The sequence below is a fragment of the Tyto alba genome, unplaced genomic scaffold, assembly GCF_018691265.1.
Source record: "Tyto alba isolate M040663 unplaced genomic scaffold, T.alba_DEE_v4.0 Super-Scaffold_29, whole genome shotgun sequence".
NCBI lineage: Eukaryota > Metazoa > Chordata > Aves > Strigiformes > Tytonidae > Tyto > Tyto alba.
In genome coordinates this window covers 14118098-14233910 of record NW_024881303.1, presented here as the reverse complement: position 1 = coordinate 14233910, position 115813 = coordinate 14118098, and the positions used below count along the sequence as shown (strand labels likewise).

The window sequence follows — 115813 nt, the reverse complement described above, 5'->3', positions numbered from 1 at the left end:
ACGCCTCTTATACACAGCCACCCGTGCCACCCCGCCATGCAGCAGGGCAAGAGTGTCCCCTGGCAAACAAGTGTGCAAGGCTGTCCTCTGGGGTTAATAAGTACAACAAGGAACGGCCCCTTCACAGCCAGCATTACCCTGCAAGGCACCACCCCTTGTGATTTTCCAAGCAGAAAGGCACTGGGAACATCGGCTCTGGCGCAGCGTTGCAGGGCTTCACGGGATTATTATTCACTGTGTACCTGGCACAGCTCCAGGCTTCCCGTCTCTGCCTCCAGTGTACAACTTCATCAAGTACCCACAAGGCTCACAATCCCCAGAGGCAAGAGGAGATGGTAGGAAGGTGATTCATATTGCAAACTACACCGTCTCTGAAGGATCTGTGGGGCTCTGGAAAGACCGACCTGATATCCTCCCTTCTCCTACCTTCTTAACGCTTAAGCGGGGTATTTAAGGCAGCAGACTCAGTCTGGATGGATTTCATTGCCGGGGCCATTGGAGGTAAATACATAAAGTAGTGCTTGCTGATGAAAGCAGATTGCTGTTGTTCCTTCTTGTTCAGCTAATGCGCAGGTCTCCATAGTAAAGCTGAGAGCTTTCAATGGAGGCTGCTTGTTAAAAGTGCATTCTTCTTTATTAAGTGGGGACTGTCGTCAGAGCAGGCTCACAGAACGACTGGAAAGGCAGTGCTGCAATTTAGTCAGCTGAGGTCATTGCCCTGCGGTCTCCTCCAGTCTAATTGCAGTGGGACAGGGCAAAACTGATAGGAAGAGACAAAGTGGAATAGGTTGTGTGCAGATACAAGCTGGTGAGTAATGCCCAGACAGCAAAACCTCGTGTGTCTGGTGCCTGGGGGTCCTGGTAGCTGCTGGGGTCATGGCTCTGGGGAGTTAAGGATGTGATTTGTGAGACAGGAGAGGTGGAGACTTGGCTTTTCACAGTGAAGAAAGTCTGAATGAATGACCATTGCATTATCTTAGGTTAAGATGTATTTGCAGTTGTGATGGTAATTTCAGTGCAGGCCTGCTACGTAGCAGGCTTTGATCTGGTAGAAAGTAGGTTAGCTGCATATAAAAAAACTAAAAGGAAAAAACTGTGATTTCATTCTAGACATTTTTAGAGCATGTACCGCTCAGACCCAGCTTTGTTTTGAAGAGCAAAATGTAGCCACTTATCTCATTCCTCTTATGAAATCATGTCAGATTTAGTAATCGAATACCAAGACAAGAGCCTTGACATCGCAGCTGCCAGAAAGGCCAGGTAAACCTGTCAGATGGCTGAGATGCCCATCCCAAGCCTGCCTGTCAAATCTCAGTTTGAGGTCTGCTGAGATTTGGCAGTTTCCCTCACCAGCAACAGCCTGTGGTCCTGGTGCAGATGTGCATTTTCTGGGAAGGACTACGATGAGTTTTACCTTGCAGGCCCTTCTTGCTCATCACCCAAAATGTGCAAGTGGGGCAAGGTTTGGTATCTCAGCATCCAGCCCTAGATGTGCCTGTTGCCTTCCCTGGGGTGCTAGGAGACGCTGCTCAGGAAGGACCCTTCATGGGAGAGGGGGATATAACCCACCCCTCCATGACAGCTTGCCTTTCTCCTCCTCCTTTCCTTGCTGACTTTAAAGTACTCGGTGGAGATGGTATCCCTGTGCTGAGGCTGGCAACGAGACGTTCATCCCAGAAGGATTCACCAAACCTCCTCTGAGACATCCCATTAATGACTGGGCTCAGCTCAGCAGGGCAGAGATGGTTGTGTCCACTGCTTGGACTCCTTTGCTTTTGTTGGCACAGCTGTAGTTGAGCCACTTAAGCATAAACATCTCTTGCAAAGGAGTGTGCACAGTTGAAAACAGAGTTTCAAAGTGGCCATTCACCTGCTATTCTGCCCCTCCTCCTGTGTGAGGCTGTGATGTGTGTGAAGCCTCCCTCCAGCAAGCATCTCCCCTGGGTGCCCTGGGAGTGGGCTCAGCCTGGGAGGATGCAGGCTGGGGAGCTGTGTTTGCTTGTTTTAACGCATTTCACTGACCCCAGGGTATGAGAGAGCAGTATTTTCCACTCTGTTATCTGTATCCAACTTGGGCTTTTCTAAGAGGGATAATTCACTTTTCACTGGCAGACAGGGGTGTTTTCTGGCATGCTGTTCCCTTCTGGGAGCTTGCACATGTACCTAGGCAGGGCTTCAGGGCCGTGGTCCCTGCTCTGGCACGGGACAGCTTCCAGGGGTGAGACAGCTTTCCTGTGAGAACTGGGATGTTTTTGGTGCTGAGCTTGTTAGAGCTGGAGCAGTTTTTGTGTTCCCAAGGAAGCTACAAACCCACCTGAAGCGCACTAAACTACTCAAGAGGCAACACAGATAATAACAGAGTTTCTGTTTAGTAAATGACATTCTTGTGACCTCGATCTGTTTTCAGAGTGTTTTGGAGAAAGCATGCCTTATGCACCTTTGAAAAACAGCAGAGATACTGCCTTTTTGAATCCCATGTAATGATCCAGCCTGGCTCAGACACCTGCACAAATATTGTGCATCTCCTCTGAGCTATTGTTTCTGTGGCCATTGGACAAGCTCAGTATCTTCAGCCCAGGAAACAGTGACCTGCTGTGACTCCAGATGGAAAGAACGTGAGAGAAACATGCTTAATGACTGTGGAAACTTTCAATAGCCACCAAATGGGGCTGGATGTCCTCGAAAGCAATTTATCTATAAGGATGTCCTTCCTGGGCAATAAAGCTGAGCAGGAGGCTGGACCAGAGATCTCCCAAGGTTCCTTCCAGCTTGAGTTTTCCTGTGATCCCATGTGTGTTTTCTAGCCCTGGTATGGCAGCATCCTGGTCCATGGCAGGGGATGGGTATTGATGATTAGGGCTATTGATAGCTAGTGGGTGACTTGACTCTTGTGCCAGGCATAAAGATTTAGGAAGAGGTAGTGGAGGTTCATCCAGCAGTGGTAGAGCAACATGGTATGCATCATGCCTGGGCTGCCCCACATCTTGTGGCAAGGCTACACACTGGTCATATGCAGTCCAAGGTTAGATAATACAGTCCACCTACAGAGGGAACATGCTGTCTCCTTGTCCTTGCGACTAAAGCAGCTCCTTCTGGCCACTGCCAGGATCACGTTACTGGATGAAGTTCAGCTTGTTTAGGGTATAAGGCACTTATATTCCCAGCTCTTCACAAAGTAAAGGTCTTTGGAAGTTGCTATCTATCCATCTGGTGCATGACCATCATTCCTGCTTCTCCCTGGGTCTCTCAGCCAGGAATCTGCCAACATCTCGGAGCTGTTGCAGACTGGTGGGCTCTTTATGGCTTCCACTAGCTCTTTGCAGAATCATTGCAGTGGCAGGATCCCTCCTTATTTACATTTCGTGGTCAAAGTGGCCTGACTCGTGAAGAGACTGAGTAATCCAGTTTTGTCCCTGCACTATGTGTGTGTCTGTAGGGCATGCCACAACCTCTGCACAATACCTGAGAACATCTCAGATAAAGTAGGCATGAAAAATGGCTAACTACAACCCAGTGAAGATCATTCACCTGGATTTGCCATTTATTTTTGTCACAGCTGGTGCAGTGCTACTCAGAGGGAATCCCACAGGATCCTTCTCCTGTATGCACGCTATACATTGCTGGCCTTGTTCGATTCTGCTGTGCAAACAGGGCATGAGTGGGTCATGTTATCTTTGTCCCAGGCTATTTATACTGCATGACATTGTGCAGAGCACTTCTTCCTTAGCCTTTGATGGACTTGGCTGAGCTACTCAGCTCTGGCAACTTAATTGACCTGAGTGCTTTGACTCTTAAGGAGTACAGTTCATGGCATGTGGTTGTTCATAGGTTTGGGGTTGGAACAGTGAAAAATTTACCAGTATGGTCTCCTCCCAAGTGGAAAAGTTTGGTCCTTGTTGGACCCAATATGAGCAGGAGCCTTTAAGACTGAGAAGCAATGGGAAATAGACTGTTGTGGGGCAAACCTGCTTTATTTTGCCTATGTTGCTGCTCTCTCTGCACCTTAACATGTGAACCAAATCAGCCTTGGGAGCTGATGTGCATGAGACAAGGCTCCTACCTTCCTGAGATGGTGGAGCAAGCCTGGGCTTAGCTGTGCAAGGCACACGGTGCCCCTGGCTCACTAGTGTCTGGTCAGCCTGCATCCGCTAACTCTAAGATTCAGGAAGTCTGAAACTGATATGATGGCAAATCCTCCTGTTTAGGATGTGTTCTTGGGACAGGGTACCACACCTCTGAGGTCAGCACAGTCACACTGACATTGTCTTATGTGCTGCTCTTCCGTGGCTGGTGGGGCCCATGTTTGCAGCCTGCCTCTGGCCGAGAATCTGGGACAGTACAGATGGCCCCGGGTGACTTCATGCGTTGCCACTCTGCTTGGACCAGGGGCATTGCTCCTTTGAGCTGTATTACTTTGCCTGTGTATTTCCCCCATTGGTGTCTCCTAGCTTGATCTCATTTGGTTTTGAAATACCGAAGGTGGCTTCTTGGCCCATTCTTCTTTTTCATTGCTATCTGTCTGGTGGCAGATTCGATAGAGATTTTTGTAGAACAAACCTATTTTTTTCTGCAAGTAAGGTGCTGCTGGTTGTTTTCTTCTGAGTAATATACTTTGGGACTGCCTCCCAGTGACTCACACCAGCAGCTGCTCCTTTTTTCCAAAACATAGTAGAGCTTTCCAGAGCTCCCAAGCAGTCATGTAATCACAGGTGAACATGACTAGTAAAATGCCCACAGTGACTAATACATTTTTAAGTATCTTGGGTTTTGTTTTGTTTTTTGTTTTGTTTTGTTTTTTTTTTTAAAGAAGGACTCAATGAAAAACAGTTTCCAACCTATGAGCCACCAGACATGCACTGTATCTATCACTGCCTGGCTCCCCGGAGGGCTTATGCAGCACTTTTATGAGCTTGTTCTCTATCTAAATAACTCACATGGATACAGCTGTGTCGTTCCCCAGCCTGATTTACTCTCAGATGACTTGGCAGCTGATGTACTGGGAGGAAGTTAGCTGGTCAGACCCTTTATCACCTGGTGTATCTACCAACAGATGCATTTAGATCAGAGCTGAGAAATGCAGTAAGGGCAGGAACAGTTTGTTACGGTGACCAAGAGAAGTCCATGTTGGAGCTCTTTTGCTCTCCTTACCTGCCACTAAGGTGGTAACTTTGTCTCATAGTCTTAATGTGTTTCCAACTCCAGTGGCAATTTTAAGGTCTCAGAATGAGCCCGGGTGCCAAGAGAGGATGGCCAACACCCCCCCTGCCCCCAGCACGCTGGCCGTGCTGTCACCGCCGCAGGCGGGCTGTGCCGGTGAGCGTGCCGGCTCTGCGCACGCCCGGCCCCACGCCCTCGCTGCCCCTCGCTCCTGCTGAGCCCCACGGGGCAGCGTTGGCTCCTGGTGTCACGCCGCCCTGTCAGGGCTTCAAGCAACGTTTGCTTTTTGCTCCTTGCTCTGCTTTTGCAGCAGCGCTCAGTGAATGTAGAAGATGCACTTTGGGGGCTTAGTCCAGCATGGTGCTTGGACTGTGATTCCCGATTAACTCCTTACCCAGGGCTCTAGATGTGCTTCGTAAGCTTCAGCCAGGACGTGTCCAGTCCCTGGTGTGCAGGAGGCAGCAGGAGTACTTCTCCTGTCTTCTAGACAGATTGCTGAGAACATGTGATGCGTGAAGACCACCTCTCTTCTATAGATGGCCTTGTGCTTGTTGCTTTTATTCCTTAACATTACTGAGTCAAGCATGGAGAACCAGAATTGTTCCAGAGACCCTCTTGTGTGAGCAGGGATGCTCTGCGTCTCACATGAGGGTGCTTGGTCATAGTCCAAAGATACTTTACTGCCTAAGTTGAGAGGGGGAACAAAACCAGTTTGATATCATACAAGTCATTCCTTTAACCTTCCTGCAGCACTGCTTTCAGTGTTTCTCTCAGTTCTGGCTTGCACTATGATGTTTTTCCTCCTGATATATTTCCTATGATGCTCAGATTCCTCCTCTGAGTGTGCCTTGGTCACACACACAGAAATCTGTGCATTTTGCTTTGTCATTCTTGGCGCAGGTGTTGTCTCTGGAGCTCAAGAGAGGTCTGGTGTAGGGCACAGCTGGGGTCTGAAGCTGAATTTTTTTGCTGTTCCCCTAATGTCTTCCTGCGATGGGGGAAAACGGTTTGTCACCATATGTGCTGTTAACCATCTCCAATACACTCTCTGTTTCAGGTGGGCTAAGCACAGCAGTGGGTTATCCGCTGGACACAGTGAAGGTACCTGTTGGAGTTTTATTTCTTGACTGCAGACTGAAAACATACAGACCCTTTTGCTTTCCTCTTCTTTTTTAGAAAACTAGTTTCTTGGAAAAGCTTTCATCTTTGTTACATTGACATATTTCACTTTATGTGAGTGTGCTCTTAAAAAAAGATGTGGTTTTCTCTTAAAAAAAGAAAAAAGTAAATTATTTGGTGATGCTATATTATGACTAATTATCTGCTGTAGCATTTATTGATTTATTATTCTTTAATCTGATATCTGCATTTTAAAGTTGCCTCTGTATTCTTAGGTGAGAATTCAGACAGAGAGGCATTACAACGGGATTTGGCACTGCATTCAGGAAACATATAGGACAGAAAAAGTAGGTACCTCTCATCAGAATTTCTGATACTAGTTACGGATGCCTTGTTTCAGAGAAGCAGAGTTGCCTCTGTTGGTTTGGGATGGGCAGCAGTTACATGCAACCATTTCTTGGGAGAAGGATCAGGATGAAATTTGGCTTTGCCAATGAGCCATAAAATGGGAGTAAGTTTTGGCTTAGCAATGTATGGTCAGCGTTTTCGAGCAGATGCTTTCCCATGCCATTCCCTTTTAAAAGTGTTCTGTTTCCTCTCTTTCTAACTAGGTTTGGGGATTTTACAAAGGTGTGTCTGTGTCAGTGCTCACAGTATCCGTGATTTCTTCTGTTTCATTTGGCACCTACAAAAACTTCCTTTGTACCATCTGCAAGCTGCGGTACGGGGCTGCAGAGGCGAAGCCGTCCAACCTGGATGTTTCTGTTGCTGGAGGTGCTGCCGGTGCTGTCCGGGTAGGTAAACAACCAAAAGGGAAAGCCCAACAAGAGATCTTGTTTGCAAACATAGGAAGCTGGGAAAGCAGTGAATGTTTTCTGTCTGGGAGGCCCCAGGGGAGCCTGCAACAAGCCCGGTGGGTTTGTTTTGGCCGGGGGTCACGCTCTGCCCTCACTGACCCCTCACTGGTTGTCCCCATGGCGTGGCCAAGTCCTGCTGGGAAGCTCGTGCTGGATTTGGTTTAGAGGGCCAAAACACTTAAGATCATGTTATTAAGCATGATACGGACCTTGGCAGCAAACGTGGAAAAGGGAAGAAAAACAACCCGGGCAGCACACTTTCCAAGTGGCTCAGGTGGTATGTTTGTGTATGAGAGACACAACTCGGTGTGTTAAAGCACAGGCGGGTGTTTTTACAGTGGCTGTACAAGCCCAGCACCATGTCGCTGCAGAAATGGGCAGTACGCAGTGTTGCCTTGTCAGGACTCAAAACTCAACGGGGCATCGCTGAGAAGCGATGGTGCCTGGCACATGTGCATGATCCCAGGACAGAGAGGTGAGGCTGAATCCAGGAGCAGTTTCCCACAAGCAGGTGGTTTTCTGCCTGCAGGCACTGCGAACGCTGCAGAGCTTACCCCAGTGCCCCGGCGGCGTGCTGGGCAGGAACGCGTGCCCAGTCACAGGCAATCCTCTTATAGAGCAGTCCAGATGGTTGGGTTTCTAAGTGTTTCCTAGCAGGCAATGACTCTACTTAACACAGGTTCATTTTTTTAAAGTCTTTATGGCCTTAATTCCAAATACAGATACATACAAGAGCCCTGATGTGTGTTATCCTATAACTAAGGACATCCCCTTTCCATGCCCATCTGGTTTAATAAGTTGTTACAGGTATTTAATACCCTCTGCTGATTTCTGTCTCACCTTCCACTCTGCACAGTGCACCTCACATGCATGTCCTGCTGCTGCTGGGTGGGATTTAGCACAGACAGAGGGAAGAAGGCTGGAACTTGATGGCTTCGGGGAATATTATTGCCTGAAAAGGTGGGACACGAGGAATTTGCAGGAGGGGGATAAAAACACTGTTTAAATATGAAGGGTTAAAATACCATCTTCTGATGTTACAGGTTGTGTTGATGGCCCCGAGTGAAGTGGCCAAGGTTCGCATGCAGACTCAGAGGAACCCACATCCTTCTGTCACATATACCCAGCCTGTTTCCAATCCAAAGTACCGAGGGTCTCTGCATTGTCTGAAGGTGATCGCCAAGGAGGAAGGTTTTAGGGGTCTCTACAAGGGCTGTTCTGCGTTACTCTGCAGGGATTGCTCTTCTTCTGCAATCTATTTTCTTACCTATTCTGCTCTGTGTGAGTGGCTCACACCAGCTGGGAAAAATAAACCCGGTAGGTATCAAGAAAGCATGTGGCATTATCTGCAAAGATAGCTTATTTAGTACCACACTAGGAGGGAAATCAGGCTCTCAGCAAACATCACCCAGTACCGATAAATGTCACCCAGATCTGGTCTTTGCACCGGGTTGCTGTGTGTTTACTTCCTGGCACCCTGGGGTTGTTTGGGGCCCCCCAACCCCGGCGTGGGTGCCAGCAGCCCGTGTGCCAGGGCCTCGTCAGTACCACCTTGTCCCTCAGCAGCTGCTCCTCTCCCTGCAGCAGGGGTGTTTATGGCACGCTCTGGTGCCTAGCATGTGTGTATGAAATCCTCTTAATGCAGAAATAGGGTATGTAGCTACCCATGAAACATGGACAGGCCTCCCAGGAGCTGTCAGGGAGCACAGATCAGGGTCAGTCCAGAGCCCGAAAATAAAGTCCAGGCGCAGAATGTAAAGACACTTAATTTTCCCAGTTGTGACTTTGCTCCCAAAAACAACTGCTCACTTTGAGAAAAGATCAGATAGGTGACACTCAGCAAAGAGCATCTTCCTGAGAATAAAAAGGATAAGTAGACCCAGCTGAAGAGGGTGTGTGTGCTCTCTGGCTGCATCGTATCTAGTTTGTGCAGTGTTAAAATAGATGGTGTCTCTGCATGAGCCAGCGTCATGTACTCAGAAATTGCGTATGCTGTGAAATCCGGGGGTCACACTGTTTGTCTGAAATCACTGGGAACACACAACTGCAAGAGCTGGACAAAATAACTGCTGGAAAATATGAAAGTTAACAAAGTTAGTTCACAAATCCGAGATGCTTGTAGCCATATGAGCACAAGGCTCGGGTTAACTGCTCCTCCCTTCACTCTCTCCTGCAGGTTTCCTTGTTGTGCTGCTTTCTGGTGGTTTTGCTGGAGTGCTGGCCTGGGGATTAGCTACTCCCATGGATGTCATCAAATCACGGATGCAAACAGATGAATCGGACCAGCACAAGTACAAAGGCCTCATCCACTGTGCTAGGGAAAGTGTGAAAAAGGAGGGTGCAAAAGTGCTTTTCAAAGGACTGGGTTTAAACTGCATTCGTGCCTTTCCTGTGAACATGGTGGTGTTTGTAACGTATGAAGCTGTACTGAGATTTACAGAACGTTACACGAACAAAAAATAGCTTGTGCCAGTCTGTTCAGAGGTGTGTTTTGTTTAGTTTTGGTTTTTGTAACACAACACCCAGAAACAACTGCTGAACGTTGTCTCCTTTGATGGACAGCGTAAGAAGCATGCACATTTCAGCACAAAGCTGGATGACTGACAGCTTTGCTTTATTCTTATAGGATTACAAACTCATCAGGGAGTCTTGGACTTATATACAACCTCTCTTTTATCTTATTAATGTATTTAGACTGCAGCCACTGCTTAGGCACTTGAAACGTTTGCAAATATTTACATTCTAAAAAGTTGCTAGTCTGACCTGAGATTTTGGTAAAGGATTAATTTTGTTTTCTACCAGCACAGAAAATGATCTTCACAATCAAGGCAAGTGCTGGAGAGAGTTTATGTAAGGTGTAAGGGAAAGAATGTTGTTTTTGCAGAACAAGCCTGATAAGAATAAGGGGGCGATTCACCAGAGTGATTAACGAGAGCGATTCACAACCATTAGGTCCCTAGCCTACGGCCAGAAGATAAACGGTCCTTTTGTCAACTGTGATGACCCAGTGCTTGGAACTGGCTTTAGGTGGATGGAGATACCGAAAGGCTTGGGGAACCTGAACTTTTGAACTTTCCATCTTAGTACGCTTGCGTGCTGAGCTCATGCCTATTAACTTCTCCGCCCTGGAGAGAGCCAAGGTTCATTTCCATGAACACGGGACGTATGAGCACACAGAGGAACAGGCGTGTCTGTACACGGCAAGGCTGTACACCCTGTAGTACTCAACCCGCGAGGAACCAGGGGAGGGAACCCGCGGTCGGGAGCCAGGGCTATAAACCATCGCCCCGGTAATAAAAAGTGCTTCACAACGCGTCCTGTCTGAGCCGCTGACCATGGGCAACTGAGCGTTTCTCACATAAGGTTTAACACTACCAAGCGTGTGCTATTTACATGTATTTCCAGCACTGCATTCACTAACGTGTATCCGTGCTTCAGGCTGCAACTCTTCCTCCCCAGCTGTAATTTTCTCAAAGTACTCTACAATTAGACCCCTTTGCTAGTAGCTGCAATACGTATTTCCTTGCTTTTTCCTGCTGTTGTTTAATGAGTGGCAGACGTGGCCTGTTTACATAACCGTGCTGATGGCCTCACTGAAAGTGAAACCAGGCCCGGGCTCCTCTGCCCCCGGCGATGTTCCCGCGGCCCCCCGGCCCCTCCCGCGCGGACCCGGGCTGAGGGCGCGGCGCCCGCGGAGCTCGGCCCCGCGTGGCAGGAAAGCTCCCCTGCTCCCGGAGCGAGGGAGGGAATCGATACAAACCCACCCCGCTTCTCACCGAAAGGGCTGCCACAAAGTCTGTGCCCTAGTGGGGTTGTGCAAGTTAAAGGAGAATTGCGAAGCTGTAGGGTATAATTAAGATGTACAACTTTTAAAAAGTGCATGCTCTTCTCCCCCTAAACAGCACTGTTAGGAGCAGCCAAAAGGTTGTTTTTTTGGTTTTTTTTTTTTTTTTTTTTTTGGTCAAAGGTACATTTTGAAAGAATTTATGACGTTCCTAACACTTATTTCTTTTTCACAAAGCCATAAAGTTTCAACGACATGTCAGTTGAAAAAACCAACACCCACACTATTGCTTCAGAAGGAAAATCCTTAAACCCAGAAATATTTTAATTTGCTCACCCCGCCTCAGGAATGGCATATATGTTTTCTTATCTCTGTTTTAATCCCTGGATGATGGCATCTGGAGTGGACTGGATGCAGCCCCTGTTAGATTCTGCTTAAAGTGCATTTTTTTTGGAGGGAAAGAGGATGACTATATTTTTAAAGGAGTTCTCCTATTCAAGGTTGATGACCTTGTGGTCCATAGCCGCTTTTACCAGTTGATAGCATGGCTTTGACTACATTGAGAGTAATTTTGCAGCAGACGGGACTTGTCAGCTACTCTGGACGTATTAAAAAGGATCTTGTACCAGAACAAGTTTAAAAATTTCAGGTGCTACTAGAAAAGAATAAAGGGAATCTCTTCCACTCCAGAGACTAGTAAAAAGCTCCAGAACTGTCCTCCTGAAATCTAAGCCTTCAGCTGGCTTTTTAAACACGCTCACAGCCATGCTACCAAACAATCATTATAATTATTCTCTCACGAGTCAACCCAGCTCTTGCAGCCAACCCAAGAGTAGGGTTAAAAGCCCAGTCAGGTGCAGAGTAGGTCACCTTAAAGGTGAGTGAAATGAAAGACCCAACACTGAACCAGATTCTCTTCCAATGTGCTTATGGCCTCGGCAGCCTTCCACCCCCAGTTACATCTTGGAGCATCAGCACCAACTTCCTTTAGTCAGGAAGTCCTTACCACAGACGATTTAATTAAGTCCTCAAGATTAGAATTCCTCTTAAATGGCTCTCAAGGATCTACTACCCTCACCTCTTCCTACAAGGGACGCATTTAACTGAATGCTGTCCCAGCTGGGTAGTGATTTATTCCAGCTCTGCCTGGATGTTCTTTGGAATCAAACTCCTTAACGCTGTGTTATTCTCAGCTGACCTTGTTCTCAGGCATTACATCCTCTGAACAGAGACAGAGAGACAGTGCAATGCCTGCAGATCAGACTAAACATCCATTTATTGTTAGGCAGTGTTGATATGATCCATGGTCAACCCAAGGTTTGAAACAGAAGTAGCTCAGCTTTCCTAATAGGGTCATGCACTCAGATGACTAAAATTCTTTGGTGCTGTGGGTGTAACCGAAATACAGCTGGTTTCAAGAAAGAGGAATTACATTTGAATTGTAAAAATGAGTGGGATCAACTGTGGAAGCCAGTGAAAGGGGTTGTGAACTGTACACCTCAGGGTATTCAGCACTATATAGAAGCAGATTCTCACGTGGCCTGAACAAATGCTACATGATACAAATGCAAGCTGTATCTCCTGGCAGCTTGTTTCGGGAAGGTAGCTGCTCTGCAAGCCATCCTGTTCACAAGCCTTTACTGGAAAAAAAATACATATGCAGTGTATGGGTGACAACCTGCCTTAGAGCAAGAACGCACAGCTAATTCACACATACAAACTACCAACAGGTACAGGAATTGCCTGTGTAAGTACTGTAAACACAGGCACATAGACAGGAACCAAATTCTGTTTAACGACATGACATATTGTACATAATATGTACTTCACTACATACACACCAAACTGGGTGTTTGTCTTCTGGATTTCAGAACTTGACTGCTTTATTTTCTGATTTATTCGTATTACCTTGACTTTCAGCTACTCTGATAATCACAGAGCTGTTTAGTCTGATAAACTAGCTATCTGAAGGTGGGCTAGCATAATGAAGACACCACGTTTGCTGTGCTGATACTGGGTTTACATTGCTATAGGGACTGCAGTTTGTTGTATAGATGATTTCTTTCAGCAACAGAGTTGGTGGCCTTGTAAAAAAAGAAAGTTTTCTTTAGAAGTCACCTTCTTCATGTTTTCATATTGCTGATAATTCCTATTTTCTCTGACAATGTTTATGAATATCCAAGTAGGTTTCAGCATGCATCTTGGTGGCTGTGGAAGAGCCATGTGAAGCTACTCCGAATCAGTGCTCTTCAGACAGCAGCAATTGTGGAGTGTCATGTTTCCACTTAAGTACAGGTCTTTGCACTAAACCTGCTGAAGTGTTATCGTAAGCCGGACACACTGACCTTCCCCTGTTCCTGAGTTGGCTGCTGTACATGGGGAAATGCAACATTCAGTCTTGCCTGTGACCAGCTAATCTTTGGACAACTGGCCCTCAGCAGCTTGCTCTGGGAGCAATTTGAAGTCTACCTGGCAGAGTGGATAGAGGGGGTTATAAGGCACCCTATTTCACTACTTGAAAGGTAGTGGACATCAAAACATGGCCCAACTCCATCAGATGACTAAATCAACAGTTAAAAAGGTATGAAGAGAGGTCAAAAACAGAGTAAGTGTAAAATAAGCCTTTTAAAAATTAAAAAAAAATGAGTAAAATCAAAGAACTTTGATACAGTGTTTTATCTACATTTTTATTACAGTGAGATGAACAAAATATGAGTAAATTGAACGAACATTGCCTGATAACAGTCTTTGACATTTCACACGTGGTTTTGAAGACTGCCTTGTCTAGTCTTTTAAATATCTCTGGGACATGAATTGTAATTACAACAGATTTAGGAATTTGCCAGGACTCCTCTAAGAAACTGTATCATTTCAGAAGCGTGTTTATAAGAATTCATCAGAGTACTTGAGTAAGGTGCTTGCTGAGTAAACACATACTAAATATTTTTGCTATCGCTTTCCTTTCTATAACTTTCAAAACAGATTTTAAATGCTGTGTTGTAAGATTAACCCATATGCTTATTTAGAATAGAACACGCTACTGTTTCTCCTACAGCATATTTCCCTTTCTTGAATAAATGAAATAGATCTTGCAGGACATATTTGCATATAATATTTTAAAGAAGAAATTTGCATTATGAGTTTGTAAAAGCCCTTTAAAAGTCTATTTAAGTCTTACCTTTTATATATTGTTTAAAGATGACAGAGTGGACTGCAAGAACAGGAAGGTCATCATTGAAGTCTACAGTAATCAAGAATTAGTTTACTTATTACTGGATTTAAGAAGCTATTTTTTTTTTTTCCTAAGAATTGCTCCACCACTTTTTTGAAGGAAAAGCAACAAAAAAAGGCTTCTCTACTGATTGTTAAATACTTGTTAGCATACAGATACCATGTCTGTGGGTTATGGAGACAATTGTTGGGAAACATTTACTTCAATACATTGAAGTCAATGCCTTAGATTAGCGATGCCAGCTCACATAAACTGTAAAGGAAAAGACAAAAGCTAAGCACTGCTGTTTTCAAGACAAGTTTGAAACACCTGCAGTAGGACTAAATTTGCCTTGCATCTCAGTCTTTCCTTGGCTTCTTACACAAACATAAACATGGGTACTTCGTATACAACTTGGCACCCAGTCACGCCCATCTCCGGGTCACTGCTAGAGAGGACGCGTGCGCTGCGGTACAGAGCCGCTGTGGCTGGGAAGGCAGGGGCACCAGCTTCATTCAGGCAGCACAAGCAGCCCAGCACATTCTCATGGATTAACAGGCTGATTCAAGGTCTGCTGAAGTAATTGAGAAGTCTCACCCTTGAAACTTCTCCCTCAACTCAAGTGTAATCAGCTGACTTCAAAGGTTCACAGTCAAATTAAAAGTGTGCTTTTTTGGTTTTTAATTTCCTTTTATTTATGTATTTATTTTTTTTAGAATGCTACAATTTATATATGTCCACTAGGCCTCACAGTACAGAACCTGTTAAAGTTTAAATCTTTCATATCTCATTCAAGTGCTTTCCTTATATTTTTAAATGATTTGCAAATACCACACATCAGTACCCACCTGTGTTATCCAAGTTACTTTTATTTGATATAGATAAGCCTGTATCTGGGCTAGCAACTTTCTATTCTACATAAATACAAGACAGACCTAACAGTTTGCATTCAGCACTGTTAAGACAAATTAGCTAATAATTTTTCTTCCATAAATCATAGCAAAGACATTGAAGTTCTTTTTAAGAAAGGAGGTAATTAAATATTACATGAGGTATTTTAACAGAGTATATTTTCCTCACTGGAATACATCTTAAAATAAGTACCCTTAGATTAAATGACTTGGTGCAGTAAAACAGAACAGACTAGAAGTATCCTTGAGTCCAGCAGTGACTGCATTTTCACAGCATGATTTAACACTTGGTATTTTTTATAACTAAAATTTGCATTTCTATACTATCTTTATAATCTCGGGATAACCTCCTCTCCCTCCAGAGACAGTCAGACCAGTTAAACAGCTGCAGCAACAAAGTACAGAGAGATTTCTACCACTTGCCCCAGGTCAGAGAGGAAGATGATAGCAAAACCAGCCCGATACTCTTTCTCCCATGTCCAACTCACAGGTCTCCATCCTTTCTGTACTGATCCTAGGCCTAAATCACTATGTAATCTACTTCGTAACATTCACTATCTTTTTGTGTGCAGCATGTTCCCAGTAGCTCAAAAGGACATGCAGTCTACTAAACCAAGGTACACAGGACAAGAGAAAATGGAGCTCCTAGTTATTAGTTTGAGATATAACCTCCTAGCAACATATCTAAAACAATTTACAAGTTAGGCTTTATCATCAAAGTGGAAGTTTTATTTATATTTTCAACATGAAATACAGTAAAATACAGTGTTGTGCTGACAGACATGCTTTTCTGCAAGATTGGGCAATTCTGTCTTGTGTATTCTGATTTTAAATAGATATGAGTTTTATTTTAAACTTTTCCTGTACTCTGACATTCATTGTCATTAATTCATTAAAAGCAATATTTATAAAGCACTGATTGCAGGCTTTACATAACTAGGGAGTGATGACATACAACAGAAGACAAAAATTACTCAGTTTTGGTTTATCAAGTGGTAAGGTACATACACTTTTTTTAAAATTCAAAAGCTAGCTTCCGTGGAGTCATAAATTGCTTCACCATTTCATCTGTGACCTGCTTCCGTCTCTCTTGATGAGCTGCTATCAAGGGCTGCAATGTTTCAATAAGAACCTTCTTCAGCTCCCCTGTGAGCAACTCCCCACTTGTGTATGCCTGTCAAGAAAGTGTTGATTGCTAAATATGGTGCTACATGGAAAAAAGACTCAGTGACAAGTATTTCTTTAAAAGTCTGGTCCTATCAAATACAGATTTGGATGTCTTAGAAATGAGTACATGCCTTAGAAGATCATGTGGTATCACTGAAAATGTAACTTGCAAAACTGCTTGTTGCCTTTTCAAAGATTAAGGCAGCTGGGCAGTTTCATATGTGACAAATTACGTGGACTGAATAAGCTACATTCACAAGAATTTAACTGGGAAACCCTGTAATTATTTGCAGAAAACTGCATATTTTTCTTCCCAGGATGCCAGTTCAAATAAACAGTCACCCTAAGCTGTGTTTTGCAGTAAAAGGTATAAATTCTCATATTTTTTCTCTCATTGCATTTGGGTGAGAGATTAGATGTGATTTAAGTATCCTTTTTATAGCAAAGACACTCAGAATCTGTGTTCATACTAGTAGTCATATTCACAGCTGGTGATCTGTTCGGTTGCTCCAATACTGAAAATGCCTTAGCTAGAAGCCCAGGCAAACAGCTGACTGGTTCAGCCCTGGTTAGAAACCAAGTCTGGGGCCACTCAGCTATGGTCTGAAATGGCAATAAACATGACAATCTTACCTCCCCTTGTCCTCAAGTCATTTGTGACACCAATTCAAGGTGCAACTGTTGCTGATGCTCACTCAGCAACAGCAAAATATGTTAACAAGAATGAACTGAAGTGTTGGTGTTTTTTTTTTTTTTTGGGGGGGGTGGGGTGGGGTGGTGGTGGTGTATTTTTTTTTGTTTGTTTGTTATAAAAACACTGATACTGCTTTCTCTGAGCATCCACTTATGAAAGCTTCTCCCCCTGACACTATAACTCAAACAGCTCCACTAATGCTACTATCAGCAGTGACTTCATGTTCTCTAATCTGGTTCTGAGGCAGCACTGCAGCAAGCTGCTGGCTGTGGTCTAGGATTTGAGCTCTGTAGCAGAGCTGTGCTGATATTGTTGCAGTGGTTGGAGACTAATGGAAAAACTGCTCAATGTGTCAAATGTACTTCAGATTTTCATAAGGAATTTACAACAGTTTGCATGGGGATTAGTAGCTATCCAACCCTGCTCTTGTGTAGGAGAGAGTAGAAGGCTGGAGAAGAAACTGTAGCTCTTGACTTTCTTGCAGATGTTCCCAGTAGGAGAAAGATAATAAACCGATGTGACATGGGTACTATCAACTACAGATACTGCTTCCCAGAGAACACATACTGCCTAGTATTGATGATGACCATATAGCTTAAGGAAGTGAAATGTCTTGCTACCACCCTCAGGGACAGAAGTCTGTCAGACAGGTTTAAGGACAACGCAATTTATATGAAGCAGTTTTTGCTTGTGATCAGTGAATCAATTCCTCATAGCTATTACATTTCTTGTGGTAAGAAAAAAATAGAAAACCAGCAAGCTTTAGACATGAGCTTTTGTAATTTTGCAGAGTATTTAGGAACCCTGCACATAAGGAACAGGCAGAGTGTATTATACAATTAAAACAACATTAATCCTAAGGTGTCCTCATTTGAAAGGTAGGGGAGATGTTGATCTACACAGTGTCAAAGATCCTTATGAAAATACTTTTTTTTTTTTTTTTTTTTTTAAGAAGAGCTAGACTGACCTGTGAGAAAGAAGAGGACTTAATACTGTAAGGGATGGAGAGCACAAGAATAACAACATAATTACCTTCCTGGTGAAGGTTCGTAGGAGGACTTAGTTACAGCTTTGTCCTCACAATAAAGAATGAATAATACTATCTTCAACTTGCCTACTTACCTGCTTCAGTTGTTCAAGCCTGTCATCATCTTCTAGGAAGAAAGTCAGGTACATAAAAGATACGTCAACATCACAGTTACCCCCGTACTTCCTGTGCTCTTCAACAGTATCTCTGCCTCCCGAGAAGGCATGCTTGTTAATCTGAAACAACATAATGATTTTATGATCTAATTGCTACTAAATTCTGAATTACTGTATTGTAAACAGAGGTGTATCACAATCCTACAAATTCTCCACTAATGACTAGCTGAAGGGTGAGTGGGGGAAGTTAATGTAGAGCCTCAGGACTGAAGCAGGGAGGCAAAAGGAGATCACTAAAAGCCAGAAGGGAAAAATGGCTATTCACATACTCCCCAGACTGCATAACCAGACCAAAAATGAAGCAAAAGTAAAAAATAATTCTCCCAAGACTCAGTCAAAAAGGTTTTAAGCACCTTTTGCTGAAGCTGGTGCCTGTTGGATAGAACTTGTGTTTGCAGGAAATGTACTTTATATAAGAAAAAAATAAGATATTCACTTCATCAGGAAATTAATTTTGAAAGAGATAAGAAGACATGGAGAATTTTTTAGGAAATCCTAGAGAGAACCTAGCCTCCTCATTTTCTCAGGGAAAAGGAAAACAAGAGAAAGCAAATTTAAAGATTACAAACACCTGGCCAGAAAGACTAAAATTAGACAAATGCCCAATTGTTCAGTCTAAAACATGGAATACTTGCTGACTCTCCCCACCCCTTCTTCCTAGGGGGAGATGAACTACACTGGTGAATAAATCTATCTGCTAATCCCATTCCCAGTAAATTCAGAAACCACCAGCCAATTTGAAAAATTTATACTTGCGCAGAATTCTCAGAGGATGGTAATCTTCCTACAAATTTAATGAAAATCAATTGCCAGGAAGAAGGAAAAAGTATTTCTCAACCATAAGCTGAGTTTTCATTTGGCTCTTTTATCTTTTCAGATACCATCATCAACCAGCCAAGAGACACACATGCATAGGAAGTAGAATTTTTTTTTTTTTTTTAACTTCTGGTACTTAGGAACTGTTACGTATTTACAATTTCTGAACATTCTTGTCATCTGTATAACTGTCCAGTGATTTTTTGAACCTTTCTAACTACTATGTTACAGATGATGTCTTGTGGCAACAAATTACATTCAAAAATGATCCACTGATGAATATCTTAAGAAAATAAACTGCCATCTGTCACATTACATTTATTCTTATATTGTAGGACAGCCTAAATAGCTGTCTCAGTATCTGTAAAACTAAGTTTTTACATACTGTTTTGCATTTCCCTTAACCTGTCTCCTTACTAGATTTTTAAAATCTTTGCGTGAAATTATTTCTGTGTCCCTCATTTCTACAGTTTGTCTTCTTACTAAGGTAAGAGGGATTAAACACAGTATATCAGGTGAAGTCACATTACTGTTTTATACAAAATGTTTCCTATATTAATCTCAAGTTCATTTTTTACATATTCTGGCACCTACTCATTCACTGAGGGCTTCAATGATTTATCTATAGTGATGCATCTATCTTCTTCCTGAACTAGTACAGACATAGAATCTAAGTAACAGTTTCTAGGAAAACAAGCAAATAATTGAGCTGTAATTCGGTGCTGATAGGTGAAATAAGAATAGTTTACTATAATGTTCCCATTCATCTCCTTAAATTTCCCAGAAGCTTCTCAGCCTTTCCCAATATCTTGTAATTTTTCATCTTCTATTACCTGTAAGTTTTGAACCTCATTATTTAGCAATCTAGTAGTGATCTGAAAAATGCTGTAAGCAGTAATTTTTTTTGTGCAGCAGTGGCACTCTCTTTTTAACATTCATCCACCACTGGAAGTCACCTTTCCTACTCTAATATTTTATTTATTGGCCATAACAATATTTGGTCTTCCAGTGAAGTTCTACTTCCATAAAGACTTTGTTCTGAAGAGCTGCAGAAGCTGCAATAAATCTCAGTTTGTCCTCCATTACTCAATTTTCTCTTTATAGCTTTTATATTCTAAGTAGCTAGAATTATTTTGTTATTGTTCTAACTAGTGGAATGTAATGGAAGAATATTACCAACATTATCATGAACCATGTATGCTCTATTCTGAAATAATAGGCTTTTTTTTTAACTTGCAACTGTGTACCTATGCATATAAAATGGAATTATTATAATCCAAACACATGAAGAATTAAAATTCTTCAAAACAGTGATGTTTAATCAGCTTCTACATAAGACAATCATTATGAGATTACTGCAGAAGAATCTGACCTACACATGGGTTTGTTTACCATCAGAGAATTAATCCAAGCCCAGCCAGCAGAAACAACATATATGTATTTTTTCTTGTTTTGACAGAAAGTTACTTCATGTCTGATTATCATGCTTATAAATCCTTTTACAAAGACTGATTTTTATTTATTTTTTAAAATACCACAACACAGGTGAACTTTTGCCAACTAAATCATCTGACACAGGATGAGAGAGAATTTTCTCTGAGCTAGAATGGGCTGTAGGAATATAGTCAGATAGCAGAAAATAACCCGTCTAAAACTTAGGTGAAATTCAACATGATATTTATTTGTATCCTGGAGGGAGGAGTGCATGGCAGCAGTAGATCCCCAAGCAGCAGGAAAAGTCTGACCTGTGTTGTAACTGCCACTGTGCAACACCTGGTGCTCCCAGCATGGAGAGGCAATCAAGAGAAAGAGCTATTTATTTGATTTACACCATGGACTGTCAGATTTCAAAACTATGACAACATAATATTTATTTTTGAGCATGAGTCTTGACAGCTCTTATTCTTACACCACTGCTCTGTAGATATCAGACAAACAAACACGACGTTTTGTACATTATGCTAGCTAGCATTTGTACTGTTAGACTTGTTGGCAAGGCAAAGGATTGTACTTGAGAGTCTAGCTACATTTGTGTAACTTGGTCAATTCCTGAAGATGCTTTGCAATGAAACATATGGGAAAAGGATTCAGATACGTTCAAAGACAACATTAAAAAATTGTCATTGTAACCATGAGGACCCACCACGCCTTTTTGTTATAAAGCTTTGCACTCTCAGGTTTTTCAGGTCCTTACCTTTGTTTTGATTTGTTTGGGTGTATCGGTGAGGAAGATGGAAGAGTTGGGGTTGCTAGCACTCATTTTTGTCTGTGCTCCTTGCAGGGCTGGGAAGAAGACTGAGTGCAGTAAGGCTGGTTTAGGCTGTCCGATTCTAGGTGCTACATCACGGGTCATTCTAAAATAAGGATCCTAGAACAACCACCAATAAAAGCACAGAATAAAGTTGAAAAATGTGATTTAAAAGATGATTAGTGATGACTTGTTCATGCCTTAATGTGTGGTCTAAAGAAAAACAAAACCCAAACAAATAAACAAAAAAAACCCACCCCCCACCCCCCCCCAACAAACCACAAAACATTCCAGAACCTAATTCCAATCCAGTTCATCCATAGGAACAAATAAAAATCTTTTTTTAAATTTCCATAGTTTTGCTGTACAGTCTGAATCCCTCAATAAACAGGCATATTTACAAAGATTTACATGAATTCAGAGTGTTGTGAAAAGTATGCTTAGTATGCCTGGAAATGGATGCAGACTAAGATGCAAGCTTCCTCCCAATGTGTAGGAGCACAGAATCTGACCTAAATCGGTGATAAAGCTGGCACTGCTGCTTTGATCTGACTTAAATCAAGTGCAATAATATTACTACATAATATTGTGGCTGATGAATGTAATTATATCATCTTCCAGTGGCTGTCCCTGTGACTAAAATAGCTAAAGAATCAGACAGTGCAGAATCTGATTCCCAGAAACAATACTTATTTGAAGTAATAGCACTACCACTGTCATTTGTAGCTAATGCTCTTCCAACCTCTCTCTATAGGTCTAAACTGTTTCTGGCAAACTATTTCAGTGCTTCTTTATTCTTACTGATAGGAGGGTTTTCCCAACGGTTCAATGTAAATCTCTTGTGTTGTAAGTTGAGCTCATTCCATCTTGTCCTAGTTACCATGGAGATGGTCAAAAGTTTCTTCCTACCCCCCATGTCAGTATATTTTTGCATAGATTTTACTGCCTTTGCTTTCACAGATATCAGCTCACTGTGAACTGGGTTGAGATCAAGACAGATCCACAGCTGGCATGAATGAGTAACGCATGAATATATGATTTTTGGATTAAGCTTTCATCTTTGTCAGGACACAGCACAACATCCTTCCATCTCTTGCAGCTCCTGCCCCAGAAAGGTGCTTGCATGATTGTTTTACAGATGTTTCAATACGCCGCCATGAAGACTGCATGGTACATTACAAAAACAAATTAATGAAAGCCAAATTAAGTGATACAATTTTCTTACCTGATCAATAGCACATGGGATAAGACACTGAATGTTCTCCTTGCCATTGAAAATCTGTGGAAATGATGAACTGAAGGATGGAGCAGCTTGAATAGCAGGAAAGCTGATCTTTCCTAGAAAACAGCGTTTGGAAAAACTAAGCCAATATAAGCAATGATAAATAGAGAGATCTTTTTGAAATATGTGAAATGGAGAAATACATAATTCAGATACTCAGTTGAAGACCAACATCTATATTTATCAAGCAGTGTTGCCGTATCAGAGGAAACTTTTCATCTTTACCTTCTATGATGTCAACAAACTTTCAGCTAACAGAAATTAATGAAAAAACACAGGGCTGTGACCACAAAGGTTTCAGAAAAGGTTCATCAGCACATACTCTCTTCATCACTGAACTATCTACCCTTTCCAAAAATACAATTGACTTTATTATCACTCTGAGTTGCTCATTCTTTTTCTTTGTGAGAGGATGACTATAGAGCTACTTATCAGGCAAGTTCCCCTCTTAAGATCTTAGAATCACTGCTGTATGCATGCTGTACTTGTGAAGCATCTCAGGTGTGTCTGGTTTTCTTTTTATACGGTGCTTAATCACAGAGTGAACAACCTGCTTCCCTGATCAAAATTCTCTCAGAACACAAAGCAAATAGCTGATTTTTCCAAACATGTAATGAAGTCATTATCACAATACCAACTTTCATTAGAGCACAGTTAAAACAACTAGGAATCTCTTCCTTGGTTACAGTGAAGGCTGAAGAGATGTCACTGGCCCAATTACTGGTCAAAGAATTATGTCAATGCTCAGGAACACCAAGGTTTTAAATGCCATATTTGACACAGAATCTTTTCTTTTGGGTCACTGTGACAGAAATCTGCAACTGCAGTGGAGTAAATGGAAGACAGAGTCACCCAGCACCTTGATAATTAGGCTTTTGAGCACTCCTTGACTATTTTCATTTCATATATGTATATGCATGTGTGTATTAATGAAACTTTTTCTAAGAGAAAATCTTCTGTATAAATTTGGCATTTCTAGGAGGTATAATTGACTATAGCTGCAAACACTATTAAAAAAAAAAAATAAAAGGGGAGTTCTCTATCCTGGACAGTTCAATGTTCAATGTTGGTGTTTTGTACTTTGCTGTTATTAAGGCCAAAAATGTAGATATCATGCTAGAAATTTCACTGTAAAGTGTTTTCTATACTGAAGGAACCACAATAACACCCTCTTAGAATCAGCCTAGGAACATGGATCTTCTTTTTTTTTTTCTATCTGTTTCATGACTGGCAGATAGTAATCTCTTTAAATTATTACTTAAATATTGCCATAGCGAGTGAAAGCAAGCATCACTTCTAGTAACTCATTATTTCCTACCAATGCAATCACTGTCAGTAAATCCAAAGATTCCTTTCACTTGGTTAAATGTAACATGCTTCTGAACTTTGAGGATGTTTTTGTAGAATCCAGTACTTGTTCTGTGAGAAAGAAAGTGGAAAAATAAAATGAGAAGAGCAGAAAAGTGTAGGTAGAAACTTTCACTCCAAAAGCTGAGAAGTCAAAAAACCTGCAGGATTAAATCTCACTGTTTCAGACTTTTTGGGGCCCATAGAGATGATAGTTAGAAAATTATTTACAAACAAGAATTTTATGCCTTGAAAGTTAAATTTACTCTTCCCTCCCCGCAACATTTACTGCAAACATTTTTTTGGCACAATTAACTGTATAAACCCAGAAATATCTTTATTTGGAAATGGTGGCAAAATGCCTCACGGACCCTGAGGTTTACTTATCCTTATGATTATCTGTGAACTCAGGCAACCTGAATGGATCACGTCTTCTGTGTTGCTTGCTATCCCCATTGTGTATCCCATACAGGATACTGCAGTTCACCAAAGGAACAGTAGCTCAAATCCTCCAAATTCTCATTTTCTACAAGCTACATTCCCTGGTTGAACTTTCTCTGTCACCAAATACAGCAGCAGCACTTCCAAATCAAAAATAGCTCAGCAACTTCTTCCTTTTTTATGTCTGCTGAGGAGCTGAAGCTGAGAAACAGCAGTTCTGACCTGCCCTTGTTCAGCCACAGGGCAGATTTGTGTTAATGCAACTTCTGTAAGGCAGGAAAGTCAGAGGAGTGAAAGGAGGAAAAACTGACTTGTAGGCTCCACATGCTAGGGGCTGTACATTATACAGTTTGTCTCCAAAACATATATTATCTCATTCAAATCTTTAAGAAAGCTCATCACCCCACATGGAAGAACAAAGCCCACAACTTCAGATCTGAACTCTGCCATAAAACTTCTTCCTTCTGAGAAGGCCATTCCAATAGCAGTTTCTTTTTCTTAAATCTTCTTTAAACTTTACACAAAGTTCAAATAATAATATTATATGCTATATTGTTAAATTAATTGTCCACAAATTTTTGAAATGTCTTTTGTTAATGCAGCTAAAGTTTAAACACATCTTAAATATTTTGATACCATCTTAAACAAATCAATCTGGAGGTTCCTAGGTGATTTAGGTGTTTTTACAATTTAGCTGATTTAATATATTTTTCATAATTTAAATTTAAGCATTGCACATACAAATATTTGTTCATATATTATACAGGAGAATGACAATAGTATATATATATAAAATGTTAGAAAATTTAGTAAGTTTCTATTTTAAGTGTTGTAAATCTTGTCTTGAATCTGTGAATTTTAGATGCATTTAATTAAAATATTGCTGGCTGTCAAAGTTGGAGAGAAAATACAGTCACTTCTTTTTCATTACAGTGCCCTAAAGAAATTATACTTACCCCAAATAGTCTAAATCAGAAAATATAAAGGTTTTATTAATGTCAAAACCACAGGCAATGATGTCTCTTGCATTTTCTCGAGAATACTCATATGCCCTTTCAGTTGTCAGGTCCTTCCAAAGGTATTTCTCATCATCAGTTAACTGTATAACTAAGGGAACATCAAATACTTCTTGCAGCCACCTAATAAAAGCAGAAGGATTTTATCTTGAAGTAAGTTAAAATGAAGATGTAAGTCATGCAGCTAAAGTATTTTTATAGATTTAAATAAAAGTATATAAAGAAGTTGGCTTCTCGTTTCTTTGTATATAAACATTTTATACAGAATAAACATTATATACAGATTATATACCAATTTACCTGAAAAAAAGACTCACACTTACCATTTCCTGTACAAATGATACTGGTCACCATTTGCAATGGAAAAAATTCAAAAAATACTTTTAGCTCTTTGAGTCCAAGGTCTCTGTGTTCTGCTGCTGCAGGCACTGCATTACAGAGTAATGTTACTAAGCCTCATCACAATCTTATTTTTAAGAACAAAAATTCTAAGGAGTGCCACAGGGCTACCAGTGCAAGGGAGAGGTCTTTATGGGGATGTATGGATTATGATCTTTTTAGTGAAAAGGTAAGATAGCACTATGTTCATTAATATTTACCTCACATAAACAGAACTCCCTGCAATAGATAATTTTGGCAGTTCCATAAACCATGTTCAACATTTTCTTATAAAAAAATGTTTTGATTAATACAAACGGTAGAAACAACTTACTTTGTGAATATAAATGGGATAAGATGACCAACATGCATTGCCTGAGAGGATGGCCCTCTGCCTGTATAAAGGTAAAAGGACTTCTTATTTTCATAAGCATCGAGGATTTGGTCCATATCTCTAAAGAAAAAACAGAGAAAACACAATGCAACTCTTTAGGAAGAAACATCCACAGCAAAAAGCTTCTATTAAAAATCTGAGTGCTTTTAAAGACAAATGTATTTATAAATAAAATATAGTATGTTAAGTGTCCTAGAAATAAAAAAGGTTGTGGTTGTTCATTTTTATTAATTTAAGAAAAGTATAGTCTCCTCCAGTCTCCATGAAAAAAAAAAATCAAAGAAAAATTCAATTAAAATTTAAATTAAAACTCAATATTTAAATCAAAATAAAAAAATAGTGCAACTTCTAAAATTACTTAATTGGATAATAATTTCTAAGGCCTAGTAAAACAGAGCTGGGAATCATTTCCCAAATAGATTCAGACTACCAGCTTGGAATGGTCTCTGGTGGAGGTTATGACCCGAATCACTCAGGCATTTACTTGAAATGTGCTAGCTGCCATAGGGCAAAAGCCCATGTATGCTAACAATTAAACAGTGTAGATTATTGGCAGGCTGGTGTTTAAGATTATTCCCTTAGCCTTTTTTATGTAACAGTACAGATGCATAGGTCCACAGGCCACAAGGACACTTGCTGAAATCAGCAGTGACACCTTATGAGCCCGGGAGTTCTCTGCTAGGGCAATGCCTTTGTCTGTCTGCTAATGTAGAGTCAAAATGGAACCTGTACAAAGCAGATTCTGTGCACATTTCTTCAATTTGGGATTAGCAACGACATATCAGAAATTCATGCAACTAAGTGTTTCCAATGTTGCCTGGGGAAATCTGCAGTACTTGCTAATTTCAAATGACACAGTTGGTTTACCTTGGTATAAAAGAACATGGTCTTTTGCTAGTAATAGGTTTCTCCCAATAATGCTCACAGAAAATCTATCTAATAGGACTTTTTTGAACTTTAAAACAAGAAAAACTCACCTGTGAGAAAAGAAGATTCCTCTACGTAGAAAGCGGTGAGGTTTTTGTCCAATAGCTCTTTCTATTCGATTGATCAGGTCTGTGTCAATTTTACTGCTGCCAAACCGAACTATAATCATAAAATGTTAAAATAAATAAATAAATAAACAAACAAACATAGCATAGCTATAACCAGATCTTGAATTACCAAGAACATACCAATGCAGTCTAGATTAAAAAGGCCATCTCCTTGAAGTCTCAGGTAAAAAGGCTACATTTGCCTGAAGTCTCAGCAATCATTTCTTGTACGAACTCTGTGTTAGGATGCCCAGTCCATTCACAACACATACTATTGCTCCATCCATGACTGATTATTATTGAAGTCTCCTTACAGCAGAAGTATTGATATCGGGAACCAAAAACATTCCAAAGAAACATATTTAGGTCAGTAACTTGGCCTCTGTAGGCCGCAGGATAAAAATGACTGTGAGGCTCTGAATGTTTCTCTTGATGTCTAAATTTTCTACCCTCAGATCACATGCTTTTTCACTTTCCAACCCCAAATACTCTTCTGTAAACTTAATTCTTCTTTTATATGGATATAATTACAGACACTACTCCCCTCAAGAGGCTTGAAAAGGTAATGCATAATATTCTTCATGTAAATCAAGTAAGACATTACTTGGTGGTTTAGGAAATCAATGAAACAGCATTTTCAGATGTAGTCATTTCATCCAAAAAAGGTTCTGATGGAGTGAAATAGCAGCATATTTCCCTATTCCTAATCAAACTGAATTGGGGAACTCTTATTTCTTCAGTAAAGCTCCCTATACTCCAGTCACAATTCCTGGACCCTAATAAGCAGGTCAGTGCTCCATGATTTGGACTTGATTGAAAAAATCTACACAAGAATCTACTCTTTGCTACTGTTCTGCTCTATTCAACATTAGAACAACTTGCACTATTATTGGAAATGCTGAAATATTCAAAAGAACAAAACAGAAACTCTGGATGCAAACATACATTTTATATGTACAAAATATCTAGATCCATCTATTACAACTATCTTATTGAAGAGACTACACTGGCAAGTTCCGTGGTTATAAGACACATGTCTACATTGGAGAAGTACTTCAGGTCTTCCTAGCTGTAACAGGACATAATCATTCCACAGAAACATATTGCTGACACTTGAAAAATTTCAAATATCTTGACAGTTTCCTAAGGAAACCAGAAACAAATTCATTTTAAACCCTTCATTATGCAGCTAGTAAACTATGATTTACATGACTACTGTACTTCTGCCCTGTGGAAACACAAGTCACTTTGAATGCCCCACACAGAATCAGGTTAACTTTGAATTCTCTCCTTCTGCACATTCCTGCTTCTAAATTTTTGATTTCTTTTTGAAGCCAAAAGCTAGTAGCACTAAAAGCCTTCCTGCAGGAATATCATAATTAACTGAAATGTCCTTCCAAAGACTACAACTTTCTCCCAGAGCAGGTAGGTTGCTAATGTTACATCCTAGCACATGGTCATGATCCTTAGATGGACAGTGTAACAGTTTACACCACTGGACAGGAGAAAATTATTCCAGCTGGAGGCAGAGCTCTCCATCTGTGCTAGTTACCCAACGTACTGCCTTGGGTACACAACTCATTTTACAAAGAAAACCTGCTGCAGGGGCAGCAAGGAATATTAAGCACATCAGTGTAATTTGAAAAGACAAATATTCAGGCACTCTGGGCTTAATATTATACTAGACTAGACTAATTTCTTCCCTAGAAAAGGGAAAGGAAAGAGGCCTTCCATCACCTTACAGCACAGGTTCTTGAAAGGCAGTATGAAGGTATTTAGTTTATCAAGTCTGCATATATCTCAAAAAAGATTATTTAAAACCATGGCCATCCTAATCATTGAGACTGCAGTGCCCCCAAGAGATTTATGAGGGACAGAAGAGTCAGACCAACAAGTACTCTGGAGCACCAAGATGCTGAGGAGTCCTGTGTACAGTGAGTTCCTCTCTTACACTCTGTCTGAAAATGGGGATGTGTGTAAGCTTGTTATGTGACCTGTTTTTTCATTTTGTTATATGAACTATTCACTGAACAGCCTTTTACAAACAAAAGTCAGGAACCACCATGGAAAGAAAGACTCAATCTTGACAGGAAAGAAGAGTGGTAATGTATCAAATTTGAGCATCAACTTGGAGGTAAGCATTTCTGCTGTTCCAGACCCTCTATACACATTTCATTTTCTTCTAGAATTACTGGATATGCACAGCATTACTATGAGGTTTTGTATGTAACCACTGAAGTTAATAGGAATTAAATGTTATCACAGAATCAGGGAATGGAATGGACCTTTAGAGGTCATCTAGTCCAACCCCCCCTGCAATGAGAAGGGACATCTTCAACTAGATCAGATTGCTCAAAGCCCTGTTCAACCAGACCTTGAATGTTTCCAGGGAGGGGACATCTACCACCATCCTGGGCAGCCTGTTCCAGTGTTTCACCACCATCATTGTAAAAAAATTTCTTCCTTATTTCTAGTCTGAATCTACCCTCTTTTTGTTTAAAACCATTACTCTTTGTCCTACTGCTACAGGACCTACTAAAAAGTTTGTCCCCATCTTTCTCATAAGCCCCCTTTAAGTATTGAAAGGCACAAAAGCCTTCTCTTCTCCAGGCTGAACCCAGCTTGAGGAGACTGATGACGGGGACTCCAATATTAAGATCAAAGACCCCTTATTAATCAGAAAGCTGCGTTTTTATCCCCCTAAAAAGCTGTCCACGCCCCCAATATAAATGCTTATTGGTTAACATTTGATTGGTCATTACCCTCTGTCCATAATACACCAGACAACTCATTGGCTACAAGTTAGTTACTGCTATCCTAAGCCTATTGGTTAATTAAATCTTACAAGCACAAGCACAACATCTTATACACTTTTAGCTCAAGGCACTGTTTAAGAAATGGCCAGATGTTTTCTGTTAACCATAGCCTTGCATGTTTTCTTCAGAAAAAGCTCAGCATCCTTATCTTGTTTTTCTACATTCCCGTTTGCTGCTCCCAAGGCTTCTGGCCGACCAAGGTCAAGATGTCCTCATCATTCACTAGCTATACAGCTCTCTCAGTTCTTCTTCCCAGCTGTCCTGCTACACCAACTCTCTTGACCTTTTCTCATAGGAGAGGTTTTCCATCCCTCTGATCACTTTTGTGGCCTCCTCTGGATCTGCTCCAACAGGTCCATGACTTTCCTGTGCTGAGGACTCCAGAACTGGACACAGAACTCCAGGTGGGGTCTCACAAGAGCAGAGGGGCAGAATCACCTCCCTCGAGCTGCTGGACACACTTCTTTTGATGTGGGCCAGGGTACAGTTGGCTTTCTGGGCTGCTAGCAAACGTTGCTGGCTCATGTCCAGCTTTTTATCCACCAATACCCTCAAGTCCTTCCCCTGAGAGCTGTTCTCAGTTCCTTCATCCCCTGCCTGTATTGATACTGAGGGTTGCCCCAGCGCAGGTGCAGGACCTTGCACTTGACCTTGTTGTACCTTCACAAGGGCCCACTTCTTGAGCTTGTCCAAGACTCTCTGGATGGCATCCCGTCCCTCAGGCGTGTCAACTGCACCACTCAGTTTGGCATCTGCACCATTATCCAATGGGAAACAAGTTCCTGCTTACAACTGTGCATTCACTGCAGGTGAATCAAGCAGGGTATCACACAAGTGAAGCACTGGGCCCACCCACTGACCCATTAAAATAAACGTCACTAAAAAAGATGAATGCTGGTACAAGATTCAGCAACCACCGCTTTAATCTGAATATTTTCTGAGTGTTATTATTGCATCAACTTTTCCAAGTAAACCTTAATTACTGAATTAATTTCTTCCTAGCAAATAAAATGCATCCCAAAAAGGCAAAGTAATTATAATCTGGATGAATGTTAAAAAGAGACCAAACGAACATGAAAATGTTTGATTCAGAAGAACAATAGCAACTAGTAAGAAGCTAATCCTACAGAAACAGAAAACATGAAAATGCCCCGGATTAATTGCTGCTAGCCACCCTAGAAATACTTGTATATCATCACAGAAAGTGATTAAAAGCTCTCTGATATATAGACCACTTCCCTGGAAATGCCTGAATATCTTTATTAAACATTCACAGACTGCACAACTCCTTTTTCTTTACCCATCTTCATCCTTTCTGTTAAAAAATGGGGTAATTTTTCCTTACCTACTTCCTCTTACTCCTCTTATGAGGATGTTCAGAACACTTTAGGCTCCCTATCCACAAAGAATCTGCCTTCCTAAACAGCTTCTGACAAGGACATAGTGTCCACTTGTTAAGAAACTTTAAAAATATTCCTATCGTGCTTTTGATCTCTAGTATTCTAGCTTTTACCAAAAGACAGTTTTCAACTCACTGTACATAAGAAGTCCTGAGAGCTACCATTTATAAAAGCATATCTGCATTTGCTGCAAATTTATTGTGTACTTTTCCTCTTTGCCATTGCTATGTTATATTTGCAAACAGAAGACTAATAACCTACTATTTGTTATACAGTAACTTTACTAACCAGGCCAGTCTCAGTAATTTTTGGTCATGGCAACTGAGAGAGGTTCCTGGGGGCTGGGAGAAAGCAAATACCACTCCTACATTGAAGAAGGGCAAGAAGCAAATAATCCTGCAAACCATTCCCAAACTTTATTAAAGACATGAAGGTGACTGGGACTAGTCAGCATGGATTTATGAAAGGGAAATCATGCCAGACCAACTTAATAGACTTCTATGATGATATGACTGGCCTAGTAGATGAGGCAAGAACAGTGGATATTGTCTATCTCAGCTTTAGTAAGACTTCTGACAACATCTCTCATCTCATTCTCATAGATAACTGACGAAGTCTGGACTAACTAAGTGGACAGTAAGGTGAACTGAAAACTGGCTAAACTGTCAAGCTCAAAGAGTTGTGACCAGCAGCACAAAGTCCAGTTGGAGCCCAACGTTTTTGTGTATTTTTTGTATCTCAGGGGGTTGATACTGGGGCCAATACTGTTTAACATCTTCATTAACAACATGGATGATGGGACAGAGTACACCCTCAGCAAGTTTGCAGATGAAACAATACTGGGTGTAGCTGATACAACAAATGGTTGTGTTGCCATTCAGAGGGACCTCAGCAGGCTGGGGAAATGGCCTGACAAGAATCTCATGAAGTTCAACAAAAGTGAATGCAAAGTCCTGAATCTGGTGAGGAATAACTCCGTGTACTGGTACAGGCAGGGGGGCAACTGGCTGGAAAGTAGCTTGGCAGATGTCTTGGTTTGGGCTGAAATAGAGTTAATATTCCTTTTCAGGGACTAGATGAGTTCTGTGTTTTGGATTTAGCTTTGGGTTTGGTATGGGAAAAATGCTGATAGCACACTGGTGTTTTCAGCTGCTACTGAGACTTCAAGGACTCTCCGACTCCCCATGTCCTGCCCGTGTGCAAGGGCACAGGGAGCAGGGAGGGAGCACGGACAGAGCACCAGACCCTAACTGGCCAGTGAAATATTCCCTATCATGGAACGTCATGCTCACTGTATAGAGGAGGGGTGGGTGGGAAGGAGCTCTCTCTCTCACTTCTGGGATTGTGATTGCGGGATCTTGGTATCTCGGGGTCGCTGGCCGGGAACGGGCTGGGGATTAGTCAGCGGGTGGGGAGCAATTATGCTGTACATTGCCTGTTTATATATTTCTTTTTTTTTTTTTCCCCCTATCATCGTCATTGTTCTCATTTCATTACCATTATTAAACTGTTCTTATCTCAACCTGCGAGTCTCCCATTACCCCTCTAATTCCCTCCCCCATTCCCAGGTGGGGAGGGGGAAGGGAAGGTGACCAGCTGCGGGGGTTGGCAGCTGACCAGGCTCAAACCACGACAGCCGACAAGGATCTTGGAGGCCTAGGGTCCTGGTAGACAAGGAATTGAACATAAGACAGCAATGCACTTCTGTGGCACTGGAATGCCAAAAGCTTTATGGGCAGCATTAGGAACAGCATTGCCAGAATGTTGAGGGAGGGGATCCTTCCCCTCAGCACTGATGAGACATCTGGAGCTCCAGCATAAGGACATGGACATACTAAAGTGAATCCAGCAAAAGGCCATAAAGATGAAGGGCTTAGAGCATCTGTCATACAAAGAGAGGTTGAGAGAGCTGGGATTGCTGAGTTTGGGGAAGAGAAGGCTCAGGAAGGATCTTATCTATGTGTATAAATATGTGATCAGGGGATGTGGGGGGGGAGTAAAGAAGACAGCACCAGACTTTTCTCAGTGATGCCCAGTGAAAGGACAAGAGGCAACGGGCACAGTTTGAAGTAAAGGAAATTCCATTTAAACATATGGAAAACCTTCATATTGTGCACATGGTCAAATACTGGAACAGTTTGCTCAGGAAGGTCATAGGATCTCCATCTTTGCAGATAATAAAAATCCTACTGGAAAAGGTCCTGAGCAACCTGCTCTAGTTGACTCTGCTTTGAGGAGAGAAGTTGACTCAATGATCCGCAAAAATCCCCACCAACTTTGACCATTTTATATAATTTGCAATATTCAGCTCACTAAATTATCAGCATGGTTAATGGACACAAAGCTCATCCCTCTGCTCTTTGCTCACACTCAAACAAACAAACAAAAATTTCTAGGGTGGTTCATGTCTAGTACTTAGCTAACAGAACTTTTCTTCCCAGAATATCTTCAGGCTGTTTTGTTGTGTAGCCGTACACTTAAGTGCATGTCTAGGACAACTATTTGAGAAGACTATCCCTTTCAACTACATGGAGCTTTTAGCACTTTAATTTCCCCTACGTTTGAATAAACACAAGCACACCAGCAACTTTCTCTTATTAAATAGTAAATAAATAAAAAAAAATAATAAAATAATATCATTAAAAAAATAGTCACTAGTAAATAAACAGATTATAGGTGGCACAAAAATCTCCTTTATGATAAGAGCTATCAGATGTCAAATTCTTTGACAATACTTTTTATTAATATTTTTAAAAGGTGGAGAAAGAGGAGGAAGTTTATCAGTAACAAGCAGTAACTGTTTCACTTCCTGAAATAGCTAGACTAGCATTCTTCTCTAAAAAATTTCCAACACAGAACTTGTAACAAGCAAAATGACTTGTCCACCAAATTCCCCAATCTGCTAGTAGTGTAAATAAGTGAAAACCCCTTACGCTATCCCATCAGTGTAGGGTAGATCAAAAGGTCATACATACACGCACATACACAAACAGTTACTGGAAAAAAGGGCATTGCTGTCAGGCTTTAACACAGCTATAGAGAATTCCTTTACAGCTAGTTACCCTCAGAAAGACCTTGAGATTGTGCCAACACGAGTACTCTGCTCATACCACTTTTCTACAAGACTCAGACACACCCCCAAGAAAACAAAAATCCTTCTACATACATACATACCTCCTACAAAAGTAAAAAGATGATGATGGATCTTACCCACTTCTAGATTCTACCAATTATCTTTTTTCCTTCTCCCCCACTGACATATCTTTTTCTTTGCACAATTCTCCCTTTCCAACTTTTTCTTTCTATTATCTTCTGCAGATGAAGCCAATATGCACATACTTTTGACATGATCTTACAATAACATCATACAGAGTTAAAAAAATGCTGACACTAGCGAGTCCCAAAAGCAAATATATGGTTACTGCCACATACGGGTGTATGCTCTACTGTGAGAAGCAAGCTACTAAGCAGACACCAGAAATGTCTAACTGAGGTACTAAATATGAATTGAAGATTGACAATAATGGAAAAAAAAAAGCAAAAAATAATAAAAATTAATAGCTCTCTCACTTGTTTCTATGCTAGACTCAAACAAGCTACTAGAATAGTGGACTGTAAAACAAATAAGGAAATTAACTAAACCCCGGCTTCTTAAATTAGAAAACTTTTCAAGTTTTGTAACACCCCTGTCTAAAATAGTTTCCATTACACTGCATGTTTTTTGAAAGAGCTGCATCTTCTTCATTCCAGCCAGCGCTTGGCTGCTTGATAGTGTGTCTTCTGAAGAAGTCATAACACTTATAGACTTCTGCATTAGTTTTGGATCATCCCTGCTGTCCCTAATTTGGAAGTCAAGGCAGATGTGGAAAGAGGGTAGGAAAAATCCTACAGTCTGGCCAGAATGCACTAGGATCTAGCTGATCTGCATCACAGCCACTGAAGGTGCAGTTATTGTTAATGAAGAACTCAGTCACAGTGTCTTCATTAACATAACTTCTAATAACAGTTCTTATGCCAAAAACCAAATTGCAAGTACAATTTATTTTAAACTGAGAAGTTCTTTGCAAAGTACTTAAGTCTTCCATAGGAAATCCCTGCCTGGAACATTTTCAACTCCTACAGCAAATTTTTTAGACAAGAGAATGCTAAGATTAGACAGAAATTAAATGTTACTTATGGATGGTTTTGATCAGGATTTGTTACAATCCCTTGCTGGTTTTGTGGTCATTAGAATCACTTTACATAAATTCCTTAGCAGCAGTGAATTAAGAGTTATACCTATGAGTTTGTCATAATCCACGCCTTTAGCATTCGATGTCTGCACAGTCCAGGGGTCCACAAAATCCTCATCCTCTTCTTTAGTTGTACCATTGTTTATTAATACTAGATCTCTTGGAGGCAAGCCTGCCTGATAATCTTGTCCCGTTGTTGTTTTATATGACAGTTTTAATGATAACAGCATCCTCACTGCTGCTTCAATTTCATCCTGAATAAAGGAAAAAAAAAAAAACTGACTTAACACATTTAAGATAGACAATTACATTAATGTCCTAACCTTTAAAAATCTTGCATACATACTTTGACATGAATTGCATTGTTCATAAACTCTAAGCCTTTATTTAAATGTTTGCAGCATCACTGTCAAAAGAAAAGCAAATAGCATGTAACTGCTTCCTAATCAGCAGAATTTAGAGCATCACCATTACCAAGATATGTAAAGCACCTCCGTCTCACTTTTCAATTTCTGACTAGAAAAAAAAAAATGCTTGCTTGTTTTTCAGAGGTATAACAAGATTAACTTTTTAAGCACAAATTCTAAGATATGTAAATATAAATGATTATCTAATTTACTTTACAATGCTTTTAGTGACTCACCTTAAAATAATTTATTTATTACAAATCATTGACAGACTTGAAGACAAACTAGGACAAAAAATTCTTTACAATTTTCATGGTTATGACCTTTTTAATACAAAGCTATTTTATCATCTCATGCAAACAATAAACAGATCAACACTTTATTCAATTCCCAGTTTTCAAGGTTTACTCCCACAGGCTATACACTAAGACAGCCCATATTAAAACTGAGCTCTCTTGACAAAATAGTGATGACAAAATAGGGAACTTGAAATTAATGGCAAATTACTACATTATTTATGGGACATTAAGCAGGGATGGTCAGTACAACTACAGGAAGACATATTTGCTAATGTGTATAATAATGCATGAAGAAATCTAAAACCAAGAAAGAATGCAAGTGATATAAATTTTACTTGAAAACCAAATGCCTTGGGTCCTGCCACATATCATGGCAACTGGCTGAAACAGATTTCTAAGCCCATGACTCTCTGTTCTTACTTCAGGAGCAAAAACTTTGCTCTTGCTAGTGACTACCTTGCTCTAGGTATGTCCACAGTTCACAAAATGGACATAAATATTTTTTAACAAGAAGTTTTCCTTACTGCAATACAAAATAGATTTCAGAACAAACATATTCTTCACCACTGTTAAAAACAGGCCTAACTTGAATAAGGATGGGCTCAAAACATGGAATGGAATTACCTTCTGTGCTCTTCCTGCTTTCAGTGCTCTGACTTTCTCTCCTTGTTCAGTTACTCTTTCAAACAGCTGAAGCGGACTCAGAGATTTCAAATCACAGTTTGGACTGTCAGCCATCTTGCCAGACTGCAAAATACCTGTTTATTTACAATTCAACTAAATTTAACGTCTTCTAATTCTTTGGCTTGTAGATTCAAAACAGCAGCAACAACAAGGAGAACTGTAGGGCAAAAAATAGCATGTTTTATTATTCTGTGTATATCTTTAAGATTAGATGAAAGAGTAAGAATATAAAATCTATACTGACTTCATACTTAGTTCTATTCATATCAGATTTATAAATGTGGAGACATTAACACAATGAGCTTCAGTTTCATACAGAAATGGACTGAGATTGACAAGAGTACCAAAGAAATTTAGAGATCACTCTTAATGCTGTTTGTCTATGTATTTAACACTAGAACACCTTTCCAAAGTCAAACTCCTGACAAAACTAAAAGTATTTAAATATATGTGTGATTCAGAGCATCTCAGAACAGTTGGCAGAGGTTATCTGATTCCTAACTAATTAATGTTTTTGCACTACTTGATACTCCGTCAAATTCAGAATGATAATGAGATTTTTATAACTATGGAATTTTGTCTTAATATATGTAGTACAGTACTTCAGTCCAAAGAAAGATATACAAGAGAAAATCTTAGTCATCACCTTTACTGCTTTCCTTCTGAGGTTACAAAACACACTAATGTTACAAAACACTCTGTACAAAATGATGAGGTCTCTAGTACTACATATGCTCTGAATCTTTTTTTTTTTTTTTTTTTTTTTTTGGTAAATATTCAAGCATCGTCCTGTTTAAATATTCAGAACTGAGGATAAACAAGTATTAACTTGATATGGGAAAAGAGTTTTAAAACCATTATGGTTCTGGTTATAGTGAGCTTGCCATATTTACACAGTAGAAAATAAGTGTTAAAAATGGGTAAGGAGGACACCATCTGTCAGAAAAGCAACATTGTAAATGAAACCACAGCTTTCTCAAATGAAATCACTTGGGATGAACATACCAGAATAACAAGGTAGACAGAGATGCATATAGAGAATTATAAAATAATTTCATACATTCTGAGTCTGCTAAAATGAGATAACAGTGCAGATCCTAATGACATAAGTGAACTGAGGGATAAGTAAATTCTCCACAAAAACTATCGTTGCAACTTGGCCAGGTTTGTGAAGTGCTGCCTCACAATCTGATGTGTTTGACTTATGCAATCCCTCAAGCTATTGCATATCTTCTTTACTTGAGGAAAGTGATGTCATCTTAATAAACTGATGCTTATTTTACATGCATGTAAAGTCCTACTGACTTGCAAAGGATTATGTCTCTCTGGAGACACTCCCTAGCCTATTACTGATCCATTGCTGTGCATGGAGCATGAATAGATTGAGTTTACAAGATACACATGTAACTGAAGTGAATCATAAAAGCTGTTAATAAAAACACATGCTCATTTGTCTCCCTTTTCCCAAAAACAAAAAAGAAGAAACAAAAGCATATAATAATCGCATTAGCTGTTCAACAGTATTTCAAAGCCTTCCCTCTACAAAATAATCGGTGTAATCACAACTTTGGTTATATTTACATAGTATATATTTAAACTGGCACTGTAAAGCCTTCACCTGCCTAGAAAACTTAAGAAGGTTGATTTGGTAACTTGCTGGTTACCAAAACATATTTATCATTAAGGCTCTATTTGTCAGACAGCTGCAATATTCCCAGATTTCAGCTTCAGCTGAATACCCAGAGGAAGCTGAAAAGTATATACATCCACTTGATAATTTAATTCGCTTAGTTTATTAACACTGATACCATACTTAGATTATATAATTGACTAAGACTACTGTATTATCAGTCATACTTGAGTTCTTAACCTCATCTCAGTCCATTCAAGCTTGATTATTTGCAGTTTGACAGTGTTATTTTAAAGAGGTAATTTGAAGCATATCAAACAATTATCTGATATATTCCTACAATTTACTTATATTCTTTTATTTTGATATTAGTGTTTTCCTCTTCTTCACAGGCACAAGATACCTAACTTGAAAAGAAAGTATATAGAGCAAATTTATATTAGAAAATGTTGATGAAGATTTACTGGCTTCAAATTTTACAAAATACAAAGAAGTAAACAAGAATTATTCTTTGGTGTAGAACAAATTGTGACTTGGTGTTTTAACTTAATTTCTGAACGCACATTCTTACTGATTGATTCCATTCAGAAAGGAGCTGTGAAATGTTACAACTGAGACTAAGCACACTACTAGATAGCAGTAAAACAGAAAGACTCTTTAAAAAGTTTGGAATAATATGGATTTAAGATGAGCAAATAATCCCAAATGAAGGTGCATTTTCATTAAGAAGTAGTGAAAGTAATCTAGTCACTGTAACATGAGATGAGGATATTGTGATTACAGAACGCAAGATATTGACTGCTACCTAAAACTTATCTCTATTTACCTCAGTACTGTCCTTATTTGCTGGTGGAATTCAAACCAGGAATTCAGTAAGATGGAACATAGATCTTTTGAAATTTATAAATGCAATTGTGAATGGTTTAGAAGAAATGCCTGGATATTCTGCATTTTATTAGGACATTTTTTCTTGGTTTCTTATGGATATTATGAAAACTAACAGTCCCAGACACATTAGATACCTTATGTAAACAGATTTGCAGGAAAAAAATGATACACGGAAACTTGAGTATGGACTACTAGGACATTTAGGACCAGAGTCTACAATAAACTTGAAAGCCAAGAATTGTGTGCCATTTCTATCTATGCAATGGATGGTAACTTGTAATGGGTACTGCTCTTGCGACTGTTTCAGAATATTAAATCATTATGAGACAAACGTCAAAAATAATCCTTGGCATAGGTATCACAAAACAACTGTACTTTCATCTCTTTCCCGTGGAATAACAATCAGATCTATGATCATTTTCACTGTTTGCTACCTGATTTCCTAAGACTTGAGGATCAAAGAACAGGGTATCACATGATGCTAAGATCTTTTCCATGACAAACATTGCATGAAGGTACATCAAGACTTCCAAACACAAGAGTAACACAAAAGTCCCCCCCAAATTTTCATGAATGAATGAAAGAACGTGAATTTAAGTCTGACAGCACTTATGTTTCTGAAAACTGTTTTGCTTCCTGGAAATAAAACCAAAAGCGAAAAGTGAAATAAAAGCTGGTAGCATGCACACAGATGTCATGTGAAACATGCCTTGTGAAGTACTCTGGCGCTGGCTGCATGGTATAGTAGACCCACCTTCCCAGTCATGGTAATCAACGTATGTGTGAAAATACAGTAAATGTGGAAGATGATATGACCACTCAACCACTCACACCGGAAGAAAATCCAATATGAATCTTTACTATACTAAAGCTGCTCAGCGCTAAGTCCTTGTGCAGGCACAATTATGCATAAAATTAATAGCAAGCCGATGTTTCTAACCCCGGAGCCCTGCAAGAGGCCTGCCCGGGCAGGGCAAAGGCTGGCGAGGCCAGCTCTGCCCTCCCCGGGGTGGGCCGCATTTCTCACAGTCCAGGTCCCGCCCCCGACGCTTCCCAAGCCAAAGCGGTTTTTCTCCTGACGCGTTGCAGATGCAGCCACGGGGCTGCGGCCACGCAGGGAGTGGAAGAAAAAGCCCTCAAGCGCATCGACGTCTCGCAAAGGGAAGGAAGGAACGTGTCCAGTACAGACCACCCCCCCACCCCCCACTAGAGACCGCTCCCCTCCCAGTACAGACACCCCCCTCCCCGTACAGACACCCCCCTCCCCGTACAGACACCCCTCTCCCCGTACAGACACCCCCCTCCCTGTACAGACACACACACCACTCCCCCACCCCCAGCACCTCGCATCGCCCAAGAGGGCGGCAATAACCCCCCCACGAGCCTCTCTCCCGCTCGCCAGAGTCTCTCACCGAAGCCCCGTCCCCCGCCCGACCCTCACCGGCCCGACCCGGCGCCCCTCACCGCTCCTCTGTCACTGCCATTGCATCACCCACAGCCGGCCCCGCACTCACGCCTCCCGGCTGGGAAACATTTATTCCCGGAACCTTTGCTTCCCGCAGTCCTCCCTCCCCCTGCAGTCCCCAGCCCAACGAAGCACCCCCCCACATCGCCCGCAGCGGCGGCAGAAGCGCTCCTAGGTGCCCGGCGAGCCGAGGCCTGACCCCTGCCCTTCCCAACACTTGGTCCCTACGGGGTGGGGTGGGACGGGATGGGGGTGGGCGGGGTGTGGTGGTGGTTAACGCACGGAACCGTTTGGGAGGCGCGCCTTGTTTCCATCCGGCGCGCTTTTGACAGCGGAGCCGCGGCGGGCCGGCGTGGCGCAGGTACCGCGGGGCGGGAGGTGGGTAGCGGCCCCACGCGTGGCCTCGGCCCCCGGGGCGGGGGGCGACGGCTGCGGTGCTGGGGGAGAGGGGACAGACACGGCCTCGGAGCTAGGGTCCGCCGGAGACCGCCGTCCCGCTCCCTCGGGCCGGGCCGCTCAGGCGGAGGGATGGGTGCTGAGCTTCCCTCGGCGGGGCAGCGCCCCAGGCAGCCGGCCGTGCCTCCCGCCTGCCCGGGGGTGGGCCGCGGCGATGGGCGCCGGCCTCCCTCCCTCCCTCCCTCCCTCCCTCCCTCCCTCCCTCCCTCTCCCCCTGCCCGGCGGTCCCGCCGCGGGGGCCGTGCTCTCGGATGCTGCTCTCGGCTTTTAGGGTTTATCTCTGCTAACATTAACGGTCACGTCGCGGACCTGGAGTGTTGTGTGTGCCAAGCTTAGCACTTTTTAGTTTAATGCGTTCAGATAAATCGATCGCGTGAAAATGAAAGAAAATCAAAGCTATAAACTTCACTGTTGGTTTAGTACGTTGCAAATCATAGCGTTAATAAATTTACAGTCTTGTTACACAGTGTACTTCCGTGGAAATTTACTGGTGTTTTCCCCCTGCATTTTTCTTTAGTTAGGGCAGCATAAGAAACTTTGGGGTGGTGTTTCTTTAAAAACAGAAGATGAATAGGAAGTCTTAAGATGACTTTCCTTTTACAAAAATACTAATGCTTATGGTCAGTGTGTGTGATGGGATGGATTTATGCTGACCAAATGTAATGGGACAACTTCTAGGATCTCACAGGAGCCTTTTCAAATTCTCTGAATCTCAGCTTAATTTTTTTGCATTAAATTTTGGAAGTTAACACAATATGCTTGTATATCTTCATCTATAGCTTCCAGCCAGAGGTCAACTTCTTGCTGTGTTTGTTCTTTGAACATGATGTGTTTTGGCTGGGGCCTGTTTTCAGCACTGCAATACAAAGAGTAACCACTTGTTGCAGTTATTGAAGCGCAGTCCTTCAAAGTTACTATTTATTTGATAAGAGGTTGCAATTTACAGCTAAAAACTTCAGTTTATTGTTTTTGAATTGAATTGTTAGTTAAGATTTCCAGAAACACTACTTTTTTTTTTTTATTTTTCTGAAATATTTTTTTTCCTTGACACTGTTTAAGTGAAATGCTGTTTTCATAAATGAATCTATATTATAGAACAAAGAATTTTTCATTGCTCTTAGTTGCTGTTACTTATACCTGTCATAAACTTAAAGACAAAATGTCCTCTAGAGGGAGATCTTGATGCTTTTATGTGCTAAAATGTTGGTCCCCTTATTCCAGTTAAATGTCTTGATCACTTACCTTGGGAAGGATCTTCGATGATGAATGTGTATGTCTTAATAGTAACCTGTCTGCTGGAAATTTCTATCTTAGTAACCTGTCTGCTGGAAATTTCTATCTTCTTGGAAATTTCATTACAGAATACAGACCATAGCCTGTAATGTAACACTTCTGTAGGTTAAATGAAACATGCTTGTGATAGTTCAAACAGATCTAATTCTGAAGTTAAATGAGTACTTTTTACAAGTTTCAGAGTACTACTCCTGCTGTAGTATTTGTAGGACCTACCTTTGTGGCATCAATTCTGCCAATGCTTACATAGATACTGACTTTTATACAGCATTCTCATTTCAGTCAAGATGTTTTTGAGGTCAGTTTCTTTGTTGACCTAAACAAAGAATTTAGGCAGTTGATCTGGAAGTGTTGTGAGTTAAATCACTTTAGCATAATGAGTGCTAGCAGCTGGGCAAGGAAACAAAGCAGAAATAAAATGTCCCATTCAATCCATTTTAGCAGTTGAAGGACAGCAATATTTTCTGACTATAAAAAGCAGAGGTTGAAAGATTATTTTTGCAAACACATCAGTTGTTTGCATGTAGTTAACCCTATAGCCCACATGCTCCGTCCAGATTGTTGGAAGAAGCTTGGTGGGTTTGTTATGGTGGTGAGTTATTCAGCATGTTTCATATGCAGTCTCAGTGTGAGATTTCCTTCTTACAGACCCTTTGAAAAAAATTATTCCACAGGAAAGAAACCATTTATGCTCTTATTTTTCTGTAAGTAAATGCACATAGTGCATTCAGTGTAGCTTCTGGCGTAAGTCTGTTCTGTAAAACTAAAGGCTATGAGGAACTTGTTCTGTGGATATAGTTGGAAGATTTCCTCATACTGCAAGGTTGATGAATGGGTCAAAAATGCATTTACTTTTTTAGTTGCCAGTTGAACCACTTCATACTTCTTTCAAATCATCTGTACTGTTAAGAAATAGTTATTGTTAGGCTGACTCCAAAATAGTTGTAATATTTGTATTCTTATAAATGTGCATACCAAAATACTGCATGATTAATTACCCTCTTCTGTGTGTGTGTGTGTGTGTGTGTAGTGCTACTGCAAGTAAGCTTGAAGTGATTTGCAGCACTTATGTTGCAAGTTTGTTTTCCCTTTAATACTCATTTTCATTGTTTTGTGGTATGGAGATGCATCTCTGCAGTGCATTAAAAATGTATGCAAAGTGCTTGGAGGCAAATGGTGTTGTGCAACTGAATGTACAAATGTGTTATAGTAGAGGAATACATTTTGTTAATAAACAGGAATAAAAGTTATGTCTTTTTTGTTAAGAAAAGCATATTTATATCCTTAAGTTAATCAAATTGTAGTCTCTGTAATAAATAGTGCTCTGAATAATCGATTCTTTATTGTAGATCATAATTTTGGAGGATTCCAGCACTGAGATTTCTGGAGTCTGCTGTGTCTAGCCATAATGAGTTCGTCGCTGGTTGCTTATGATGATTCAGACTCTGAGACAGAAACTGGAAAGACTGAAGTCCCCAGTACCTCTAGCAGACAAACAAACTGTCCAAGTTCTTCTGTGAATCCCGTTCAGTACTTTGCACCTGGTAGTCTGGGTACAAAATCTACATATGAAATGCAGCCCACTGAGAACACTGACAGTTCTGGCACAAGCACTGTTTGTGAAGATCCCCCTGAGCATTATGCACAGAATAATAACACTGTTTTGACATCCCCTAATTGCAGGAGAGCATACTCTGGCCATATTGCATTATGTATGCCCTACAAAAACTATGAACAGATATCAAGCTCTTCAACAAACTCTGGAAATGGTGTTTCCCAGAAGAGAATACATAAAGACAGTACTACTGCCATAAAAGGAATCAGACCATATATCCCTAAAAGACTGCGTCAAGAAAATTCCAGTATGCCTGAAAAAAAAGAATCTGATCAGAGAGATGGCTCACATTGTGATGTGAAGCTAGGCATATCGGGAGAGCAGACTTCAAGAAAGATCTCTGAACTAATTAAGCCCTATTTGGGATCCAAATATAAATTAACTGAAGTCCCCAAAAGCTTAATATTTTACATGTCTAAACACAGTGGTCCTGTTAACGAAATCCAGTGGTGTCCTGTACGAGAACAAAGTCACATGCTTCTCTCGGCTTCTATGGATAAAACAATCAAGGTAGCGTAAACCAAGATGCTTTGCAGACCAATCATCAAACTTAAAAATATTGTATTAAATAACGATTTTCTGAGAGTAATCTTTGCTTGTTGTGTGTTTTTAACAGTTCTAATGTATTCAGAATTTGAGGAGATGATTTCAGTACAAGACCCTATTATGAGCTTACAGCCTAATCCTTCACTATACCTATAATCAGTTCCATTATTTTCGAATGTGGATTTTTTTTTTTATTAGACGCGTCAGCATTTTAGATCTTAAGTTAAGAGGTTAGATTTCTACTAGTTTCTTGTAATCTGTATTAGGTTTTCATTATTTCCTACTTTTTAATGTCACAATGGTCATAAGCGCTATGATCTAGATACAGATTCTGCCTTAAGTTATTAAACAACTAACTGCCAACACTGGAATAATATTTTGAGGAACTTAACCTTTCTGACAGGCCTAAGTGACTTCTGATGGAAGAGCTATGTCAGATCAGATGAATTTTTTATCTGAACTAGTGTGGCAGGTCTTGCATCCCTGAAAGTTGTCCTGTCATGATCTAAGGAGTCTTCAAGGGTTAATCACTCAATACTTAAAGTGTATCTTCCTTCTAGCTTTAGTGAATTTAGCTTCAGTTCTTTGTTTGTTAATTTAGTCAGTCCAATGAGTCATAATTTTAACAATGGTTAATAAAAATATTTGATGTGTATGCTTTCCCAGATATAGGGCTAATGCCACCTCTGAGTTCAAATAATAGTCTTCTGAAGTGGGTTTACACAGGAAAATAGTTTTGATAAGAGTGCACAGACAGTGTCCTTTTTGGTGGAAAGCATGCTTTATTGTATCTAACATATTTAATATAGCATATTTCTAAAACCAAAGGAGAGAAGGGAACTTTAAAATTAAATTTGAATTCTGATTTCATGTAGGAAAAAATATTCTTAAATCCTGTAATTAAAATGGTGATTTTTTTTTTTTTTAATATTTTGTTTTACTCTTTTACTATTTAATTTGTAGTGGAGAATTGAGTTTCATTTAGTTTGGCTTTTGTATGATTTTTCTTGTCTTAAAATTCTTTTTCTTTCATTTCTTCTTTCCCCAGTTTTGCCATGGGGCCTTGTGAAATATGTGCTGCCTTGGCCTCTTTGAACGAGTGATGTTCTTGAATCTTGGACAGAGTTTTTGCTTTTTTCTCTTTAACATCTATTAAAGCACTGGTGGTCACAGAAGAGAAAACCCCAGATCTAAAGCATGAATAAAATTTCTTCCTCTCAACTGCTTATCTTTTATTCTCCTAAGTTATAATAACTTCCTTGGTTCTGTAGTCAGCATAACCTATCACACTATCAAAGTCTGAATACTTTGAACTGTGAGTAATTCCTCCTTTATCTTCTTTCCCAAACTTTTTTTTCATTTTTGTCTTAAAGATTAAATGGAGGAAAAAAGTACTTTTGTTTTTCTTTGCAAGTGTTCTTTAATTGAATAAGTTAAGTCTTAGCTGCTACTTGAAGAACAGACTTAGAAGGAAAAGATCAAGATATGCAAAAAGTTCTGTTGGATGTTTTTGGTAATCAGCAATTTAAATTTGGACTGTACAAAGCTATATGCACCTCTGACTTCAATATGTTTGAATTTGACTTTTGTGTTAAACTGTCACACCGTATGCTTCGTGCTTGTTTACTATCCCAGAGCCTAATTTTGCTGACTAATGAAATTACAGATGTGTTAAATTTGGTAAAACAATCTAAAAACAAAGTTGTTGTTGCAATGTGAAATTATTAAAAAATGGAAATAGCCTGTCTCTTTTGTCTTCTCAGCAGAAAGAAACTTTTTCTAAAATTGTGTTACCACCCCTAATTGGAAGTAGTCTTTAACAGTAAAGCTGGTTTTTGAAGAAATCTAATTGCTTTAAGTGTTCCAAACCATGGAAATACAATGTAAATCGGGTGTGTTAATGTTGACAACACTTCAGAGCATGTGAGCCTAAAACGTTAAAAAAGTACTAATGTAACTGTTACAAAATATATTAAAACACACTTCTGTTTTTGGCAGGTAGCCTGTAGAGAAATACTTATGAATGCTTCTTACTGTTATTTCTCAGTGAAACGGTGTGTGCAGTAGCATCTTCAGTGTGCACCTTTGCACAAGTACCTCTCAGCCCAGCAGAGGGCACGGTTAGATTAAGTATTGACTGCATGTTATGAAACTAATTTCACTAACTTTCAGGGGTTATGAGCACATAAATCTCTAATGACTATGACAGCTGTAGTTTATCTTCTGGGGATTTTCTGACTGTCTACCATTGACTGAAGTTCTCCATTTTCTGGTATAAGCAAAAACCAACTGATTGAAAATGCAGATGTAGATGTACTATTTTTTTCTGATCTTGTACCTTCCCACAGTTTACCTTTTGTGTTGTTTTCTTCCAGAAACAGCTGCTTGGAATTGCTAGTTTAAATCCAGACAGTGGAAGCGTGTCCTCTTTACCTTTAATGGGAATATGCAGACACTCAGGATGTTTGCACTATTTATTTGGACATCTGATTCACATAAAACTCAAGGCACAGTTAGAAGTTTAAAATCCCTGTATGATCAGAAAGTTGGCAATCCAGAGCCTCAAAACTCTGTGCTTTCAATTAGTCACATGAATATCTGTGAGTATTTTTATGTATCAATATCTTGGATTCAGTCATTACATTCAGCCTATCAATTAAGACGTTTATCTTTTGAAGAATCCAATATTAGTGGAGATTTCTCAGAATTGAGAGTTCTGTCTAAGCAATCTGACTGACTGTGGTTGTTTAAGTTGTGCTTAAATGAAAAGATCTATAGTCATATGACATTTTTGTAGTATTTAGCCAAACAGTTTTACATCTTTTATCTGTTCTTATGGACTTAAATATTTTCCTCATAAATTTTTCATTCCAAAGAATTTCCCTTTCTGGGAAAGGATTTTTTTTTTTTTTTTTTTTTTTTAATCCATGGAGAATGAAGAAATACTTTGTTTAGTTATCTTCATTTGGTGATCTTAATTTCTTTATTCCCATCTAAATTACTATGACTAAATCATCCATGGCACACAAGGATATATCTAAAATGTATATACAGAACTGATTATATGGTTTCTTACTTTTTAAGTGTGTGCATGTATCCTGTTTAAATCGGGAAAAGAACAGTCTCGCTTTTATGTTCTCCCAGATTAAACAATGTGCACTTTACCATCTTTATGAATCAGTGTAAGTCATACTGAAATGTTTGCAAAAAATAAGTCGATGTTTTTAGTTTGTGTTGACTGCCTAGTGTCACAAAAGATCATCTGAAACACTTTGTATAAATATTTTGCATATTTAGGAAGGAATGAACTGTTTCAGAGGATTTTCTATTTTTCATTAAAGGTATTTGCTCTTCCATTTTTTGTGTATGGCTGCATTTAAAAAACCCCAAACTGCTATCAAGTGGTACAGTTGAAGAAAATCAATTGTTAGTTCAGGGGTGTAATCCTCTAGAGTAACGCTTCTACCAGAAGATGGGGCTCCTCAGAGTCTTAGAAAGGGATGGTAACTAAACTGACTCTAAAGACTGGAGGACTTTAAATTTTGCCTCCATGTTGTGTGTTGAAAGATCAAAATTAAAAGTTTATGCATGTACTGCAAAACATATAAGAAAACTTCAGAGACCTGAAAGTAAGATAGAACCTCATATGGGAACTGATACATATTGTAGATTAATTACCCACAGTTCTTCAAATCGGGAGCATTAATGAAAGAATGTTTACTGCTAAATTTTAAATTTGTAAGGAATGAAAAAAAAGCCCCACCCTTAGATTTAGGCTTTGGCAAATCTCTTACCCGCTATTTTCTTAGGATTTTGAACTTCCCCTTGGCAAGGGGAAGCTGATAGTACTTCCAGCCTACGTAGCTGGAGAAAGGGTCAGGGAACCTGATTCAAGTTAGGGAAAGTATTGTTGAGAAGTCACTGTGGCAGTCCACTATTAGATTCTAACTGTATGATCAGTGGCTTATGTTTCTAGTTTATGTATTTTAAGGATTGTGAAACATGATTGTCTGAACTGTTTAAATCTGTTTACTTTGGATAATCTTCTGTTTGAATAGCTGCTGTAAATTAATTTTAGGCTACTACTGCCATTTTTTGTTTTGCCTACTGAAATAGTGTTTGTGATCTTAATTCTTGTATTTTGCATAAATTTTGAGACTCAGCATTGTTATTAAAGGTGTCTAGTTTCCACAGTGTGGTCATTCAACGCTTTCTGACCATCAGACCTTGTTTAGGTATGTTCTGGTTTAGAACCCCAAATATAGAATCCAAAATCACAGGTTACCATTGAATACAGCTGTTTACCTTAGGTAGCAGGGTGGATAAAAAGTTGTCTCTTGAAAGACGTGTTTACCAGCTGCAGAAACCACTATATTGCATTCTTACTGTTAGTGTCTTTTCTTTGGGAGACCTTGTAATTACATAAAGCCACAGACATGTAAATGTTTTCACTAGCTACTTATGCTAGACTTAGCTTTTTAACAATCGTTCATAACTTCGAGCCTCCCATATCTTTAGTCTGTATTTCCTATTTTGTCTTAAAATTAACTCAAGGTAATGTCTTTATGTAATCATCTATAAGCTTTTAATTCTGTATTCCCCGTTTTCTGTTTAGAGCATCACAGCAGGTATTCTGTTTGTTGCAAAGTATTTCTTCATTTTCAGCACTTTCACCCTCCATTGATGAGCAGGATCAAGAAAAGAAAGTACTGTGATTCTTTGGTATGCAAAATGTATATTAATAGCACTTTGATGGGATGACTTGTAACACATTGTTGAAAGTTTTTCTTACTCATTTTGTTCCCTACTTGCCTAGATGAACTGTATTTCCATTTAGTCACAGCTGGATCTATACAAGGAAAGTACAAGTTTTTAAAAATAGTTTAATAATGTTGGCCTATTGAAGAGAGGTATTGCCTACTTCTCATGATTAAGAACCTAAGAACAGCCATACTGGCTCTGTCTGGCACAGTGGTCAGTCTGTAGTAGGGAGCCTAGAGAAAAAGAACAATTCAAAGGTATATGGTGTCATTAAGTCCTCTTCTGGTATCTGCTTGTGTTCAAGTCAGGGGGTTTCTGAGCTGCAAAGTAGTTGGCGTAGAGTGATACATTGCTCATTTTGGTCATATTTAATATATGGATTTTGCTTCCTGGAATGTATGAAGTACTACAAGAAATACAATTTTTATTAATATTTTCAAAACCTTTTATTCTTTTTTTGGTTGTGTGTTCCAGGAGAAAGATAGCATACTAATATATTCCAGGAATTTGTTAGTCGTGATCCTGTTGTATTGGACTGAAAGTGATGGAACATGATAGCCTCCATTTGTCCATATAACATGTGTAGCACTGCTGGTAGAAATACAGATTTCCTAGATACTGCAGTTACCCTGCCTCAGAGTAACAAACCCTAATGTTTCTGTTTTCAACCATTCGGCACATAATTCACTTGAAATAGGCAGTGTTTCTTCTTGTGCTGTCACAAGCACGTCTGTTTATGAAAGAATTAATTTAATCTGCCAGTGTATTTCCTATAAACTCACATGTATCTGTCAGATGACTATAGCCCTGTCGCTGCTAGACTAGATTCAAACTGTTCATTAAGCAGTATTAGGTATTGTGCTGCTGGCACCCCAAATACTACAATTCTTAGATTAATTTTTAAAATCTAATTGTGGTAATGCTCTTTTAGCTGTAGCTGATGCATAAGATGAGAATTTGGGGAGTCATCCTATTTAATACATATATTCCACTTTAATTGCAACATTTTAACAAAGATCTCTCTGATGTTGGTACACTTTTAATACTGTATTTTAAAAAAGAACAAGTTCTCCCCATTATCTTGGAAGTGGCAAACGCTCATATTCTGGAGATTGTGTGCTGCTTACCCAGATTTATGAAAATAGCATTGTCATTTTCTTGTTGAAGATGCTACTCAATAAGCTATTCTGAAATACTGAAGCTGACTTTTTTTTTTATCATGCCTTGTTCTGACCTTCGTCTCTTGTCTATTTAGAACTTCTAAACGCTTTAAGCTTGCTGATTATTAAGATGGAAGTACACTTATTATTTGATAGATATTATGCATAGTAATACCAATTTCCTGAGTTCTAGAAGGGCTTTTTTGTATATCTTGATCTTTTTCTAACAAAATTATTTCATATGCTTCAGTGAGAAGTATTCTCCATAATGCTTATTTTGTAAGAATAGAAACATCATGCAGGAAGGAATGTGCTTGACCATCAATGAAAGCTTCTGACTGTGCTTATGCCTAGAAAATACAGGTCAGGATGTAATAGCCAGCACTCACACAATTGTTCTGGAAAAGCCATTAATACAAGTCAGCAAAGAACAGTTCATGAAGGTGGTGGATTTTGGTCTTTTCATCACAAAGTATGTGTGGGTAAGGTTTGTTCCACATTTGTTATGTTAATACCTAGATACGTTTAGAGATGTATTTTTTTAATTATTTTCTTGTTTCCAGCAATGCTGTTGTCAAGGCAACAGAAATCCTTGTAATGCCTTTGTTCACTTTCTCAGAATCCACAGCTGGAGATGACTTGTATAGTTTTTATTATGTTCTTAGTAGTTGACACACTCTTGTGCTTCAAAGAATTTTTTTCAAAGCAGTATGTTTCTTTAAGTATAAATAGCACCATCCGGATCTCCATGTTGTTTGATAGGCCATTGTTTTCTTTTCCTTCTTCACTAACAAGAATTAAATTTAATGCTACTTTGGATTAGAATTTATTGTAACACTTGTGTGAAAACTAACGTTAAAAAAAAAGAGAATGGGGGGTCAGGGACAAAAACACAATGAACCTCTCAGCTTCTGGGTTAGGTTTTCAGTTCTGTAAGGGCATTAGTTTTTCCTTACACTTGGAAATGTCTCCTGAATTAGGATCTCCTTAAAGAGTACTATAGTAGTACTCCAGGTGGTTTTGCAAAGCATTTTTGACTGCTTTATGGCTATGTTAGAGAATGTGGCTATGGGGGAGAAGATCAGGAGAAGATAGATATTTCATGGCACAGCTAATATCCTTGTGTTTCCCCCCACAGTAGGGAATTATTTAAAGAAAAATTCAGAAAATAAAGCTCTTCCAAGAGCAGTAGAGTTTATGAAGTCTGGCTGTGTCTTGAGGCTGGCTGGCTGTAGATCCTCTTCAATTTCTCCCTCCTTTGGGGCTTCTGCAGTGTCTTTCCCTTTTAATCAGCTGCTTAATTTGATTGAATCTTGAGGGGAAAATACTGAGACCTCTGTGAAATTTGGTTGGCATTGACCAGTAAGTGCAAAGTGGCCACAGGTGAGATGCATGGGGGGGCCATGACTGTTTTGAATGTTATTTCATAGGCCTTTTTTTCAGTGGAAATCCAAAAGGATGGTGGATGACTTTTGGATATCCTTAATGATGTAGATGAAAGGACTTCTGTTTCATCATGTTACCTAAAAAGAGTTTTGGTTACTTGTCATTACGTACAGAAATATCAAGAATATTGTGTTTATCCGACTTTTTTCTTAGAAACCCACCTGTCCTGAATGACTGAGGTCTGCCCTTCCTTTGTACTGAACTATTTCCGCTGTTAGTATACTAAGTGTCTCTGAAGTAGCCTGTAGCAGCAAAATAAGCAGCCTTGTCCCCCTCCCAGCATAGCCAGCCTACTAGGGAAGAAAAAGTCAGGGCTAGAGATGTCAATGTAGTAGTGTCTCTAATGCAGCGTAACTGATAATGTCATAAATTAAGCTCTCCAATTATGTGTAGGATCTGCGTGGTCAGATGCTGTGCAGTTGTATGTCAAAATGTCACCTGAGATGGGAGGAATGTATGGTGGTGTTATCCCTCCTTCTGGATGCTTCAGTAAGATGGTGAAAAAGTCAAGATTTTGGTGCTTGACAAAAATTGAGCTAGTTCTTAAGTGACATTATAGGAGTATCTAATTTTTTTTTAACAGTTGAGAAATTCTGAATATTTTTGCTGTTTAAGAAAATAAATAACACCAGACTACCTATGTTTCTTTTCTAGAAGTCTAGCTTTATAGATACATCTCACATACTGCTATATGTTGTGTTTTTTTTTTTTTTTTTTTTTAAATCTGCTAACAAAGCTACAGGGCATCTTATGAGTTTGATTCTTTACCTCTCTTGGTCTGTCAGTGTTGTCAAGGAAACAAATTTTTGAGAAACTTTGCTCTACTTTTTCAGGTTCTATAGAGAGATTACTTGTGTAGGATTTATCCAGCATCAGAAGTAGAAACAATTTGCCCGAAGTTTCTATTCTTTTCAGTATGTTCATGTCCTTGCTTTTTTTTTAAAGCAGATTTTATTTTTAGCTTGTGTGAAATAGCTGCATCTTTAAGGTCATCATATCAGTGAATGTACCGAAGATTGTTGACACTTGATCTTTAGATGAAGCCTGATAGCAAGAACTTTAATGACATTTTGCTATATATTTATGCTATAAAGACAATTGTTAGTTATAGATTGCCTTTAATTTAAAGGGGAAAGAAATATTAAGAAAAACCTTGTTCTTTAGAGAAGTTGCTTCACTACTATGTAACTAATGACTTACTATCCTTTATCATATGTGTCATGTTTCATTGCAGTAATCATACCTGTTCAAAGAAAAAGCATTTTGTGACTAGGCTGGAACTGCATTTGGTTTGTTTTCCAGTACGTATGTGACAACTGGTTGGGATATTCTGACTGAGCTTTGCCATCTGTGTTTTTGTGGAAGCTTTTTATGTTTTTGTGTCTTGTTTTGTTTTGTTTTTTTATTTAAATAAAACTGCTGATTTTCCTCTAGGACACATCTGAAAATGTAGTTACATAAGCTTCCACCTTTTTCAAATGTTTCAGTTGGTTAATAGATTAAAGATACTGTGCATGACATTATAAAGACTGCATGTGCTTGTATGTTGTGCATGTGCTAACTGTGTAACACCTTGCTTTCCGAAGTCAAATTCTGGAATTTGTCCTGTTCTCTAGTCGTCTTGTCTTTTTCCAGATTATAATTTCTTCATTAAAAGAAATTTTTCTCATTCTGAACCTTGTGACTAGTGGCTGGAATTGTGTATTATTATATACTAAGGAAGGGACACAGCTTGTTTTCTGTGGAAAGGCTGGCAGCTAGGGATGCAGGTGGTTAGGGGTAACATAGTCATATAAACTTGGTAACACTTGGCAGATATGTTAAAGCTTGGCACTATGTTAACAATGCAAAAGAAATTAAAATTAATTAGGTAGTTCAATCTTACTCTGCTTGATAGTATTGAAATAGTACTAGTTATCAGTGTTCTCCTTGCCAGCAAAACACATAGCTGCTTGACATAATTAATAGTTTATTTTCATAATTAGATATGTAGTTCTGCTCATGCCTAAGACTGGGTTATGTCACTGACATCAGTGGGTTTAGGATTGCATTTATGTTTTCCATAGCCTAGGATTTTTCATCTTTTTTTTTTTTTTTTTTAGTTATTAACATTCTCAATAGCCTTGGGAATAATAAGCAATTTACTTTTTAGTTGAAAGAATGAAGAGTTGTAAAGAAGATGTTATTTGCCCAGGCTCATGGATAAATTAATGCAAGATACATTAAAGCTCAGGTTTTTGGATAGCTTTTCTAAATATCTAACTGTATACTGTCCCTCTTAGTTAGATACTACTTCAAATCAGTGTGGGCAATAAGGCTGCAAAAACTACTACTTAAAATAACAAGGCCACCTGGTTAATGTTGGGGATGGGACAGAATTTGTATATTTGGATTAGGTTATTTCTTACAGATAGTAATTTGTCCTTAAGTACAACTGTGCACCATTATTTTTAGAACTGTTGTAGTAATGTGTTACTTTGTGCTATTGCACAAATACTGGCAACCTTGCACCTGCTTACAGTGTATCTGGCTGCCCTATGCTGTAGAACATCTGCCACTCATCTGATGGTTGGAAATATGAAGCTTGTCCTTAGCTGTTGTCCCTGCTGTGTCAAGTTCTCCCAGTGGATAATGTGCAAGAATGAGACAGCTTAAATTGCTCCTTTTTATTTATTGCACTTGTGCATGCTTGATTTATTGACTGTATGAATAGAAGAGATGGTTATCTGATTTTATATCAGTATAAAGCTGTAAAGCACAAGTGGCCGTAGCTGATTCACAATTTTATATTAAAGTATGTTAATATTGAAGTACAGTGCAAATATGTTTTGACTTTTGATAGCCACTGTTTAACCGAAGCTTAAGGAAAAAAACCCCAACCAAACAACTTAAGAGTTGTCAGTGTTGTTTTTCTCCCTCATATTTTCCGAAATAAGTTTTGGGTCAACAGCAAATAGAGACATGGTGTTTCAGAAGCTGGGGAGTACAGTTGCTAAGACTGTACTTGTGTTCTGAATAGAATGGTGTTTCTTACTCTAGTAGTGGATATTCAAAATCTGTGGGATGCAGGTATCTGTGGGATATGTTTTTGTGAATGTATGTATCCAGCCCTTAGTTACCTGTAGGAATTGAGGATACTTAAGGCAATTTGCCTCCAAAGCGCTGTGAGTGTGAAATGGAGGTGTTTAACACTTATGGGGAATCCCCACTTTTAATAGAGCATAAACATGTGACTTGAGAAGGTGATTGATGCTAATGAATATGATTCACAGAGGTGAAGGGAAAATCAGATTATTTAATAAATGGCTATAGTAATTTAGCTAATTATCTCACAAGGAGTTGTAATATATTTGATGTTCTTCTCCTTTGTCTGCATCAGCAAGATATTGATTGCCTGAGTGTTTTCTGGGCACTACCTGCTAGTAACCACTGCCATGATTGTGCTTTTATGTGTTCTGAGCACATTTATCTCATTAACACACTACTATTAGATGAGCAACCATCACATTTATGCCATGTTATTCTTCTCTCGTATAGGTTCAGCAGTAGAAAATGTAGTGGTTTTAAAGTAATTCTTAATAGCTACCTGTCATTAATATATTGGCTTCTCTTGAATTACTTGAGTATGTGTATCAAACTGCTCTGCTTTAACCATGTCATCCCAAATATGCTTAATACTGTGTATGAAGTAGATAATTTGTCTGAAGTAAATTTTTTATATATGTAGTATACAACTGAGGTAAAGATATAAGTATCTTTGACATACTTGGCTTTACCTTCTGCTAAAATAATTCTGATTTTTGTTATTGTACAAAACTCCCATAGTTTAAATTGCAAACTGATTTATAAGTATATTGTAACTTCTTTTAATTTCTTCATTTTCTAGGAACTTACCAGCTGAAATACATCTACAGGGTTAGCCATATTACAATGATTAGTCACAAAACACTTAAAGGTTAACTGCAAAATAGGTGGGAATTCTTCCCTTTATTTTGGTGTGTGTGGGAAGTTACTTCTCTTGCACTGTCTGCCCAGCACGAATGTACAATTGCTATTTTGTAGGTAGAAAAAAACCTAGTCACGCTCATAACTTTTAGCTGACTGAAAATATCATGAGCATCTTCCTCAGAGTCAATGGTTTATGGAGAATTTGTGATTAGCTTCAGACATGATTATTGTGCAGAAAGATTCTGAGATAAAGAACATACTACATTAAGAGATAGCAATTGATGACAGAAACACTTTGCTGTTGAGAAGATGATTTTAAATATCCTTTAATGGATATATATACATATATACTTATTTACAAATTGCCTTTTTGTGAGCTTTGTTTGTAATGTACAGGTTGTCTGTCTTCAGAGTAAAAAAATATTTTTTAATAGGTGATTCTTTTTTTTTTTTTTTTTTTTCCTTTCTTCTCTTTTCTCCTTCTTCCCGTGGCAGCTTCCCTTATTATTCAGCATTTGGTAAGCATACCTCTTGCAAATAGTGGGAATTAGCTAAAAAAGATTGATTGGTACAGATGACTAAAATATCAAATGAAGTCTCTGATCATATGAATCTTATTGTTTGGTCTGATTTGCCTTAACTGTTCATGAAAATTTTATTTGATATTTTGGCTGAGAAATTCTGATGTTTCATTTGGACTACTTAGTGTATAGGGTGTTAAATTCTAGGCTCATTTAGTACAAATCTCTGCAGTAATTCAGAGAATAATTAATTTAGATTTTAAAATGGTTTGAGAAAATAGCATGTGTAATCTACATGTTGCTTTATGATGTATATGGTGTAATACCATCATTTCTGTAGAGCAGATGAGTTCAGTTGAAAAACATGTTTTAAAATGTTGTTTTCCTCTTAATTTGCTGTAAATTCAGTGATAAGCATCAGAAACATAAATGTTTATTCCCCTGAAATGTCAAAAGGCATTATCTTTTCATACTTTCACAGAAATAAAATAGGAGAACAATCCTAACAACATAGTTTTGAATCTTACTTATTGTTTCTGTTCCCTGGCTGTAATGTTCTAAAAAGCAGTACCCCTTGGAGAGTGCCCAGCTGCTCTGGGAGAATTAAAATCTGCTGTAGCTTTGAGGACATGTACCACAGCAGTTGGCCTTCAATTAATGCCCATTTGGCAACCTGGCTTGCGTTAGGGCTAACCTTTTTCATTCAGTAATGTTAGTGTACTGTAACCTCCCACTGCCCATTTTATTCTGTTGGCCACTTTATATGGGAACAGAAATAGTTCTTATGAAACTTTCCAAAAGTGACTTAGTGAATTTTGACTGTAAGAAAGTGTTTCAATAGTACCTTTGGTGTTCTTACACAGAATAAAGAGAGGGACAAGAAAGATCTGTACTAAGTTTTACTCCACCACTGTATTTCTTTTTTTGGATAAGCCTGAGTAGGTTGTTTTTTTCTGAATCATGCCTTGCGCACTTCTTGGAGAACTACAGTTGTGATTTTATTGACTAGTTTGGCTAAAGATCACTTTTACCTGAACTTGTGTCTTTAGTAGGGGTGTAGCATCATGGTCTTAATTCTCACTGTTGTTCATTTCCAGAGACTCCTAAACTTTTTTTTTCTTGCTTTCTCAGTCCATTTACAGCTTAAGAAAATAGATACTGGGGAGGGTGGGCAACATGTAGATCTCTTGAGCAAGTTCTTCCCAAACCTGGAACTGGGAGTCTGAGATGTATGTGCTGTTTGTGGCCAGGTACTGTCCTTTCACTGATGAGAAGAGGACCAATGCTTTCCTGAAGGGTGACATCCTCCCAAGCACAGTCCAGTGAGCCGCTGTTAGAAGCAGCGTACAAACTCGGAGGTTAATGACCTGCAGCAGGGGATGTCTCGTACCCTCCTCTGTTCCCTAGGCAGTCAGCATTACCAGTGCTTGCGGTGTACAGTTGAAGCAGAACACTACATGTGCACTTAGGCAGCTGGGCAGCAGCAGGAACTGCCTTTTAGACAAGGTCAGGAGTTTCTTGACACCATGCACTTTTAGAACATGCGATTTTTTTTTTTTTTTTTATATATAGAAAGATTTCACCTTATTTTTCTCTCCAAACATAACTCTTGGCAAAACTTCAATCATGAGAGACTTTTCAGGTATAGAATAAAGCTGCTAGTCAAACTGGGTTGAGAGATACAGACCGGTAGGACATCCTTATGCCATATAATTATTCACACTGTTATTTTGACTGATTAAAAATCCTCTGTGTCAAATAATTGGAGAGCAATAGAGTAAACTTTAGAGTATTGTGCTTTAGAATGCTGCCTAAATGTTTCTTCTGCATCTTGGAGAACATTATTCATTAATATCTTTTCTAGTGGAAAGAAGCTTCCTTTACTCTTAAAAGAATATAGGATAAAATACCAAGACATGACTGTTCTGACACCCTGTTCTTGGGGTCATTTTTTTTCCTTTCTTCAGTGTTTATTTCTCTAAGAAGTCTTGATCAAGACCAAGATCACTGTTGATGATCAAAGCCTCCTTCCTTCTCTGAAGACAGTAATGGTTATAACTTTAGAAGAATCATGTCGATGCATTTTCTGATTAGTCACATTTTTACCTTATACATTGTATTTCATCCCTGTAGTTTGGTTGAATTTTTCTTTTTGTAATGAATTTTAGTTAGTTGTAAATAACATGGAAGAAAGTATACAATCTTATGCAGGTAGTATCCTTAGTATGCATAGTAGTGGTACCCCTGGCTTGGTGATGAATACTTTCAAACAAGTATCCTCTTGCCAGTTTTGTGATCTTGAGTTCAATTAAGGAGGCTCAGTCATTTCTGGTTTTGTTTTCATCTGATGGTTTGAGGAATTTATTTTTAACCTTCTGTTCTGATAAAACAATCAGAATTAGTGTTTGTTTTTTCTCAGCTATTGCCTGAAGGAGAACTTCTTATCAAAAGCCCCATACTTGAATTTAAACATATATACCTATATTAGCAGGTAAGCAAAGATATCCAATTTTCCTGAGCAACAAAATACTTGATTACAGGTCTAATGATAGTTTAAGAGGTGTTTTCAAATGTGCTGAAATCAAGGACTTGAAGCAGATGAACTTAATTATCTTTGTGAATATTCACAATCCCATTATATGCTTTAAATGTCACATTTGGAAATAGGGCCTCATTGCTAGTTAATTAACAATAATTACTCAAGGTAGTACTTACGTTTCTGGAATTTCTTACCCACTGTGAAAAATGTACTTTGCTTCTAAAGGTTTAGAATTATAAAAAACAGATTTTACTTAACTCATTCTTAAAGCATTACTGTTGCTTAGTCCCTCTGTCCTTTTTAACTATAGCACTGCTGCAGGGAGAATCTGTTATTCCATTCCATTTGCTCTGATACACCTGGGCAGTGTTTTTAACATCTGAACCCTGCTGTATATAATACTTTTTTCTTAAGCAAGCAGTTGATTATTTTTTTTGGTAGCAGAATATGAAGAGACAAGCAGTAGCAAAGTAGACAGGCAGTCTAGATCCATCATGAGGTGTTAGAAAGGTGTGTTGACATCTTCAGCTAAAGAAATATGGCTTTTAATAATACCAGAAGGGCTTTTTCAGTCCTGGCACCTATGCTCCGGATGGTTTTTTTCCTCTTTAAGTATGGTTTTTCTTGGCAAAGATCATTATACAACTCAAGATAGTTTACACTGAAACAAAAAAACCCCCTCGTAGATCCTAGAAAATACTTCCTATCTTCTAGTTTCCAGCTTCTTTCTTCCATGTTTCTTCTCTGCCTTTCATGTAGAAATTTAATTGAAATGTCAAAGGATTCTCTTCAAGATTTTTCCCTTAAAAAAATATTTTTTTCTTCAACATTGATAGTCTTTTTTGCAGCAGCACACTTTACGTGTGCCTGTGTGTGTATCTTTATTAAAATATATACACTTACATATATACAAGGAGCTTTAAATTAACAGAAAACCTCTATTGTCAATTACTTGTACTTACAAACTGGGTATTCTCTTTGCCTGTGCACTTCATTCACCTGTGTGAATGGGGTGTCCACTGAAATCCTGGTAATAATGTATAACTTATATTTCATAATCATAATTTTCTGTAAAGTACATTAAATGCTTTACAATAAAGTTTTTGATTCGTCAGAGCCCTCACAACATGCTAAACATGTTTGAATTCTCAGACATCAATTTAAAGGTAATTCAGAGAACAGCAAGAAAAGCTACTCAAATTTAGAAACAGTCATGAAGATTAATTAAACTAATTATCTGTGCTTTGTGCAGTGGGAGTGGAATAACTGCAGGTACATGAAATCATAACCAAGAAAGTGATGAATATTGTCTGGAGTGGTAAAAGTATTAGTGATGGCAACACAGATGGAGAAGAAGCTGAGTGATAGGAAGCTGAAATAATAACATGAATCTGATCGTGGAAAGGTCTTCGAGGTGTTATGTGAAAATAGTGTTGGAATTGATAAGCACTTTATTAGGGAAACTTCCCAATAATAATTTTTCAATTGTAGAATGACTTGGAGAAAATAGACTTTTTACAACTAACAGGTTTGGATTTTAAGTCTTTGGAGAACATCATAGACCCATTCTGACTGAATGGTAGTGTTCTGAATGTCAAAAAGCTTTCATCCATATATCTGCTACGTCAGATGGATTGAAACAAAATAACAAAGTGCTTAATTTTTTTTCTGCATTTATACATGGAGTACTCTTCTCTCATTTTGTAAGGACTGATGAGAAATCTGCTTTTCGGTGCAGATTTCTTTGCAGATAAGTGCAGAGTCTGGATTATCAAAAAACTTGATATGGAGCTTGTAACATGATTGTTTATTTTAGAAATTGTTCATTTTTATGTGCTTAAAGAAGAATTAAATACCCCTGAAAAATATTTTCAAAACTGGTCACTAATCTTAATTTCTTTCTAATCTGCAGAAGGCTGTAATCCTTCTAGAATTTTCAAATAACCCAATCCCAAAATATTTGTTAACTTTCAATTTTTAAATTAATAATTCTGTAGATCTACAGTGATAGTGAAATAAATGCAGTGAAAAGAGAAGGAACACTTTTTCTCGGTGTGTCATGCTGAACCAAATTCTACCTGATGTGTGTTTATTTTGCTTAAATATTTATGTTGTAGTGGTGCCAAGGAGTTGAGCACTCTGGGACCTATGGTGGAAGTTGCTTTGGTTTTATGTGCCTGTATCAGTGCTGCACTGTGTAGAGCGGTCCCGCCAGCTTTCGCGCTAGAAGCTGCAGGGCGGAGTTCGTGTGATGCTTTCCCAAACCGGGTAGTTTTTCCTCTGGGATGAGTTTAACGGTGGGATATCTCACGGTACCACTGCCCTGATGTGATGATCGAGTGGGTTTGCACTATGTGAATGTAATCAGGGGCAGCCCCTAATGATAGAATAGAGTAATTATGCATTATTGTTTGCTAAAATGAAGAGTGTTCATCAGGCTTTAGAAAAGAGTGTGTGGGGGGCATTGGTGTGTAATTTTACAAATACCTAAACATTAGATTTGCTTATATAGTTAAAAATAATTAATTGAATTCTATGTAAATGCCAGGCAGTGTTTGTAAGTGTCAGTATGTTCCTATCTGCTCGTTGATAACTCTACATTGTCCTTGATTCATGGTTTCATGTCATGGTTCTAGCTCTTTAGCATGGAGTATTATTATTATAATTTCCAGCTTCAAAGGTATGCTTTTATACCAGCTGTAAAATGAAAATTAGTAATACTGGTGTCTTAATATGACAAACCCACAATAATTACGTAAGCTTTTTACTTAATTTCTAAACTATTACTATGGAGTAATATAGTAGATACTTTTTAACTTGTACAAATCTGAGTAGTTATAGACGTTTTCACCCACACTTTTGTAGCAAGACTACTTATTTAAGCTGTACTGCTAGTTTAAATTAAAAAAATTAGTTACATCTGGTGAATAGCTTTGAAACATTTGAACTTCAGTAATAATAATCTCTCTTTAAGGCACAGCTTATTGTATCTTAAATTGTTGTGATTTTTCTCACCATGTGATGGCCAGGTAAAGACACAATTTTTATATGCTTATCAGCTTTAAGAAAAAATCATGTTTTTTAAAAATTAATATTGAGGCTGCATATAATGTTGTTGAAGCTATTACTAAAGTAAACAGCTCCCTATGTATTAATAAAGAAAAGGCTATTACTAAAGTCTTTTGAAGGATGTGAAAGAAGTAGCTAGCTGTTTTTTCAAGGTTAATTTTTGAATCTTAAAATTTGATACAAACTGTTCAACTTTGTATTGATGAAAAATATAATCAAAGGTCTGTTGTTCAACTTCAGGTCAGCTATATCACTGTACTACGTTATGGGAATGTAAGCGAACATAGAAAACCCTCTCTGCTGACTAGAGGTACATTAGCTTTGCAAATTACATGTCAATGCCCTTTGGGATAAAGGCCTTCATGAAATCACTGCTAATAATTTACTGTTGGGTTGACTTATATAATATTTTGTTCTTCAAGATTTCACAGGAGAGAGATTAAATGTTACAAAGTACAAACTACAAAAACTCCGTAGGGCAATCTAAATGATGTTGTAGGAACCAAACTATATTATGAAGAGGAATATTAAACATATTTGCAATCTTCTCTTATTTGTCATATGAATGCTAGGCTGCTTTCTAACGGATTGCATAGATATGCAAAGAAGAAATAACAAAAGCTAATCAGTTTTGTTTTATGTAAAGCTGTTAATAGGTGGATACTTGAGTTCCCTCAAAAAAAATATAATCTGAGTATTCTAATGATGCATGTTGATGTTGTGTAAATTGCTTGGAGAAGAGGAGCTGCTGTAATGACTTCACTTGAAAAGTGAATATACTTAAAAAGAAAATAGGATGACACAGCCGATGTTGTACATCTACGCAAAAATTACTGTGGATTAGTCAAGTCTCAGTTAACCTGAGACTGTTGGAGTAATGGTGGGTGGGGGCTTTACCAACTGGGGAAACAAATCAAAACTGTACCCCCCTTTTAGTGTAGAGACACACAGATGTGAAGAACAGGAATCAGTGTAATGGCCCCAGCATGCTGAAGGTAAATGTGGAAGTGAAATATTTTTGTGTGTATCATGGGGGAGGCTGGAAGGGAAGGTGAGGCTTCCCTTGGTCACAGTAAGCTTCCCAGCATGCTTACCCGCCCAGCAACTGTGCAGTGCTCCACCAGTGGGACAAGGAATAGTTATGGGGACAACTGCACAGAGTGAGGAAAACTGAGTTGTGGTGTGTGTTTGGAGGGAAACTGCAAAAAAAAAAAAAAAAAAAAAAAAAAAAAGTTGTTTTACAACTGGCTTGTTTCCTAGGTAGCCACTGCAGAGCAGGATTGTCTCTACTACATTTAAATGCCAGGAATATGCTGAGGGAATACGTTTTGTGTGTGGTGCTACACACCTTAAAGAAAACCTAGGCTCTGTGGAAGACAGTCATCCACATCTGTGCTGCAAACAGTTTTCTTTGTGTCATCAGATCTTATAGGAGGCACTGAATATCCTGGGAGCCAAATGTGAGCCTTTGAGAAATTGCGGGGTCTTTGCAGCATCTGCCTCATATTTCCAAATACTAGAGGCTCTCATTGTGAGTGGCCAGCAAATGCACACATCCCTAATGTAATAATCACTTGTGTCTTACCATGTTATTCATTCTGTGATGCTCTTCAGCTTCCAGGATTTGACAGTATTTTTCACAGACTTCATTCTGGATAAAATGTGTCTTCAGTCATCCAGTGGAGACGTACCTGAACAGGAATTCCTGGTATAACTTGAACAAGTGGAGGCTCCTATATTGTATATCCATGCTGCTAAATAACATCTTATGGGGAAAAATCTTGAAAAGACCTCAACCAAATTTTATTCATGTAGCTTTCAGGCTAGGTGCATTCTTCAGAGCAGTTTAAAAATCTCCAGTATATTTTTAAGCAAGCTATCAAAAAAATTTGCCTGTTTTGGTGCTCTCTTGCTATCCTGGTTGAACTGATTCTTGTACAAAGTTATCTCTGCTACAGCTAAAGTTTAGTTTTATCCTCAGTGTCACTTAAATAATCAAACTGCTTGTATTTCTCAAACTGTATTCCACTCTGGGAAATGAAAAAAATCTGCTATTCAGGACCTTTACTGCAAGAATTTAATCAGTGGGCTTGCAGCCATCTTTTCTCTTCACCCGTTTCTGAACTCCTACAGGATAAGGCTATTTCTGTGGAAACAAATCAAGCTGTTAAAGTTGCTCAGCTGTCAGAGGTGACTCTGGTATTTCTTCCTCTGAAGGTAAAGATCACCCCAGCTTTTTTCTAATTGTGTGATATGCCTTCAGTAAAATGCTACTACAAGCTGTGGTGGGCAGCCCTGAATTTGTTATTCATCTGGATATTAAAATATGTAGACAAAATTAAATATCTTCAAATCCATGATAACATGGATTCTCCACATTAGTGAATGTTCAACTTCTTGGAAGTTCCCAGCATGCCTAAATTAGTATGGTTTTCAGAGGTTGCAGCTTCCCTGCCTTCTGATTCACTTGCCTTCACTTGAGGTCTTGGTACTGCAGAGCTTACTCTGAAAGCAGCAGTGCAGGGAGCTACGTGGTACAGAGGATGCTGAGCTGGTTTGAAGAGCTGTCATCTCTGCCCAAGGGTATTTGCTGCCGGCTGCACTCCTGTCCCGCAGGGCTCTTGCTGGCCTTTAAAGGGCTCTTAGCCAACAGGGCTATATTTAGAGTGGTCTGGGATCAAGGAAAAGCAAAATATTTTCCCAAATCTTGGAATGGAGTAAAGGGGAAAGAACCCTGCTCTTACCTCTCCATTCTTTTGGAATTTCTCCTTTTTAAGAACAAAGAACTAGCAGTCTGCCAAAATAAAAGTCAAAAGAAGGATCAGTGTATTTGGAGATCTTGATCTCATTACTTGAAGAATTTATGCTGCAAATGGCTGCAGTTTTCTACTGTCTTTTAAAATTATACATGTGTTGTAAAACATCGTAAGAAACAAATATGTGCTTTTGCAGAAGGAATCCATGTGCTTTGAAAGTCTATTGGTGTAATTCCCCTGAAGTTTTTAAATGAGCAGGCAAGTAAAAATGGTTTCGGAAGAATTTTGTCGATAATGTTTTTTTGGTTTTGAGGAAGGAAACTAGAGCTGTGAAGATTTCACTTGGCAATGTGGAAAAAAATACGTAAAAGTAACAAAAATAAACATGTCAGTTTTCTCTTAACTTTAATGCTGTAAAGAAATGTAACCATTAAAAAATGCTAGCAACTCCACGATAATTATGCTTTGAACAGATTTATACTATGGGTTCTAACCAATACATGAATTAAAGCTCTGTTATGTATTACCAGAAACTAAGTTTCTTTTTCATATCATCTGCCCACCTTGTTTATAGTTTAAATAATTATAAAATCTGATAGGTCTCTGGTTGTTCAACATGTGTCCTCAATTTTTAGTTTATATGCCCCCCCGGGATGGCAGTCATTACTATAGAGAAATTCAGAAGATGTCTAACAATACTGAATTGGGTTAGTGCTTCTCTGTTTCCCACTTCCCTGGAAGTATTTTTAAACAGCAAGATCATCTTACTGAGCTTGTTGTAATATTTTTTTTATTTAATCAGGGTGGAACCTGTACTGCTAGTACTGTTCATTAAACAAGTTATATATATAGCTCCTACTGTATTTAATTTGTTGAAACTGATTTTGTCACTTTTTAAATGTGCCTTGTATTACCCTGTGATACTAAAAATAAATACATATTAAAAACTTGTAGCCCTCAGCCCTGTTTAAAAGAACAGTCACACACAATGTACGTGAGTAAACTTTGTGACCCTAAAACTCAAAGCTTGGTTCCATATCTTAACTAGATGTTCACTGGAAATGCTACCAAACAGTGAACTGAAGTCAGAGGGCCCATGACTGTGTTGTGAAACCCATTTGATGATTAAAAAATAACAAACCCCCCAAACCCCCTTCAAACAATGACTTGTAGATTGGTTTTATTTTCAAGTGAATATGGGAGTACTCCAGCATTTAAAAATGCTCTGAAATTTCATTTTAAAAGCATACCTTTAAAAGGACTACCTCAAATTTTAAATCCTTTTGCTTAAATAGTGATCAAAGATGTTAAGAATTAAAGTGGATATCGATCCTCTAAGTATTATGGCACTTAAAAAATTAGAATGCTGCTTTATCTTGCTCTTTAATGTGATATTTAATATCAGGCATGTGCAGCACATTATGGATACTATTTCATTTGTATAATCTAGATCTGTCTATGCAATTTTATAATATTGTTGTCACTATTCAAACTCATAATTTAAGTGCATAAGTGGTTCTAGTTATTCCAGATATTGTTTAAACAGTGTGTGTATACAGTTGTTTAGTATTTTGACTCTGAAACATGTATTTTGTGTTGGCTGGGGAAAAATTTTTTAACTTTTAAATAGCATGGAATAATTTATTCCTCAAGGAAGATGCACTTGTTCCAGTTCTCACCCCCTTCCTGCTTTCAGCCTGTAATTATTAGAGTTGAAAAATCAACTACTGTTGAAGTTAATCAGTTTTCATTTATTTTGGGTGAGAGGTTCAAAGCTGAAGTACCTTTATAACAAATGATAGGCCAAAGCTTGCACAGTAGCGATCATACTTCAATAATGTAATGATGCTCTAAAAATATCATTTAAGAAGTAGTGGTAGTGTCTTAAGTCTGTGATTACTGGATCCTTGGGAACACAGATTACTTCTAAGGGATCCATGAAAAGTGATTAAGAAAAGTGTGTTACTTGACAGTCAGTTTAAGGTAGCTGCATAGTCTGTGTCCCCACTGGGGGTTTCTTTCAGTTCTGAAAGCCCACTTTAGTATTGCTCTTTTTGGAGACATTGCTGAGTATCGCCACTTAATAACACATTCTCTAACAATACCCTTTTAAAACCATATTTAGTAACAAAGCGTCGGATTATTGTTCCCCTGAACCCTTCTCCTGAGTGGTGCCTGTGCATCCGTAGGAAGACGTGTCTGCTCCGCATTCAGCAGCAAGTCACTCGTGTCGTGATGTGGCCGCCTTGGTGCGTGGAGAGAGGATGCCGCTCTGTAAGCATCGCCTGTGCTGCGGTGTCACAGCGCGCTGAGGCCCGGGCAGCTCTCTGACACATCTCTTGTCTTCAAAACTATTAATCGGTCACTTCACTGTGGCAGAGCCACGTGGGAATAAGTGCTAGATTGGCCTTCTAAGTACATCTGAAATAACCTAAACACTCCACAGGGATGACTTATTCAGATTTTGAGAGAAACGATCTTTCAGGTGAAAAGTGCAGCCAAGGTTAGAGAATCTCTAGACGGAACAGAGCAGCTATCTTCAGTGCCTGAAGGTGAAGAATCAATATTTATTTAGTGCATGTGAAAGTAATTTTGCAATATTTTTCCAGCCCTTAATGCTTATCACGTGGTCATAAATATATTCTCTAATTGTTCTTAACTGCATACTTATGCAGTATGTGTATAAAACCACTAATTGCTTAATCAGAAATTAATAGTGGTGTTAATATTCCCTCAGTTAGGAGGGTAAGTTATAGTAGATGCTATAACATTGAGAGATTAATTTTTAGATTGAGTTTGAAAATTTGGATTTTAAAGTTTATTATCCCTCCACCCTCAACTTCCATTGGCATTAATGACTTGTCAATGGCAACACATCTAGAAATTGGACCACTTGGATCTTAATTCTTACAGAAGCAAGCAGAAGGTTAACAAACTTTAAAAATGCAAATAAAAGCCAAAACGAGGATGATGTAGTTACTATGAATTAGAATGCCTCTTTTTTGTGAGAATTGCATTCCTCTCTTTAAAATGACAGTATGACTTGTAATGAAGTAGCTTTACTGTTGAAGTTAAACATTATAATAGTCTTTTAATGGCACCTTAATGGCCTCTCTGAGGACTTGCACTGAAATAATTGTACCTTCTCATAATTGCACTTCATAATGGACTGTAGCAGCACAATTTAAGATCTCCTTAATTTTTTCACTGGTTTGTTAAATATAACACACCCTGTAAGTTACCATTCTGTCAAATAAAAGGAGTATTAGGGGTTTTTTTTGTTTGATTGTTGTATTAGGTGTATCTTCCGTATCTAAGTATTTTGTCTGTGTCAGTAATAATAAGGTAGTAACTGATTTTCATAAAATTTTACCTGCATTGCATAATAACAGTAATGTGTATATTGACTTGATTTGCCATCCAAGAGGAGAATTTCTCATGATGCACTCTATTTCATGTGTATGTGCGACTCAGAAGCTAGGTGTCATGAAGTAGATTATTACATATCTAGTGCTTATGTTATTCTGTGCAAATAGCCTGAATGAAAATGCCTGTTTAGCTTTGTTATTTTAGTGAAGCCCAGGTATTTAATGGAACTAGACTACTATAAATCTGGCACAACTTTAGTTCAACAGACACAGCTACAGATATGGCATAATAAAAAGAAAATTTTACAATGAGTTGCTGTGTCATGGAAGCACTGAATAACCTTAAAACTTTTAACTGTGTTTTCATGTAAATGATGTGGCAGGCCAAGTTTTTACCCTGATCTTGTTCATACTTTGACAATTTTATTTCAGTTCTCATTGCAGAGATGTTTATTTTAGGTAAACATCCTTTATAAATGAACTAATTCTAATCTGTAGCTTCAGTTTATAAAGGCAGCAGAGCCTATTTCTGAATAAGTATGTAATACTCTAGCATTTATTTACTTTAATTGAGCATTTAAATATGTTATTATTAGTATTCTGGCATTTCACGTTGCAACATCCATGCATGTGTTACTTGTTAATGTTTAGCAACATTTCATCTGGACACCGAATGTGTGTGTATGTGCTATCCAAACAACTGAAAGGGAAGGCCGCCCTCGAGAGTTGTGAAATGCTGGAGGATTGAGCTTGTTTGTCCAGAAACTGCATAGAATTAATAGGGAAAGAATACTGAAAAGCACCAAATCAAAATAATGTCATATCCCAGCTTTCCATCCTGTCTGTCTTTCTGTAATTCCAGGCAAGAATAATGTCCAAGAAATAAGAATTCACCAGTGTCAGTGTTTTCTTTACATTTTCCATTTCCTAATTGAGGGGATGCAAAAAGTTAGTTGCAGATGAGATTAGTATGTCTTTAGAAAAATATAGCACATGGGGTAAAACTTTAGCTTTTGATACAATGACAATATATAATTTATGAATTCTCTAATAGAACTGTTGATGAAATGTTTATGTCAGTCTTATTCAGTCTTTTACCATTACACTATTTTGGTTTTTGTTTGTTTGTTTTTTATCATTTACATTTTTCTTATGAGTTTTGTTTGCAACTTTTGACTTGAAAGGATCCCATGGAGGCTAACAATTATTTATATTGACAAAAACCTGGCCAGTTTGTATACTTTAAAATTATTTATGTTTTCAGTTTTGATTGGCTGGTTAGATTTTCCTTGTGCTACAAGTTAGCTTTTGAAGTATGGAATCGTAAGGTGTATTTCCAAGAGTAGACAGCCAGCAAACAAGCTCAGGTTAAGTGTAGTAGGTCTCATTATTAAAGCTTTACCAAGACCATTCCCTTACTGTATGTAATCAGATGGATAGTTCCTGGCATAGTGGTGTGATGTTTTTGTTTTCTTTTTGCAGAATTCTATTCTACTTATTTTGTCTCTCCCTTTGCCAGCTGAAAATGTCAATGTTTTACCTTGGTATATTAGTGGTTTCTTAAAATCATTTTATAGGATGGTGGCAGCTCAAAGTACACTTTTGATTGGGTTTTTGTTCTCCTGTTAAAGGTAAAACCACCCAAATGAACCTTCACAATTAACAGTTATGGAGCCTTCATTGGGGAAAAGGCTGCTGAGTTTCTGTGGGAGGGAAGATTAAAATAAAACACACCAAATAATTGGAAATGTATTTCATAAGCATGCTTAGTATGTTAGTGCTGCCTCCTGAAGCTAAACGTAGTGCTTGCACTTAACTCAGCCTTTGCTGGATTCACCAGGATTAAAGCTTGTTGACATGTTTGCAAATTGGTTTTCGTACCACTGACTTGTTTCTAGTAATACTGTTAACTTGGTTAGCAGTATGCAACTAGTATTATAACTTAAAATGCATCTGCCTGGATAAAGCCCCCTACAAAATAAGAGCTATCTTAAGATCTAATTAATGTACTGGGGTGTTTTTGTTTTTGTTTTGTTTTGTTTTTTTTTTGTAAAAGAGAAGATTTTCCACCTAATTGGTTTGATAAATGTACTTGAAACATTTTGCTATTACATTTTTTGGTGAAAAAGAAATAATGAAGTGAGACCTTATGCTGGATGTCTCAGCTAATTGAATTTTTTATGTTTTGCTACTTTCCTTTCTCCTTGTTTCTATAGTAGTATGGTTAGTCTAGTAATAAACTATGTAAATGCAAACTCTTATCCAGGTATTAAAACAATAATAAAGTTGGCTCTTTTTTATCATCACTAGTCCTATGCTTTGGATTAGTAAGGAAATCATGTTTTGAGTTATGTCTGCTGCAAGAAGAAAGCCAGTGGAAACCTGCAAGTGCTTGCTCAAATGACAGCATTGATATATACTACTTACACTGTGTCTAGATTAGGAAGATGGATGTCATTTAAAATATGTTCCCTAGCACACTTTTAAACGTTCCTGGAGCAAGTGTTCAACACATCTGAAAATGTGTTAGCTTTACAGAATCCTGCTGAAAAACTTTTTTGGGACACGTGGTTAACAAATTAAGCTTCTATACCCCAAATGTCATCAATCGTAGTCTATATAACAATCTGAACATCTATTTACATCCTTCATAATTGTATATAAATAAGTTTGTTAACACTTACAGGTTATACACTAAGCTAGACCTTAGCTCATAGTTTTTTCTGGACCTTAGCTCTTAGTTTTTACACAGTTTAACTCCATGTTTAGACAAAAGAGTGCAAAGACAGTGATCCAACTTGTAACTTGCCTTTCAGGAAATTTTACCTTCTACTAAAACTAGAATATTTAGCTCACTATTTTAAGACAACACTAATTGAAACTACAATGAAACATTCTAAATTCTCCTGTAGTTATTATAGGAATTTATATATATTACATTACGAGCCCATTCAAAAGCAGATTTTTTTTTTTTTTTTTAATCATGCAGTGGCTGGAGACGCTTACTTAGGCACCTTACCTAGGCATACCTACCAATCTGGAGAAGAAGCAGCAGCAGCAAATACCTTTTTGTAATTTTTCTGTGGGACCACTTCTTCTCTCTGACCCATTGACTTTTGAAGAATCTTTTCAACTACAGTTTTGAGCCTGCTTTGCAAACTAGAAAAGACATGATTTTCTGTAGGTAGTGTGGGGCTTCCTTCTTTACTGTATTTAATAGAAATTACTGTATTTAGATATTTATGAGATCAGAAAAGCAGTATGGTTCAGAGAGTACCATTCTCTTGAATCTGTGCATGTTAGCAGATATGACGTTCAAATTTCAGAGACAATTTTTTTTTTTTTTTTATTCCTTCTCCTTGAGACACAGCAGAGACAATGTTATTTCAAAAAGGGAAAGGAGCAGGTCATGTCAGCTTCAGAAATCTGTGGAGCAATCTGAGCATATGTTGGAAGGGAGCAGAATATGTTCTAGTCAAAGCATACTAATTCTTCATGCTTCCTGTAACTTAGTACCATCCTACATTGTCCTTGAACGGGACTGTTTCTTAAATGCCTTCTTTGTGTTTAGATTAATCAAGAAGTTGGAAGTGATTTCTTGCTGTTGTTTATGTAGTAGGAACCATTGACAGAGGAAGAGGAAAAGGATTTGTTATTTATCTACAGATGTTATGTTGAAATCAACTTGATCCATTAAAAAAGTTTTTAATTTTGTTATGCATCCTCTAGAAATGAATTTTTTGTTTAGTATTCTTGATTTGCTCTGCTGTAGTTCCTTTATGCATGCAAATTCAAAATGCGTACAACTTAATTCCTGATACTTTCTTCCAACCTCTAACTTATCACAATTGAATCATTATTCTGGGGTTCACTGTGCAATTAGTGACTATCTGTTTGAATAGATGCACCTTTCTCTTCCTAAAAGTAAGGCTGCTATATTTTCTTTTCTGCAGTCTAATTTTCTTGGAGGCAAGTGCATTAGAGATAATCACAGAATGACAATGGAAGAGATATGCTCAGTTCCTCATTTTTCAGTGGTTATATGCTTGATGAGTTCTCACATTACGTTACTTACTCTGATGTCACTTTTTCCCTAGGAATGAATGCCTAGTTTGGTTGGTCAGTAAGGTAAAAGCCTTTATTTTGTGTCCTATGAGCTGGTTGATAGCATAGCAGACCACTGAACATTCTTCTGTGGTTGCTGTTTACTTGAGTGCTTACCCCCTCTTGTTTTCTTTTGCGATTTACCAAGAGTTTTTATCATCTTCAACCCAAAGTACTTTATTTTCAGGGGCTGTTTTCCTGGAAGCTTTCAGTCAGAAAATAGGATCTGGAAGCATATAATCTATAATAAATCTCATCTGTCATATTGTTTAGTTACTTATGCGATTTGTGAACTTTTGATCTTGAGGATGTGGAGGTCTGGTTATGTTACCTAAAATGCTGGTTACAGTATTTTCACAATGTTCCTAAACTATACAGAAAAGCAAGCAACTTCTACAGCTCTTATTTCCAAATATTATGAAGAATGTGAAAAAGCAATTGAATTACAACATGCCTCAGAGAAGTAAAAGAAAATTGCTTTTATAAAGAGATCTCTAGTATAGTTTTGTCACTTGGCTGTTTGTACCTGCCATTTTGGCCCTATATATTAATCCTAGCAGATAACTATGTAATCACCATACTTTCTATAATATGAGAAGAAATGAGATGAAAGCAGTTAATGGAAAAGAAATGGAAGGGCAACGTTATAAATAGTGAAGTACAGAAGACTAAGAACTAGTAGTGAAATATGAACCAGCTTGACACATTAAAGCCAATTTTAATAAAATTGGAAAAAATGCAATTAAAGTATTCATAATATCTTAATGCCAGAAAGGCATTGAAGAAAATCTTTGAAAATAACTAGCAAATTTCAAAGCTTTGAGTCTTGACTGTTTATTTCTTTCAAATATTGGAGAATTCATTATTTTATAATTGTAGATTTAGGGGAGGTAATACATGCTTTTTTCCTAATAACAGTTGTATATTTCATTGGTTTTGGGCTGCTTTATAAGGGGAAAGGAAGGACTGATTGCTGTTTATAATGTAAAATATTGCTTGAATGTGTGGCAATAAGCAGTATTTTCAGAGTAGCAGGCTGAAACATGTGCTTTTAACTTTTTAGCTCGGCAATTAAAATCACATCTGACATCACAAGATAAAAGAGCAACCTCAGGTTTAATGAGAATTTAGTATTTCATCTAGAAATAATCTGAGTTTCTGTAAGGGCTGGGTTTTGAAGTCAAACAAAACCACTTAAAACAGTTGATCTCTTGGTAAAAATAATTGAATATAAATCTCTCTTCCTTTGACAGATGCATGATTAGAGTCTAGTCCTATAATACTTGATACACGTATTTAAAAGCCAGTGAAGGAAGACAGATATATATATATCAGCCTATGTAATTTTAAATGAACTGTTCCCCCTGCCTGAGTAATTTATTATGTACTAAAAATGTAAGCCTTTATTCCATGTAAATCTATTAGTTTATTTTAGAAACCTTTACTTTGAAGCTGTTTATTGCCAGGTATGCTTAAAGTTCAGCAGCCTTTGGTATTTAAAATACAACTTTCTAAATAGTTCTAGGTTGATTAATTTCTTAAAAACACTTACTTTGAAAGTAAAACCATAGTTGTTACAACCATGACTTTTTAAATTACAGTGTTTGTGGCCTTTGCCTTCAGCCTTAAACTGTTCTTGGATGGAAATCCTTTTTCTGAGCTCATATGTAGATGGCACTCAGAGGAATGATTTTGGGATCCTCTTCTGGTAAAGGGTCTGTAATTCATGTTCCTTTTTGGCAGAGGAGGCATGATCAGCAACTTCACTCACCTGAAATAGGAAGTTTTTAATGGCCCTAAATTTCTAGGGGACACTCTTGTCTCCTGTTTAGTACCAGGTCCTGAAAAAATCTTCTTTTGAAACTGAAATCCAGTGGCTATACTGTAACCTAGTTCTATATTGTGTGCAGAATTGCCATGCTCTAAGCCAGTTGATTAGTGTCTCTTTGTTCATTGTTTACCTTTGTAATTTAGAGGACGTGCTTCTGGGTTCAGGCATCACATTGGATGCTCTTTGGGGATGCAGGTCATTTCATCAACTCTGCTGGTTATGCCCATGCAGTCTTTCAGGCTTATTGTTCCATCCTGGTTTGAGCCAGCACATCCAGCATAAAAGTGAAGAAAGAAAGACAGACTAGAAAAAAACAATTTCCACACAAATTATTCTTGAAGCACTTGACTATCTCAGTTGAAGGAAGATCCCTGAAATGCCTTTCATCCTGGAGAATCTGTTAATTTGACATCTGAGTGTTTGGCAGAGAGAGGCGAAGTCACATGCAAAGGACATATCCCTTTATGACCTCTCTCCTTTTTTTAATGACGGGGGTCTGCCTATATGGACTAAGCACCAGCTACTGAGTAGACATTCATGTCAAGCTTCAGATAGAGTATGTTGGAATACTCCCTCTAGCCACATTTTCCCCTTTTTATTATTAAGCAGTAGAAATACACAGGAATGAGGAACTACTTAAGAGACTCTCTAAGAAAATGCAGACTTGATGGTGGCTTTGAGATGATCCTCTGATGGGATTTGAAGCATTTTTCCTTGGTAATGAAATATCGTAGATTCTCCATTTGTGAGTGTAACACAGTTAACATCTCTGACTTCCAAGAACAGAATGGTATTTATGACTTGGGGCAGGCACATTCTGTTACAGCTGAGCATCCACAGCTCCTACCTTTTCATAACTTATTTGTACTGAAGGTGCATAGCTTGTCCTTTAATTGCTTTGTTTTCAGTTCTGCACACCCATATTTGTTTCTTGATATGCATTGGCTCACCTTTATATGACTTTCTGTGGGCATGGATGCATCTCTTAAGTGATTGCTGAAGAGTAAACATCAAATGCCACTTCTTGCAAATAGCAAGTAGAGCTTCCTTTCTCCTCTGGAAGATGAATATTGAAACTTAAAACTGGAATTTATCTTCTGGGGATGCACTGCACTGTATCCTCCTTGCAGCAGGGCACACACTAGTATATCAAAGTTACACTGAGATAAATTCAACAGATTTGAGCACGGAAGGAAAATCCTGGGCAAGTCATATGGAACCATCCCTAGAATTGAACGTGGCCAGATGAAGCTTGCAGAGTGTGAGAAACAAGCCCACATATATATATATATATATATATATATATATATATATAAAAGGTTTTATTGGGAACAACGTCAGTGGAGCAAAGAATACAGGGCTGGGTGCAATGGCGTGCCCTCTGGAGCCAAAAGGGGCTCCCTTTTATTGTATAAATGGTTACATATTCATCTACCCTAATACATATGCATCACTACTCCAAGGATAGGGAAGGAATATTACAATTCTGAGAAATCATTAACATATCCCCCCGCCCCAAATTCCTCCCGTCGCGCTTGCGCAGTGCTCCCTGGTGGTCGTAGGCAGGGGTCTGCAGATGAAGGCTCGTAGTCTTCTTCACTGTGTTGGCTCACTGACCCTTACTTCTGCTCCAACTCAGTCCTGTGGTCACGTACACCTTGTCCTTCAAGTCTGGGCTAATTTGCAGCTCCTTTGTCTTTCTGGCTCAGTGGTTTCAGTTCCTCTCTTATCTCAAGGACAAGAGATACCAGGGATGGCCCATCATGTTCTTTCTTATTCCATTGCAAAGGAGTTACCGCCCTGTGACATGGACCATCTGGTGAGCATCCCAAGAAGGGGGGGACTGTTGGGTTGGTGTTTCCTCTGATCAATTCCCCCCTTTTCCCAGTAGTAAATTCTTTTACTTTTCTTAAAATTTGGATCGTTGTACTAATAATAGCTTTAACCTAACTCAGTAAAAGTAATTGTTTCATTACTTTTAGCGAAAGCAAAATTCTTCTATTATTTATCACAAACCACCCCTTTTTAATACCATATTTTGCTTGAGCTTGCTAACACTTAGTCTCATTCTTTTCTTAATCTCATAACTTCGTGGACACCAGTCAATGCAGCCATTTCAGGGTTTACCGACATTGCTGTTATTTGCATCCCCTCAATAACATGAGATATTAGCCATATAAAGTAGGGTATTAGACATGGTAAGAACAGTAAGCCTGCCATAGCACAAAGGAAGAAAAATCCAACCTTTTTCCACACTCTGATGTTGGACATAACAGTAAGCACTTGATGCACGGATTTGCCGCTATTAAAGCGAACCATGTCAGGATGATTAGCAGAGGTCTGGTATAACATACACTCCCACCTCTCATGCCTATGGGGTTGCAGCCCACAGCTGAGATAAAAGTCTTCTTGGTGGCGAATATAGAGGTTAACCTGGTCTTGTCCTCTACTGTTTAACGAATCCGTGTTTAACAAATCCGTGTTTAACAGTTAGTCAATTCAAGTGCAGCTCCTTTGTAGCCACTTCCTTTGTTTCTAAGCAAAGCAAACTTTTGGCACTTTCTGACAGTGTCCTTCCATCAACTCTCAGAGACATCCCAAATTCCGGGGACTGACCTCTTTTTCCCATAAATCAAGGTTACAATTTATGCCCCTTCCCTATACTCACAGTCCCTGTTACAGTTATAACACAGTTTTCTCCATCTGTGAGAAATACCACCTCTGGTTACACGTTTCACACTAATGCAAAACCTACGCTTCATGAAATTCGTGTATGCACTCGAGACAAGATATTACCCTACTAGGTTGATTTTTCTAGCAACTCTCAATCTAATCCAATCCCCATACAGCGAATAAGTAAATTTTCACAGTGTCATCTCTGAACCCAGTCCAGACCACTGGTTAAGAGTCATTCAATCCTCTCCTGATGTATTTACTTAGTCCTTTTGAGGGTGACTTGTAGATGATCAGTGGATGGTACCACAGTCCACTCCTGAGGCTTTTCCACCAGTCCTTTTCCTCAGGAGGCAAGAGTCCACCCCTTTTCTTTTGTTCGGATCTCTGTCTCGGTGGTCAGCAGCACCTGAAATGGACCTTCCCACTCGGGAGTTAATGATTAACCTTTCCACACTTTTATCAATACCCAATCACCTGGATTTACATTGTGGATATTAAAATCCAATGGTAGTGTTTGAGGCAGAAGCCCTTTCTTAGTTTTGTTAAGGTGTTAGCTATTGTTATCACGTACTTTCTCACATACTGATCTCCTACTTCAGGGGTGACAATATCCCTGTAATTACTCATATACGGCAATACAAACATCATTTCATAGGGAGAAATTCCCAGGTCCACTTGTGGCTGAGTATTGATCCTTAATAAGGCCAACGGCAGGCATTTAATCCAAGACATCTGAGTCTCAATCATTAACTTAGTCAAGGGTTGTTTTAAAGTTTGATTCATTCTTTCTCCTCTTCCAGAAGTGAAATGTGTTCCTCTGTCCAAGTCTATTCTTTCTATTAATCCATATCTGGGGATAATGTTTTCCAATAACACCTTGGATACCATGCTTGCCATTGCCCTTGGTGTGGGGGATTGCTTCCAACCAATGAGTTAAGTGAGACACTAATACCAACAAATACTTCCACCCTTGTACTTGAGGTAGCTTTGTGAAGTCTACCTGGAGGCTTTGTACAGCTAGCTCCTGTTCCCCAGCCACCTTTTTTCTCACTACCTTTTTGTTCACTTTTTGACAAATCAGACATCGATCAACTAGTTGTTTAGCCTCCGTATATATTCCTATACACCCATATTGTCTAAGAAAATGATCACAAAGTGCTTGCATTCCCCAATGTATTTTCTGATGTATTAATGACAGAATTTCTTATGATAATGTTTTATTTAACATTTGCCTTCCATCTGGTAAAGTCCATTTTCATTCTGGATCTTTTTCACCCCCTATTTTTAAGTATATCCTTCTCCTCTTCTTCTGTGAAATTCAGGGCTAAATTCTCATAATCCCCCAGTGTTACTACCAGTAAAACTACTGATGATGATTCTGTAGCTGCTTCTCTGGCTACTTAATCTGCTAAATTATTCCCCCTTATTTCCATCGATGCTCCCCTCTGATGTCCTTTCACATGCACAATTGCAATTTCTGTAGGGAGCTTCAGGGCTTCTAAAACTTCTCTGATCAGCTGCTTGTGTACTAGCTCATTACCTTTTGTATTTATAAGCCCTCTTTCTTCCCATATTTTTCCAAATGTGTGGACCACTCCAAATACATACTTTGAGTCTGTGTACACTGTCCCTTCCTTATCTCTCAAATATACCAATGCCTGTTTTAGGGCATAGAGTTCACAGACTTGCACTGACCACCCAGCAGGTAATTTCCCTTTTTCTAACACTTCCATCTTCTGCCCCTCGATAATTGCATAATCCGATATTCTTTTCCCTTCTAGGTATTGAGAGGACCCATCAGTAAATAGTTTTTCCCCATAGTGCAAAGATTCATCTAACATCTTCTCTTATTTTTGTTTGGTAACTTATCCAAACAGTCATGTTCTGGTTCCTGAACATCCTCCCCATATAGAAACTGTGAGGGATTAATGTTTCTATTTGTTACTAACGTGAGATCAATCTGATCCATCAGTATTGCTTCGTATTTCAACATCCCTGAGTCTGTTAACCACCTTCCAGCTTTCTGACTCAACATGTTCCTCACTGGGTGTGGAGTATGCACAATGATAGTACCTTCAAATGTTAATTTTCTACTTTCCTCCACCAAAATTGCTGTGGCAGCTACTGCCTGTATACAGGTCGGCCACCCTCGACTCGCAGGATCTAACAGTTTTGAGAGAAGCTACTGGTTTCTTTTGCCCTCCCCAATCCTGAACCAACACTCCATGAGCCACTCCATTTTCCGCATTTACAAACAAGTAAAAGTTCCACCTGTTTTCTTTACTGGAAGTATAGGAGTGTTATGGGGAGACATACAAGGTTCAAGGGTGCCATCCTGCAGTAAGGATTCCATCACTGGTTTAAATCCTTCTTTCCCTTCTCTTGATATATTATATTGTTTTACCCTGATAGGGCATGACTCATCGTCTATTGTTACCTTAATGGGGAGAATATTCGACCCTCCCCGATTCTCTTCCTTGGCCCAAACCTCAGGTTTCACCTCCCTCTCATCCTCCTCCCATAATTCTAGTAATTTAACCACCATTTTTCCTTCATCCAGCACCACACCTATTCCTAACTGCACATGTATATCTCTACCTAGCAAATTACATCCTACCCCTGGCATTAACAACATACTGATCTTCTCCTTGTATTAACACATTCTTTCTAACTGAGACCGAAACCCCTTCGCCTTTAGCCCCTACAAAATTCTTCTGTTATTTATCAGACAGAGCATTGCCACTGCACAGCAGGACAGGGTCTGCCATCCTCTTCTGCTGCTTTGTCTGTCTTCTCTTTCCATTAGGCTGTGAAGCCACAGCAGAAGTGGCACCTCTCAGCATTATTTAAAAGCACATTTGTGGGCTCCAGTGAATTTGCATTGGACCATATCTTGATGGACGTCTGTTCTAACTCTTTGTCTGAACTGACAGCTTGTATGGGGCATTAACTGTGGGATTTGGCAGCGGGGGCTGCAGGGGTCGCCAGTGTGGGACCAGGGTGTGAGCTGCCCTGTGCTGCTACAGCTGGCTCCAGCTTGCGCTGAAATGGATGAAAACAGCTCGCTGTGGGCCAGAGCTCTTCCGAGGAGCATGTGGTGCCTCTCTTCACACATACTGAAGAAAGGGGTCAGCCACGAGGACACATGTGAGGACACACAGAAGGCAATGGGAGGACACAGGGGAAGTGATGTGCATTTGGAGAGAGGAGCAGTAGGAAGCAATGAGCAGGAGGCAAAAAGAGCAAGATGCAAGGAGAGGCAACAAGAAACCTCTAGGCCCTGAGCCCAGCCTCCTGCAGTGGCCGTTGTCTCACTGAAGGGATGTGGAAGGGACCAAGTGCAACGCCCGGTGAAAGCAGGTGGAGCTGGGGTAGGACTAGGGGAGGGGAAGTGCTGGACTGAAGGGGGCCTGCGGGGGAAGGTGCTGCCCTAAGTGCTCGTTTAACTCTTGGTCTTTTCTCCTCAATACCTGAATCTGTAATTAAAAGTTTACATTAATTGGCAATAGACTAAGTTAATTTCCTCAGTCAAAACTACATTGCCCGTGCAGCTCTAATTCCTGAAGGCATTGCAACGCCACCGTTACCTGAGCAAAAAGGGCTGATGGAAAGCCTAACAGTGGAGAGAAATGTGGTATTCAGCAACCTGTCCCTTGTGTGTGGTCAGGGATCTCCTCCGCTACAGTCAGTCGTTTGTTCCGTTTCACATAATGGAGGGAAATGTGCAGCTTTAGGCTTTTTCCATTTATACAGCCTTTTTTAATCGAGTGGGAACTCAGAAGTGCTGTTGAACTTGCTTTACTTCATCTTTTTTGTGAAAATTGAGTTTTCATACTTAATCTCTAAAACATGACAGAAAAATATCTGAAGCGTGTACCACCTGTTTTTCCTTTCATCTTGATTCATTCATTAGCTTCCTCGTATTAAAAGCCCTCCAAGACACAGTTAACCCTTTTTTAATACTGTGAAGCTTGTAATGATCATTAAAACTCATTAAAGCAGAGAAACTTACTTTCAAAAGCAGTTTAATATTAAAATTTTCCTGATTTATTTTCTTGTGGGTGGGGTAGAATACTTAGGGTATGTCCATCACGGTTCCAGTTTTAACTGACTTTTCAACTAATTAATGATAATTGGTGCTTTGCATTGCAGAACTGTGTTCTGTTCTAGAAGATACTTTGATGAAATAATTTTCTATAATGGAATGTTGTCTTCTGAGTGTGGACTATATAATAATGATTTTGTCAGCAAGTCCTTTTTGTCCAGTAAGAAGAAAATATAATTGAAGTTAAAAATACGTTACCAAAAGTCTTGCTTTTTTCTTCCCCTTTACATTCTCCTGTATTGTGAATTGTGCTGTTGCTACAAGATAGCAAACATCTACTTATCTTTTCTGATTTCCCAAGTTGGTTTTGTTTTTAACATCCTTTAAAGTGCACAAACATGCAGTCAGTTTTATTTTGATACTAACTTCAGTGCTCTTGTGCCGTATTCATAAAGGTTGAATTTGATCGATCTTAAAAAAAAAAAGTCATTTTTTTCTATTCTGTTAATTGCCTAGTCTGTTCCAAGCATTATATAAACAATCTTAGAATTGAGAAATTGATTAGAATAGAAAAAAAATCAGAATGACCTTCTAAGTTCATAGGCAGTGTTGGTTTTGCAGGATGAAAATGACTAATCGCAAAGAGAAATACCGTGAAGTAAAATGGTGACTTTAAAGCAATAAACTGCTTTGGATTTAGTGAAACTGCGATAAAACTTTCATGAAGCACTGTCAAACCGTTGATTTATTTGTACTACAAGTATTAGAAGTAATAAAATGTAGGATTTACTGGTATGGTTATAGCATTTGTTATACATTTTATTAGACAACTCAACAGGTATTATATTGTATTGTACAATGATAAGATATTTTATAATCTAGCTTTTACTGAAGCAGAATATTCACAGGAGAAATAGTATTGATATTTAGACTTCTCTCACAGAAGTGAACAGACTGGATCTTTATATGGGCCATTTCTTGCTAAACATCTAATTTTATCATAAAACTATGACAAAAGGAACACCATGAGAAGGATGTACTTTTGATTATTGTGAACTATATTTTATAACTGAAATTGTAATTCGGACTACTTCTGTTTTCTAAAATATGTTGTTTGGAAACAATTACCTTTTTCTTTAAAAAGTATTTAAAAATATGAGTAGAACCATTTATGTTCTGAAAATATTAGTTGTTACATACTTAAAAAAAATGGATAACTAATAGAATAGGCTTTTCAGAAATGCCCAGCATCAACCTAATTCTGTCCAGAGGAAACTGAAAAGTGAGAGAACTTAGATCAGTCCTTAGAAATCTGCATGTAGCTGCATGATGGTATTCTTATCTGCTGCCTCAGTGAACTTAAGGTAACACTCTACTTAAAATTACAAACTGAGTGAGAAACATAATAGCCTATCTATAGACAGATGTGAAAGCTGTAATCTACTGGGATTCCTCTTTATGGAAAGCAAGATGTGATAGAGACAAAAATCTGGAAGGAAAATGGTATAAAGGGAAAATGTATTTTGATACATCCCTGCACATAGGTAGGGCAGCATTATGAATGGTAAAGTATAACATGAATTGCCAGTGAGAACAATGTAGACATTTCAAGAAATAATACAAGTCATAAAAATGTATTACTGATTTGTGCCTTGTTAATAAAATGCCCTAATTCTAATCAACCATGCAATTATTTCAAAGAGATGTTTACAGTTTAGCAGATACGACTTCAGAATGCAAAGCTTTCCCAGCTGCAATGATTTGCTGTAGCTGCTTATCAGTACACTGAAAAAAATATTGTGATTCATTATAAAGTTGTCCTTATCCTTCTTTTTAAGGTATGGGATGCTGTAGATACAGGGTGCTGTTTAAAAACATACTCCTGTCACTCCTGTGCTGTTCGAGCTGCCTGTTGGTCATGTTGTGGAAGAAAGATCCTCAGTGGAGGCTTTGATTCCATGCTGCATTTAACAGATGTAGAAACAGGTAAAGGTCATATAAGGGTGCATTAGAGTCCTATCTTTTCTGAGTACAGATAAATTTGGATCTTGTTAACCATATTCTGGTTCAGATCAAAGTTAGAATTCTTGAAATGTGTCTTCACTAAAAAAAAACATGGAGGCTGAGCCTTTGTTGATTTGATGCAGTTGTGAATTTGATTTGGGATTTGGTTGTTATGATCTTAATAACTAATTTTCTGGATGCTGTCTCTCCTCATGTCTCCTTTACAAGCTAAAGTGCTTCTAGCAGCTTCTTCTCTCCTTTATCTATGTTACCAGCATTCATATGGCAGGATTCACTGGGGCTCTGCGTAACAGGACACCTCTGTGTGTGTATAAAAGAAGGATTAGGCCTAAAATAGTACCCTGTGAACTGAAGAGATGCTATTTAATTTTTCCACTTAGTTTATTTTTAAATGTTTAGCTCCTGCAAAGTTGCAATATTTTTTTGTAACTCTGCAAAAGAAATCCTTACAAAAATTACAAGCAGTTCTTTTCTAGGAGGGGTTTCTCTTACATAAAACTAAGAAGTACATTGTATGTGAGTATCTGGAGAGCAGAAGCCTTATTCAGATGAACTGTGAAAGTGGCCAAGGAAATTTGTGAATATTGTTCACATGAAATGAAGATTCTTTTCTATGCTCTAAGAATTTACTTTTCTCAACATTTGTTATACCAAAAATATTATTTAATTTCAGTGATGGCTGGAACGGAGCTGTTGTAGTTTGGAAATGTAAAACATGTGACACAGTTACAGAATATTGATGTTTCAAGAATATTCAGGTTTTTTAATGGGAAAAAGAGCTTTATATATCTGATGTAGTCGTAGTACATGAGGTTAATATACCAAATCATTACTTCGTTAGACTTCTTGTCTTTTTTTTTTTTTTTATTCTGTCACATTGCAGCAGTCTTCTCATTTCTAGTCTCTTATAACTGAATTTTACTAATCCAGCTGGATTTAATTTTGACTATAGTGCTTACAAATTCTAAACAGAATGGCTACCTTCTTAATGAGATTTATAGCAGTAAAATAGATTTTATATGCTTGAGTCATTTGAAGGGACTACGGTGGGGAAAATCTCATTTTATAAAATCATAGAGCAAATAGGAAAGATATGTGATTTTAATCATATATTTTAATTTCTAACATCTCTTTGACTTAACTATCCATTAATGAGATAGTAATCTGAATTAAGTTGATTGTAGTGGTGCATTTGAAAGAAGGTATTTCTAGTGTTTTAGGCAATGATAACAATAACAAATTGTATTTACCTAGTTTCAAAACAGATAAGCTTATAAATTATTCTTTCCTTACTGACATGTGAGTTATGAAGTATTTCTAACTACTTAAATAAACTGCATGTGTAAAGGCATAGTGAATGCTTATAATCCTTGAAAATACCAGATATTCATTATTGCCTTATTTCAAGGACACGGGGTTCCTTGTAGCTCCTGTGAACTGCAGTTGTAGTGTTGATGTTTGGACCTGACTTTGTGATACACACCTCATTTGGAAAAGTATGATGTGAGTGATCAGAATTTTATTCTGATTTTCTACACATGCAGTACAGCTTCTGATTTACTTCGCTGTTGTAAAGTTACTCTTTTTTTTCCTCCATACATTTCAGTCAATTCTTTTCAGAGAAACAGGGCATGCAGTTTGCCTCTGGAATCCAAATCAATTTGATATAAAAAGCCTCATTTCCATTTGAAAAACACTAAGGCAGCTATAAGATTTTGATTTACATTAGTTCACTGAATCATTCGTTCCTCCTCACTCTTCATCAGTGCTGAGATGATTTCTTCTTTGATTAACTTCAGATAGACGTTAGTACTGTTCTTTCACAGAAGACTTTTAGATACTTTCTTGTACTTCGGTCTTAATTACTTTCCATTGCTAGACTGAACTAACTACCACCGTGTTTCAATGCAGTAAATGCATGCCATTGGGATTTTATAAATAATGCTGTCTTTAAGGCTCTGTGCTCTTCCCTCTTGTGTGTGTTGTTCTGGTTCAACATCGTTCTAGTCATGTTTGCTAAAGTCTAATCTTTCTTGTCTTTATTTTCAATACAGATTTTATGTATTACATCTGTGTTATAAAAATTGCTACATGTCCTTCACAAAAAGAAACCTAATGGTTTGAAGAGAATTACTTTTAAAAGTTTAGAAAAGGTTGCAAATACAGTTTAGTACCTGCATGATATTGGGTTGCTCAGGTGTTTGGTTTTTTTTTTTTGTCATTTTGTGTTGTTTTTCTGTTAGGAACATAGTTTCTGTTCTATTAAATCAAAACTGTTGTGTGTAGACTCAGCTAATTGTTTGTTCAGCGTCTGACGACAGCTAGCTACAAGATTCTTCAAAGGAATGTGCTAGCATTGTTGTAACAAACAGTGCTAGAATAAATTCTCCAGGAAATTTTGTTTCTAAGCTTGGACTTAAGTTTGGGTATCCCTTGTCCTAGGATACTGCATTTTCTGGAGTGATTTCCTTTTTTTTAATCTTTGTGATATGAACAACATCAGAATAGAATCAAACACTGGAATCTCATTAATCACAAAGCAGAATTTTTGTTGTTGGCATAGAAATCCTGATGCAAGGATAGAAGACACTTCCATGCAATCTTATCCTGCAGTTTTACACCATCAGACCGCTTTCCCTTGCCAAGTGTATTTAATGAAAATTCTTATATATAAGAAGAACTAAGATGCTGCGAGCAGGAAAAATGGGCTGATAGGAACCTCATGAAGTTCAATAGGGACAAGTGCAGAGTCCTATATCTGGAATGGAGTAATCCTGTGCAACAAAACAGGCTGGTGTTAAACTGGCTAGAAGGCAGCGTTGCTGAAAAATAACTGGAGGTCCTGGTGCTGAATATGAATATGGATCCCCAGTGTTCTCTTGCAGCAAAGAAGGTTAACTTCATCCTGGGCCAGATTATTAAGTGTTTACTTAGTACAGAGAAGATGATTCCATTCTCTTCTCAGAGATACGCAGTGAAGTGATGAGAGGCAAAGGACAAATGTAGGAACACAGGAGACTTTTTGGCTCAACTCAGGGCTCATCAAACACTAAAACAGGCTGTCCAGGGAGGCTGTGGAGTTTCTATACTTGGAGAAACTCCAGATTTTCATGGACAGACTCTGAAGTAACCTGCTGCAGCTGGACCTACTTTGAATAGGGGTTTGGACTAGATGACCCCTGGAGGTACAACCTACATGATTTGTTGTTACTGTGATGAACAGGGAAATAAAATAATTCAAATTATTGAGGTACAAGGGGTTCACTTGTCCTAATTTGGTGAAAATAGATGCTGTTATAAAAGTCTTCTTTTACTAAATTAATTTCATATACATCATCATTTATTAACTTAAATGATCACCTATTGTCCTAACACCAGGATGTCAAGCTAAGACTGTCCACAGATAAAGTTTTCTTGAAAATTGTTGTACGTATTCAGAGTATGGGTCTGATCCAAAGTATGCATAGAATGTTTAAGAAACTCAAGTTTATTCATGTGTTTTTCACGAGTGATTCAATGGCTACAGTTTGCATGAGGCAAGTTTAGTACTGCATTATGGGATTCCATAAATATTAGTAGATCCAAAAACTGCAACTGAGCTGTCTGTATAGGTTACTGCTTAATTTTTTTTCCATCGTACTATTTTATATGCATTATTTCTTTATAAAAATAAAGCTTTTTGAAAGGTTTCACAAATGTGATAATAATGCAGTGGTCTGAACCAGTGAGACTCCTTGGTTTTGTTCATCTCTACTAATGGCACATTCATTTTCTACTAGTGATAGTTCAGACACTTTGTTAATTACAGAGTAGTAAGTAGTGCTATATTCAGAGAGCACTGAAAAAAAAAATTGCTTTTAAAACAATTCTAGGTCAAGTGCATTTGACATTTTACTTCTGTTACATCCAGATGTAATGGAGATGCTCTACCAACTTCAGAAGGGTAATTGTATTTTTAAAATTTATTTATAACTATTTTATTTTTGGAATATATGTTTTATTCATCAGTGGATTTTTCATTAGTCACAAATGAATTGCTACAATAGCATAGGCAGAACGTTGGCTGGGTTGATACTATTTGCATATTGTAGATACTTTTCATTTCTTTAATATTATGACAGAGGGAATGTTCCAGTAAATTTTGGCACATTTCCTATGTTGCCAAATGCTGCAGTTGTATTTTAGTTCATGGACTGAACTTGATTTCAGATATAACTTCCTCAGGGTTATAATGGGGAATTTAAATTTAAAGTTTTCACATTACCATGGCCAGAATACTGAAATTAAGCTGTTGATTTTGAAGGAATATTCAGAGTATATATAGTGTGGTCACTTAAATCCAGTTTGGTGGGTTTTAACTTGTTTTATTTTAAATTATTTTGAGAGCTTCTTAATTAAACATTTTGTACCTCCAAGAGGATGTTCCAAATTCGCTTTTCTATATTTTCTTTTATATTTTAACTTGGTAGTCCTATAGATAGTCCTATTAGCATTATTATTATGTAGCATCTAGTTTAATTATATATTCATATATTATTATATATTATGTAGTCCTATTAACATTATTGTTGTTAATGTAATTATGTTTGTTCACACAGGAGTTTTACTGCTCATACATAGACATTGCCTCAGGAGAGCTGTAACTTTCTTTTCCTATTCCTCCCCTTCTTTCCCAGTACTATCCAGATAGTATGCTGTTTTAATATGCATGAAGGTTTTATATGACACCTCAGAAAAAAAGCCCAGTTGATAGATTTTTTTTTTAAATTGATTTTATTTTTTTTCTTTTGAATGCATACAGGCATCTTTGATGTGAGGTCAAAGGTTCCCCCCCAGATTCAGTAATTTTAAGTAATATGTTGAACACAGTTTCATGGTCACTCTCCAGCTAGGAGGTAACAGCATTTTACTTTTTATACTCACTAATGTAAAGTCTTTGCAAAAAGAAGAGAGAAAAATGCTTATCTGGGGACATTTTCAATGATTTAATATTTCAAGCACCTTTACATGCCAGAAAGTTGTGACTATGTAGGGGAAAAAATTAGGAGACACATATAGTCAGTATAACTTTAGTTCTTGGAAAAATAATAAAACAATTTGTAAGCACACCAAGATACAATGGATAAGTAACTGCCAACTTTGATTTGTTAAGAACAAATTATGTCAGATTAACCTAATGTTCTCCTTACTGTTGTGCATGAGAGACATTGTGACTGTAATGAGGTGGTTTTTTTTTTTTAATATATTGTCTCATATCTTTTTGTAAACACAGTATGGAAATTTGTTCTGCTTAGCAAGATTACTCTTATGTCCTTGTAAGTCTTAGGCTTCACTTTTCTTTACAGATTAATGTAAAGACGTGAATGGTTTTGGTCTATGCAGGTAGGAATGTGATCCCAAGGACCACTAAACACAGTTACAGAAGCATCCTGTGCTCACTAACCGTGCTGATGTTCTGTGAAAAATTCACAATATTAAATAGCCTTTAAAATATCTGATTTCATAGCTGAGCAGTTTCACAGTAGGCTGCAGAGTAAAGGAGCAGAAACATATGTTCAAGATAATTTTAAAGATTTTTTTTCATACTGTGTGTTACTGGTGAGCCTTTAATGAATGAAGTATTGAATTAAAGCACTTTAAGAATATAAAACACACTGCAAAGATGTAGTAGATATTGTTACTGAAATTGTGAAAATTAAAGATTGAGAAAAACATTTGCTTTCTGCTTTGGAATAACAACGTTTCATACAGGAAAATTATACGTGGCATGGATTTTCCCCTCAATTAGCCAAATAGATTTTTAGAGGATATAATTTTCTACAGTATATGAGTTGGTTGAATTTTTGTTACGCTGACTTCAGGAACTAAAATGCAATAAATATATACACAATGAATTACACCTGTTGTATTCTGTTATGGATAAGGGAATCTTCTGCTCTAAGGACATCTTTTACAATATATAAAACAAGGCCCTCAAAATTTGAATGTTTAATGTTAATAAACTGAATATTTGTAGAGACAAATATACATAACGGTAAATACCGACTTCCAGAAAGGTGGAGCAGGGTCTCCAGCAAACACTGAAGCCAGATTTCCCAAACCATAGGGCTAGGTTCCATCATGGCATGGTTACAGCCTGGAAAGCAGCAAATTCTGCTCATAGTAGTAAAACACACTAAAAATTTGTACAGAAAAGGGCTCAGGGTTAAATTTATTGCTCTAAAATACTGAATTGCATGAACTGTTTTGAACCATATCATCTTCTACAGTGATCTGTTCCATCACTCGGATATTTTTCCTAAATTTCTGAGGTTCTGAAAGGTTTACAGTTATAGAGGTTTCATAACTGTGTAGAGAATGTGCTTCAGCACTTCAGCCCTGTAGCCTGGATACCTAAAAGGGAAGGATTTGAGGAGTGTAATCATCTAAATGTTAGGAAAAATCATTTTGCTGGGCTCAGGCATGTTTGTATGACAAGCAGTCTGACTTAGATTCTGTGTATTGTGCATAAATTTCAGTTCTAGCAATAGGTGAGTTTCCTTTCTGTAACTTTGTGATCCTCCCCTTTTGAGTATGTTGTCTGGTGCTGCTTTGCTCTTCTGCATTCCAGCTTTTTTCTCATTTTCTGTGACATGGCAGTAGAATGAAATTAATGTATACATCTAATAATGCCAAACTCTTCAGAACACTGTACTGAGTTTCCAAAAAGAGATGTTTGATTGAATTTCACTTCGGGGGATGAGAGAATGAGAGAGTTGTATTTCAAAGTATTAATTGGAGAGTCTGAGCTCTTAAGATGAATGTATTGTGATTGCTCCTTAGACCAGTCAGAAAGTTAGCATGGTTAATATCTGCATCAAACAGTAATGTAACAGCCTAAAATAGGAGAGAGAAGGAGGTTAAAAAGTATAGAGGTGAATAAGATGCTCAGGGTGTTTGCATGAATTTTATTTATTATTACACTGTAATGTAGAATTCATAGTAGTGCGATCATTACAGTGTAATTCTATTAATGACTGTCACTGAGAGCTTTTGGATAAATAACAGCCTCAAGAAGACAAGAAAAGGGCAAAACCAGTGCCCACTTCTCTTTAAAATAGGGGGAGATAGAGTAGGGAATTACAGAATTTTAGTTTCTGGAGAAAATATCAAGCAAATGATTGAATTACTTGGAAGTACTTAGGGGTGAGATTGAAAGATGGAGTAATTAATAACAAATTATGTTAATCTTTCTGTGGATAAGTGTTTTGCCAGTTGACGGGGTTAACACAAAGGACACAGACACCAAGCTAAAGAAATAGGCTTATTTTACTTTAGTTTAAAGCGGCAGAAAGAATAAGCAAGGTAATGCACCTAGTCATTGCTACATAAAGCTGGCTATAGTGATTAAGAAAGGTACATCACCAATTGCCCTCCTACTTTCCCACCCCCCCGCCCCGTGCACCAGCTGGGGAGCCCCGTCCCAGCGAAGGGTCGCAGAGCCTGTCCCGGCAATGGGAAGTCCCACGCAGGGCGCCCGCTCGTAGGGGAGGTCTGCGGCTGTGCTGGGAGGGGGCCCGGCTGTTATACAGTTTAACAAACAAGTCTAAACAAAATGCAGGGGAGATATCTGGTAGATTGACGTGCCTCGCTCAGGCGTGTCCGGATCTGGCCAGGATCCGGGCACATCTGAGGAGTTTCCGTTTTTCTTTACATTTGGGATTTATAGTTACTTCCTATTGTTTACTTATAGTTCCCAGGGATTGTTCCCAGGGTTACATTTTCATGCTGATAAGATGCTGGTTGCTTCATGCTGCTGATAAGATGCTGGTTGCTGGTCGGGGAATTCACTCAGAAGTCAACCTTGGTTTGAGGCCTATTGTTTGGGCCTTTTTTGTTTCAATAAGGTAACAGATCTTGTAGTTAGTAGATGAAATGCATCTTAAATTTAGTGCACATCTTTTTGTTTTTTTCTTACCTGACTTTCTCATGTCTTCGGCTAGAGAACACAATGGCAAGAAGAATATATGTGTTATAGAAAAAGCAGTTTTCAGAAGTCTTGTGGAGGTAAAAACATACTTTTGTAAAGCCAGTTAAACAATTAATGTTTGTCAGAAGGTTAGATGATGAGCTCCACTGGATCACTTATGTGTGTGCTTAATGTCATTTGGACAACACACTTTATGGAGAATAGTGACCACTTGATGTATCCTTTATAAATCTGTTTGACAGGATTAGTGCAGGTAGGCTGCAGTTTTGCTAATTTGTGGCTGCAGTACCATTGAAAACTTGTTGATTACATTGCCAGAGTGTTTATTAAACTAGGTACTAGTAGGAATCAAATTCCTTTGGGAGCAAAGTGCTATTAAACTGACTAGTGAGCCTCCATGGGGAAATTCAGCATTTTCTCAAGTGCTTTGGATGAGAATAAGATGCATGTGTATGTGGCTTTTCTGAAGCCTGCAAGTGATGTCTAGTAGTGGTGCACATGAGAGCAATATCTTGTTGCTCCTGTAACTGATGATTTTAATAATTTCTTTCTTCTTTGTGGAGTCTTTTTTTTTTTTTTTTTGCTTCTGTAGCTGTTGGGGTACTGAAAACTCCCACAGTGAGAGATGGTCACTGTTGCGTGTGAGTTGTAGAGAGAACCTCTGCTGCCCTTATGAGTTTTTCCTCTTTTTGGGGAAGGAATGTATGTACTGAGTCTTTCACTCAGTAGTGATAGAGAGGCCCTTTAGATCTTGCATGGGTAATCTGTAGAGAATATTTTTAGAAAGAACAGAAGACCTCTACAAAAACCAGTGTTCACATAGAACAACACTCACTCCTCCCTTATGCCCCCTGCAGTCTATTTTCCCTGCCCCTGCTAGCTTGAAGAGCACTTGTGATGAAGGAACATCTCTCTCTTCTTTAAAATGAATAAATAAATAATTTGACAAGTCTTAGCCTCTTGACTCTGTAAGTTGAGTTCAGTAGATGGGGAAAATGGAATTAATGATGAAATAAAATAAATTGGCTCCAAATCATGAAGTAAGCATAAAAAAAAATCTATATGAATGATTTTCAGTAATTGCTCACCTAACAGTAAGTATCTGCATCTGTCACTAAGGTTTTTAGCTCAAAGTATTTTCAGTTGTTTTAAGAAAACTTAAGACAGCTCTCACTTGCTGAAAATGTAGATTAATGAATATTTTAAGAAGCTTTTGTCATAGTATTTTAAGGGTTGGGTTTTTTTACTTCCACAGTACCTTCTTCACTGTGGTTTAAAGCAGTAACTTTATTTAATGTAGGTGTTTATATGTGATATGTAGAATATAGAGCACAGCTGAAATTGTGAAACTGAGCAGATGTATATATCTTGGTCCATGCTGCTGTTCCAAAAATTGTATTTCAGTGATAGTACATTAATATGATGAGTTTGTTAGGATGAAAGGAAGCAACGTATTGTGGAAAAGTCCTATAAATTAACCTCACTGAATTCTGTTGCCCTCTAAAGTGTTGACAATCCAATTGATACTAACCACGGGATCCTGCAGAGATTAGTGTACACAATTAAATGTTGGAAACAGTTGTATCCATGGGAATAGCTATTGCCTTCATAATATGGTATGCAAATTATTTCCTACTTTCAAGATGAAGTTTCACTTTTACCTTCACAGAAAGATAAGTAAACAACTCAAGAGTTGTAGTATAGTTTGAAACGTGGTATTTCTGTACAGGCAATATTTTGTTCTAGTTATTTTTATCCCACTGAAAGAAAGATTATGGCTTCTCTGTAGAGAAACATTCAATCATTAGATTTGTAGATTTAGTCCTGCATGTCAACTCAACTGAGACCCTGGTGGAGCTCCTCTTCTTAGTGTGGGAGACCACTTGTTCTCTCCTTTCAGTAGGAAGCAGTCAGCGGTACAGAGGCCCCTGAGCAGAAGCAGTTTCACGTAGATAGAAGTTAGTGAATTCAGTCCTGTATTTTCAGTAAAGCAGAGTAGCCTCAAGTACTTGAAACGTGTTAATGTAAACATGTTCACCGTTGACAACCTTGATATTTTTGAAACTAGGTTGAAATGAATAGCATATTTCATTATCTGCTCAAATTTTAATCTCCACTTCTTGCTTTATTCTAGGGAAGCCGATATTTAGCAGCAAAAATGAATTTAGAATTAGCGCGCTGAAGTTCCACCCTACAGAATCAAATATTGTCATTAGTGGAGGGTTCAGCCCTGACGTTAAAGCTTGGGATATAAGGACTTCTAAGGTAATGGAAACCTTTTTTCTCTTTCTCTTTTAGAATGTTTCCTAGGTTGGATGTGCTGTGCATTACTAAGCTGCTATATGTACTGATCTTTCAGTGAAATGATGTTCTGAGGTATTTTGCATTTGTCATTGATTGTGTTGCCATTTGTTTATATGAACCTCTGTAATGTTTTTGAAGCACAAGGAAGAACATTGTATACAAAAAATATTATTTTGTTTTTTATGTATATACAAGTAACATATAGTTGAATTAAATAAAGCCAACAGTTCACTTGAGGATTGTGAAAAGCAGTTGTGTACTAGGAAGCAGTACAGCTAACTTGCTCTTCAAGCTGTTACGTGTGGATCAGAATGTGAGTACCTGTACCTTTTGTGTAGAAGCCTGGAGTAATTTTTACATTCATGAAGGGCCACAGAGAGGCATATATAACCTCTGCCTTTATTGTAAACTGTGAAGAACAGTGTGCTCCCAGCTGCCATTCAGAGCTCAGGTAATACCAGTGCTGTACTCTGCCAGCAGAAGCATAAGGCAAGCCAACATCCTCATGCGTAGAACAGCTCGAGCAGCAGTGATTGTAAAGTGAGTAGTTCTTTGTTTTCCTTTGCATTTCTATGTGGGTAGATCCTAGTCATTATAGTTAGCCATCTGTTTGCTCTTGAGGGTGACAGAAGGGATCTGAAAAATATAAGATTGCTTATCCAAACTTTGTCTCTGGCTTTGACATACTAAGAACAATAGGTGAGAGATGTAGGCAGATGAATTTCAGGTATGAGGGCTCTAACAGGAGAGTTATGGGAGTTGATCTATTGAGGAAACACAGTTTCCTTTGGATTTGTCACTGATGTTTGAGAAAATAATTTAATTGTCTAGCATCTATACCATAGGCTTCCCTCACATAAATAAGTTCTTAAAAGGAAAACATTAGTAAGTACATATCAAGACTGCCAAATCTGATGTTACTCTGAAAATAAATTTACTGTGCATTTCAGAGTTACAGTGTCAGCATGAAAACTTTTGTAAAAAGTGTGATGGGATTTATTCCATCCATCATGCTTGTATGAAGGCTAGTTTTCCTTCATAAGTATATGAAGAGACACTCAAAGCACAGTTCTATGAAGGAAGATGATGGTAGTTTTAGATTGCAAAAATTGTAAATCCTTATGATAAAAAATACCTATGTAAATTTTACGAGATTTTACACAGTAACTCTTCCCTCCCTTCCCCTGCCTTGCACTGGTATACAATATTGTGGTGTTGTCAGTAAGTGGTTTTGGTATACTGTCTAGCGTAGGCAACTTATAGAACATGAAAATATGTATCACACAAGTGGGAAACAGTACCAGTTCAAAGGGTGTTGATTCCAGATGATCAGAGGTCACCCTGTAAATTTACTGTAGAACAAAGACATTATTTTTTTTTCTGGCAGAGGACTGGAGAAGAAAGACTGATGGAAGACTTCTTTCCTGAACAGCAGGGTCAGTGGTTTCATAACATGGAAATGAAGTAGGGAATACAACTGTTCTTTCTTAAGATTTTCATAACAGTAGGCCTTAATTGTGGGGAGGAGGTGCAGTCTGTAATTGGATACTTAGCTGTCCCTTTTAACATAGTGAAGCCATTGTATGACATGGTCTGTTGAACTGCCTTTAAAAAGAACTTCAGGAACTAAATGGGTATCATCTTTTTAAGGCTTTAAGATCGTTGACTATAGTGTCAAATTTGAGATACTTGATCCCAGTCAAGGAGAAGATGGCAGATGCAGGTGACAAGACATTCTGAGATTTTCCAACTTGGTGCAGTAAGATTTCCTGTAAATATTGTAGTTATACAGAAAGTCAAATGACAGTCTAGCTGTGTACAAAGCCAGAGATGTTCCTTCACCCCTGTAGTTTCTTTATGATGGATTTTACACCTGTGTGTATTTTTGAGTGACTATCTTCGTGAATCTTGTAATGATGATTTTTCTCAAGATTTTAATCAACTGTGATTGATGAGCCTGTTCATGCCAAAAATGGGAATACCTCCAGCTTGCATGTGCCCGAGGTGCCCAGTCTCTGCAGATGGAAAACGATAACTGATTCTGTTCTATAGTAACAGATGACCAGTGGTGTGTTGCAAAAATGTGCCTGTCTTGATGGTAGCTTGTGCTGGATACGCTTATGGAGGAATGTGGTTGGAAATCTTCCATAGATGGTAGGAGATAACCTCAAATATTGATAATGGAGAAAGCATTTCAGTTTCAAGGAAGTAGAAGATTCTTTTACAATGGATATTTACATTGCAAGGGTTATGCTTGAGTAATTTTTTTTTTTCCAGCAGTTCTGATACCAGAGATTGTGATGTCAAGACCTGAGGACTATGCAAAATTGGCATTGACCCAAGTAGAGTTAAGGGGCTAAATCACAGATGTTAATGCTTGTGCTAGATAAGTTAGTTCTGAGTCATCTCCTGAGTCTGATGCTCTCCTACTGTCAGTATCTCTGCCAATTCCTGGTATTTTGGTTTTATCTTTGAACGATGTTATGGTGTCACCAAGACAAATGGCTTGAAAAAGGCTGTTCTTGGACCTTTTTCCCCCCTTATGAAATGTCAGTTTCAACAGTGCTTTCCCTTGGTACCAGATGAGGTATCATGCAGTATTTTATTCCAAATATTACCAACCAACTTAGCTTGCTGTTCCTCAACAGATGCCTCCTACAGAAATATATGCATCTCTATGATAAAAGACTGAAGTTTCTCACTGCCAGGGGGTGGTTTGACTGTCTTGTAAAGTCTTCTTGGTGAAACTGTTCCGGAAAAGCAGTGGTAGAGAGGAAACAGGTGTCCTTCACCAGTGAATGGTGTTGCTGGAACAGGGAGAAGGCAAGCAGAGAGGTGTAGAACATAGTTTACATGAAGCATTATTGCAGTGAGGAGCAGACAAATGTATTGATATGGAGATAGCACTAGAACTTGAAAAGATAAGGGGCAATTTGCAATTTGTGAGGTATTGGCCTTTGTAAAAGACGTTGTAAGAAGGCAAAGAAGCAAACCCATACTGATAAACTTTAGTCTTTAATAGCCCACCCATTCATATCTTCTGTAATTATGACTCCCAGTAGCCTTGCTTGAGATGACGTTCTGATACAGTAACTTTTGTCTAAACTATGTCTGGCAAAATTGCACAGGAAAACTGCAGTTTTCAGTACTTTACCACAGCACAGTAATAAGAAACAATAGTTACACTTGGGATCACCTTTCTGTAGTTTGCAGGGAATGACATCTAAGTGCTGTGTGTGTGTCTGCATGCAGAGCCATTAGTTCAAGCTTTAGATGACAACATCTATTATTCATTTCCAGAGGACAGGCACTGTAAAAACCATTAACATCTATGTAGAAGAGGAACATGAATACTTAACATGTTATTAGTTTGACTACACGTTCAATCTAAAACAGCCCTCATGTTTTCTACTAAATAGGGATTAAATTATCTTAATGAGTTTCAAACAGTATTTTAGTGTATATTTATGCTTTACTGCCCAACTGTGTTTTTTTGCTTCCATGATTACTGATCTGGGTAATGTTTTTTTTTTTTTCAAATGGGAATAATGGGGTATTTGTCTTTCCATGGGCCATTCCCTGTCCACTTTTAATACTGTTGCAGAAGTCGATGGTACTCACAATTGTTACATTACAAATTTTTTCTTTTTGACTGAGAGTATTGCTGTTGTGTGCAACATGTCACAACATTATGTGCTGTGACATCCTTTGATCCCATCTTATGACATGATTTCTCGAAAAGCAGTGCATTCTGTGGCCAGGATGCTATGTATACAGCAAAAATGAGACTAGCAGAAGAATGCATTTTTATCTCAATATACTCATTTTTGCAATGCTGAAGCTCTGGCCTTGGAACCTGCCTTGAAGAGCTGTTGGTCACTGAGGAAATGCAGACAGTGGTTGTCTCTGTAGCTGCAGGTCACTTCAGTGCTTAGAAATATCGTGTGTAACTCTATTTCCACAAACTGATGCTATTGAAGAGATAAGGGAAACACCCCACAATGTTACAGGGAAATAATTTACTTTCTGAGAGAATAAATAAGTGAATGAATGTGTATTCTGACAGGTAAAATAGGACATGTTGTAGGCTTTGTAAAACAAAAACTCCAGACTGTTTCTTTTGTACAGATGCTGTACTGGGTTCTCTCTGGAAGATTTTAGAAGCTGTTACCTGCTTTGTTCATTAGGAAACAATTATATTCATGCAGAACTTTACCATTTGAAAAGCTAACCAATCAAGTAGCACACGAGGAATATTAATTTTAGTAATGAGCAGTGTCTAATCACATTTGAAAGTGGAAGGATTTGGTTTAGCCTGGTAACAGATGTTGTTCCTTGTTTTTTTTTTTTTTTTGGTTGGTTGCTTTTTTGAGATGTTTGCTCATTTGAAAACCATAATTTTGATTGTAATGTGATTGTCTAGAGCAACATTGTGGTTTACTGTCTTACTTTGAAACATTTCCAAAAGGGGGAGCATTTATTATCCTTTGATCTTTTTTTTCCCCATCTGAGGTAATAGTAGCTCAGTAATAGGTGTAGACTGTTAGACACCTACATTTGTATTGGTTTTGAAATTTGAAGAACTTTATGTGTGTACTAAATGAATGTGGAAGGCCATAGCTGAGTGGAGAAAAGGGGAAAAATATCAAACTCCAATTTGATTTTTTATGGTTTCTTCTTGCAGAAAGGCGATTATCACCTATACATTATTACTGCAAAATAACGTAGTTACATTTCAAACTCTCAGCCACAGAACAGTATGTTGGTTAGGGATGAATTATCAACATCATTTCAATGGATTCTTTGGGTATTCCTGCTTTCAGCTTATATTGTTATCTTTATTCAGAAGGCAGACAGCACACTTTCTATCTCTTCCATCTTACCCCATTATGACCATATTCAAGATTGGATGAAGTATCCTGATCAATATTTTGAAATGTATCCTGTTCTAACAAGTGGCATTTGCTCTTAGCTGAAATAGATGTCTGAGGCCTCTTGCCACTTTGTTTCAGTTTTGATGCAAACAACCTTAATATCTTTAAAGTACTTTAATCCTAATTAATTACAGTATTTTCCGGTTTTGACTGTTTTTTCAAGTGTCCTAACCTGTCATTCAGCTTGGGACAATGTGTGGGTGAACTAATGATTCTTTTTCTTCCCATCATCATATTCCTGCTAGCCTTTTCAGGCTTTGCAGCTTATTTTGTCAATAGAGTGAGCACCCTAAATCAAGAGCTTGAATCTTGTTACTCATTGCACATTGAAAACTCAATTTCAACACTCGCTGGTAATTCAATTTCAGAGCGTTCTTTAGGATGTACTCCTGTGTTTTAACAGGCTATCTGCCTGCACATCTAAAATTTAAGTATGTGAGGCAAAATGGTAATTGTAGATCAGGAAATGAGGGACTTTTTGCTGGAAATTCAGAGCAAAGCATTAAGTATCACAGGGACAGAGAGAATGACTAATAACAAAAATATTGTCCAATTACACGTACATGCAGTGGTTGAAATAGGCTGCTTTATGCCAGTGTGCCACATTGGTGCTTTCTGCTGGTGGAAAATGACATAGAATAGCTGATAGTGTTATATTTCCAAATTAGTACTTCTGAAATCTCTCTTTGATTTTGATGGGCAACTAATTTTTAACATGAGCATAAATTTATGAGCATAAATTACTAATATTTATTCATGTATTGAATGTGGTATAAAAATTGGATTTCTAAGTCCCAGAGAAAATGTATGGAGATAGATTTGAGGCAGCCTGGCAGATATCAAAAGAAAAAGGAGGAATGTTGAAAGACATTTATTTCAATCCCTGTTCTGTTGAGCAGATAGGCAAAATGATTTTAAATGTAGCATTGGGTATTGAGCAAGGTAATGAATGAAAGAACAGTAAGGGATTTAAAAGCTTCAAGATAAAGCTAAACAATATATACTTCAGAGAAATGAATGGATGGAATACCTGTTAACTGCTCAGTGAAATATAAAGTATACAGGCATCTCAAAACTAGAGACAAGTAATCAAAGCCTGAAAAAAAAAAAAAAAAGAATAAAAGAGTCAGTTGAATAGCATGTAGAGATTTATTATAGTGATATTTCTTTCTGTTTGTAGTAAACCCAGTTTTGTGTCTCTGGCGAAGAGATTATTCTGGAGATCTTATATTGGTGTATGACAGATTGATTAAATTTATGAAACATTTGGAGAATGTTTATGGAGACTTTATGAAAAGACCAGAAAACTTGGAAGTGAGCTGTTAGGTTTAAAAAAAAATTTAAAAATCTCTGTGTTGTTGACCAAAGAGAGAGAATGTTATTGAACAGCCCCCATGGGATCTTTGGACCTCAGAGGTGGACCTAGAAAAACTGTGCAAAATGCCCTGTAAAAATAATTGTGCAATAACACTGAGACCTTAAAGTAGTTACGTATTTTAGAAGTATTTCATTTCTATGAGCTGTGGAAGAATTTCTTAAGATGTTCAGCACAAGCCAGTTGAATTACAGTCACTCTTTGTTGTGGCTGATGTACATTATCTTTTCAGACAGGAGACAATATATATTCCAACCACTTATTCTACCTGAAATTTTAATATTCCTTGAAATAACAAAGAGAACAAAGGGTAGAGATTTGTATCCTTTAGCTCAGCAATAAGGACTTTATTGTGTTCTCAAAATAAAATGACTGCAGATATTTTTTTTTTTTCTTTTTAGTATGGGTTTCTAAGCTTACACAGATATAATATCAGAACAAGACTACAACTGTAACTGTCTTGTACTGATAATGCTTTTAAAGGAGCTAAAGTTCCTTATATCATGAGTGAATTGTCAATATGAATTGAAAAGATTGGTTTACACGTGTCAGCAAGGTTTGCATAGTGTAAAGCAGGGATGCTGTTAGCTCTGCTGAAGGGACATACAGCACTTAAGAACTTGCACCTGAATGCATTTGTTTAAATTTTCTAAATGTATGCATATAATTATTTTTGAGTTTTACATATTTTACCTTTTATTTGCATTCTGATTGATGAAACTCAACATTTTGTAAGCATTCAGGAACTGGTTCTTTAGCATGTGCATACAAAAATGCAAGGAATTCTAAAGGTAGGGAGATCACTAACATTTTTTTTGACTGTTAAAAATAGAGGAATAATTTATTCAGCTGATGGATGTACTCTGTTTTTGATCTCTTGTCTGTTGATGTGCATGTATTCTGTCTTGAGCCACTGAGGCCCTTTGGAGCTTTGGCAATAGTGATCTGCTACAGCCGTCAGAACAGCAAGTCCTGAAGAAGCACCGTGCAGTAATGTGGAGAAGGAATAAGTGGAAGATGACAGGGCTGTGGCTCTGATCTTTAAGCAATATTTAAACCTCTTAGACGTCCATAAATGCAAATCCACTGCTTATGTTGAACAAGGAGGGAAAGAGAGGAAAGGCATCAGGTAGTGGAGACCCAGTGGTATGACCTGACACAGCCACAGAACAGACTTTGAAGGAAAGATCAGTTACAGATATAGGAATAAGTGAAATTATATATATATAAAAAAAAAGAATATTAGGAATTAAGCAAAGTTTCATTGTATGAAGTGTACTTAATATCACTCTATGATTTTGGACTTTGATAGAGCAATTAGAGAAGCTGGAGAAGGCAGGAACTAACTAGATATTGTAAAATGAGAAAACTAGCTAAAGAGGAGATCCTGAGAAAGGAAATTGACTGGGAGGAATTTAGTGAAGTGCTTCAGGCACAGCTCCAAATGGATACAACATTTATTATTTAATTTTTAAAAATTGTTAGTTACAGAAAGTATTGTGCTAGCACAATCAATTTTTTTTTTTTTTTTTAAAAGGAATAGAATATCATGCAGAAAAATTAGCAGTGACTTATTAGAAGTGGGAAGAGTACAAATGAATACAAAGGTCCAGCTTTTTCGGATTAATAACAAAATTTTGTCAGGACATAAGGAAGGTTTCAAAAAAGATGTATAGAAAGTCAATCTGTTGGAGTAATAGACAAATTTAAGGAAAACTTAGATTTGAAGATGTACACAAAAGTCCCATATTTGAAATGGAGGTCTTAGAAGCTATAGAACAAATTAACTAGAAAAATGGTGGAAGCAGTTATTTTGAGCATTAGTCTAGAAAAGCATGGCAGAATTTGTATTATTAACAGAGGCCAAGGCAGAGTAACAACAGGGTTTTTTTTCCCCATCTTCGTTTATTACTCTGGATTGAATATTGTTTAGCTACAAAATTGCAAGTATCATCTATAGCTTTATGCTTAAAGAGAAAAAAAATGAAAGAGATTCTCTTTATGTTGTTGAGCTATTTCTCCATACTTGCGTTTATAAAGAAATAAGATTAAGTCATTAAACCACAGTTTAAAGAAAAAATAATAAATTTAGAGTGAAGGTGCAGTGCATTTGTTTCCTTGGAAACATTCTATTGCAATTTTTTTCAGATGAGGTGCAGTCATTTTAAGTAGCATGTGTTTAGGAGACCTAATGAATTTGTCTCTTGATAGCATATAAATATGAAAAAAGGCTGTAGAAATTGGTGGAGCTACTTGCACTTCTGGTTTCTATAGAAACAGCCAATACATTCTCATGTACTGTTGGTATTAGGAAGAACAAAGTAATTAGAATAAGATGATTTATTCCGTGCTTTAGAAAACTGAAGTTATTCTTCTCACAGTCACAGAAATCCTTACTGACTCTGTGTACCATAAGTTCAAAGAAATATGGTGGGGTACATTTGTCTTGCGTAATGGCGTTTGTTTTTAAACGTTAACATTCAGGGCTCCTTTCTGATTGTGAAGGCACATTTTATGTGGCTGTATCACACACATGAGCAGTCCCGCTGTGTTTATTTGGAAACCTCGTCTAGTGGTGTCACCGATGAGAATGGTGGACCTGCCTATGCGTACAGGCTCTCCTGGAACAACTGCTCCTGGAGAGGCTGACATGGGCCAGGAGCAAAACAAGCATCCTGCCAGAGTGGGAGTGTTGGAGTGAGAGGCTATCAGGTAATAGCCATTCCAGTTTCAGCCCATTTCTAGACAAATTTGACACCCCCGGCAGTGACCAGTATGCCTTTAAAAAACAAGAATATGAAAGCACAGCAAACTGCTTTATCACAATTCCCAGCAATGGTGCTCTCTGAGTTTTCACACTGTAGAATTGATTGTTCTTGTTTTCTTTTATGTCTGAAACATCCTATAGCAATGAATTAAACCTATATTGTGTGAAAACCATCTCATTCTGTGTGTTTTGAGACTGCCTTCTGCTAGTTTGGAGTCTAAATTCTTATAATAGAAGAAATCGTTCATCTTCTCCGACTGCTGCTTCGACTTGATTTCCAATTCTTTCAAATTCCCCTCGGTCATCTCATTTCTGTATTGAAAAGTCCTTGATTATTGCTTCTCATAGAAAAGTCATTCTGTATCTCAGATGTTCCTTCAGATTTCCCTTCTTACCCTCTTTGAGATGGGGAGATAGTTTTAAATACAAAAATCTGATGGGAATTTTTTTTTTTTTCTAATAAATGGTTGACACTTTCTATCACAAGATTCTTGTGCCTTCTCAAGCAATCTGAAAGTGACTTTAAAAAAGAGCATACATTGTTCATACCTAAAGTCTTACAGATCAATATCAGATTAAGCTCAATCACATCTTCATTTTAATCAGTCCCTCTTTCCTTTTAATTATTATGAAGACCCCTTGACAATCTTGAGCTGTGTCTGAAAACAGAGCAGTTATAAACAGGAAAAAACTTATATGGAAAAGCAAGCTAGTTTTTTTCAATTACATATGGAGAAATACACCAGTCTTATGTTAAAAGACTTTAAAAGAACATAAGACTGCAACATGTTTGATCTTCCTGTCTATGATGATGTCGTGTGTTTTGATTAAAATTGCCATTATATCTTTTAGGTGGAGATCAGAGACATAAATTGGATTTGTTGTGTGGTTGTGGTTTTGTTGTGAACACGTAGCTAAAAAGCAAATAGTAGTCATCTGCCTCAACACCTTACTCTCTAGAATAGATCGACAGAAATGGCTTGCACTGCAGTAGATAAAAAAGCTTCTATTTTGTACAAAATAAGATTTCTTTTAAGTTAAAATGCTCTTTTTATTACTAGTAACGGTGTAGTACTGTTTCACAGAGGAAACTTATATCAGTTCCCCATTGCATTAATTACCCAACATGCCAGTAGGAAAGGGCAGCTTCATGCCAAAGCACTCAATCTAAAAAGGTGGCATAAGGAGTGGAAGAACAAATATGGCCATTTTTACAGGTTGGAAGCCGTGGCACTGACCAGTTAAGGGTTTTTTCCATGACCACCCAGATTGTCTGTAGTCCTATTAGATTTGTTTTGAGACCTCATCTCCTGATGGTCAGGACAATGAATATAAAACACGTTTCTTTCTAATCAATTCCATAAAGCTTGAGGGGATTTTAGGAAAGTGCAGTGCACATAGATTACAGGTGATCAGCACAGAGCTGGGGTGAGCAGCAGCTTCTGAAGTACTTGTGTGGAGGCTTTGAGCTTTCTTGACAATCAAAATACCAGGCATTTCATGTGCTTTATGCAGAGTATTATAGAACACCCATCTGAATTATATACCTTGAATTCAGCATCACAACATGCTTTTCAAATCACCAGAACCATAAGAATCTGTTTGAAACAGATTTAATTTGCTTAAATGACCTTTCTTGTTGAATGCCTGCAGTCAGGAGCTCTTGCCTTAGTGAGGAAGCTTTATTATTATGTTGGATTGTGTTGACACCAGAAACTATTAGGCCTTCCTCTGAAATAATTTCTTTTATGTCCAGAAAATGCTTAGATTGAAGCAGCGGACTGTGGTTTTCCAATGCTTATGGGTGATAAATCTGCAAATAGAAAAAGAGCTAAAGCTGTTATTAACAAACTAAAGCCAGCAGGGTAGGAAAACTGGTGATTTCCTCTGGCAAGTTCCTCAGGCATGTAATGAACTAATTGTCTAAGGTAGAACAAAGCAGGTTTAATTATGAGTACTTTTCTGAGCAGGGGTGTTGCAATTAGTTATTTTTGAAAGGTATCTTTATGGGGGAATTTAAATACTATGTATGTCAAGTTCCCAGCTGCTATTCAAAGTGTTAATTTATTGTTCTCTGACTCAGTTCCTGCTATGTAGTTTGAAGATTAAACAGCATAGTTTTTCTGAGATATGTATCAAACATAGAAAAAGATGGTCTTTTGTACTAATTTTTATGAAGACAGTTTCCTGTTGCAGAGCTAAGATACACAGGTAATTTGATTAGATATACTATTAAATAACAGACAAGCAAATACATTTAATGATTAGTAGTGAAAAATGTTTAAACTGATAGTGAAAGTTTATGTAAGAGCCCAACAGGATTTCAGCAAAAAATTAAAATATGTGCACATTAACAACTTCACAGTCTCTTATTTTTCCTTACTGAAAGGTGTCTGTTGCTCCAAAAACTGTTAAAAACAAGTCCCAAACCTAAACCCTAACTCCTTAACAGTGCTGGACACAGTGTATGTATGGATATGTACCTAGATACATTTCACAAGGTTTTTTTTTTTTTTTAGAAGACAAAGACCCAAATAGTATGTCTGAGATTTTCATCTTTAAAATTAGGAAATATTAAAGAATCACTACCATGAATCACCATTGGTGACTTTATTATAATTTACTGCTCTATATTGTTTTTGTTCATTTCCCAGCACCAATTGCCCTTTATTTCTGTTTCCCTCTCTCTGTTTCTACACATTTGTGCTGCTCCACGTTCTGATCTTGCTGACTCTCTGGTTGGGACTTGTCACTTTTGTGAAGGTGCCTGCTGCTAAGTAGCTGCCTCCTTCAGACTGTCGGGGGTGGTAGAGCCTTTTGTGTCCTCTCCTCTCAATTTAACTTTATTTCAGTTCTCCTGCAGTTCCTACAGCTGTCAGGTTTCTGTATGGTTTTCCATTTCTCATTCCAGGCAGCTATTATATTTTGTGGGTTTTTTTTAGCTTTTTTGTGGGTTTTTTTGTTTGTTTGTTGTTGGGTTTTTTATTTTATTTTTGCTCCTACAAAATAGCTTAATTTTCTAATTTGCTAATGAACTATGGGCTTCCTTTTATAACTCTGTAAAGAAATAGCTATGCATGGTGATTTCTCCATAGAGAAAGTGGAGGCTATAAATATGCAAATATCACTTTTGGCTTTACAAAGTTTAATTGCATTGTATGTTATGCAGATTCCTAGGCTGAAAAATCTGATGAGAGCAAGTAACACATTTGTATATTCACTATCTTAAAAATGCAGGGAGATTGCTGAAAAGTGTGCCAGTTTTTTGAGTCTGCAGGTTTACATCTTGTTGATATTATTACAGGGTATCTAGGGTGCTTGCATGACTGAAGTTCTTCACAGAATGCAAACATTGCGTTTCTAAACTGTACATTTTGCAGAGCCTGTGAAAAGCAATTGGAGCAGCTGCTGCTGCCATCCTTCTGCATGCTGAGATCACAGGAACCAGAGCTGGAAGGGACCTCAGGAGATCATCTAGTGTATCGCTACCCTAAAGCAGAATCAGCTAGTTCTGAACATTTCCAAAGAGTCATAGATTTTTGAGCTTGAGGCAAGAAATCAAGAAGTTCTCATGTTGTGTTTGATATTTGAAATTATTTTTCTTTTATTGGTTAAAGTATAAAACAGAGGTATAATCCAGGATGTTTCACTGCGACACCTGAAAATTATCTTTTAAAAACATATGTGCTTACAGTATCTGTAAAAAGTCTGGACTCTGAAGTCAGTAGTCACATGCTATGTTAGGAGTATAAGGTAGGCACTGAAATACCTCACAAAGTTAGGAACTGTTTCAGTATAAATACTTCAAGCACTCTCTCCGCTCTGTTTTTCTTTCTAGTGATGTTAGAAGAGAGACTAACCTCTGAACACCCTGTTGGAAGGGCAGGAGGCTATGTTTTAGCTATCCTGGAGACAGAGAGAGATTTAGATATTAATAACTAGGAGTCTTCCAGTGTCCTAGTTTTAAGGATCACCATATTCAGAGAGATGGATTGCTTTGATCTGGCCACTACTTGCCTTGAGGTTTCTCTTCACTGGAGGCAAATAAGAGAAAAAGAAAGCAGAAGTATTGTTTTGCAAAATTCAAAGTAGACAACATAGATGCAGAATTTCATGAAAAAAGGAAATTCAAATTGTTTATATATTCCTTAAAATAGTTAAAAATATCTTACTTTTTAAAACCCAAATCACAGGCTGTTAAAATATTCGGAATCCTGTGACTGAGGACCTGTTTCTTCATGATTAAACCCACTTTGGTATATGTCCTGGAAGAGGATCTAGATTTGGGAACTCTGGTGCTTTTGATTTGGGAAGAAGATCTGGGAACTTTGATATTTCCTTTTACACCACAAACATCTTTCAAGATTGTTCGTATGCATTGATTACATTGATGGGAACTAGTGGATGAGCCACATTATTTAATCTTGAGCCCAGACATGCTTTGAAGTATTGATGACTCTTTCTTTCACTGCTGCCCTGCATTTTCAGCACTGACAGGAAAAGCCTTTGCTTCAGTAGAAGCAGCAGCCACTGCCTCTTGCCAGGATAGTAAGTAGGCAGATGAGGTGGGAGGTGTGGGATTGAATCCCTGTAGACCAAGGCAGGATCCTGGCTGAGTCCTTAAAGCACTGAACTGTTCGACAGCAGCGCTCCTGTCACCTCCACCCCTCCTTCTCTGGCTGCACTTTAACAGAGCACTCTGCTTGGGTTTTTTTCAGGAGAGGGTGTCAGACTGAGTCCCTAATGGGATTTAGATATTTTGTGTAGGGTGAATGGTGTACCCTTCTGCTGAGCATGTCCACATTGGCCTTGTAGGCAGTTTCTGACTGAGCATGCAGGCTTTGTTCCCTTGCTGTACGGTTCTGACACAGAGGTCTCACCACTTGCAAGTTAAGCAATGACACACAGCAGCATATGACTGGGAGAGCCTTGAATCATCAAGTTGACTTATCCCCAGTCATAAACAGTGATTTATAATTAAGTCTGGAACGATCAACAAGAATATTCACTTCTTGCTGTGTCCTTTTCATACTTGTAAGTTCCAAATCCCCACCAACCTAATTACTTTCCTTTCCTTGGCTCTATAACTAGCTGAAGGTTTTGAGATGAAAAAGACAAAAAACTTACAATTCTGAAGTTTCCTGGAAGGAGAGATCCTCAGAGTATTCTGAATTCAATCCCAGAATGATAGAATATCAGGTTTGAAGAGACCTCAAGGATCATCTGGTCCAACCTTTCTTGGCAAAGGCACAGTCTAGACAAGGTGGCCCAGAACCCTGTCCAGCCAAATCTTAAAATTGTCCAATGTTGGCAAATCCACCACTTCCCTGAAGAGATTATTCCAATGGCTGATTGTTCTTACTGTGAACAATTTTCCTTCTGCATCCAGTCAGAATCTCCCCAGGAGTAACTTGTACCCATTACCCCTTGTCTTTTCCATGTGACTCCTTGTAAAAAGGGAGTCTCCATCTTCTTTGTAGCCACCCTTTAAATACTGGAACATGGTACTAAGGTGTCCCATAAGCACTCGCTTCTCAAGGCTGAACAAATGTACTTCTCTTTCCACAGAGCTGCTCTCCAGCCAAATAGATCCCAGTCTGCGCTGCACTCCTGGTATGTTTTCCCAGGTGCAAGACCTTACATTTATCCTTTTTCAACTTCATAAGGTTCTTGTTAGCCCACTCTTCTAGCCTATCCAGATCTTCCTGCAGGGTTGCTCTCCCTTCTGAAGTTTCCACTTCCCCATTCAGTTTGGTATCATCAGCAAAATTCATCAGGGTACACTTGATCCCATCATCCAGATCACTTATGGGGATATTAAACAGCATTGGTCCCAGTATCGGTCCCTGGGGGACCCCAACAGTGACAGGTTGCCAGTTTGAAAAGGAGCTATTTCCCACCACCCTGTGGGTGCAGCCTGTCAGCCAGTTCCCCACGCACCACACAGACCACTTGTCTAGACTGTATCAGTTTCTCAGGGAAGAGGCTGTGGGGAACCATATCAAAATCCTTGGAGAAATCCAGGTAGACAATGTCCACCACTCTCCCCACATCAACTGAGCAGGTTACTTTGTCATAGAAGGTGATCAGGTTTGTCAAGCATGATTTGCCCTTGGTGAATCTGTACTGGCTTTTCCCATTCACATGCATCATTCAACTTGTGATAACCCCCAGGAGGATTCATTCTGTAAGTTTCCCAGGAATTGCAGTAAGACTGATGGGCCTATAATTTCCTAGATCCTCCTTTAAGCCTTTCTTGTAGATGGGGGTGACGTTAGCCTTCTTCCAGTCTTCTGGGATGTCCCCCAGTCTCTGCTTCTCAAAGGTTATGGAGAGTGGCCTCACAATGACATCAGCCAATTCTCAACACCCTTGGGTGGACAACATCGGGGCCCATCAATTTGTAGGGATCAAGCTCCCGTAACAGTTCACATACCAACTCTTCCTTCTCTAATGGTGGGTCTGTGTTTGCATCAACCTGGATTTTTGTTCCCAAGGCCTGTGGCCCAACAGTGCTGGTAAAGAAAGTGTTGAGAACCTCTGCTTTTCAGCATTGTTGGTGACTAATTCATCTCTCCTGTTTAACAGTGGGCCAGTATTTTCCTTCTGTTTCTGCTTGTTGTTTACATACGTGAAGAACCCTTTCTTGTAATTTTTGACATCTCTTGACAATTTCAATTTGAGCTGAGATTTTGTTTTTCTAACAACTCTGAACACCCTGGCAATGCCCTTGTAGTTCTTAATGGGTATTTGTCTGCTTTTCCATCTCTGGTACGCTTCTCTTTTGGTTTTGAGCAGACTCAGAAGCTTGCTGTTAAGCCAAAGGAGTCTCTTGCTCTACCTACTTCCCTTCCCTTTAAAGGGAATGGACTATTTTTGTTCTTGTAGGAGAGCATTCTTGAAAAACTCCCAGCACTTGCTAGCATCTTTAGCCTCCATGAAAGCTTCCCCCAGAATCCCTTCCAGTTGAGCTCTGAGAGAGATGAAGTTTGCTTTTCTAAAATCTGAAACCTTTGTCTTAGTACTAACCTTCAGCATGCTTAACAGGATCACAAACTCCACAATATTGTGGTCACTACAGCCAAGGCTGTCACTAACTGAGATATCACAATGCAGGTTTTCTTGGTTTGTAAGTAGCAAGTCCAGCAGTGCCTCATTCCTGGTTGGCACATCTAACATTTGTATGAGGAAGCAGTCCTTGGTGCATTCCATGAATTTGGTGGATGACATGCTGAGCTATTATATTGTTCTTCCAATAAATGTCTGGGTAGTTCAAGTCACCCATAAGAACCAGGTTCTGTTGACCCAAAGGTTGCTGGTGTGACCTAAATATTGCTTCATTTGCCTTATTGTCTTGGTTTGGAGGTTGACAGCAGATGCCTACTCTAAGATCCCCCCTTGCAGACAAACCCTCTGATCTTGATCCAGAGACTTTTGATAGGCTTCCACAATCACTGTAGTTGGTTGATACATTCAAGGTTCTCCTTAATATAGGCTGTGACTATTCCTCCTCTTTTTCCCTGCCTGTCTTTACGAAACAGCCTATAGCCATCCATCACAATCCTTCAGTCATGTGAGTTGTCCCATCTATGATATCTTATGATATCATAACCTTCTGACTGGGCACAGAGCTCCAATTCCTCCTGTTTGTTCCCCAGTCTGCATGGTATACATACACTTGAGTTGGCTGGTCTTCTGGTTCTCATCTTGGGAGCATCTAAGGAACATCTGTCGCTGCTCTGGTTGGCCTGCCTTATTCCCCAGTTGGTTGCAGTGGTGTAGTGTTGCCACTTTGGACGCTGTCCCCCAAGTACTTCAGTTTAAAGCCTGCCTCACCAAGTTGGTCAGCCTGCTGCCAAAGATTCCGTTGCCTCTTTTAGGGAATCTAGGAGTTCATAAAATAGAAGGGAGTTTGTGTAGATCGAGCACCACAACTTTGTATTGTCTAAAGCTCTTCTTGATCTAACTCTAATTACTTGGGAATTTATAACAGAATCTTATGTATATATAAATATAATATATAAATTGTACAAACTGATGCTTTCTTTTGTCTCATTTAGTTGTCCTGTGTGTGAACTCTTTACATGCATTAACAAGCTATTTAACACACTAGTACTTCAACATTTAAAAATGAGTTTTTCACATTTTAAAATAACATATGTCGGAGATAGTTATTAATTCAAAGAGAGAATACGTAAGTTATCATGTTCTCCCAATTTGTCAAAAAATAACAAACTTTTTTATCTACTAGGTGTTAAGAGTGTACAAAGCTGCAGTACAACAGACACTGGATATACTCTTTCTCCGTGAGGGAAGAGAATTCCTTACAAGCACAGATGCAGTAAGCCGGGACTCAGCTGATCGCACCATTATTGCATGGGACTTCCAAAGTGCTGCAAAAATTTCCAATCAGATTTTTCATGTAAGATTAACAACTAGTATTGTTTGGGCCATGATTTAATATTTCATGCTTGTCAGTGTTGTGAAAAAAAGCTTTTGATTTTCTGTAAGATCATTGTGTGATGTATAAAATACTCTCAATGTAATTTGAGGGCTTTATATTTTAAACCCACTCATTCTTTAAAAATTACCTTAAAGACTGGTAGGTCTCCTTGTGTTAAAAATACTTACATTTCAGTGCTCATGCACTGACATCTAAGCTATATTTAGGCAAGGCCACTGCCGTATCATTCTAGCTCTCCAATGGTGCATGGCACTAGTTTCTTTAGTGCCATGTTTCTTTTCCCACACTTTTTCATACATTTTTCGCCAGCAGCAGTGAGGGCTATTGACAAATTGAGTTTAATGTTCGCACAGTAATAGCAACCTGATAAATGCATATAGATAACTAGTACAACATAATCACAGAGGCAAAATTTACTTTTATCAGTGCAGGCGCAGTATTTTTCTCAGTAATCTATCCAGGCAAGATATTTAATGGACTAAATTTTCTAGAAAGGCTGACAGCTTCAAAGGAGATTACCAAGGAAGTTAATAGATAATTCCAACTCCCTGGGTCTTTCTGAAAACCCATGTCTAATATTCCATGTAAGATAATATGATTGGATTGTATATACGTGCTTTTTGGCTGAAATGGACAGTTTTCAACTGACAAGGACATGTAGTTGATGATCTAATAGGATTGTTTCATGTTTAATTTCCACAGTTATGGCTTTGTCCAATATTGGATCTATCAACATCTTGAAAAGGCAATAGGAAAAACAAACAAAAGACTGTGAATATATAAAGTACACACCAGATGATAGAGGTTCAGTATCAAGGAGTAAAAACCAAACAACTTTTTTCTCTTTATCCCTCAACAAACCAACCTGCTCCCTTCCTGCCTCCCCCACCTACCTTCTCACAACTGCATCTCTGAAACGGAATGTTTTCCCTCTTTTCTGCACTATGAATAAACAAAACTTGGTGGTGGTTTTAGAAACTCTGCTTCGCTCTTATAATTTCACCTTTGAAGCCTTCAAGGTGGGAGCTCTCCAGATTAGATCCCAACAGGACTTGATCTATTGCTTGTCTGCATTAACAAATGAAGACCTGTATAATAACCCATTACTATAGTATACCCAGCATAACAGCACAGTGCCTCTACAGATTGTGTTGTGCTTTCTGATTCCTTATTGTTAGACCCGGTTTCTCCCCAGAAGCATGCTTTGCCACGGACCACACTCCTAGACAGCTATGCTGCCTAACCCTGTTTTGGTTTCTGTGCCAAATACCTTACAATACTCAGAACTTCCTTCCCAGTTCATCACTTCCAATGGCACAACAAAACCAGGCTGATGTTCTTCCCCCTCTACCACATAGCCCATGGTGTCCAGTGGTCTCTGTCAGCATGTGTCCTTCACATGCAGATGCATCCTACAACCAAAGATGTCTTAATTTGTATTCATGACATCAAAATTCAACACTGTGTCTTTAGGTTAGGCTGAAACTAGAGGAGGGTTGGACCTGGTGGAAACCTTGCAAGAGCCTTTGATTTCTGATGTAATCACCATGCAGAGTTTTGAAAGTAATCTTAATTCACTTTTAAATAGAAACACTAGACTAAAGCCAAATGTTACTAATTTTTGCAGATATTTATGAATTTACATCCAGCAGTGGTCTACATGACAAAGTACTGTCATAAGGAACTTCTGACTTCGTAGGCTAATAATGATCCTTTTTTTTTTTTCTCTTTTCTTTTTTTCGTAATAGCGGGGTGGGGAAAAGTGTCTGTTTAAATGGGGTGATTTCCATCCCTGTCAGTGTGGCCAGAACTGAGTGAATGGAAGATTTTGAGAGCTGTACAAAGTAACATGGAAGGCACAGTATGGCTATGGAGGAAGGGATATGGGAAAAGAGGATTCACTTTCACGTTAAAACTTGAGTTTTCCTTGGGCAGGAAGAGGATGACTGAGCACCACCAGGCTGGAGTTACCTTTCTGCAGTATAATTATGGTTCAGAGGGAGATGGGACTTTGGTCAGTATCTAGGAAATTGGGGTAGAGATTTGAATTAATATTTGTCTTGGTGTAAGACTTTCAGTGGATTGTAATAAGATAAGTATCTTTATATAATGTGTACTATTGAGATAGCTTATGTATACCTTGCCTTTTATGGTCTTTCAAATACATCAAAAGATAACCTGAGTCATTTGAACAAATCATTTGTTTCATACAACAAAACGTTCTTTAAAATTATTTTCAGGAGCGTTACACTTGCCCAAGTCTGACTCTGCACCCAGAAGAGTCTATGTTTGTTGCTCAGACAAACGGGAACTACATGGCTTTGTTTTCTGCCCAGCGACCTTACCGAATCAACAAAAAGAAAAGATACGAAGGACATAAGGTATCCTTCTTCACCAGCAACTTAGTATCCAAGTCTAGAAGGAAGGTAGACAGCAAAGTACCCGTGCTTTTTAATATGTCTGCTAATAGTGTTTGATTATACATCAGTGATAGATATTAATTGGCTTCATTTGCTTTCCCATGTGCCAGTCTATTTTGAATCATATGCACTCTGAAGAAAATAGCTATTAGAAGATTTTATGAATACTTAATAGCTTGATTAAATAAGTTTGTGTTATAGCTGTGTGTGAATAAACACCTGGAGAAGTCCTTAGTGTATATTTATTCAAAGATACATTTTTTTTGTATTATATTCATTTTCGGTGTATCACAATGAACTTTTCTAATTAGCATCAGCACTTACACTCTTACTCGTTTTCACAGGTGGAAGGATTTGCAGTGGGCTGTGAATTTTCTCCAGATGGAACAATTTTGGTGACAGGAAGTTCAGATGGCAAAGTGTTTTTCTACAACTATCATACTGGTAGGATTATTCGCACTTTGTCTGCACATAAAGAAGCTTGTGTGAGCGGAATATTTCACCCAGTCTTGCCATCGCTCCTTGCAACGTGTGATTGGGCTGGAGAAATCAAGATCTGGCAATAACAAGCAGAGTTACTTTTCAGGATGGCTCCTGTTAGTCTGTCAAAGGTGTAGGAAATAAACAGTGGTATGCAATGTGAAGTTTTGTTGTGATGCGTTGTAAGCAGGAGAGTGTTGTCTTTTATTCTATGACCTCTAAGTGTGTGCTTTCATGGTGGAGTTAAGATGGTCTTGTGGTTAGTAGCTGAGCAAAGAAGTGGTCTTACTCTCTGCCTCGGCCCTGTTGACAGATTTCAGCCCCTTCTGTGTCAATCTTCTGGTACTTGTCCTGCCCCACCCTGGTTTGAGTAGCTAAATTTAAGAAAATCATTGCTCTCTTTACATAGCTTTTCAGTGCAGATTTCTTAAACCACGTTTTATCATAGAATCATTTAGGTTGGGAAAGACCTTTAAGATCATCAAGTCCAATCGTAAGCCTAACACTGCCACATCCACCACTTAACCATGTCCCCAAGTGCCACATCTACATGTCTTTTAAATGCCTCCAGGGATGGTGACTCAGTCACTTCCCTGGGCAGCCTGTTCCAGTGCTTGACAGCCCTTTCAAGTGAAGAAATTTTTCCTAATATCCAATCTAACCCTCCCCTCTTGCAACTTCAGGCCATTTCCTCTTGTCCTCACCAAAAGCTGGTGAGAACATACTATTTAACAGAGGATGACATTTGGATCAATTAATTCCTATTTTATCTTCCTGGTTTTTGTTTTCCTTAGTTTAGCTCCCTAACCTGGTAACTGAAAATTTAGACAAGAAATAGTGTAGTTCAAGGCAAAACAATTTCTTTGCAGAAGAAGGGGGAAGATTTCAGGGCAGGTGGGACTGCTTCTTTTGGAAATGAGTAGCTGTTACCAGCTCAACTTATAAAATGCCTTCTGAGAGTTCAGGGAAAGGAGCGCCAGATAACTTGAAGCTAATTTTGAAGTCAATAAATTTGTGTTGAAATCCTGATGTTTAAACTTGAGTTTTAAACTTACATAAATGACTGTACATAAACAAAACTATGTGTAAATATTCTTATTTTAAAAAATGAACATTTCTTTTATACATGTTGTCTGTATTTCAATGTTCTACTCCTGTTACTCTTGACAGGCTCATACTCAAGACTACCATGGAATTGATACTTATGGGGAAAACAGTATGCTACCCAAATTTATTGTGAACACACATCCATTTCTCCATATGTCTTGATCTCAGTTAAACATTGAAAATTGCCATCATGCTATTCAGTGCAGGGAATGTTCTTTGACATTCAGACAGGAGCTGGGCTGTTCTGCAGTGAACAGAAAACTCATTAGACTATAACTGTGTATTTACATATGCATAGGTTGCTTATAAATGTATTTTAAATTTGCATTCCCTGCACTTGTATTGCTCAGTTCTGGAAATTATTATCCATTTTATACCTCTGTGAGTGTATACATATATGTATCACTGAAAAAAATATGTCTGTATCTAAACCATTTGTATTTGTATTCCCCATCTTGACTTCATATAAATACATACTACCTTGCAATGAGTGCTATAAGCTTGGCTTGTGTTTGGTCTGGTTAGTCTATAAAGGTATTTTAACATACACAGGATAATTTTGTTGACTCAATTGTGTCTGTCATGTGATCCAGAAATCATGTATAATAGCAACATTTCCTCTGTAGCATCTTTTTATTCTTCTGATTTTTTCGTATTGGCACAAATACAAGGGATTTTTATCCATTTTTCACGTATTTGGTTAAAACAGCTTTTTCAGAGAAAAAATTTCAAAACAGTCCTGCAAATGACAGGTTTTAGTTAACTGATGAGTGAAATGTATTTGATTGGTCTGTAGTTTGTGTTCCTTATAGCTTGTAGTAAGGAATAAGCTGGTACCAAGACTGTGGATCCACAGTTACATTGTTTGGAGTCTGAACCAGGATATTGTGGCTACGTGGTTTTAATCATTTTACCAAGTTGTGACAGATTTTAACACAGGGTATTACATTTTAG

General features: G+C 38.3%; 3 protein-coding genes across 9 annotated transcripts; 2 read left to right on the top strand and 1 right to left on the bottom strand.

Moving 5' to 3' along the window:
- Positions 1-259: 259 nt before the first annotated feature.
- Positions 260-10367, top strand: SLC25A47 (solute carrier family 25 member 47). Of its 2 annotated transcripts, XM_009966820.3 has the most exons (6): positions 260-501; positions 6215-6258; positions 6552-6623; positions 6888-7070; positions 8177-8450; positions 9310-10367. In XM_009966820.3, exons 1-6 carry the CDS (start codon positions 474-476, stop codon positions 9594-9596), a joined length of 888 nt encoding a protein of 295 aa, XP_009965122.1. In that variant the 5' UTR covers positions 260-473; the 3' UTR covers positions 9597-10367. The 2 variants fall into 2 exon arrangements, with proteins under 2 accessions (XP_009965122.1, XP_032837580.1); XM_032981689.2 differs by lacking the exons at positions 260-501; positions 6215-6258; positions 6552-6623; positions 6888-7070 and adding an exon at positions 8084-8093.
- Positions 10368-13583: 3216 nt separating this feature from the next.
- On the bottom strand, positions 13584-40975 carry WARS1 (tryptophanyl-tRNA synthetase 1). 3 transcript variants are annotated; one of them, XM_032981671.2, is made up of 11 exons: positions 40880-40975; positions 36838-37054; positions 35554-35761; positions 27003-27111; positions 25966-26085; positions 25194-25376; positions 23768-23868; positions 22393-22505; positions 21114-21287; positions 18023-18163; positions 13584-16213 (listed from the first exon to the last, which is right to left on the bottom strand). In XM_032981671.2, exons 2-11 carry the CDS (start codon positions 36949-36951, stop codon positions 16055-16057), a joined length of 1422 nt encoding a protein of 473 aa, XP_032837562.1. In that variant the 5' UTR covers positions 36952-37054; positions 40880-40975; the 3' UTR covers positions 13584-16054. The 3 variants fall into 3 exon arrangements, with proteins under 3 accessions (XP_032837562.1, XP_032837564.1, XP_032837563.1); XM_032981673.2 differs by having other exon boundaries at positions 40857-40936; XM_032981672.2 differs by having other exon boundaries at positions 40828-40930.
- A 194-nt stretch (positions 40976-41169) lies between these two features.
- Positions 41170-115358, top strand: WDR25 (WD repeat domain 25). 4 transcript variants are annotated; one of them, XM_042799147.1, is made up of 7 exons: positions 41170-41241; positions 43979-44754; positions 82853-83000; positions 93143-93273; positions 110640-110810; positions 113093-113233; positions 113617-115358. In XM_042799147.1, exons 2-7 carry the CDS (start codon positions 44038-44040, stop codon positions 113836-113838), a joined length of 1530 nt encoding a protein of 509 aa, XP_042655081.1. In that variant the 5' UTR covers positions 41170-41241; positions 43979-44037; the 3' UTR covers positions 113839-115358. The 4 variants fall into 4 exon arrangements, with proteins under 4 accessions (XP_042655081.1, XP_032837570.1, XP_032837569.1 ...); XM_032981679.2 differs by having other exon boundaries at positions 41205-41258; XM_032981678.2 differs by lacking the exon at positions 41170-41241 and adding an exon at positions 41613-41696.
- Positions 115359-115813: the final 455 nt, after the last annotated feature.

Coding starts and splice junctions, on each gene's coding strand:
- SLC25A47 (XM_009966820.3), top strand. CDS start 474: ATGGATTTCATTGCCGGGGCCATTGGAG. Junction 6,624..6,887: donor AAACATATAGGACAGAAAAA/GTAGGTACCTCT, acceptor CTTTCTAACTAG/GTTTGGGGATTTTACAAAGG. Junction 7,071..8,176: donor GTGCTGCCGGTGCTGTCCGG/GTAGGTAAACAA, acceptor CTGATGTTACAG/GTTGTGTTGATGGCCCCGAG.
- WARS1 (XM_032981671.2), bottom strand. CDS start 36,951: ATGGCTGACAGTCCAAACTGTGATTTGAAATCTCTGAGTCCGCTTCAG. Junction 35,762..36,837: donor AAGCAGGAAGAGCACAGAAG/GTAATTCCATTC, acceptor TCCTTTATTCAG/GATGAAATTGAAGCAGCAGT. Junction 22,506..23,767: donor TACTGACAGTGATTGCATTG/GTAGGAAATAAT, acceptor GCTGTTTTCTAG/GAAAGATCAGCTTTCCTGCT.
- WDR25 (XM_042799147.1), top strand. CDS start 44,038: ATGAGTTCGTCGCTGGTTGCTTATGATGATTCAGACTCTGAGACAGAA. Junction 44,755..82,852: donor CTATGGATAAAACAATCAAG/GTAGCGTAAACC, acceptor CTTCTTTTTAAG/GTATGGGATGCTGTAGATAC. Junction 83,001..93,142: donor TTTAACAGATGTAGAAACAG/GTAAAGGTCATA, acceptor GCTTTATTCTAG/GGAAGCCGATATTTAGCAGC.